The 144,179-nt window shown below is 41.1% G+C and overlaps 3 protein-coding genes across 3 annotated transcripts; 1 reads left to right on the forward strand and 2 right to left on the reverse strand.

Moving 5' to 3' along the window:
- Nucleotides 1-8,347: 8,347 nt before the first annotated feature.
- On the forward strand, nt 8,348-15,109 carry C1QL3 (complement C1q like 3). Its single transcript, XM_080687841.1, has 2 exons — nt 8,348-9,069; nt 14,799-15,109. Exons 1-2 carry the CDS (start codon nt 8,482-8,484, stop codon nt 14,976-14,978), a joined length of 768 nt encoding a protein of 255 aa, XP_080543967.1. The 5' UTR covers nt 8,348-8,481; the 3' UTR covers nt 14,979-15,109.
- A 2,639-nt stretch (nt 15,110-17,748) lies between these two features.
- Nucleotides 17,749-87,131, reverse strand: PTER (phosphotriesterase related). Its single transcript, XM_080687837.1, has 5 exons — nt 87,000-87,131; nt 46,802-47,272; nt 45,211-45,476; nt 24,314-24,454; nt 17,749-18,758 (listed from the first exon to the last, which is right to left on the reverse strand). Exons 2-5 carry the CDS (start codon nt 47,231-47,233, stop codon nt 18,548-18,550), a joined length of 1,050 nt encoding a protein of 349 aa, XP_080543963.1. The 5' UTR covers nt 47,234-47,272; nt 87,000-87,131; the 3' UTR covers nt 17,749-18,547.
- An 18,419-nt stretch (nt 87,132-105,550) lies between these two features.
- Nucleotides 105,551-105,813, reverse strand: LOC308254090 (neuronal regeneration-related protein-like; the record flags this gene model as incomplete). The annotated part of the gene is made up of 1 exon (XM_080680007.1): nt 105,551-105,813. Exon 1 carries the CDS (start codon nt 105,767-105,769, stop codon nt 105,551-105,553), a length of 219 nt encoding a protein of 72 aa, XP_080536133.1. The 5' UTR covers nt 105,770-105,813.
- Nucleotides 105,814-144,179: the final 38,366 nt, after the last annotated feature.

The following is a 144,179-nucleotide window of genomic DNA, read 5'->3' on the forward strand; positions in this document are numbered from 1 at the left end:
AATGGACAGCAAATCCACTTCTCTTCTTGCGTGTTTCAAATTAAATTAAGTTGAACTAAAAAACTGAACATATTAATGAGAAGATAATAGAAGTGACTTATCCAGAGAATTCATTCTAATGAAGTCAGTCAAATAGTAGATAAACCACCAGATTAGGGCTTTCTCCGCTTGTTCTGAATTTCTGAAAAAAATTAATTACGTAATTTAGACCTAATGCATGATTTTTCTCTGAGAACCACCACACTTCTAAAACTCCTTTTAATTAGTTCCTATTTTTCTCTCTTTTCTGTTCAAAGCCTTAAAAAAAGACCATATGGATGCCACACTCAGTCCTGGGTGAAACGGGCAAAGGGGCCAATCAGTGGTCTGTGTAATTCTAGAACAAATGTCCATATGCCCTGGAAGGCCAACATCATGTGCTGCGGTTTTCAACAAAGAAAAACGATCACGAATTGTCCATACCTGGCTTTCATTATCTGGCTATTAAGACCTTCTGCGCACCCACAAAAACAAACAAATCCTTAAGAGGAAATGTAAATGAAATCTCAGAGAAAGATAGATAGATAGATAGATAATAAATATAAATACAAATATAAATACATGATGGCAGCTATTGGATAATAGAAAGGTAACCCTCTAACTTAGCCATTTCTTTCATGAAAACTTACCAAAAATTCACAGCCATTGCTAATAAAATAAACAATTTGGCTGCTTTCCCGGCCCCTGTGAAGTTGCTGGCTTGCTAGAATGGTCCAAACAAGGTAGCAGCAGGTGATAAAAGGCGAAAACCCCCAGAATGATTGCCGTCTGTGGAGTGGCTCACACTCAGAGTCTTCTTGTCTGCTGCGAGTGTTAGAAGTGCCTGAGTGAAAACACAGAACCTTGGTGGTATTGACGAGTGAAAGGAGGACCACTCCTATCTGGAGCTATATTGGGAAAAAGAAATTAAAAAGAAAACAAAAAAAAAAACAAACAAACCCTGATCTAAGTGAGACCAAGTTTACTTTTTCCACTTCCCCGAGCCAAAAATAAAGTAATTAATTAACTTATAAATTGTTACAACTATGTTCAATGGGAAACATTAACGTATACAATTACTTATATTGAACATTACAACTACCTACACCTGGTTAATTGTTTCCCCCACCACTGCCACCCTATTACAAATCTAAACTATCCCCACAACTTATTTTTAGGATTATGGCTTCAAATTCTATCTAATTTTACATAGTTTAAGACTATTCCTGAGAGATTGCATGTATTATGGAGAAGCTGATATGCCTGTTCACATACAAAACCCCAAGGGACACAATGTTTATTCACAGGACATACTCCTCATATGTGAAGGTGAGTTGCGCTGGGGTTACACTCGCATGGGAGTGGGGCTGAGTGCACTTTCATTTGGTGTTTGTTCATGCCTACTCCAGCTAAATTATTCCTAGAGCCAGGTTCTGAAATATCGGCTGCTCTTGCCAGGGTCTGGCTCTGTTGGTGGCTTTCTGTAACATCTTCTCTTAGATACATGATGATTTAAATATTTAATACAAAACAAATCGGACAAAACATTAAGACTACCACAGTCCTTATCACTGCCTCCCCAGCAGATCAGTCTGTTGCACAGCTTCTCAGCTGTGTTCCCATCATATATTTCTGCTTAAAAGTTCCCAGTAGTCTAATGGTGGCTGCTTTTAGTTTTTAGGATTCCCCAATCTACCTTGTATTACTGAGTTATCATGACCATACTATAGTCCACCCAGTAGTCTACAGGGAATACATTCCCAGACCCCCAGTGGATGTCTGAAACCACAGATAGTAGCAAACCTATATATACTATGTTTTTTCTATACATACACACCTATGATAATGTTTATATATTAAGCACAGTAAGAGATTAACCACAATAACTCATAACAAAATAATAATTATAACAATATCCTATATAATAAAGAGGTAATATGCAAATTAACCCTCACGCTGTTATGCCGTCACAAGATGGCGCGCACACAGCGGGGGCGGGGCTGGCTGCTCCGTGCGCCTGCTGCCACAGTTCCCACGGCCCCGCAGCGGGGTTGGGGGAAGCCCAGCGGCTGCTCCATGCGTCTGCTGCCGGGGTTCCCGTAGCCACGCCAGGGGGCAGGGCCCGGCGACTTCCCTGGAGTTCCCTCAGCCCTGCCAGGGGGTGGGTCCTGGCTGCTGCTCTGAGCAGCTTCCCCCGGGGTGACCAGGTCTACAGGGGAGGGCAGTTGGGGGCGATTGGGCCAGCAGGGGAGGGCAGTTGGGGGCCATCAGGCCAGCAGGGGAGGGCATTGGGGGCAATCGGGCCAGCAGGGGAGGGCAGTTGGGGGTGATCGGGCTGGCAGGGGAGCAGTTAGGGGGGAGCAGTTAGGGGGTGATAAGGCTGACAGGCAGAAGTGGTTAAGGGCAATCAGGCAGGCAGGCAGGTGAGTAGTTAGGAGCCAGCAGTCCCAGATTGTGAGAGGGATGTCCAACTGCCAGCAGTCCCGGATTGTGAGAGGGATGTCCGACTGCCGGTTTAGGCCCGATCCCTGTCAGATATCCACCAAGGGGTCCCTGATTGGAGAGGGTGCAGGCTGGGCTGAGGGACACCCCCCAGTGCTTGAATTTTGTGCACTGGGCCTCTAGTCTAAATAATAAAAGCCTAAGCAACTGTTATGGTGGAACAATCAGAACGACCGTTTGCTATGATGCTCACTGACCACCAGGGGGCAGACGCTAAATGCAGGAGCTGTCCCTTGGTGGTCAGTGCGCTCTCACAGGGGGAGGGCTGCTCAGCCAGAAGCCGGGCTCATAGTTGGCGAGAGCAGCGGTGGTGGTGGTGGGAGCCTCTCCCAACTTCGCGGAAGCGCTAAGGAGCCGTGAGCTGAGCAGTAAGAAGCAGCAAGCAGGTGAGTGGTAAGGAGGGAGGGGTCCCAGACTGTGAGAGGGATGTCCAACTGGGAGCGGGCCTAAGCCAGCAGGCAGACATCCCCTGAGGGGTCCCGGACTGTGAGAGGGTGCAGGCCAGACTGAGAGACTCCCCCCTAACCCCCCGTGCACGAATTTCGTACACCCGGGCCTCTAGTACTGTAATAAAAGTTATGGGAATGTGGTCTCTCTCTCGCTCTCAAAATATCTTATTGTACTGTTCTCATCATTCTTCTCCTTATGATGATGTGAGACAATGCAATGCCTACATGATGAGATGAAGTGAGGTGAATGATGTAGGCATTGTGATGTAGTAGTGTTAGGCTACTTTCAGGGTTACTTGAACACCAGAACTGGGATACCAGGACAGTCAATCTGATAACTGAGACAGACGCTGCTGAGTGATTAATGAGCGGGGAGTGTGTACAGCGTGGATATTCTGGACAAAGGGATGATTCATGTCCTGGTCGGTCAGAGCAGGTTGGTATGAGATGCCATGGTGCTACCTAGAATGGTGTGTGATTTAAAACTTAATGTGTTAATTCTGGAATTTCCTCTTTAATATTTTCAGGTAAGTGCAACTGCAGAAAGGGAAACCTTGGATGAAGGGGGACTACTGTAGCTTGGAGGACTTGCAGGGTCAAAGGACCAAACATTCAAGCAAATATCTAATATCATATCCATACTAGTAAGAATTTAAGACCAACTTAAATCCACATATTGTAACCGAGTCTTAGGCAATGCTTTAGCTTCCATTAATAAGCCTTGTTTCTACCATCCAAATTATGAACATACACTCTAATCGGTACTCCTACAATATGCTAAGATGAACATTGACATTTCTTGGGCTCTCATTATACATTGAATGTCATTGTAATGATATGCCCTAACTCAGTTGCCACAACAACCCTATGATTTAGGTTTTAGTGTTATTCCCATTTTATGGAAAAGGAAATCAAGTGTCAGGGAAATTAAGTAACTTTCATAGCTACTAAAGGAGGAAAGTAGGATTCAAATTAAGACCCATCCGGTTCCAAAGCTTCATGTGATGATTCCATATGCCAGACAGACTGACCCTTTCTGGCTGGAAATCTACAATTCTTCAGTCAAAGAGTGTTTGTTCTGAAACACAATTTGGAGACCCAGAAATTAAAGAGAAATAGCTAATCCAGTCCCATTTTTTATATTTTTTGTCTGTTTCTCTAGATAGCCCTTGAACTTGTTAATTTTTTTCCTGTTATAAGAAATGCTATTTCTGTTTAAGTGCTCCTGGATTTGGAAATAATTCTCATGACTAAATATTTGTTTGCCTGGGAAGAGCCAGTGTAGAGCTATGCTGCCAGTGGGTGCTCAGTGAAGATTAATGGATGGCCCTGCACGTCTGTGTGGGAGTCAGCTGCTTAGAATCTGCTCAGTTCTCCGAAAGAGACAGAAATGGTGTAGGAAGATGAAATCACAGGATTGTCACCCAACCCAGATCCTGGGTTTTTGTACTGGACTTTATCATTTAAGGGTCCCAAAGGCCCAGGGGATGTGGGGCCTGGTGTTTTCTTGATAAATGATCGGGAAGTACGGTGAAGAAAAATTAGATACTAAGGCCTACTTCCAAAATTAATACTATCAAATATGAGAGAGAGCTTGGTTCTCTGGTGAGGACTGAAGAAAATCAAATATTTTTTTAATTGACACATTTTCTATTATTATATACATGCAAAGATGATGAGTAATATGCCATATCAGATGGTTTATTCAAACTGTCAGAATGAGGGCTAAAGTGTGAGTAACTTTCCAAAGAACCTTCTGAGAAATTCAAGCAGTGGAAAGTGGCAGTATCCAGCCATACTACTCAGTCATCCCTGAAAATCTTGGGGTGGGGGGAAAAGTTACTTCCAAAGTACATGGTGGGACATTTCTAGAGAAAAAGAAGGAGACCAATAATTTAAACTTCACTAAAAAAACAAATGTCCATGCACTGGCTGGGTTTGTCCATTCAACTGAAAGACTGGGCCAGCCGTGTGACCTGGGAAATGAAATTTTCACTGAGTGATGACTACTGAGCACCTTTCCAAACCTCAGCAGAACTGTGAGATGTTAGAGCCCTCACTTGCAAAATCAAGCTTTGCTTTGGCATCAGAGAAAATGGAAAGAGGAAAGGCTCAATTACTGGGACTGGTACCATAGGTCTTGGGCTGGGATGGGATGTGCTGATACCATGGTGTACAGGAAGTTCACAGACTGCCTTGGAAATACTGTGGGTTTGGTTCCAAGACCACAGTAAAGCGAATATCATAATAAAGTGAGTCACACGAATTCCTTGATTTCCCAGTGCATACAAAAGTTATGTTTACACCATGCTGTAGTCTATTAACTGTGCATTAATCTAAAAAAAAACCCAATATACATACCTTAATTAAAAATACTGTATTGCTAAAGCATGCTAACCATTATCTGAACCTTCATTGAGTCATAATCTTTTCCCTGGTGGTTGCCGCAAACCTTCAACGTGTACAAAACACAGTATCTGTGAAGCTCAATAAAACGAGGTATGCTACACTGGCATTGGATGGCCTGACTCTGCTCTGAGCTCTGTCTCGGTCTCACCATTTGCAGAGTGAGCAGGTGGAGACTGGCTTGCGAGGGTCCTTTCCAACTGTACTATTTTATGTTATCTGAGGGTGGGGGAGAAAGTTACTTTCCAAAGTGCATGGTTTCTCTATGAGATGAGCATTCTTCAAAGAGGAAACTCCATGTGTCTTGAGATTCTTGATGAGAATTTATTTATACAATCCTACCTTTAGAAACTCTCTATTTTATCCCCCACTGAACCCTCTTTAGCAATAAAGAGGTCTCATGAAGTTTGATAATTTGGTGGTATCAGAGAACAGTTCATGTCATTAACTCACTGCTCTCCATTGCTGACACCATACTTTTTACCACCTTGTCCTCCAAAAGGAAGGTGACTTTTGAGAAGCAACCCAGAAGATGTGTTAGGAAAATAGGTATTGTGTCCAGGACAGAACTTAATTGTGTCTGCTGCTTGAACATCTGAAAATAAGGTAGCTCATGTGAATTGAAATATTGTGAAATACATGTATAATTATACCCAAGGTATAGACACACATTCATAAATAATAAAAGTGAATGGTTGGAGAAGTGGGAAGGAGTATTTCCCGGCAGCAGGAGTGTCTCATCAGCCAGGCTGAGGTGCTGTGGAGACCTGGACCAGGCTTAGCCCCACTGCCCGACACTCACAGTTGTTTCTCCCAGGAAAGACCTGCAGGAACCGCTGACATTTCTTTTAAAAGAATCAATGGATCTTTGTTTCCTTCTGCCTGCTCACTTGACCTTATTTAGTTTGGAAGCAGGAAAGAAAGAATGAAACCAGTAGGGTGGGGTCAGGGTAGGCAGAAGAACCAGGGAAGGAGGTGTCCACGCTGTGGAGCCCACAGACAAGATCGTCACCCAGGGTGTTAGTGTTTTGTTTGGTTGCTGTAGTCTTATTTGTTCCTGTTTCTCATTTCATATTCTCGCCCTGATGTAATAAATCTCCATCTTCCCAGCCATCATCCCCATATTGACAAGCAAATGTCATCCGTGTTTGATTGACATCCATTGCTCCTGAATGCAAAAGTGTGATTTACGAATCAATTCTACTTGTTTATTTCAAGCCGTTCTTGTGTGTCTTATGTATGTGTTGATGGGATAACTTGCCTAATATCTACTCCTGGGCTTTCCATTAATATTATAAATCCAGGCTGTTCCTTCTCCTGCTCTCTCACGGTATAGGGCTCTTCCTTCTCATATTTTTTCTATTTTCCTCATCTCCCATGTACAGGCAGGAAATGTGCTATGGAGCTTATAGGACTTTTTCCATATCTTTGGAAAAAATCTTGCCCGGTACTTTGGTAAATGCTACTGAGACTTTTGAAGTCACTTTGACCAGTGATCATTTCTCATGCATGTAACACCTTTAGGCCTAATGGTTTTATCTCCTGAAAGACTGCTGGAATTGTAAGTAGAGCATATATGTATACATTCACCATTTGCAACACTTTTAAAAAGAACCGATCCCTCCCCGCTTTGTGTGGTGGGCACGTTCATTTAAAATAATTGAGAAATGTCCTTTGGCTTTTCAACACACCTTTACTGTTCTCCAAGTAACATCTTATATTCCATTTTAGAAGGCTGGTGAGGAAAACCATAAGGTTAAACACACACACACACACACACACACACACACACACACACACACACACATCTACCATCTGGACAATTCTAAAAGGCCCTCCTTGTGTTAAAAGTGGCATTTTAAAAACACCTGAAGCACTGACTGTGGGTGAGCCTGTAGAGAAATATTGTCAACCAAGCCACCCTCCTTTCAACCTTCTCCTCCATCTTCCAATTGGGGCTGCTGGCATAGTGACACAGGGGGCTGAGGTGTGACCCTTGAGTTCTGAAGGCTATTACAGGTCTGTCTCCCTCCCCCACTGACGTCCAGTGAGAGCGCTGCCATCCTCTGGGTTCAGCAAGGGAGTATTCAGGATCTCACTGTTCAATCTTGTGCGGGGGGGGGGGGGAAGGGGGGGGGGAAGAGGCCGAAAAAAAAAATTCCCACATTGTCAGAGTAATGCCAAACTCTGCCTGAGTGGGATGAGCAGAGCAGATGCTGCAATGAGATGCCAAAGCGGCTCCCCTTCCTCTGCGCCTTGGGTGCCTATAAATTGCTCCGGCGCGCGTTTTCAGCCTCCTCTTCTGCTGGCAGGTGGTACCCAGGCAGAAGTCTACGTTCAGTCTCTCTCTCCCTCGGCTCCCGGCCGCGAGGCACTCGCTGCTGCTGCTGCTCCTTAGCTTCTCCAGCTCCTGCGCGCTCCAGCCCCAGCCTCGCTGAGCGACCGCGCCTGCCCCTCCGAGCACCCGGGAGCCGCTGGCCTGGCTCGCGCGCCCTGCGCGGGTCTTTGAGGGTGCGCTTCTATTAGAGCAGTGGTGGTTACAAAGGAGGAAGAAAAAAAAAAGCAGGGGAAGAGCGAGCGAGAGAAGAGAAGAGGCAGAAAAAGGCAACTTCGGAGGGAAAGTTGGTGCGAACTGGCGCAGTCTGCAAAAAACGGAAAAGTCGATCGCAGGCAGTGGCATAAAAGTGTGAGCGGCCCGGCAGGCGCAAGAGGCGGCGGCTGGCTCTGCCCTCCTAGTGGCGGGTGGCCGCTCCGAGCGTCGGCAGCCACAGGTGCGAAGGGGCTGGAAGGAAAGAGGCAGGAGGGCGCACTGCGCACCCCTCCCCCAGCCTCCACCCCCCAGCGCGGGACTTCAGCTCAAGTCACTAGGCGTCCGAGCTCCCTCCCCAGCCGCAGCCTCGCGGGGGGAGCGGGAGCAGCCTCGGAGCGGCCCGCGCCCGCCCGCCCAGGGGAGTTGGGGTTCGCAGGGGGTTGTTTTCGGCTCTGAAGAGGTCCCCGCCCAACCATCAAAATTTTGTCCAAAAGCAGACAAGAGGATCGCCCCGCGCTGAGCCGGCTGGTGGGCAGCAGGAGGCGCCTGATCGCCGCCGGGGCGCTGGGGGTGGTGATGGTGCTGCTGCTGGTCATCCTCATCCCGGTGCTGGTGAGCTCCGCCGGCACGTCGGCGCACTACGAGATGCTGGGCACCTGCCGCATGGTCTGCGACCCCTACGGGGGCACCAAGGCGCCCAGCACGGCTGCCACGCCCGACCGCGGCCTCATGCAGTCCCTGCCCACCTTCATCCAGGGCCCCAAAGGCGAGGCCGGCAGGCCCGGGAAGGCGGGCCCGCGTGGGCCCCCCGGTGAGCCTGGGCCACCGGGCCCCGTGGGCCCGCCCGGCGAGAAGGGCGAGCCGGGCCGCCAAGGCCTGCCGGGCCCACCCGGGGCGCCCGGCCTGAACGCGGCCGGGGCCATCAGCGCGGCCACCTACAGCACGGTGCCCAAGATCGCCTTCTACGCCGGCCTCAAGCGGCAGCACGAAGGCTACGAGGTGCTCAAGTTCGACGACGTAGTCACCAACCTCGGTAACCACTACGACCCCACCACGGGCAAGTTCACCTGCTCTATCCCGGGCATCTACTTCTTCACCTACCACGTCCTGATGCGCGGCGGGGACGGCACCAGCATGTGGGCTGATCTCTGCAAAAACAACCAGGTGAGTGCGGGCGGGCGGCGGGGAGGGCGGGAAGGAGCGCTGGAAGGTGCGGGCGAGAGGGAGGAGACCCCGGAAATGGGTGGGAACCCGCGGAGAAAGGGCGCTGCGGCTCGGGGCTCCCGGGAGCAAAGTGAAGGAGTGCGCTGCTCCACTCTGGGGATTCGGGGATTCGGCGTCGGAAGCCAAAGGGGACTCCCAGCGGCCCCAAGAGGGCGGTTTAGTCTGGGACCCAGCGCGACCCTCGAGGGACGGTTAGCCGGGAGCGGGGAGTCCGGAGCAGCACTAAGCGACCCCCGGCTGTGGGGTCCTTGCTCACACACTTTGGCGGGAATGGGAGGGCTGGGGGAGTCCAGAATGGGCGTGTCGGGGCGATAAACCCGCACCCGGGGAGAAAGACAAAGGGGCCCAGGGAGAAAGAAGGGTGTCGCTGGAGCGAGTTGAAGCGAGACCCCGAGACCTGCAGCGTCCCAGACCGGGAAACATAGTAGTCAAATCCAAGACAAATCCACTTTAGTTTTCAGCCAAGGAGAAGAAGAGGGAGAGGTAATGAGTGCTGATAACACAAGAAAAAAGTTGAGACTCATGGTTTAACACCGTAAAATAGGATCCCAAACACACAACCCAAACTCCACTTCCTGAAGTGGGTCCTAGGACGCACAGGCAGGTGGAAAAGGGCAGGAGCGGAGCCCAGCCGGAGACTATGGGCCTTGGCCAGCAAGCCCCAGGGCACCTGCGTGAAGATCTTTCCAACCCCAGCCTTTCAGCTCACAGGGCCAGTGGCCTTGACCTCGACTGTGAAATAGCCCCCAATTAGCCCTGGGCCAGGAGGACTTGCTCTCCTGAGCTGGTTGGCGCTGCCACAAGGGCTACATGGTTGCAGTTTTATAATGGAGCAACTTTTCCGTTTGCTTGAGAAATTCGCAGTCAGTCACTGCAAAACCAAAATGTGTCTTATCTCTTAGTCAGAAGAGGAAAATAATATTTGTAACTGCCTGAAAGTGGAATCAGACCCTCTGCACATGTTGAATCAGTGGCCACGGGGGTGAGGCCTTGCAGCCTGCAGTCTGGACAGAGTTCATGGGCTGTAAATATGTTTATTGGGTGGCACAGTGAATGACCCCTGACCCTGCCATGGCCAACTTTGATTTAACAAGGTCTGTGGGGCTTGGCTACTTGCCCCTTGAATTCAGACCTTTTAAACTATAACCCAGGCTTCTATCAAGCAGCACTGAAGTTGGAATACTTCCAAAAAACCAAGTCATTGTCAGAATTGTTTCAAAAACAAAAGACAAATATCCTAACTGTATAAGAGATAGAAAGGACAAAAAAAATCCCATCCCTCCCCCTTCCTACCACCCCTCACTTCTAAAGGAATTTAGAAGAAAATAGCTTGAAGGACCCTCAGGATTGAGGACTCTGTAGAACAAAAAAAGAAGTAATGGCCACCAGGAGGCACTGACAGGGTTACTATAGTTATTATGCATGAAAATAATATTAAGATAAATAAAAATTATTTGCAGAGCCATGGGATAGTTGTAGGTAAATGGCTAAAAAGGGCATGACTCACTGTACCAAGAGAGAGACCTATTGTGTCACCCTTACAAAAGGGTGCACAAACAGCCCTCAGCAGGCAGGGATGATGCACCCATTTATTTACAAATTGGCTGTCTTTAGACTCAAAGGTTAAGTCTGGGAAATACTACCATGCTAAAGAGATTGTTTTTAGGTATTCATTAAAATGGAATAAGATTCAAGTTTAATCAGCCAATGTATAAAAGTGTTCACATCTTTAAATATCTGGAAATTGCAATTGCATGAAAAACTAGGGAACAATATATTTAAAATACTTTACATGTAGCTATCTAGACTGCTGAGCCCAAGAATGTCGCACTGATTCCAAGAACACCATTCCACATATGTATGCTATGTGCATTTCGTTTTTAAATTATTTCATTGTTCAGAATGTAGAATGCCCCTTTGTATCACCCTAGCGGGTACATTCTTTGAGGATCAGGAAAAAAGAACAAGGCAAGACGGCTGACCTTAAAGGTATAATGCTTTCAATTGACATTATTAAGTTGCTACTCTGCAAAGGTGTGCAACAAGTAATTCAGAAAATAAATATCATAGCAAACAATATATTTTTGAATTCAGTATGGGCTATTTTGGAAAATGGTTATTACAATGTTAGTGTTAAGGAATTTTATCTCTAGACTAGAACTCTTTTGCAAAGTCTAGTCTGCACACAATTCTAGATGAAAAATCTTATAACATCTTTATCAATATTGAATAAATAGTTTGTCCTCGTTTTCAATTATGCTCTTGTCTAATCACTTCTTAGAATGGCAGTTTCCCATTCTAAGCTGAGCTGATCTAATTTGTTTTCATAAAACAGAAACTCAGAGATCCATGTCAGTGTAATGTTCTGTGGATTAAGTGGATTAGAGAAACACAAAAATTGAACTAAAAATCCAGTTCACTCTAGGCTAGAGGAATGCCTCTGGGCCATCACCATATGAGAAACATTTTATTTATGCTTTGTGTTAATGCACGATCACAGATGGAAACATCAAAGGCCAGTAAATTAACCTGATGCGCCACTTAACCTTTTGTTTATGATTCCACAGAAGTACAATGAAAATGAAATTATGAGAACATCAGTAGCAATTAATTAAATTAGCAAATGTTACCATAAATATTGTCTCTAATGATAAACCCTCACTAATACGATAATGCTAAAGCTACACAACCTATTAAATTCTTACAAACATGCCACTAAAAGCACCATGGTTCTCATATTCGCAATGAAACCATCAGCCTAAACTTAATCTTACCATTTGTTGAGAGCCCATGACAGTGCATATTAAAGGTAAAAATTGGACTCAAATAGCTTTACATAGAGACAGGAAATATTTTAATGTTTCAATGCTTTTAGCAGAAAACCTGAATAAAAATATTGCTATTTGAATACAATCACTATAATGCTACTATAATAAGCCACTATAATGAAAACTTAAACAGGCTCAAAATTAGAATTATAAAATAATTAAAGACCAATTTCTACTCCGAGAATTTATTTGTTATGGCACCAGTGAATAGAGGTATATTGGGAACAGTGAATTGTGATATTCATTTATTAGTGAGATTAAGAAATGTCAGATTAATTACCTTTTCAGGGGCCACAAAACATGCACTAAAGATCAAGCAGAATCTAAATATTTAGCTTATAATATGAAAAGATATTAGAGTACATTTAGATAGAAATGGGTCTATTAAGCTAAGGGAAAGATGCATCATATTCCTGGAGAAAATGCTAAAATCAGTGCAGATTTAGGAACCTGAAAATAGGCTCCAAGGTGGATGCATTACCTTCCTCAATGGTTTGATGGCTTAAATGAAGAACTGTTGGAAGTCACTGAGCTAGAGACTAGAGCTCGAGATTTCAAGTGCCATTATACCTTGAGCGTACAAGCAGGTGAGCAGGAATACTAAAGCCACGCAAGTGCACGGGCATGTGGCTGTTATCTACCTGGGAAGGACTTGCAGTGCAGTATAGGTTAAAATCTTAGAGAATCACGTTCATTAAAAAGCAAGCACACTGGCTTTTTTTTTTTTTTTTTCCACAAAGGGAGTGAAAACTATAAGGGTAACTTCCAGTCTGTGGTGTCACACTAATATATTTACAGGTTTTTGTGGTTGCCCTACTGAATAAAAATGGTAATAATGACATGGGTTTGTGGATGTACCCTGCAGAATAATAATTTATAATACAAACTGCATTATATAGATTTTTAAGATTATTGACTCTGAATAAGTGATTTTAATGAGTCCTGGTTCCCAAATGCCTTCATATAGAAAACAGTGTTAAAGCACAATATCCATGGAACATGTAGTAAATGCCTAAAAGCAGCAAATAAATTGTGTTTGGTTATTAATAATAGCTGAGAAGTATATTAGGGATTGATAATTAATATATTGCTAATATGGTTAATTACTATTTTCTATTTAATTTTTCTCACCCATTAAAAATCCACACATAAAAAAGATCAGGTCATAATCATGCTATCCTCCTTGTAGATTTTTTCCCCCTGGGAATTAATGACTAGATGAAATTAATAAATCAAAGCACTCAATTCCTACAAACTTATTATTAATTCCTAGGAAATATTATTACATTAAGTTGTATTATTATTTAATGGTCAAAACAGATCACCTCACTAAACTGGTGTATACATTCTTGTCAGTGCTTGTGAGCATAATTGAGTGGTATATTGCTATTATATTAGTGTCAGCACAGTGTTAAGGAATTCTAAGTCCTATAAGCCCTTTTCTCCTTTTGCTATATGATAGCCAGGAAGAAAATTTAAAATACTACTCAAATTACTTTATAAGTTCAGCAGTGTCAAAGAGCCTTCTTCTTTTTTTTAATATTTCAGCATTAATGTGAGAACATACCCCATGAAAATTTAATTTGAAAATCTATCATTTACATTTTGAAAGAAATGCATGGAAATTCTTGACTTATGTCTCACTTTCTTCATTTTGTCAAGTGATAAATTCTGGCATATTGTACCCCAAGTCATGCATTATTACATAGTGCAGTTTTACAAACCACTAAATCACTTGCTGTGTTATTCAGGAAAATATCATTATACTGGAATAGAAACAAGCCACAGAGTAGATGTTTTATTAAAATAAATAAAATACAAGTCTGCCTATTGAAAAAAATTTTCAAAGGCAGAATCGAAATCTAGCTAAATGGACATGAAGCCTAATGTGAGATGAGGATGTGACAGAACGTCCATGTTACTTGATATGATAGGCAATTTGTTTGCAGATGTCTATCAACTCAGTGAGATCACAGGCTCAACATGAGTGGATTTGTTTATAAGCAAGCAAAGCATACATTTAGATTCACCGAAATGAGACCATTCAAAAACTCTAGCAATTTGAGAGACTTCAAATCATGGACTTTTAGTTCCTTCTATAATTTTAGATATGTTGAAGTTAAATAATTTGTTTAATTTCACACATCACAATTAAGCGATAAAAAGGCACAAAAAGAAAAAAAAAAAAAAAAGCCTGAAAAGTTTGGCTATCTACTTGAGATAGCCAAAGATGTTTAAAAGAGTTAAGCTTCTGGTAAAAGGGCTTTTACCTGCATTAAAATTTGAAAGCCCCAAATCAAATGGTTTCTTTCTGTTTCCTTCCTATTCAGTGGAGTTAGAGTAGTGGTATTTCTCCGGCTCTTTACCTAGTGGATCTCATGTTCTAGTAATTGTGAGGACTAGAGCTGAAGTTTGGATTGAACTCATGTGCTCATCAACAACTGGTTAGAACATTGCTATTTGGGTAAATTAAAATGTTAGAAATTACTGTTATTTCCACTTCAAGAAGTGACTGGGCCTAGAGACATAAGAATTAGAAAAAGTAGTGATTTAGAAAGAGAATAAGTTGGTGTGCACTTTTGACAGCCCGTAGTAAGGAAAGACTGCCAGAATCACCCTCACAAAAGCACCCTTTCCTCCTTCCCAATCCTCCTTTCCAATAACACAGTTGAAAGGATAGCCAAGATACCCGCATAAAGCTCCAAGGCTAAGGTGGGCATTTCTGTGTCAGTTCTCTGACTGCTATGGCAGCACGACAGCTTCTGTTTGCTCTGTGAACGGCCTAAAAGAAAACTTGAAGATTCTCTTGGACGAATTCTAATTCTTATCTGTTTCACGTAGGTACGGGCCAGTGCAATTGCCCAGGATGCTGATCAGAATTACGACTATGCCAGCAACAGTGTGGTTCTTCACTTGGAGCCAGGAGACGAAGTCTACATCAAACTAGATGGCGGGAAAGCCCATGGAGGAAACAACAACAAATACAGCACATTTTCTGGGTTTATCATTTACGCTGACTGATAATGCAGGAATTCAGCTCATTGATCTGAGTTTGGACGCTGGATTCGTATGGCTAACATCAGTGAAGCAAGGATCCCGGGGAATGCCAGTTGTGGGGCACCTCAGTTGTGTATATGTGGGGAATTCAAATGCTACCTGACTCACATCTGCATTCTCAGAAACATTATGTAAAAAAATATTAAAAGCAAGATAAGCAGATGTATGATCCACTACCGCCAAAGCAAATACTCCTTGTTATTAGTGTCCATGTGAATGAAGTCCTATATAGATCACAAATTTTTATAGAAAAAATCTAAGACACTGAATTATTTCTTCAATATATATGATACTTTGGTGTACTGTGATCCTGCTGCTCTTATCCATGTCAGCTTTGGTTCTTGTGAGTGTACCTGCTTATTATGATACTTGGATTCCATTCATAGTGTAGGAAGGAATGATTTTACCCTGCAGGAGGAGGTCTAATCAAAATAATGCTGCTTGTCCCCAAAGAAATTGTTTGCCTTGTACTCTTGTGAACTTTAGAGCTAGACCTGGGAACGATTCAACTTCAAGCCTTAACCTGGAATTTTCTGGATTTGACGGAATTCCCAAGCCTATGGTTATTTTCCCATTTTCTTTTTCTTACGCATTTTCTTTTTTCTCTTTAATGGTGATAGTCTTTTCAAGTAGAGATTGAAATTGTATCATAGGATTACCCTATAAGTGTGAAAATGTGTAATATGTATGGTATTTAGAAAATCCCCTATGTGCCCATTTTGTCACTAGAATGTGTTTAGATTTACTTGGGAAGTCAGAGAAATTTATTCTTTGATGTTAAATCAGACTGAGGCTTTTGCCTTCTTTGGAACAAAAGATTATTCATAACCCAATGCACAAAGGTTAAATTTGAGCTACTGCATGCATCACCAAAGGATCTCTAAGTAAGGCTTTCAAATAGTAACTGACTAAAGTTGTGGCCTGAGGTTATTTCAAAATGAACAATTTCACATATAATGAGTATGACAACAAAGTGTATATATTTTATAGAAATACCTGTTACATATATGTGTGTGTTTTATACACATATATATAAGCTATATATATATATGGCTTTAGACCATAGGCACAGTGACTGCTATAGCCTCAAAATTTTAATTGAAAAAATTATATGTGTATGCACACACAAACACATACATTATTTGAATTATTTTGGATTGAAATATATTTTGGATGACAAAAATATATGGGATAGCAAAATAATTGAAATGGCTTCTCTTTTAAGAGTTATCCAGAAAATTAAATTGTATTAGGTTAAAATGCCCTATCTGTCACATGTCTGTAAATTAAGCCTGTGACTTCTCTGTTACCCTCTGCCAATCAATACTTTTTACTGCATTCTGTGGCAGACTGTTAACATTAGGACTGCTGAAACAAAGTGGCTCTCCTTTGTAATGTTTGTGAATTATACACATCTAAATTACCAATTTTTCTTTTTTTCTCAGGTGGATTGAAGCTGACAGTAAAGTAGATTTTGTGAGTAGTGAAAATCCTTTCTCTCTGTTTAAAATACACTACTGAAAGCCATCTCTTTAAAACTAAGAAAAAAATTAAAAATGCATGCTGATAGATCTGAACTATCAGACAACTTCCACTATTACAATGAAAAATCTGTTCCCCTCTCAGCTGCCTTTTGAAGACTCTTTGACAAGTAGATTTCAAAAACAGATATTTAAAAATCTGCTTGTTTTACCGGTGAAGGATATTTGCATTTTCTTTTCACTTAAAGGAATTAGTTCATTCTCCTGGCTCTTTCCTCTTGGGTACTTTCTGTTCTAACATACAGAAAGCTTGATCATCTTTGATGTGCAGAAATATCTTTTATTTAGCAAACCTCACCTTTCCAAAAGAGCTATGCATCTGAAGGTACTGTTTGCTTGGTTTAAATGCCTTCGCCTGAGTAACTGTCATGATTATATGATTAAAAACACTTAGCCCATTCACTAAGAATAATGATTAGTTCCATTTGACCTCCCTAATATATAACATAACTCAGAAAGGAGTTGCAATGAATTTTATTTCTATTTAACAACATATACTTATCAAAGAATTGGCAACAGGGTTTGTAGAATTTTTATTTTATTTTTAGGTAACAGCACACTGAGAATTCAACCAAAAGATTAAGTTATAAAAAGCAGTGCACATCAACTAAGAGTTTTAACTGAGTTTTTTAAAGGTTTTACTTACACAAACCATCAGGCTTTAATCAATTATATTTTTATTTTATTTATTTATGTATATATGTATTTATTGATTGATTTATCTTGAGACGTATTAAAGCTGAAATAAAGGAAACAAAGGAAGGGCTTTGGGTGGAAAAAGCCACAGGAGAACCTGGGCAGGGCTGCTTTAGCTCACTAAAAAGTCAGAGAAAAGGGAGACTTGGAGACAGGTGCAGGAGGTGAGCTGGGGTCGAGTTGCCGCTGTCCACTGCTCCCCTGGTTGCAAGTCTCATGGGGACCTTTAAAGTTTTAAAAAATAGTACGTGCCTGAGAGAAGGTCATGGGCATGCTCCAAGGAGGGTGCTAAGGCTGATACCTTTTAGAGAGTTGGCTGTAGAGTCATATTGTCATTTCTAATATACCTGACCTTTTCTTCAGAAAAATAAGCATTATTTTCTTTAGTTAGGCCCAAGGAAAAACAAAGAAAAGGTAAAGAAAATAAAGGGAATATATATATATATATATATATATATATATATATATATATATATGGCAAACATTTCTCTTTTTTTGCATTATACATGATTAATTGATTAAATTGTGGCCTTTGTTATTATAAATGTAATGATTCATTAAAGTATATTATGTAATATATTCTGATTTTTATGATTGAATTTTTATAATTCAGTATTATGTTATGTGTTCATGCCTCCTTATACAAATTTTTCAAAGCACAACAAAAATTTATAGCAAAAATGGATGCCAGAAAAGCATAGGCAACACAATTGATTTATGATAAGTATATATAGATAGGTAGACAGCATATAATTATCCTTCCACAATATTTTTACCATTGTAAATTGGTAATTGTTTTATAGTATCTATTGAAAAAAATCTAAAAATTTCACTTCTCTTGCTGAAGAAGCTATTTTAAAGTGCCACATTACTCATTAAGCATTAATTAAAGAACAGCGGGATAATTAGTAGGATCATCAATATTACAAGAAACATTGGATTGCTCCAGAAGGGGGTAATTTAACTCAAAACACTTTAAATTCTCAAGTAGGGCAGCTGATAGATTAAGAAAACAAAACAAGACTTCACTAAAGGGATTTAGGCTGTAACTCATTGTTTGGAAGCAGGTGCTTCTGTGATTATTTGTTAAGGCAAGGTACTAGGGCTCCATGAGGCTCAAGGACGCCCTAAAGGTGCAGATTTAATAGCCAGTTTCTGAGAAGGTAAAATGCTTCTAATTCTCAAAAAAAGGAAATGACCCATGTAGCTCTGATTAATTAATATCTCAAGAGTCGGTTTGAAATCACTGAATGTTCTCTGTAAGCTTTATATTCGAGGTGTGAATTTATAACCATCTTATTGGAAAGTTAGCCATTGCTGAGGGTTCTCTATTAATATCTTATCAAGTACATTCTCGGTGATACCCCTAAGCAACATTTTAGGAACAATGTTGGTGAGTATATGAGAATAGCCGTGGCCTCCATATTTCATCAGCCGATGCTTTGTGTGTATGTCATGTGCCATCAGAATTCGGTCTTCATAGCCCTCATCCACCAGAAGACGCACCCTGTGAAAAATGTTAACTCATTACATCATTTGTCTCACATTTACAATTTTCAGGGTGCTTTAAACTCTTACTTAAAAACCTACTGTGCTTATAGATATCCCACCTTCCACTGCGGCATCTGTACTGGGAGACCTGCATGATGATGATAAAGATACTGCTGCATTTTGGTAGGAAAACAATCTTTATTCCATGAACACAGAAATTTGCAGCCTTTGATATTTAGGACAATGTCTGGCGATACTGCATTAAAGATAGCTTCTAACAGGAGGTGCGAGTTTGAATGAATGGCCACTTTAGCATTTCACTGAATAACTTTGTTCTGCATCTGTGGCTGGTTCTCCACTCTAAAAATGCCTCTCTTGGTGGGCTTGTTTTTCAGATCCCAGTCTCTTTCCTTTTTTTTCTAGCAAATAACATCAATGACCATTTGTGATTAAATAAGGAAACAAAAGGAATCTTCATACAAGTAAAACATTCTGAGAGTAAAATCAGCTGGTTTGGAAATAAGAGCATATGATTGCTAGACAGTTCTTTTTTAAAAAATATATTTTTATTGATTTAAGAGAGGAAGTGAGAGGGAGAGAGCGAAACGTCAGTGATGAGAGAGACTCATTGATTGGCTGCCTCCTGAACACCCCCTACTGGGGATGGAGCCTGAAACCCAGGCATGTGCCCTGACTTGGAATCAAACCATGACCTTCTGGTTCATAGGTCCATGCTCAACCACTGAGCCATAACGGCCGTGCTATTCAGTCCTTTTTTAAAGGTCAGCAATGGTATGTCTATATTTGGAGCATTTGTCCCTTTGAAGTCTATTAGAATTTTGACTTAGTCTTGGAGCACTAGGTTAAATTGACCAATAAAAATTTACTCTTCCTTCCATTTCAATAAAATTGCTACAAATAATGAGCCATTCCTTTAAATTTACAGTCAATTGACTAAAGAAGGGCTTTCCTGGCTATTGTCTAAACATCTCATGCTGTAATCCGTAGCATGAGTCACCTCCTGACAGCCACCATCTGTACATGTCTGGACTCTGGGCAGTGTCTGTCGTGACTTGCATGGGTCCCTGATGACAGATGTAACTTGGAGACAGTGTCTCTTCTCTGGCATTTGCTATACAGTATCGTCAGTCTCTAGATTCCCAAATGGATCTAGTTATTCTTTTTATTTTGGTGCACGGGTCATATTTAACAACTACTACAGGAAGCAAAACATGAGGCACTACACAAAAACTCAAGTACAAAACCCTGCCCTCTGAAAACATACATTTAAAAATAAATTACAATGGAAAATTAGGTCTTGTGTTTGCAGGTCAAAGGGATACAAGTGCCAGAGAAGAGGAGCAACTTGGATATTTTGTCTAGAACTCTGTATTCACATGTGTGTCCTATAAGTAAACAGAATGCTAATTGTGCCACCACAGTTCTTTGCCTCTTTAAGATTTGTGTAGTGTCCAAAAGTTCTGAAGTTACTTCTGGAACAAACTCCCTTTGAGGGAAGTATCTAAGAGAGTTATCGATCATTTATGAAAAAGAAAGATTTGACAGAAACAATATGTAATGCTGAAACTTAGTGTGACAATCCTTGATCCACAACTGAAAAGGAGTATCACACTACAGGAAATTTTAGGGTATGCTTTTCCCAAATTTTCGTCTGTCTTCTTTGAGGAAAAAAAAAAAGTAGTATCTCATTACTACAGAGGCATATCATATGGATAAGCAAAATTGTGTCATACTCTTGTGTCAACAACACAAACTTAATGAATTGTGTAGTAGTAAGGAAAGAACACAATGGATAAGATACTCATTTGAAAATGGGAACCCTTAGAACTCATTAAGTCAAGGATCTGGTGACTAGTTATCTCATGAGGGAGATAATGTTATGGCTCTAGAAACATAATTATATCCCATTAAGAACACTGCCTGGTCACTCCTAAAATGAGATCATCTCTCACGTGGTGCCACTGTAGGAAGAACAGTAGTTCTAGCGATGCCGCTAGGAGGAATGAACCACTACAGATGAGAAGACAAAAAAAAATATATCACAGTAATTATAGAAATACAAATGAGTTAGTGTTTTGAAAACAAATATTAGTGAGAGACTACAAAGTGTGAAAAGGCAGAGATATAATAAGATTTGAGAAATGGAGCAGAAGATTGAAAACAGGTGTTAGACACAGAATTTCTGGTGCTGAAAACCAGAGGTAGGCAAAAGCATACTTCTCTGTTCTTGCATTTCAGAGCTTTACAACTACCAGGGCTCAGAAAATACTGCCAATGAATGATGAAAAACAAGTGCCCAAGAGGTGGGGGACGAGGATACTTGGGCACGCACAGTCCAACAGTTCATTCAGTCATTACTGCAAGCTCTACTTGAGTCAGTGACTGAATGCATGGTTTTAATTTGAGGGAGATTAACCATAATACATACATATATACATAGAGATACATAAACACAATACACACGTAGATAATTTTTATGTATTTTATACATCGAGAATGTTTACATTTGACACAATAAAAGTTGACAAAATTAAGTCCTTGTTTTTTATTTAATAGCTGAAAGGATATTAAATATGCTAAGAAGGCATAGTGGGGGAGCTGTTGGTCATCCTTCCCCACATCTCCTTCATAGATCCCCCTCTGCAGATCTCCTGTCTTTTTCCAGAAGGTCTAGGAGCCTCAAGGAAGACATAGGGGTGCAAAAGACATACCTCACTGCCAAAAAGGAAGCAGGTCCTAGGAGCTAACTTCCTATTTCCAAGATGATTTGTAAAACGTGTGTTGAGGGTATTCATCAGGAAATCATGGTTTTGAAATAATGAAAGATGATAAAGACCTACCATGCCACCCCATTTTAAATGTCAGAGGATATTCACCTGAGTATGGCATAATCTAGAAGGACACAGGGAAACCTGTTTGCCAGTATTGAATAATGTTCCTGGGCCAGTAAGTTAAAAACATTAAAACAATATAAACAAAAATGAAACAAAAAATCTGTTTATCAAAGAACTAGTTTGAGTATTAGAAAAAGAAAAAAAGACCTAGCTTCACTGGTCAGGACAATCCAAGCAGTTCACTATGCAGAGCTGAGCCTCTACGTAACTAGTATAACCTTGATCAACTAGCTCTCTCCAGTGATGCTAAACTTGAAGCATATTTTACTCTGAATGAGGTCATCAAGGAACAGTGCTGATACATGGGGACAGCAGAAAGTTGTACAGATAGAAAGTTTGACTGCCCAGGGGAAGAAGCTAAGCCTGTTCCAACTGTGGCCACTGGCCCAAGATCGTCCCCACAACCCCAGTGTGCATGTTTACTATTGTTCTTTGAACCTCACAGTTTTTGGACATCACATCTCTACTCCAGTTTTGCTTACTTCCATTCTAACCAGTTTTCTACACTTGGAACCATATTCTGGTCCTTGTCATCATGGAGAACTACTTCCTCTCTGAAATCTGAATCTTCAGTTTCCCACTCTGACCACCAGTTACATCTTTCTAGTTTTTCACTCATCCTTTCCTACTAAATGTATTCACCCATTTCATTAAAGTTCCTGGTTATTTGCCCCTGCTATATAGCTACCATTTCTCTCTTTCCTTCAACTTGGACCTACGACCCTCATCTCAACCCCTCCCTGTTCCCATTTTTTGGATAGAATCCCAACCCTCAATCTTTCTAACTGTTCACTTTTTTTGGTTAGTTTTGCTTCTACTCACAAAGCTTCTTTGGTTCCACTACCAAACTACAAAACATTTTTTTGGGGGGAAAATAATCACCAAATCATGTGTGCATTGGTGCCAATATACGGTCATGCAGTCATGATTTCTAGCCTCACCTGGGTCTCGCACACATCTTGTCCCTAGCCATATCCCTCTCATCCCCAGCCTACATCCTCTTTTCCAAGGTTCTGCCCAAAATCCACTCCTTCTTTCTCAGGAGATGACTGTCATGGGCACACTAGAGACCATATGGGGCCATATGTTCTCAGTTTCCTGTTCCTCCCGCCAAGATTTATTTGTATTCACCTCATTACTTGCATCCCCTCATTTCAGTGGAGAAAGTATATCTCATTTTAACCAACTTTTTATTTGCCTCTCAGATCCCATCTATTTGTCTCCTTGGGAGCCTTTCTCTGTATCTCTTCTCTCTCCAGATTTTTAAAGAAACATTAATTGACAGTTCCATATTCTGCTCCAAACACTCAGCTAAAAATGTTGTATACTTTATTTCATATACATTCTATAACAACCCTGTAGAATAAGCACTACTTACTTCTCTGGATTCATTCTCTCTGTCTGTCTCTCTGCTCTCACTCTCAGCTACATCAACATTGTTCAACTCCTAACAAAACCTTTCCTCGATCTGTCTTGTCTTCAAGCTTTACCCCTACACATCTGCTTCCCTTCAGTACCAAGCTTCTTGAAAGAGTAACCCCTACATTCTCTCTCTTCCTCACCTCCTGCTTATTCCTCAAGCCTTTTCTAACAAGACTGCACTTATTATTTGTGAAATGAGAACCTCCTGACTGAAATCCAGTGGATACTTTTTAGTCTTTATCTCACTTGATATCTGCCACCTATTACACATGCTCAAGCCCTTGTGCTTTCAGCATTCTTCTCCACCAACTTCCGTAATAACATATTTTCCTGATATTCTCATCACTTTGAAAACTTCTCAACTGTCCTTGAGTGTCTGTTCCTGATTCCATCCCTTAAACGTGTGTGTTCCCCAGGGCTCTGTCCTCATTCTCTTCTCTGAGTGATCTTATTCATCCCCACCCTTCCAACTATTGTATACAATCCAATGATGTCTATATTTATGCCTCAGTTCAAATTTCTAGCCTGAGCTTCACACTTTTATCCAAGGGCCCCTCTGGATAACAACACTTAGATATTCCCAAACAAAATTCATCCTTTTCAATCTCAAATCTGTCTCTTCTTTCAGGTTCCCTAACTTGCTGTGTTCACTGTTGACATCACTATATAACTAAGATAAAACAGGTAGCCATTCATCCTTGACTCTCAAAATTTTCCATTTGTACCGTTCTTTGCTTTCACTGCATGTTAGACCATTTTGAAAGGTTAGATTTTATATGATGTCTAGTCTTTAGACATCATACTTATAACACTTAAGTTGCAGCAAACTCTTTAGTGACTACTTTTAATAAAGCATTTAAAAATATATTGTATGAGGTTATGACTTAAGTGTGTTCAACCTGGGAAAGAAACATCATACTTCAGGAGAGATAAACATAGGAAAACATGTTTTATTCTCTTATTGTCATGGCAGGGGTTGGGTGTTATCTGCGTTTCTTGTCAGCTGCCCATCTGCACTGAGTGTCTAAGGCCCTGTTAAGCTTTTTGCCTACTTAAGATGACTCATTTTCTTCTTGCAATAATATATAGAGATTTTTCTCCCTGAAACAGCATTGGAATATTTTTCTCTGCAAGTCTCTGGTTCTTCCCGCTTCCTGATTTCCCAGTCTTTGCTAATACCCTCCCAGATATGAAAATGAAAAAAGAATGCTATGAGAGATTTAATCATATTTACCTTCTAATTCTTTTATTATCATCAGGCATGTCAATATCTGGGTTCAATTGGTAATTAAGGAGTTCATTACCAAAGAGATCATATTCCAAGTAACAGCCAAGTTGAGCAAACTCCAGTAGTTCCTTCTTATCAAGTATAGTCCTAGAGACAATAAGACAGACATATTGTTATTATCAAGAGCCTATTTTCCACATATACAGATTAAAAGTTTTAATCACATTATGTACTGGAACATAGTTTAAGTAACTGAACTTTTGAATTGGCTTCTATGAAGTGACTATAAAATAGTAAGTTCAGTTTATTAGCAGAAATAAGAGAATTTACCCATCCAAAAGGGACTTTTCCTTTTAAAGTACTGGGGAACTGTGGACATTTTAATTATGTTGCCAATACTCAAAAACACAATTTTGTTTTTTTTTAAATTTATTTTATTTTATTATTTTTTAATCCTCATCTGAGGATGTGTTTTTATTGATTCTAGAGAGAGATGAAGGGGGGTGTGGGAGAGAAAAAAAACATCGACATGAGTGAGAAACATCAATTGGTTGTCTCCTGTATGTTCGCCGACCTGGGATCAAATCTGCAATATTTTTGGTGTATGAAGCGATGCTCCAACAAACTGAGCCACCTGGCCAGGGCTACTCAAAACCAATTTTGTAATTCTCCTATAGAATTGTCTTCAGGATATGATCCATATACGTTTGAAAATCCTTAGTGACTGCTGTGAATTGTGGAAACTATTGCAAGAAATTTGGCACCAGGTGCCATGCATTAGGTGAGTGAAGGTACAATTGTTACAGAAGACCGGAAAAAAACAAGCCATGCTTAGAGAAAGGGAGTTACATTTTATTAAGGGCAGGGCCAGAGAAAAATGTGCCTTTCAAATTCTGGCCCGCCTCCCCGCCCCCCACATGGAGGAAACCTTTTCTATTTATACTTTTCCTAGCTCTTTTGTCTCCCAAATTTGGAATGAGACTTCTGGGCCTTCTGGGAAAGAAGGCCTACATGCTGGGAAGGGGCCATGAGACCATATCTCAAGGTCTGGCCTGGTGTCAGCACTGACAACTCTGTATGGGGCATAGTCCTTGGCCTCTCTGGAATGGGAATAGTCTTTCCTTATTATTTAAGCAAGCAAGCATTTACAGAAGCCAAAATAGCAGGGTTAAAATTTCAAACAGCAGTTTTTATATAAGATGGATGCTTCACAATAAGAGGATTAGCTTCTTGTTAAGATCATTGCCTGGTTCTAAAATTAATTTCAAAGCTTATGTGAATATCATTAAAACGTCCTTAAAAGGTGCAATCCTAATATATAAAAACCCTGGGTCCATCACGACCGGAGGCTCGACCAACCAGAAGTCAGTCCTGCAGTCAGTGCTGGTTTGCTGTGGTGACCCAGCACTGACTGCTGCTGCTGCAGGTGCGGTGACCCAGCACTGACTGTTGAGGGGGCTGCGAATCAGGCCCGGAGAGAGGCCTGAAGAGAGAAGCAGGGTCTGATTCATAGCCTGTGTGACAGCTGTTGATCAGCACTTGCCTCTCTCTTTCTCTCCTAGCTGGGCCAGCCTCCACAGGGGCTGCTGATCAGCCCTGCCTTTCTGATCAGGCCCCGTTGATAGGCCCAGAGATGCTGACTGGCATAGAAACTGACCAATCAGAACCAAATTGGCTGGCAGAGGAGGGCAGTTGGGGGCAAGATCAGGCCTGCAAGGGAGGGAAGCTGGGGGCGAGATCAGGTAGGCAGGGGAGGGCAGTCGGGGGCAATCAGGCTGGCAGGAGAGATCAATTGGGGGAGAGATCAGGCTGGCAGGTGAGTGGTTAGGAGCCAGCGGTCCCAGATTGTGAGAGGAATGTCCAAATGCCGGTTTAGGCCTGATCCCACAGGAACATCCCCCAAGGGGTCCATGATTGGAGAGGGTGCAGGGTTGGCTGAGGGAACCCCCACTCCATGTACGAATTTTGTGCACCGGGCCACTAGTATTCCTATATATATTTAAGCTCTGTGTGCTTACTTTTAAAATACAACTTATTACTTTATGGTGATTTTTGTGGGTATCTTCTAATTCAATAGAGAACTTAGTAATAATATCACTAGTTTCTGTTGCAAGACTATGAAATAAATGGAAAAGGAGAAAAATGCAAGATAAATACAATAAACCATCAGAGGAGTAGTCTGGAGCAAGAGTAAGTGATCTTAAGAAATTTATATTATAACAAGTAAAAAGGGATACATTAAGTTAGGCTCCCAAAAACATGGTAGAAATTCAAACACACAGATAAATAAGAAGGAAAGAAAAAGAAATTCCAGCAAAATACAATTAATATGGAACTAATGTGAGGGGGGAATATACCCCATTAGACATTGTGTTAAGGTAATTAAGGGCCTAGGAAAAGAATGACTGGGATCCAGGATTGGCCTGGAGAAGAGTTGGGATATCAGACAATCATTGTCTGATTAGGATTGGATGTACTCTAATATACTTTTACTTTGGCAACTACAGGATGCAAGGATTAAAACACTATTATCCTATCTAATAAAAGAGCAATATGCAAATTGACCATACCTCTGCTACACCCACAAGCCACTCCCACCAGCCAATCAAGAGCGAGTATGCAGATTAACCCAACCAAGATGGCTGCGGCCACTGAGAGAGCAGGAGGCTTGGGTTTCCCTGGTAATGGAGGAACCCAAGCTTTCTGCACACCCTGGCCGGCCTCAGCCACTCAAGGCTACAAAGTTTCAATTATAGGAGATAAATAAATCCCAGATACCAGGGCCTCTGCTTGGGTCGCTGGGGGGTGTGGCCAGCCTGCAAACCACCATAGGCCCCTCGCCCAGGCCGCCCCACACCCCAAGGGAACCCCTACCCTGATCTGGGACACCCTTCAGGGCAAACCAGCTGGCCCCCACCCGTGCACCAGGCCTCTATCCTATCTAATAAAAGAGTAATATGCAAATTGACCATCACTCCAACACACAAGATGGCTGCCCCCATGTGGTCAAAGATGGCTGCCCCCATGTGGACTCAAATGGCCACCACAAGATGGCTAGCAGGGGAAGGAAGTTGGGAGGGACCAGGCCTGCAAGGGAGGGCAGTTGTGGGTGATCAGGTCAGCAGGGGAGGGCAGTTGGGAGGGACCAGGCCTGCAGGGGAGGGCAGTTAGGGGTGACCAGGCTGGCAGAGGAGGGAAGTTGGGGGTGACCAGGCCTGCAGGGAAGGGCAGTTGGGGGGGACCCAGGCCTGCAGGGGAGAGCAGTTGTGGGGGACCAGGCCTGTAGGGAAGGGCAGTTAGGGGTGACCAGGCCTGCAGGGGAGGGCAGTTAGGGGCAAACAGGCTGGCAGGGGAGCAGTTAGGCATTAATCAGGCTGGCAGGGGAGTGATTAGGGGGTGATCAGACTGGCAGGCAGAAGCAGTTAGGGGCAATCAGGAAGGCAGGCAGGCAAGCAGTTGGGAGCCAGCAGTCCTGGATTGTGAGAGGGATGTCTGACTGCCTCGAGGGGACCCAGATTGGAGAGGGTACGGGCTGGGCTGAGGGACACACACCCCCATGCACGAATTTTGTGCACCAGGCCTCTAGTATGTCTATAAATCTCTTCTAAGAGGTCAGAAGTATTTTCAAACCTTTCGTCCAAACCATAGGAGGACCAATTAAGCCTCAGTGTGTCACAAGTGCAGGAGTTTCTGCTGTGCTGAGATGCTTTCTTCGAGTTCACTATGGACTTTCATTCTGAGCAATCACATTGGAGCTGGCTTCTATTTATCCTATTCACCAATTTAGCATAACTTAGAGTTCACAGTGTTGTTTTAGGCATACTCTAAAACGTGCATTAGTTCTGTGCTTTCTTCTATTAATACTACTCCTTTTCCATCTTCTTACTATGGAAACCATCTTTTGCTTCCAAAATTACCAGGCTAAAAGGATATGTGTTTTTCTATAGCAAACATTTTGTTTCCCCTGCCTCCCCCCTCCAAAGAACCATGCTTACGCACAAAAATATACACAATTAAAATAACATAAGGGGGAAGAGATAAGTTTAGTATTTTTCCTTTTGAGTCAATTCATTTGGTTTGTTCATTAGCAATATGGGCAAGGTACTGGGGTGAGGGTGGGGAGGGCAGGCTGGAGTCGAGAAGAGAATGGAAGTGCCAATAACAGGTTGGATCAGACTCTGACTTCTATTCCTAATACCTTTTTCCTTCTACTGGCATAATGTCTTGAGAGTAAGTTTTCTAAATTTTAAGTAGTATATTGAGAAACATATTCAATGAAAACTCCATAGTAAATGAAAAGCCATAGAAAAATTTTTAGTCTTAGATTCAATTGTAAATAATAAGTAAAGTTACTGATCATCATCATCATTATCACCATTATCATCTTCATCATCATAGCTGGGAATTATAAGAAAGTACTGGGTCTAGCATTGTGCTAAGTGCTTTATATTTATTATCTCATTCAATATCCTTCACAATTTTTTCACGTATCAATTTTACAGATGGGAAACTGGGACTTAACATATTAGATATTCAAGGTGATATGCAGAAGTATGAATTAATTTCAAAGCTAGAATCTACTCTCTTAGCTATCATACTTATGATATTACTTTTCCTATGGCTAAATATTCTGTACTCAAAGGACATTTTCCAAAATTGCATTGATTGTCTGTGTACATCGTATGTTTCAATTTTTATTTTTAAATTTAATTCCCTCTCCACAGTAACCTCATTTGCACTTGAAAAATGGGGAATTTACTTTTAAAGAGGGTGATAACCTCCAAAAGTAAGAAAAGATTGTTTTATGGCAATACTTAATTGCAAGTTCAGAGAGTAACTACTTATAACAGGATTTGACCATTGCAGTTACTTCAGGAAATTTGAATGACATGATCAAAAAAGGAGAAGGAACTATATTAATCATGACCACTGTTTACTTTCTCACTAGGAGTCTGATATTGCTCTGAGCCTTTTACAAATATTAAGAGGCATATATTAAGGGTCCATCTTTCTCCTAAAGTCCCAAATTGCATGTCTAATTGCCTGCTTGTCATGTCCATGTGGATGTCCAATAGACAAGTTTAACATGTCTCCAACTAAATGCCTTGTCTACCACCCTAAACTAGCTGCTCTAACACCCTTTCCTGTCTCAGTGGATAGTAACTCCATCCATCCGGTTGCTCAGGCCAAAATATCTTATGATTATCCTGATTGCTTGTTTTTTTTTTTTAATACTCTACATCTAATCCATTAGGGTAGACTTTTGGCTCAACTACTTTCAAAATATGACCAGAATCCAGACAGGTCACCATGTCCCTGCTACTTTCTGGTCCGAATCACCATCATCTCTTGCAGGATCTCTACAGTAGAGTATCACTGCTCTCCTTATTTCTACCTCTGTTATTTCTACTGCAGTCTATTCAAATACAGCAACCAAAGTTTGTCTCCACACCTAAGTCAGATCAGGTCTCTCCTCTGCTCAGAACCCACCAATGGCTTGCCATTTCCATCAGAGAAAAAACTGGGGTGGCCTGTGAGGCCCCACCTGATCTCTTTAGATGTGGTCTTACAACAGCCTCATTTAAGAGAGGAGTGGGGAATATAGGTATCCACATCTTCAGATGCCAATTATGTATATACTAGTGGCCTAATGCACAAAATTCGTGCAAGGGGCTCGGCCCCCCCTGCTGCCATGGCTGCTTGTGCCTCAGCCTCCACCCGCCACTGCAGTGGCTGCCTCTGCCTCAGTGCAGCAGCTGGGGGCCTCTGCCTCAGCCCCCGCCCAAGACAGCTTCTTCCAGAAGGACGTCCAGAAGGACATCTGGCAGGACATCTGGTCTAATTAGCATATTATGCTTTTATAGACTAGAGGCCCAGTGTACAAAATTCATGCATGGGGGGTGTCCCTCAGCCCAGCCTGCACCCTCTTGCAATCTGGGACTCCTCGGGTAGGGTCTCTAGGCCTGGCCAGTGATCAGGGCCTATCCCGGCTTTCCTTCCCCCAGCTGCCAGCAGCTGGCCCCGCCCCCGCTGCTGCCACTGCTTACCATCTGTGCGGCACTGCCCCCTCCCCCCCACCACTCGTCGCCTTCCTCTGTGGGTGACAGGCATGGGGTGCGATCATTTGGCTGGCCTGGGGCTCCCTCTGTGGGGCGATCTCTGGCCGGCCCCACACACCTGCCACAGTATCACTGGCTAATGGACTGGGCCTCCCTCTGTGGGGTGATCAATCACAGGGCCCCCAGATCGATTGCCCCTCAGAGGAAGGCTCCACCCACCTGCCACAGCGCCACCAGCCAGGTGGCCTGGGTCTCCCTCTGTGGCCACCAGCCGGGTGGCCTGGGCCTCCCTCTGCAGGGCAATCATGGGGCAATGGTGGGGCCCCCCAACCAATCGCATTGCACCTGCCTTGGCTGGCCTGGCGCCAGTGCATGTCATAGCATGGTCATCCGGAAGGTCATCTGGACAGTCATTCTGCTGTTCAGTCATTTGATTGATTTGCATATTATGCTTTTATTATTATAGATAATTGCTATTTATATTATAGATATAATCTGAAGAATATCACCACAGGTAGAGATAGTTTTCTAGAGGAAGACCAACATGTTCAATAAAATTCATCTACACATGTAAGTTTTAAGAGTAACCCCTGGGAATTCTTATCCTGTAGAACAGCATATAGAAAGGAGTGTGATTTTGAGGGAAATGGTCCCTTGGTAAAACATTTAAAATTTTTATAGCCATGTGTAGGGGAGAAGATTTCCTCAGAAGAGAAGCATTTAAGCTGGTATTTTGGACATTAGGAAAATGTAGTTAAAAAGGAGGCAGAAAATTTGCTGTCATTAAAAAATCCAGGAAAGCCTGGGCTGGTGTGGCTCATTTGGTTGGGCGTAATCCCATTCACCAAAAGGTTGCCAGTTCTATTCCCAGACAAGGCATATGCCTGGGTTGTGGGCTTGATCCCCAGTAGAGGGCACACATGAAGCAGCTGATCCATATTTCGCTTTCACATTAATGTTTCTCTCTCTCTCTCTTCTCTTCTCTCCAAAAATCAGTAAAAGTACTTTTTAAAAAATCTAGGATATATAAGTACATATACATAAATATATGTTATTTTTTGTTGACATGTAATGATATGACACCCTCTGGATAACAACATTAGTGTGTAAAAATTAAGAAATGAATTCATTGAAATTCTCCTTACTGAAGTGTAAAACCCATGGGGAGAGATAGTGTTAGTGCTTATGCATATTTTTCATAGGAAAGTCCTGAAAAAAAAATAGAATTTGGTATTAGATGTTATCATTTGGTATTAGATGAGCAGGATGGGAAAATTTGGTGAAGCAAGAATACTAAACACTTAATCATTATCAGTTATTTAGCAGCGCTATCTCATTTAAGTTTTACAAACACTATATGAGGAAGGTATGATTGTCCCCATCTTATAGATAAGGAAACTAAGTCTCAGAAAAGTTGAGGAGTTGTGAATAAATCCAGATTGCGTTTGTCTTCAGAAGCCATGCTGTTAGTTCATGCTTCCCTTTCTGTGATGAGAACATCCATCCATAGCAGCTCCCTTCCTTCTCACCTATTGAGAAATCCACCCCATCACGGAGACATCTGGGAGCATCCCACATCATGAATGTCTAACAATGTGACTTAACCACATTAAATTGATACTCAGTTGGATGACTTCCCAGGACTGTCAAGGTGCTACTGAAGTTGCATTTATGCAAGTGACTTTTTTTTTTTTTTTTTCATTTGGAGAAAGGATTGACCCCAGATGTCAGTATGGTATCATGGGAAAATGTACTCTACTTGACGTCTTTCAGATAAGGATTAAACAGAGGTCTTGCCCCTCCCAGACATAAATGATCTCCAAGCTCTTCTTACATAAGTATAGGTGTCAACCTCAGCCAGTTTCTGCTCATTCCATATTCTCTACCCATGAATAATTATATTCTTTCTTATTTCAATCTTCCCCAGTCTTTAAGGTAAGTATTTTTCACCTCTTGCCCTAATCAGTCAGTGAGGTGATTGTAATATGCAGAAGAGCTCCTTAATTTCACACTAGGCAAAGTCCCTTCTCCAAGGTGCACGACGTGATTGAAATGTCATTTGTACAATATTCAGGGATTTTCCAGGAGGAAGATGAGATTTTTGTATCAAATCTTTGTTGTCATTCATATTACATTATTTCTTCTGTTGAATGTTTATACTTTTGCTCTTCAACTAATAAACAAATTCTGTCTATATAAGGAAGAGGCATAAGTTTATGATAAATATATGGCCATTAACTAAGAAAATGGTATCTAAAGTGATTTGCCTATCTTTGTTTTCAGAATATGGTTATCATTTATTAGAGTTTTAAAGTTGCCCAGCCAGTTGTAGCTCAGTGGTTGAGTGGTGTGTGTGTGTGTGTGTGAGGCGGGTTGCAGGAGGCAGCTAATCAATGATTCTCTCTCATGGTTGATGTTTCTATCTCTCTCTCCCTCTCTCTTCTCTGAAATCGATAAAAATAAACTTTAAAAAATAAAGTTGACTAAAAGGCAGGGCAGTTGATTCTCTTTTTATTACCTCTGTATAGTCTAGATCTTATCCAAGTGCTGAGGGGTTTAGTTTAATGTCAAATGCACTCTGAGTGGGAGCCAGGAAGTCTGTGTGAAGTGATAATCTAGACAAGGGCCTGTGGTCTATCTAGACACAAAGAACTAAGGAGCAGAGGAAAGGATGTGATTCATAAATGTGAGCAAGATGATAATAATGCCTAATATTTGTCCTGGGCTTTACAGTTTCAAAGAACTTTCAAATATGTTACTTTATTTCATACATTCAGGCATACCTTCATGAATTAATTCACCAAATATGTGATTGTACTATCACCTACCTGTGCTAGCCTCTGAACTACAGATATGAATAAGAAATGTGTGCCACTCTCTTAAGGAACTTAACGTCTAAGGAAAGAGATAGATATTTAAACTAATTATAATTAAATGTGTTGAAAGCTTTTTATTATGCAAATAAATACAAAGTATTATAAAAGAATAATTAAAAGAGTAACTCATTTGAGTTGAGTTTTGAAGAAGACTATTCAGATAAAAGTTGGTGGGGTTGAGGTGTTGGGTGAGGGATGGACAATAACAGAAGAAAATTCTTGAGAGGCAAAACAAACAAAAAACACAAACTTGTTATTCTTGAAGATAAGGATGTAATTATCAGAGCTAAAGTACATAAGAAAAGAAGCATCCATCCATTCATCCATCTAGTAAGAAACTGTTGATCATCTACTTACTATGAGACATGAGCTAGGAAAACAAAGACAAATAACACACAGTCCCATCCTTCAAGAAGTTCAGTGTCTATTAGGGAAGAGACATGGAAACAAATTGCAGACCATACTGAGTGTAAGAGCAAAAGTACTATTAGGAACTGGGCTGGCACAAAAAAGGAGATAGCTAACACTGCTTCGTTTGTTCAGGAAAAGCTTTGCAGAGAAGCAAACCTCTCTTGAGCTTCATTTTGAAGAAGGATTCTGCCAAGTCGATAGGAAGAATGGGGTACACCCAGCTCAGGGACTAGCTTGTGTGAGAAGCATAGAAGGACAACCAGTAGAGCACCCTCAAGGTCATGGTCAGTGTAGCTTTAGCCCAAATTCCATGTCTGTTCTAGAGATAATGGGAAATGACGTGGAGGGATGGGTGGGGACCAGATGACGAAGACTTTGGCTATTGTGCTGCAGGTGAAGGGGAACCATTAAAGAGTTGTAAGTCAGGGCTGAGGAAAGCACCAGATTTGCATTTGAACACATCAAAATGGTGGTGGCAGTGTGGAGGCTACATCAGGGAGCAAGGCTAAGGAAATGATTCCTATTTGGAGACTATTACAACAGTATAGGTGACAAACAAGGACATGAATTAACAACAGAGGATGGATAGGAGGGACTATACTCTGAGATCTGAGTGAGGTAGACAGGTCTGATCACATGTGGATCCAGGGGAGGGAGGGAGGAATCTAAGCTGACATCTGAGTGAATAATGTCTCAGAATAGGACAAGCAAGAGAAAGAGTAAGCGGTGAGGCACTGTCGCCATTGTGACAGCGCTGGAGAGGAATCAAGGGCCTGTCTTGGGAGTTGATTAGATATTAATGTCCTTAAATGGTACCAAGAATAAAGCTAGAATCTTTTAAGTGATCAAGAACCCAGGTATTCCTACTCCTATCTGGTGTACTTCACTATACTGCCTGTGACCTTGTAATTCATCAGCCATGCCAATCTGTGAATTCCTGCGCCTAGAAGGCAGCAGGAGGGCAGCTCTATTTAAGACCAGACTACCTCAGGGCCTGACACAGGTAGAAGCACAGAATACATTCAATGCTAAAATTTATGAACTTGACCAAATAATTTTTAAACTGGCATACAAATGTAATAATAAATGGATGCTTATATATAACTAATTTCTTAAAAACAATGTTGAATCACTTATTATTATAAAAATTATTTACCACCTCTCCCCACTGAATTCCTCAATTTAAAGCCAATGGATGTTTTATAGATAGTATTATGTGGGATTCTTTGTTATTTTATGAATTTTTCAACAACTACTCAAAAGCATCTAGAACTATTCATGTAATAAACTAAAATGAATTTTAAAATGTTTATATCATGTCTAAAATAAATTAATATATAAATTACTATAATCTAATTAATTAAATGTTAATAGAATTCTAAAACTCTACTTATGTATATTCTTATACTGCTAATGGCAGTTCCATCTTGATTATAAAATATGAAAAAATTCTTAATTGATAAATTTTAATTAACTTATTTTACTGTCAAAATAGAAACTACTAAATAGAATGATATACATTTTTAATGGTGGCCTAAATATCATTTATGGTTAGAAAGTAAAATGTGTTACTTCAATGAAAAATTAACAGAAACTTGGGCTTCACACAAACTTCATATCCTCATTTAGGATGTGCATTCACATTATACACTAGTTTAATCCCCATTTATGTAGGTATTTTAAGGATTCATTCTTCTTTTGCATAGGGTTCTTTTTGTGTCAAGGCATTACTTTCATGGAACAGTCTTTTCAATATTAGAGAAAAATTGGGAATGAAAAACAATGGAAAATAATTCAGATTGCCATGTATTTATTTCCCTTTACCTATATTTGAACAAGCATGTTTCCCCCACACTATTCATTTCTCTGACTGCTTGGGTCCATACCAAACAGTGATGTTTAATGACATCATAGGAAGGAATGATGTCACACTTTCAATATTATGACTTAAGTGCAGGCTTAAGCAAAAGGGACAGATGGGAGAGAAACCCGTGTCTGGATTAGACTAAAACTACAAGTTGGCTCTGAATTGTGAAATGTAATTAAAACTTTATTTTAAAATACATTTTGTGGGTTATACACCCTAGGAAGAGCTTTTAACCATATGAACTTTTCAGCTGCCACATAGCACAAAAAAGGCTGCGTTTTTCATATAAGGCGATACACAGTTCAAGGAATGATGCTATTGAGGAGAGTGAAGATAAATCTCATAGACATGGCAATCCTATTTGTTAAAATGTCACATTTCATGGGAATGGTGTCAGAGTTGTAAAAAACTGCTTTAGAAGAAAAAAAATTACTAGGGAAGGGTTTGATGGGTGTAATGTACTGGAGAGAATGCATGACCAGTGCATGCGTTGGCCCTGACAGTGGACTGCTCTGCCCAAATGTCTCTATTAAATAGTGCAATTTGGGATATTCAACAAATATCAATTACAAGCATAACTTAATTGCATTTTATTCAGCACTTTTATATACATTGCAAAGCGTTGCTACATTTACGTTTCTCAAACATTTCTCTGGATTTTCTTTTTAAATAGGTCCTGTCTTGAAAGGAAGTCCAAGATAAACAATAATGGGGGGAAATTTGCATACTTAAAAGGTTAAAAATAATTTTTCTTAACCCCTTTTGACACATGAGCAAGAGATTGGGGGGATTAAGTGACTTCAAGTTTACACAGCAAATAAGTTCTGGTGTCAGAACTAGAAATGTGCACCGTGACCCCAGCACCCCCTATTTCTCATTGTCCCATGTAGACATGGATTAGACATTGTATTAATGAAAGCATAGTTGCTGCTGATATCATCACGTGATTTCAACCTGAAATGTATTCAAGGTGTGCGTTTCTATGTCAGTGAGTACTCTACAAACCAGTGTAGGTTTTTATGTAAAATTTAGTCATATCATACCCAAGTACCTATAAAAGTAGTCATGCCATGTAAGACCTCTATTTTTTATATTTTCCTATTGTCTGCCATAGTAATAGCAGATGAAATGCCAGTGGACATTGGTAAATGGGAAAGGAGAAGTGGTATTAGTAAATATTTTCTTTGAAAAAAATTCATTTGCTTTTCAGGTCCCTCTCTGCATTATTGCCTGAGTTAATTTCTCATTCTGTGGTTAGATCTGAGCCAATATGAGTAGATAAGTTGTATTTACTGCAATTAATATGTACAATGTACATACTATATAATGCACCTCACTTCCTTCACTGCATACTATACATTGTGCACATAATACGTGCATATACACAATCCTAATAACAAACGGTTAAGAAATACAGCACTGTGCACACAGGATTCTAAATCTTTATACCATTTCATGTGCATAACATTCTTATTGTGTGTTTTTTTAAGTGCTACCATACTATTTAGATATACAGTATAAAGATGTTTTGCTCAAGTTTGTCAAATATTTGTTTTTGAATAATTTAATATTATTTCACTAGTATTCATAGAAATTAAAAGTGTACAGTTCCAAGGATACCAGATAGTCATTTTTTTGTATGGCTTTTCAAAGATAACCTTGAGGTTAAGAATCACCATCACCATAATTAAATAAAAAATTTTGAAGGCAGCCGAAACCGGTTTGGCTCAGTGGATAGAGTGTCGGCCTGCGGACTGAGGGGTCCCGGGTTCGATTCCGGTCAAGGGCATGTACCTTGGTTGCAGGCACGTCCCCAGTAGGGGGTGTGCAGGAGGCAGCTGATCGATGTTTCTCTCTCATCGATGTTTCTAGCTCTCTATCCCTCTCCCTTCCTCTCTGTAAAATATCAATAAAATATATTTAAAAAAAATTTTTTTTTTGAAGGCAGAGAATGGGTCTTGCTCCCTGCTACCTCCCAGTGTCTAGTTTATGGTAATTAGGAATTCAATGAATATTTGTGAGAAGAAGGAAGGAAAGAAGGAAGGAGAGAGGAGGGAAGGAGGGAAAGAGAGAAGGAAGGAAGGAAGGAAAGAAGGAAGGAAGGAATATTCTACTCCATCTAATTAAGAGCATGAAAAAATGTTTCAAAGTTTTATTTTTTGAAGTGCTGGGTAGATTTGCATAGATAATTAGGGTTAAAGAGAATAAAATGTGTTGTTAGCCCATGGTCTGCGCCTCTGTCAGAAACCTGTGGGTCAAATTCTTCAACCTTCCACAGGGAGTAATTTTCAAAGACAGAATATGTGGTATTTTCCTGAACTTAATTATTATTATGTTCCTCCTCAAAGTCTACACCCTGGATTTCCATCAAGACCCTTTGTTTTGTTAAATAGGGAACCAAGTAGAAAAAAGAGTGAGGCATACCACCTATCTGGTGCCTTCCCCAGAGCTCAAAATGATATATGCACCCCTATGTTCATAGCAGTACAATTCACAATAGCTGAGATTTGGAAACAGCCTAAGTGCCCATCAGCAGATGAGTGGATTAAAAAACTGTGGTACAGCTACACAATGGAATACTACGCTTCTGTGAAAAAGAAGGAATTCTTACCATTTGCAACAGCATGGATGGAACTGGAGAGCATTATACTAAGCGAAATAAGCCAGTCAGAGAAAGATAAATATCACATGATCTCACTCATTTGTGGAATATAATGAACAACATAAACTGATGAACAAAAACAGATCCAGAGACAGAGAAGCATCGATCAGACCGTCAAACCTCAGAGGGAAGGTAGGGGAGGGTGGGGGTAAGGGGAGAGTTTAGCCAAAGGACTTGTATGCATGCATATAAGCCTAACCAATGGACACAGACACCAGGGGGGTGAGGGAATGAGTGGGAGGGTGAGGGGGTAATGGGGGGATAAGGACACATATGTAATACCTTAATCAATAAAGAAAAAAAAAGAAAGAAAAAAGTGTAATTGGTAAATAGTTAGTACCCAAATACCTTCTAGTCATGTTGCTTTACCCAACTTTCCTGGGTAATGAAAGAACTATGCTGAGATAAAAATACCTACAACTATTCTCTAGCACATTAAGGATAAAACTTCCTTGGAGATGAATCACAAAAAGACTCTCTGTGGGGTGTCTTCCTTGGTCACATATAGCCTGTTAGACCAGGGACAGAGGTAGTGCTGTGATTACATGCCACCTGGAAATGTGACTCAAATTTTAACAGGTAGTAGAATTATAATAAATGATTAAAAGGCATAAAGTCTTTGTGGACAAAAAGCCCAAATAGGAATAGAAATGCTGGTGTTATTTTCCAATAAATGTTGACTTTGGGTGGCTGTGACTGTCAAGGGCAGCCCCCTCTGAGTTCCCCTAGGGTTACATTCACAGCCGTCCACGGGCACTTCCACAGGCCCATATTTCTTAAAGAGAACAGATGGCTAGGGGAGGGCCCAGACACAGAAGCAGATTTATCTTGTCAGGCTGTTATCTCCAGGTAAATGACCTTAAGCAGGTCAAAAACAGTCACATGACTACAATGTGGTTCAGAGGTGTCCTAAAGTGATGGCCATTCATTAACTCTTCCCTCTCAAGGTCCCAAATGCTCCTTTTGGCCAGGCATACAGCAGTCTGTTGTTGCTGCTGCTGGTGTGTGTGTGTGTGTGTGTGTGTGTGTGTGTGTGTGTGTGAGCGTGCGCATACTCGCATGTATTTTAAGGTGAAATGCCTTATGCATGAATGCTAGTGAAGATCTATATATTTTCAAAAACATTTAATTGCTTCAATGCGATGCGGACGTCCTGGAATATTTTATTGCATATTTTTAAATGACAGAAATCCTACCTGAAAGGGGATAAATGAACGATTTTACAGGCAGTCAAAGCTGAAAGTCCCGCTGGAAAGCCCAGTGTTCTAAAGGGGCCACAGGGCTAGCCAGCACCTGGACTCGTTATGTCGCAATCACAACAGCCTGTGGGTTCAGAACCTTCTCCTTTATGCCTGAGAAAACATGGTGGGAGAAACAAAATGATTTTCTGGGTGTGTGTTTTGTTTCTTTTTCCCCCTGGAAGCCTTGTTTTCAGGATGCTTTTCTTTTTGTGTGTTGTCTGTGCATTTTGTTGCATGCAATACATGCCCTTTTGTGGTTTGTCCCCATTATAAACGCCCTTGCCCTTTCAGTGGAGATCAGATTGTGTGTGCTGCCCAGCAGACCTCAGAGAGTCTGTGAAAGGCTGACCTAGTCAGACCTCAGCTTGGCCACGGTCTTGCTGGGAATAGTCACATCAAAGAGCTAAAGGTGCCTGCATCTGCTTCCCTGATTATTTTTTTTTCTGTTACTTTATTCAATTTGTTCTTCCAAATGCGCTACTTTTTCTAAAGCCATTTCCCCTGGTTGCATCTTCACTGAAATGGTCATCTATATATATATATATATATATTTTGGCCAGGCACTGGAACATGAAAATTCCCTAATATAGACACAGAAGGGGTGGCTGTTCTAAAAATGGGCTCAGGATTTTCTAGGATGCTCAGGATTTGTCTGATTTCAGATCAATTTCTCCATCCCATCCTGAGCCATTCTGGAGGGAGGCATTGAAATGGCAGCCAGTGTAGCTTTATTGTTTAAAAGAAAATACATATAAATGTGCATATACATATATGTATGTGTATATGTATATATGCTCTTGATTTAATGAACAAGGAGTATACATATATAATGTTTTTATATTGATTTTTATGAGCCTGTAGGGGCAGTAAGAACTACGGGCTGTAAAAACCAGTGTGGATTGGGGCTCAGTGACACAGAGCAGCTGTAGGTATATGGTTTGATTCTATGAACAAGGAATTTCTACTATGCTAGGAGTTAAGATTGTTTCACAATTTCCAATGGAACCTTATTTTCTATTAGTGTCAAGCATAATTTTCTAACTTACCTATAAGTCTAACTATAAACAGCGCTAGAAAGCTTCTTCCATAATAATCATTGTGAAGCAGTTTCAGGCAGTCTGGCAGACTAAACATTCACAGAAAACCTTCCAGGATAGTACAAGTAAAATACTGAATACAATGAAAGGGAGGAAAAACATATTTTTAAATGCTTGGTTCAGATGGTGGGAAAATAAAGGACTTGCTCAGGGTACAGAAACAAGAGAGCAGGAAAAATGAACAGTAAGGGGAAATCCAAAACTATCATCATCCTGGGGGATCCTAATGGGCTCATGATAGAGAGCCAGGGCCGGAAGGGGCAGGAGATCAACTGGAGACAGCCTCAGCCAGCACATACAGGCAGCATTCCTCTCATCCAAAAACAACACTCATGTGGATGGACGAGTTAAAAACTGGCCCACAGAAGGAGTCTTTGGAGAGTATGTCATTTTAGCCTTGTCTTCTGGTGAAAGGGAGGCAGGTTGAGAAAAAGTCTCCTCTGAGAATCTATAACCACAAGCCTTGCACTCACTGAATCTAGGGGCCAGAATTCATAGCACCTGTGTGGTTCTAAACCCTTCAAATCACAAGTTTAGTTTTAAAAGTCACAAAAAGACAAATACTGTATTATACTACTGTACCGGTATAAGGTACCTAGAGCAGTCAAATTCATAAAGAGAGACAGGTGGCTGCCATGGACCTGGGGTAGAAGGAATGGGGAGTTGTTGTTTAATGAGTATAGAGTTTCAGTTTGCAAGATAAAAAGAATTCTGGAGATTGGTTGCATAATAATGTGAATGTACTTAACACTACTGAACTTCATGCTTCAAAATGTTTAAGATGGTGCCTGGCTGATGTGCTCAGTGGTTGAGCATTGCCCCATGCTTGAAGATGTCACTGGTTCCATTTCTGGTCAGGGAACATGCCTGGGTCGCGGGCTCTATCCCCAGCAGAGGGCATGCCAGAGGCAGTGGATACATGTTGATGTTTCTCATCCAGGTTTCTATCTCTCCCTTTCCCTATCTCTTTCTCTAAAATCAATGAAAACATATTTTAAAATGTTTAAGATGCTAAACTTTATGTTATGTGTATTTTACCACAAGTTATACAATTTTTAAAAAATTTAGTTTATTTTTTAAATAAATCTTTATTGTTCAGATTATTACAATTGTTCCTCTTTTTCCCCCCCATAGCTACCCTCCACCTGGTTCCCACCCCACCTTCTGCCATTACCCGCCCCCCCTCCCCACTGTCCTCATCCATAGGTGTACAATTTTTGTCCAGTCTCTTCCCGCACTCCCCACACCCCTTTCCCCCTGAGAATTGTCAGTCCACTCCCTTTCTATGCCCCTGATTCTATTATATTCACCAGTTTATTCTGTTCATTAGATTTTTTATTCACTTGATTTTTAGATTCACTTGTTGATATGTATTTGTTGTTAATAATTTTTATCTTTACCTTTTTCTTCTTCTTCCTCTGCTTAAAGAATACCTTTCAGCATTTCATATAATACTGGTTTGGTGGTGATGAACTCCTTTAGCTTTTTCTTATCTGTAAAGCTCTTTATCTGACCTTCAATTCTGAATGATAGCTTTGCTGGGTAGAGTAATCTTGGTTGTAGGTTCTTGCTATTCATCACTTTGAATATTTCTTGCCACTCCTGTCTGGCCTGCATAGTTTCTGTTGAGAAATCAGCTGACAGTCATATGGGTGCTCCCTTGTAGGCAATTAACTGTTTTTCTCTTGCTGCTTTTAATATGCTCTCTTTGTCTTTTGCTCTTGGCATTTTAATTATGATGTGTCTTGGTGTGGTCCTCTTTGGATTCCTTTTGTTTGGGGTTCTCTGCGCTTCCTGAACTTGTAAGTCTATTTCTTTCACCAGGTTGGGGAAGTTTTCTGTCATTATTTCTTCCAATAGGTTTTCAGTATCTTGCTCTCATCCTTCTTCTGGCACCCCCATAATTTGGATGTTGGTACGCTTGAAGTTGTCCCAGAGGCTCCTCACACTATCTTCATATTTTTGGATTCTTTTTTCTTTTTGCTTTTCCAGTTGGGTGTTTTTTGCTTCTTTGTATTTCAAATCTTTGACTTGATTCTTGTGTTCCTCTAGTCTGTTGTTAGATCACTGTATAATATTTTTTATCTCAGTCAGTGTATGCTTAATTTCTAGTTGGTCCTTTTTCATATCCTTGAGGGTCTCGCTAAATTTATTGGCCTTTTCTAGGAAATTCTTGAAAAACCTTATAACCGTGGTTTTGAACTCTATATCCAGTCATTTGCTTTCCTCCATTTCTTTCATTTGTGATCTGTTTCTTTGTCTCCACATTTTGGCTGCTTCCCTGAGTTGATAGAGTGGCTTTGTGTGCTAGGTGTCCTATAGGGCCCAGTGGCTCAGCCTCCCCAGTTACCTGAGGTGGATACTCTTAGTGCACCCCCTTTGTGGGCTGTGTGCACAGCCTTGTTGTAGTTAAGCCTTGATTGTTGTTGGTATCACTGGGAGGAATTGACCTCCAGGCCAATTGACTGTGAGGATCAGCTGTGTCTATGCTGGGAGAACTTCCGTGCTGGGGACACCCTTATGAGACAAGACTTGCAAAAGCCTCTGTGCTCAGCTTGGATGGGGCGGAGTCTCAGGGCTGAGCAGACAGCCTTGGCTTCCCATCAGCCCTGACCTTTGAGGCCCCTGGGTCTCAGTGTCCTGTGGTAATCGCTGCAAGCACCTCTGAGAGAAAGCCGCCCTCGAGTTTCGCCTGCTGCCAGACAGTCCAGTTTCTCCCCGAATGACTCTGGGTACCCAGAGTCTCACCTGGAACTGGAGTTCAGAGCAGTCAGGAGCTTTTGTCTCCCTCTCGATTGAGAAAGCCAGCAGCGTACTCAGTTGCCAGCCCTCTTCGCACGCGCACCTCCATCCCTCTGCCTTCCGCAGCTCCTGTGAGTCTCAGTGTGCTTTCTCTTTCCTTCTAGTTGTAGAATTTCTACTCAGCCAGCCTTCCTGTGGTTCTGGATGATGTCTGTTTTGTCTTTTAGTTGTAGTTTTGAAATTGTTGTGCGAGGCAGCAGTTTAGGTGTTTACCTATGCTGCCATCTTGGTTTCTCCCTCCTCTCCCTTCTAAAAATTTAGTTTAAAGTTTCACGCAGTAATCCCACTTCTAGGAGTATCTCCCAAGAAATCAGAAACACCAATCAGAAAGGATATATGCACCCCTATGTTCATAGCAGCACAATTTACAATAGCTAAGACTTGGAAACAGCCTAAGTGCCCATCAGATGAGTGGATTAAAAAATAGTGGTACATCTACACAATTGAATACTACATTGCTCTAATAAAGAAAGAACTCTAACCATTTGCAACAGCATGGATGGACCTGGAGAGCATTATGCTAAGTGAAGTAAATCAAAGAAAGATACTTTTCACATGATCTCACTCATTTGTGGAATATAATGAACAACATAAACTTATGAACAAAAATAGATCCAGAGGCAGAGAAGCATTGAACAGACTGTCAAACTTCAGAAGGAAGGCAGGGGAGGGGGAGGTAAGAGATCAACCGAAGGACTTGTATGCATGCATATAAGCATAACCAAGGGACACAGACACTAGTGGGGTGAAGGCATATGTTGGGGGGTAGGGGTAGCAGGGGAGAGGTCAATGGAGGAAAAAGGAGACATATGTAATACTCTATGTAATACTTTAAATAATAAAGAATGAAGAAAAATAAGTAAAGTATACTAGGTTAGTAGTGCCTCCTAACGACCTATAAGAAACAAACAAAACAAAACAAAAAACAGGGGACATTACTTAACCCAAGACTCATAATAATTTTCAAGGAATCTAAAGACCACAAAACATTTTTTAAATACAAGGAAATAACCTCACATGAACAAGAGCCAGAAGAATTAACAATCTAAAAAGTTAGAGTAAAAAATAAAATAGAAATTAGGTTTATTAATTATAAGGTAAGCATTGTATGCATAATATTTTTTAACACTTGAGTTGAAAACATGTGTCAAAATTAACTAAGCAGATTTTAAAAGAAATAAATAAAAACTATAGTTCTTAGTATTATAAAGCAAATTGATAGTCTAAGCAACAGATAGCTTTCACTGGAGAGAGAAGTATAAATAGAAAGATAGAATTGAAGAAATTACAGTTCAAAGATGAAAATGAATGGAAATATGGAGAAGATGTTAAGAGACATGGAGGACAGGTAATTAGATAATACATATATCAAGTAGGAGTTTATGATACAAATATAAAGAAAATATGGATGAAGCAATATTTGAAGATACAAGGGCTGAGGCTTTCCAGAAATAATGAAAAACACATCTTCATACCCAAGATGTACCCAATTTAGAAGTAACTATAATGTATTAATACACTTATATGGTGTTAATTCCTTAATCAATTCAATCTAAAGGCTAAGGTGTAGCCTTTGCAACACTGTTAGGCTTATTCATAAGATTAACTCCAGCCAACATCTGCTTATATAGTCAGCTACTTTGCTGTCCCCTACACATCTAATCATCCATAATTATCTGGAGGTTTGCACTAATCCTATATAATAAAGAGCTAATATGCTAATTAGACTGAAGAGTCCCATGACCGTCCAGATGAAGCCGGGGCTGGGAGGGGCTGCGAGGGCCAGCGGGGGCTACGAGGGCCGGCCGAGGCAGCTAGGGCTGTGAGGTCCGAGTCCCTTGCACAAACTTTGTGCATTGGGTCTCTAGTTTGTACATAATTTGCTTACCTATCAAGATGCGACATAACTGTTTTGGAGATGTCCATACCTACTTCTTGTAATATTCGGATAATCTGAAAGGGTGCACTTGGATTCTTTCCAGGATGAATGATAACAGGACAGCCAAGCTGAGCCTGAGCATGAGCAGTTGCGTGAAGTACCTTCCTTTCGCTCTCAGTCAGAGGCCAGGAGCAACCAATTTCTCCAATAACACCACACTTGATGCTGGTGCCATCTGCTCCGTGGAGAATTTCATTAATGAGGACATCAGTAAGCTAAGGAAGGGTGGGAAAGAAAATACTTTATAGATTGCGAAACTTCTCAACAGAGTATTGCCACTGTATGTTAATGAATTTATTCATTTAGTTATTCATTCTTCAAAAATGTATTCATCATTCATTCAATTAATAGTAGGCATTTTGCTGGCCATATCTCAAATTCAACAAGTAATTCTAAATCAAAGATTCAGTAATATCTTACTGTGACTATTTAGCAAGAAATGTATAGCTTTAGGAGCTATAGGGGGAAAATATGATTTAATGAAATTATATTCAGATGAGAAAAAACTCAGTAATTTAACCAGAGAAGCATTAGACATAAAAAGACTACCCTTGGATTTACATCAACTGTATCAAGTAATTCTTTAATTCCCCCTTATTTATGCATTCTTTTACCCTATACACCATAGAAAATTCACAGCACACAATACTAATTTACTTTTTTTTGGTCAGATCTACAGTTACTGCTAAGACTAGTTGGAAGACTGTGTAATAGTTGACATCATGATAGTCCTCAAATAATGTAAATATATAAAAAGGGAAAGGCTTGATTGGAAAGTAATGCAGATAAAGATTTGAAATACAAAGTATTTTAAAGATTAACTGAGGCTTTGTAAAAACTGCAACTGACATGCTAAGCCTGTCAAGCAGGCAATGGGAGATACAGATAAATATACACATATATGTATAAACACATACATGGATGTCTAGAAAGACAGCACATACACATGCCCCAAAGTTTTGCTGATTATTTGTTCTTTTTGTCCCTGAAAGATTTAGTTTCTTCCACCCATTCTTGCTTAAGAGCTTATGACAACAACAGGGGAATGGATTTTCTTCCGCCCCCTTCTGTTGTATAAAAGGAGAAGGAAACATATTCACAAATGTGCCAAGTCTCTCCTGCCAACTTTCACCCTACAGTGAATTTTTATGGCTGGTTATTATAAAACCCAGCAACAAAATTGAGGTTGCATAACTGAAGCTTATCATGAAAAACTGAGGTTTACAAACAGACCGGGACGCCACCACTGAGCAGTGGTGCAGTGTACACGGATCCAAGTATTAACACGTTGGGTTTCGCAGTGACCAGTGCATTAAGATCTCCTTCCTCGATGCCTTTTCTTTATGGAATGAAATGTTTCTCATTTGGGTCTCACTTGGAAGATGTCCTTGCTATCTAGCAAATTTCTGTAGAATGCTCAGCTACCTGTGAGCCAATGACATTTCCAAATGTAGATTGCATGTGGAGATAATCCAACATCTGAATTCTGGCTATTCGAAATGTCTATGCAAATATTGTCGAAGAACTTAAGGCTTCCTACCTGCTCCACGGACATGGCTCTGGTCTCTGAAGAGTGAGTTTCATCCACATAAAACCCAGCGCCTGCTACGATGTGGACACCAGTCTCCTCTGCAAGCCACTTCAATGTCTGCAAGTCCCGGCAAATCCCTGTGGTCGTGTTCTCCACCATGGCCCCTCCACCGCTGGCTTTAAAATACAACAATTCTTCTTTGATGGCTTCTGTCTCCTGATTCAACTGAAGATTCTCTTTATGAGAATAAGGGTTTTTCCGAATCCAAAACAAATTTTTCATCATAATAGGTTCCTTAGAGATAGCTTCGTGAGGTGGAGGAGGTGGGTAGTAACAGCAGTCAAAGGTCATTGTCAAATGCTCATGGGTCAGGGTGCGGCCCAGTTTGCTTGGCTCCAGGAGTCCCAAAACAGTTTGGACTTTGCCACTTAAAGAAGACATTTCTGAGGGTACCTGGAGATGCTCTAAAATGAGTATTTTCTGGAAAAAATGAAACTATAATCAGAAAATTTAACACATACATAAATTCTTTCCATAGGGGACGGGAGGCTGTGAATGTATAACTCGTGTAAGAAAGAATCAGTGAAACTAGAAATACGATCTCACTTATCATCCTGCCGCAGTCCGGGTCTGTCCCTGTAAATTGTGGGAGCTCACTGCAGTGCTCAGTGACACGCATGGTGGTAAATGTCCCGACCACTTCCACTGGGACTCCTCTGCCTGATTAAATCCCAGCCTCATCTACTGGAAACATTTCTTGATATTCAATTCATATTTTTCTTTTGCTTAATTTTATCTCATTAGTCATAGCTATGCTTCCCTGGATAATGCAACAATAATCTCCATTTAAAAACCTTTATAATCAATAACATATCAAAACCAGCCATCATGCATCAGAACTGTTTCATTTGTCATTTTCCAGCTAAATTAAATATACTGGGGCTACTGGTGATTCCATTATTCATTTACTGTCCAAAGGAACAAACTTTTGTTGAAGGTCCACCATGTGCCAGAAATTGAAGCTAGAAAGAGGAATAAGACAAAATATCTCATCTTGATGATTTTACAGATTATTCCCCAAAAGATAACTCGGGGGGTGGGGGAGAGGAGGGGGAATGGGACACCTAGGTTTAACAATGGAAAAACAAAAATAAACAAACCTCTTCGCTCTTGATGTTTTATTTTATCTATGGCACATAGAAACACACTTTGAAAATAAACCTAAAAATCCTATTCATAATGAAAGCACCTATGATTTATTAAAACTGAAATCTGCTCTCTCTAGAAAGAGTAGATACCTCTTCATTTATCCTCTATTTACTTTAGTTTGTAACACAAGTTAAGTTTTCACCAAGTTTCTATCACTAACAACAAGAACCCCAACCACTGAACTCCATTGGAAAGCACCTTTCTGAAATGAAGGGATTTCACTAGGAAGGAAGCAGGCGCTACTGAAAGTGGTGGCCAGGAGCAAACCCAGTGTTCCTTCCCCACACGGCACCAACCAGACACAACAGAGGACAGTGAACAAACCGACTGGGGACTGCGGAAAGTGCCTTTGGAAGCTCTCAAATGGTTCTTTTAGAAGACATTCTGACATCACTTTTCCCCACGTCCTTATGAGGACCTTCTCTGACTTTCTGAGCATCAGTTTTCTCATCTGTGAATCAGAATAACAACGCACATTTCATAGGCTTTCATAAGAATTAAATTAGATACCATAGACAGAAAGACAAGTAAAAGTGCATAGCACACATTGGATAAATAGTACCTTTGTTTTGCTAGTTCAAAGAACAATTATGTATGTCTAGGTTCTTTCTTTTCAGAGTGAGTGTTTGGTTAGAGAGGAGATCATTTGGGGGAGCAATGGGTACAGGACAAATTTATAATGGGCAAAGTGCATACATAAGGCAAGATGAAAACAAGTCAGGGCTAGAGAAAAGGGAGTACTGAGATAAAGTCCAATTACATCAAGCCACTGCAATTATCTGGAGCCCAGGTGTTTGATACATATTGGCCCACAATGTGTAAATTATTGATTGAGACCATTTAACAGAGAACTTTGGAGCTTGGGGCTAGCATGGGCATTTGTTTTTGGTTGATAATGGTCTTCAGCAAGACAAGCTTCAAATATCTAATAATTTTCATGGTGATGAAACAGGAATTTTAGGGGAACATAGGCAGGTTTAGGGAATTTTTAGAATTGGGATCCATGGAAAAACACATAAGGCTACAGAAGGGGAGAAGGTACATCTCCATAACACAAGGAAGCCAGGTGCGGTTACATTTCCAAAAGACAAGGGAGCAGCAACAGGTACATCTCCATCAGACAAGGGATCTGGAAGTAGCCAAAAAAGGTCTATATCTACCTAATAAAAGAGTAATATGCTAATTGACTGTACCTTCGTGATGCCCACCAGCCAATCAGGAGTGAGTATGTCAATTAACCCAACAAAGATGGCAGGTTAATTTGCATATGCAGGCCCCGAGTGGCTGGGGGCCATGGCAATGACGCAGGCGTTCTGCACCACCCCCAGTCCTCCAGGCCTCTGGGCAGCGTGGGAAGGCGGAAAGGCGGCTCCAGCCAGAGCAAAGGCAGTGCCGCCTTTCCGCCTGGAAGACCCATTCTGGCACGAATCTTCATGCATCAGGCTTCTAGTTTACAAAATAAAGAAGGAAGAAAGCCCAGAAGAAATAGGAGGACAACAAGGGAGGAGGGCCTCAGGAGTTACTATAGTAACCAATTTGAAAGGGAAAATTGACCAATCAGAGGGGATATCAGGGCACAGGAACTGCAGCCTTTATAAACCATGGAAACAGGAAGTCGGTGGGACCCTTTCCCACTCCCTACTTGGGAGTCTGTTCTGTGGGACTCTTTCCTCCTCCCCACATGGGAGTCTGTACTTTTCTTTAATAAATTTCCACCTTTGCTATACCACCTTCTGTCCATGGATTCATTTGACTCCGGTGGACAAAGAATCCGGGTTCCAGTCCAAAAATTCCATGTCAGTGATCAGGATGAAAGAGGATGGTATCTGTTTAGAGAACTACTATGAAGCTGCCAGTCACTTCACAGGGCATAGTTTTCACTGATGATGTCTAGGAACTCACTGTTCAATACTGCCCATTCCCTATTACTGAGATCAAAGTCTGCATAGCTAGTTCCTTCAGTTGATGAAACCACAGTACAATTAATAATCAATTCAATCTTCCATGAGAGTTCATTTGCTCTTTCCTTCCTTTTGGCTGATGTTTTTACACAAGTGCTCCTAGAGCAGTGGTTCTCAACCTTTCTAACGCCGCGACCCTTCAATACAGTTCCTCATGTTGTGGTGACCCCCGACCATAAAATTATTTTCATTGCTACTTCATAACTGTAATTTTGCTACTGTTATGAATCGTAATGTAAATATCTGTGTTTTCCAATGGTCTTAGGCTCTACAGCAGTGGTTCTCAACCTGTGGGTCATGACCCACAGGTTGAGAACCGCTAGCAGGGTCGCCTAAGACCATCGGAAAACACAGATATTTACATTATGATTCATAACAGTAGCCTAGGCCAGAGGCTTGGGGCCTGGGCAGGGGTGGAGTCGGGCTATTGGAGGGAACTGGGGGGCCCCTGCCCAGGCCCCGAGGCTACAGGCCTGGTAGGGGTGGAGTTGGCGATCAGAGGGAGCTGGGGGTCCCCTGCCCAGGCCTCAAGCCCCGTCCAGAGGCTTGAGACCTGGGCAGGGGCGGAGCAGGGTGATCGGAGGGAGCTGGGGGTCCGCTGTCCAGGCCCCAAGCCCGGGCCAGAGTCTTGGGGCCTGGGCAGGGGCGGAGCCGGGCGATTGGACGATTGGAGGGAGCTGGGGGTCTGCTGTTCAGGCCCCAAGCCCGGGCCAGAGGCTTGGGGCCTGAGCAGGGGTGGAGCCAGGTGCTGGGAGGGAGCTGGGGGCCCCCTGCCCAGGCCCCGAGGCTATAGGCCTGGCAGGGGTGGAGCTGGCGATCAGAGGGAGCTGGGAATCCCCTGTCTAGGCCCCAAACCCCAGCCAGAGGCTTGGGGCCTGGGCAGGGGCGGAGCCTGGTGATTGAGCTATTGGAGGGAGCTGGGGGTCCCCTGACCAGGCCTGGAGGCTTTAGGCCTTGGCAGGGGTAGAGCCAGAGATCTGAGGCGATTGGTGTGAACTATAGAGGAAATAACTTTTCTGACTGCTCATTGGCTAAGCTCCCTGTATGCCACTGGTAATATTCTTAGTAACTTGGGTATAAGAATCCCAAAAGGTGATCTATGGCTTTTCTACCACACTCCTGGAGAAAAAAAGGAAGGTCCACTGCTGGAGGGCTAAGAAATGTCATATCCTGCCCTAGCCTGTTTGGCTCAGTGGATAATGCCTAGGCTTGCCGACCGCAGGGTCCGGTTCGATTCTGATCAAGGGCATGTACCTAGGTTTCAGGCTTCTCCCTGACTGGGGCCCAGGTCAGGGCTCATGCAGGAGGCAACCAATCAAAGTGTTCCTCTCACTTTGATGTTTCTCTCTGTCTTTCCCTTTCTCTCCCACATTCTCTAAAAGTCAATGGAAACATATCCTCAGGTGAGGATAAAAAAAAGTAAAGAAATGTCATATCCTATGAAAGAGACATCTTGAAAATGCCTAAAGAAAGTTGTTATTTTTTCATGGTGAAGGGACTGGAGTCCGTGTTGATGAAAACACCTTGGTGGCTGCGGTGACTGGCAGTGGCTGCAGCAGCGGGATGATGGGGCTGGTGACTTCCCCTGATCAGCCCAGTTGCCTCAGTAGGACATCCCCTGAGGGCTCCCAGTATGTGAGAGGGGGCAGGCTGGGCTGAGGGGGACCCCCCCCCCAGTGCACAAATTTTGTGCACCGGGCCCCTAGTGTATACATAACAAGCCATAGCCACCAGGCTCTAAGGTAGACTATGTCTTTTAGTTGGATAAGATAGAACTCACGGTCACTGTGCAGTGAGGAAGCTGTCTTCCCACCACAGCCAGCCTGGAAGTGACGCTCCTAGTGCACAGGCCAGGCTGTTAGTGGCGTTCCTCCATAGAGATGAGAGTTCACAGACAAGGAGAGCAGTACTGGGTAACCGGAGCTGCAGAACACAACTGTGCAGACAGGAGTGAATCTCCGCCACCACCACCACCAAACAAAAAAGCAGGCTTCGGGCGTTCTGTGGAAAATCCATGGGAAGCCTCTTTGTTCAGAATTAGCGCACACAGAAGGTAATGGGGCAAAGGATAACTGGAGCTATAAACACATTTGTCACAGTTTTGTTGTACTTCAAATGTGAAATCTGAGCAGACAGAGAGATGAAGGATGGGCTGCAATTATTCTTACGGCCTGGTTAAAGGGAAGAGCCCTCTACTTCTAGAGGGTGTAGACTTGTTATTGGTGGGGCGCTCTCTGTATCCCCACCTGTTGCTGGTGGAAGGGGCTTCTTGTGATGTCACAAGTAATTTTCTAAGACTCGCATGGGAGAATGAGTGATATTTATTTGCATGGAATTAAACCCCTGCATTTCCAAGGCCCCCCTCCCTCTGTCCTAGCATGGAAGAAGTCCAGCTATGTCTTCAGCAGAGCTAAGATTAAAGTTACTGCCCTGAGTCTCCATTCAATATTGGCACATTCCAGTCCAGCATGTGGCTAGATCAGCATGTGTTCCTAGCTACAGTCCATTGTGGGTGGGGTCTGCATGCAGCTTTTAGGGCCACATGGCTATGGAGGGAGCATAGCTGAGTGCAAGAAAGCAGGAGCAAAGCCAGAGGAACAAGAGAGAGAGAGAATTCCTTTGTCTGGGGATTATGTATTCCCAAATTTTTGTGGGCTTGCATTCGCTCCACCCCTCTAGCCAATGATTTTTGTCCCCAGGTTAGACTAACTGGCAATCACCTTCCCTACATCACTGCTCACGCACCCATTTCCCCCTTTGATCTATCCCTTCCCACAGTGATCTGCAGGGAATGGACTGCCGGTTCCCTGGGGAGGGTAAAGTTGCAGCTTCCTGGTGAAGCTGCCCGGATGACCATGGTTATAATGTCAGCCTCCCTTTGCTCCTTCCGACTATAAATAAATCGCTAATTACAACAGTAAAAGAATAAAAAAAAAAAAACAAAAAAAAAACAGCACTGAATTGAAAACCAGAGACAATATGTAGGCTTTGTCATTTTTGAAAATACGTTCATGAATTAACTTTTATAAAATACGGAAATTTGCCAAATTGTTGGAGATTTGTTAGTGGATGGATAGTCTGGAGGCGACTTTGTTTCACTGAGATTTCATCCTGGTAATTATGCTTACAATTTTTATTTCTACTTGGGTTGAATATCCATGTCAATTACATTTCACATTTCAGAGTGTAGGACTTCCTGAATATCTTTCATATGAATGAGTGGAATTCACGGACATCTGCTCTTTTCCTGCCCCTGCCTTTGCTGCAGCCAGTCCCACACCTGGTTAAAGGACCCTGCTTTACAGTTTTAAATGCGATGGTTAAATTGGCAAGCTGATGTTTGGTGACTTGGTTTTGTTGCCAGACTAACGGGGTCCAGTTACCTGAGTGAATCAAAGCCCAGTAAGACAGGAACAGGAGGTTGCAGCAGAGAAAGTAGAGGTTTGTTTTTAGGAAGTGGCCCACAGGTGGAGACTCAGGTGAGCTCCTGCTCACGACCTGGCTCCCCATGGCTTCCAGGGGCTGGGTTATACAGAGGAAAGTCATTAGTCATGGCGGCTGGGAAGTTAGGGTCCCAATCAGGGTGGTGGTCTCTACTGATTGGTTGGCCCTAGGATCAGTGCATCGGGTGCTGTGGTCAGCCATGGCATTGTTTGTCTGGTTTCACAGCTTTTCTGGGCCTGAAGCTGAAACCAACTGAGGACTAGATGTTATCTCTACTTTGACCAAAACTCTGCCTCTGAGGTCTACAGACCTGAGATTTTGTTCCTAAAATTATTTAATGCTGATCAGAACCTCATTGTCCTGAGGGCTTAATGCTTTAGGCCAGTGGTCTGCAAACTCATTAGTCAACAGAGCGGCAAACCGCAGTTTGCGAGCTGCATGTGGCTCGCGAGCCGCAGTTTGCCGACCACTGTTTTAGGCAGTGGCCCTGCAAGAGAGAAGAAGGCAGGTGAGTCAGGGTGCTGGATGGGGCCAGTTTGAACAAAAGGAAAGAAAGGAGCAAAGGTCATATTAAAGAAATGAAGGTTCTATGTGGTTACAGTTTTCAGTTCACTTCCCTAACAACTGTGCAAGCTCAAATCCCCATAATAAATCCCTCAATCCATTTCACTTATTCTTGCTTTCCTTGCCTGGTCAAACCCTAACTGATTTTTAAAAATGGAGGCATTCCAGAGTTTTCTGCAGGAGAAGGCATGAAATGAATAATCTGGCAGCCGTGTAGAGAACGGGCAGAAGGTGGTTCAGTGGGTGTTGCTAGGATGTGAAAGGAATTAGGTGGTAGCTTGGTCTGAGATGACATCAGTGCAGATGGTGAGAAATCAGAAGCAGTAAGAGGCACAGCAGATGGAAGTTTCTAACTAGACTTGCTGGTGCTACAAAAGTTCTCCCAAATAAATGGACTCCTATGAAAAAAGTGCCGGCTGGTGCAAATCTGTGGGCACTTCTGTTTTGTTTTGTTTTTTTATGGGTTACATCACACAGAATGGCTACTCTATGAATACCGCACTTAAAGCTGACATTTGATTTATAACCAAAATATTTTTTAAACCACATAATATTTTTTAAAGCTTTTTGAGTAGATGATGTGCAGGTTCAACGTGACATATCTTCTCTCAAACAGCATTGGTCTGGTGGCTTAACAATGGTGACACAAGGATTTCTTCCTCACATACATCACCACACGGCCACTTGCCCAGGTATTTATGGCAAATGGCTCTACTGCATGGAGATCTACAACTTTTCATATTAAACATTGTCAAAAAATCAATAACCATGCCTGAATAAAGAGAAATAAATCCAACCGCTTTAGTACAGAGAACAATGATGGGACCCAGCAAGTTCCTCAAACAAAACAAAGCCACTGATGGATACAAATAAGCAGCTTGTGTCTTATATTCAGAGGGAAGGGGTGGGTTCATTCCCAAGCTTTTTTTTTTTTTTTTCCTTTTTTCTTTTCTATTTGACTAAGGAAGTAGAAGAGGAAACCTAGGCATTATTTCCAAATTCCAGATAACAAACATGAAGATGGTGGCAGAGATGTACCTGGGAAGTGACACTCCTGGACAAGGGCATTCACAGGACCCCTGCCCTGCACTCCTTGATGTGAACAGTCAGTGGCGTTTATTAAATCCAGAAATCCCATCGAGCTACTCAACAGAAGGCATCAGTCTTGTGGCTTAATTGACTCTTTAGTCAAAAGCATGTCAACTGGCCTGTGAGTCACACACACTTTGACTTTAGTAAAAGTAATATAGTCATGTGACACATAACAACGTTTCGGTCAACAATGGACCACATATTCCATGGTGGTGCCACAAGGTTATAATGGAGGTGAACAATTCCTATTACCTAGTGACGGCATAGCTATCCTCACATAGTAGCACAATACGTTATTCATGTGTTTGTGGTGATGCTATTGTAAACAAGCCCACCACACTGCCAGTTGTATAAAAGTACAGCACATACAATTATCTTCAGTACATAATACTTGATAATGATAATAAATGACGATGCTTCTGGTTTATGTATTTGCCATACTCTACTTTTAACCATTAGTTTTGAATTTCTCTTTATCCAAAAAAGTTTGCTATAACAAAACACGTTGTGTTAGCTGGCAGCAGCCTCACATATCTTGTGTTTACTGTGTTTCTTGATTGCATCATTTTCTCTTGTGCTTGATTTTATTTCAAAATGTTTTGTACAGTAACACGCTATACAGGCTTGTAGGCTAGGAGCAATAGGCTTGACCATAGGCCTGGGTGTGCAGTAGGCTATACTACCTAGGTTTCTGTAAGTGCACTCAATAATGTCCCCCCCCCCCCCCCACACACACACACAAAAAAAATCACCTAGAGGCACATTTCTCAGAATATACCTTTGTTGTTAAGTGGTACATGACTGTACTGGCTTCTTGAATTTGTTATCTGTTTAGTCAACAAACTGAAAATATTTTCTCCTTAATAAAAGAAATGGTGTGAGGGAGGAGGAGGGAAGGGGAAGGAGAGTGGACAAGGGGAGCACTGATCATGGCCCATCACAGTAACGCCCGGGAGCTGGGCGGAGAGCAGCGCTGCCAGAGCCCTGCCCGCAGAGCTGACCTTTATGTTCGTCTCCAGTTAGAAAACAGCACATCCCAGCCTTCCTCATTCTCAGAGGGTGCCGCACGCAGTGCTGTGAGAACATTTCATGTAAACTTCTTGATTTTGCTACTCACATAAGATCCTGGGAGTGAAGCATCATACCAAGTGATTCAATACAACAGTTACAACTTCTTCTTGTCCATAAAGAACCCTTCACATAGAAGTTAGTTTTCAGCTTTTTATAGAAGAAATTTTCTCTTCCATGGGTTCCTAGCAATGGGCTGTCTCCTATTTTGAGCAAACTGCACAGCTGGTCCTTAACTGTATTTAGCAATTAAATGCTTAAAATTTGTGTTTTAATTCCTGGCAAATCACAAATTACTGTTTTAAACATATAAATTATCTATATTCCTCACACGATTTCATTGGAAAGGCTATTCTTAATGTGGCTTTGTGTAGTTGAAAGAACAGTAGATTCAGAGTCAGAGCTCTTGGCTCTTCCACTAAATAGCTGTGTGACTTTGGCAAGTTATTTCATCACTCTGAGTCTGTTTTCCCATTTTGTGAAATGAAGGGATTAGACCAGATGACATCCATGCTTCTGTGATATCCTTTAACCCGAAAGGGATAGTATTGACCTTCTATAGATCATTTACTATCAAGGAAGGCTGTACTTTAACTCATTTTTTAAAATGTTTATTTTACATACATGTGCCTATGTACATATCCATGTAATGAGAGCGAATGAGTGAATTTTATTCATTAACTATCAGTCACATTCATTATTAATGAAGGCTGCATTTTAAGAATGTTTTTTTAAGTGTATATTTTATATGCATGTGGATGCATACATACATGTACATGGAGAGAGAGACAGATAGTGAGACAGAGAGATTATATGAATGAATTTAAGTTTTAGATCCTTGTAAGTTTATAAGAAAACTCTAAGAGAGATATGTAACCCTAAACTTGGAGTCCTGGCTCCAAAGTTTCCTAGCTGTGTGACTGTAGAAAACTTAACAGCTTAGGATAAATTACTTTTCTTACTTGAAAACTAGAATAATATCTACTGCATGAGATTTGGAATAAAAAACAAATACGATTATGTGTAAAAGCACAACCTAAATTATAAATGTTCAGAATAACTACACTCCAAACGTTGAATTATTTTTCCAATATTTGCTGAGTATCCTTAGGCAAATGAACCTAAACTTGTTCTTAAAAAACACTACCAATAAGGGGGTGAAGTTTCTTAATTTTGCTTATAAATGAAGGCCTCCACTGGAGGCCTGTGATTGTTAAAAGCAGATTGAGTATTGAGATTGACATCAGAACTCATTAGGCTTTTGGACGTGGCCCACCAAAGTGATTTAAAGCTATGGGAGGTCCTCAGTATCCATGATGACTGATACTGGAAATGCCTTTTTTTTTTTTTTAAATATATTTTATTGATTTTTTACAGAGAGGAAGGAAGAGGGATAGATAGTCAGAAACATCGATGAGAGAGAAACATCGATCAGCTGCCTCTTGCACACCTCCTACTGGGGATGTGCCCGCAACCAAGTTACATGCCCTTGACCGGAATCGAACCTGGGACCTTTCAGTCCGCAGACTGACGCTCTATCCACTGAGCCAAACCGGTTTTGGCTGGAAATGCCTTTTTAAATGGATGCACTTAATACAGTGTGTTAGCTGGTCTCCATGGATGGCTTTCAGTGAACCCTGCCTTCCAATATTCAAGTCCTCATGCAGCTCCCTTCCACACTGAACCTGAGCTGGCCTGTGACTCGCTTTAAACAGTGGAATGTGGCAGAAGTGATGCTCTATGTCAGTTTGGGACCCAAATCTTTGGAAGTAGTTTTTGCTTTTGTGCTTTGGGGAACCTTGAGCTGCAATGTAGGAAGTCTAGCTACCCTCCCATATGGAAAAAGAGAGACCCAAAATGACACGGGGGGTTGGGGATAGAGAGAGAGAGTGTGAGCGAGCTCACAGTGACCTCACTGAGCTCAGCCTGTGGCCAGCTCTGTGAAGGTATCAGAAAAGTAAGTGAATTATCTTGAACATTCTAACCCAGCCAACATTTCACATGACTGCAGGCTCAGCTGCAGCCAACCCAGCAGAGTCTGGCTAACCCACAGAATTATGGGAGACAATAATAAAATAGTTATTGTTTGAAACTAGTGTTTTGGGGATAGTCTGTTACACAGTAAGAGACAAACATTATATAATTAGTCACATTTTAAGGACTTGATTAAGATTTCAAATTAGAAAAATAAGATACATATAATAAAAATAAGTCATAATTATAAAGATGTCCTGATTGTGAGAACAAAAATTTAATTAAATGTTGGATTTCCGGGGGACAAAATTATAAGATACGACATCCTTCACTTGACTTTCATACCTCAGTGATAAAAAATGTTATTGAAAAAATATTTCTGAAGACTTTATTGTTTTTTATCAAGGTCCTTTATTAACCAGTTGTTAAGCAACTTATTCTCTTTGGAGGCACATATCCTGATACTTTCCATGCCAGTGTCTCTCTCTTCCTGTCACAGCCTCATGGGGCTTTCTATGCGCTTCAGCATTTCTCAAATATCACTTCAATCAACTTCATGACAAACTGCATCTTTTTAAAAACTCTCCAATTTTACTTTGCAATCTATTTGCATCACATTAGTTCATATTTATGAATATCTACAGTATTCGGCCAGAGCTGAAGGAAAGGATGCTGAGATGCTAAGCAGGAACAGAAATGAGCATTTAGGAAATAGGAATGCTTGCATGGGAATTCACTTTTGAGTGGTCAGTTTATTAGCGCATAGATTTGTTTTATCTAAGCAACCTTTTACCTGGGGCTGGGAGCACTCATTGAAGATATCATACAACGAGGTTTAACAGTATATCACAGCATGTGCCATACAGGACCTAATTGATCTATTATGGGATTTTTCTCTGTTTGACTATGTGGTGAGTGTGTGTGTGTGTGTGTGTGTGTGTGTGTGTATGTGAGAGAGAAAAAGAGAGAGAGAGAGAGAGAGAGAGAGAGAAAGAGAGAGAGAGAGAGGGGAATGGGGGTCTCTCTTTTATCTCCTATGCTTATATAGTATCCAGTATTTGATTTGCATCTGTAAAACTGAACTAAACTGAGAGGAAGTATAGTTGACCACTGAACAATGTGGGGGTGCAGACTCCCACAGAGTTGAATATCCACATATTATTTTTGACTCCCCCAAAACTTAACTACAGTTCTCCCATTGGTCCATGACCCACACAGATACCAAAATTCTCAATGCTCAAGTCCCTAAAATGATATAGAACAACATATCCAGTCAGCCCTCTGACCCTTGGATTCAACCAACCAGGAATAAAACCAGTATTTTGGATCCACAGTAGGGAACCCGAGGATGCAAACTGTGGGTACAGAGGGCCAACTGTATATTTATTGAAAACAAATCCAAGTATATGTGTATCCACACATTTCAAACCTGTGTTGTTCAAGGGTCAACTATAATTAGTTTATGCCTTAATTAAGAATGAGTAAAAGAGCCAAAAGTTTTGTTCTAAAATGAATAAGTAAAATTTACTATAAATCTGAAATTCCAATAAGATTAAAAATTTTCTTTTTTTGTTGTTGAAGTTTACAAGTGAAACGAGCACATAATATGTAGAACCGGACTCCATTTCCCATTGGATTAAACTATCCTGCAAATAATTACTTTTTATTTTATATACAAAGAAATGTCACAGACTAGTTGAAATTACTTGTTCTTAGTAATAAGTGAAGGGAGCAGTGGCTTCATACATAAAATTATCATGCCTACAAACTAAGCCTGAAGCATGATGTATTTTTAAAAGTAATTTTCAGATGATACAACACAATGGAATGCTGTCTAAATGCCCCAAAATTAAATAACTAAGATATTTATTTGGAATTACTGCTGTCAAATAAAACCCAAACATGGGGGAGAGGGATGCATGGTTTCAGTTTTGTGTAATAGTGCTAAGTAATAACATTTAAAATGTATAACATATTTAAGGTTACACTTTCAACACAGAAACTATCAACTAACCATTTGGAATTTTTCATGAATACAGATCCAGCTTCACACTTCAGAAAAAAGCTGTCCATTTAAATTATAACTTAGTCCTAAAAGCTAACAGATGTGGTCACACTGTTGGTATCCAACAGAAAGCGGCACTTGGGAGACACTTAAAACTAATACAATAGTGTCAATTATAGTTTTAAAAAACCCAGCTGGTCCACTTATTGGTTTGTGAAAGATAAGCAAGACCACAGAGTGTGGTGATATGATGGTCCTTCTACACACAGTACCGGCAAAAAATGCAAATTTGCCCAACTTTTCTGAAAAGCAGTTTAACAATATGCATCTAAAGTCCTTTAATGTTACTGTGCCACTGGGAATCTGTCTTAAGGAAACATTTTAGAGACATGTAAAAATTATTTATGCACAAAGATTTCATTATGGCATTATTTAGAACAGAGACCAAAATATTCTATAATATGGGACAGATTATGCAAATGATGGAACATTATGCAAACACTCACGTTATATTCTCAAAGACTATTTAATGATAGAGGAAAATGCCTTATTATAACATGTGAAAAATCAAAATATAAAACTACTTAAAGCATTATAAATTTATTGAGAGTGTATGTATCTACATATATGTAGAGCTTAAGTAGAAATATTAAACCATTACTTGTATCTTTGGGTGGTAGAAGGACCAAATAAGTACTTTTTTTCTTCATTACAATTTAATGTATTTTCCAGTTTTTTATGTTTATCTATTTAATTTATTAGTAAAAAGGGATAAAATGGGAAAAGATAAATGTTACCAATGTAAACCTAACTGATGCTTATACTAAGGTCACATGTAAAATAATAGAATACGGATTGTGAATCCTTCAACTAAAACACACAGGCAGGTGAGAGCTATTTTAAATTCTTCTTTATTATCACAGAATTGCTAATTTGCCAGTCATGCCCAAGATTTTACATTGTGTACAAATATTTCTGATCAAATTGCATGCCTTTACAGTGGCTGTGGTTCACTTGGATTAAATCCAAGCTGTTTGACCGAGTCCTTCATGGACTGCTCTAGACTCCAGTGGAGATCCTGGAGCCCAAGGAGGATTCTGGCAAAGATTGAGCAGCTGGAGTAGTTTTTATCACAGTCAAGCCACACAAGGATCAAGATCTCCCTGTTGAACACAGTCCTGTGTGGGGTAGACAGGCAGATGGGGATTGACAAGAAGACGTTTCATAGGAAAGTGTCAGAAATTATAAAGTACTAGAGGCCCAATGCACGAAATTCATGCAAGAGTAGGCTTTCCTTCCCCCGGCTGCTGGCACCAGCTTCCCTCTGGTATCTGGGACCCGGGCTTCCCTCCGGACATTCCCTAAGGCCACTGGCAGGCACCCGGGACCCAGGACCCAGGCTTCATCAGGAAGGATGTCCAGTCTAATTAGCATATTATGCCTTTATTATTATAGATGAGTCATCATTTATTCATAAGTGAAAAAAGAGGGACCAAACAAAATAAATTTCACGTAAAGATAAACCATATCAGGACAAAACATAAAAAGAATCTTTTTTTTTAAAGGAGGGTTAACAGTCTTTGACAGGTTAGCAGAAAACAATAAAATAAAGGAAATAAAAACAGTTATGAAGAAACCAAGATGGTGGCATAGGTAAACATCTAAACTGCTGCCTCGCACAACAATTTCAAACCTACAACTAAAAGACAAAACGGACATCATCCAGAACCACAGGAAAGCTGGCTGAGTGGAAATTCTACAACTAGAAGGAAAGAGAAAAGCACACGGAGACTCAGAGGAGCTGCAAAGACTGAGGTACAGAGATGCGTGTGCGGAGAAGATTGGCAGCTGAGTGCATGGCTGGCTTCCTCAAGCAGGAGGGAGATGGAAGCTCCCAACTGTGCTGCACTCCAGTTCAGGGTGAGACCCTGGGGACCCAGACTCATTCAGGGGGAATCTGGACTGTCAGGAAAAGAAAAAAGCACACTGAGACTCAGGGGAGCTGCGAAAGGCAGTGGTACGGAGGCACGCACGCGGAGTGGACTGACTGCTGAGTGCATGGCTGGCTTTCTCAAGCGGGAGGGAGATGGAAGCTTCTGACTGCGTTGAACTCCAATTCCGGGCAAGACTCTGGGAACCCAGACTCATTCAGGGAGAAACTGAACTGTCTGGCAGTGGGCGAAACTCGAAGGCGGCTTTCTCTCAGAGGTGCTTGCAGCAATTACCCAGGGACACTGAGACCCAGAGGCCTCATAGGGCAGGGCTGATGGGAAGCCAAGACTGTCTGCTCCGCCCTGAGACTCCGCCCCATCCAAGCTGAGCACAGAGGCTTTTGTAATTTTGCAAGTATTGTCTCAAAGGGTGTCTCCAGCACAGAAGTTCTTCCAGCGTAGAAACAGCTAATCCTCACAGCCAATTGGCCTGGAGGTCAATTCCTCCCAGTGATACCAACAACAATCAAGGCTTAACTACAACAAGGCTATGCATACAGCCCACAAAGGGGTTCACCAAGAGTGTCCACCTCAGGTAACTGGGAAGGCTGAGCCACTGGGCCCTACAGGACACCTAGCACACAAAGCTACTCTACCAACTCAGGGAAGCAGCAAAAATGCAGCGATGAAGAAACAGATCACAAATGAAAGAAATGGAGGAAAGCAAACGACTGGATATAGAGTTCAAAACCACGGTTATAAGGTTTTTCAAGAACTTCCTAGAAAAGGCCAGTAAATTTAGCGAGACCCTAAAGGATATGAAAAAAGACCAACTAGAAATTAAACATACACTGACTGAAATAAAAAAAATATTATACAGAGACCTAACAGCAGACTAGAGGACCGCAAGAATCAAGTCAAAGATTTGTAATACAAAGAAGCAAAAAACACCCAACTGGAAAAGCAAAAAGAAAAAAGAATCCAAAAATATAAAGATAGTGTGAGGAGCCTCTGGGACAACATCAAGTGTACCAACATCTGAATTATGGGGATGCCAGAAGAAGAGAGAGAGCAAGATAATGAAAACCTATTTGAAGAAATAATGACCGAAAACTTCCCCCACCTGGTGAAAGAAATAGACTTACAAGTTCAGGAAGCGCAGAGAACCCCAAACAAAAGGAATCCAAAGAGGACCACACCAAGACACATCATAATTAAAAAGCCAAGAGCAAAAGACAAAGAGAGAATATTAAAAGCAGCAAGAGAAAAACAGTTAATTGCCTACAAGGGAGCACCCATATGATTGTCAGCTGATTTCTCAACAGAAACTATGCAGGCCAGAAGGGAGTGGCAAGAAATATTCAAAGTGATGACTAGCAAGAACCCACAACCAAGATTACTCTACCCAGCAAAGCTATCATTCAGAATTGAAGGTCAGATAAAGAGCTTCACAGATAAGAAAAAGCTAAAGGAGTTCATCACCACCAAACCAGTATTATATGAAATGCTGAAAGGTATTCTTTAAGAAGAGGAAGAAGAAGAAAAAGGTAAAGATAAAAATTATGAACAACAAATACATATGTATCAACTCTATCAACAAGTGAATCTAAAAATCAAATGAATAAAAAAATCTGATGAACAGAATAAACTGGTGAATATAATAGAATCAGGGGCATAGAAAGGGGGTGGACTGACAATTCTCAGGGGGAAAGGGATGTGGGGGGTGTGGAAAGAGACTGGACAAAAATCGTACACCTATGGATGAGGACAGTGGGCAGGAGGTAAGGGCAGAGGGTGTGGTGGGAACCTGGTGGAGGGGAGCTATGGGGGGAAAAAAGAGGAACAATTGTAATAATCTGAACAATAAAAATTTATTAAGTTAAAAATAAAAAAAATAAAGACCATAAAAAAAATAAAGAGAGCCTTAATAAGAAAAAAAACAAAAAAACACAGTTATCATAGATTCAATAAAAATTCATTGGGCCCAGTACTAGGCAGATAGAGCCTATGGAAGATGCAATGATAAATAAGAGAGAACTCCCACCCTCATTTCAAGGGTAGGAACCAACAACAATGCCTTTCATTTATTTACTAAGTTACCAGTTATTGAGCTCCTACTCTGTATCAAGTTCTACAAAAGCACTTTATTTTTCTTATCTGAAATTCTCACTAAAATGCTGCTGGGTTGATATTATATGAAGAAATTGAGGCCAAGAAAAGGGAAGAAACTTATCTAGAGTCACAGAGCTGGAGAGCTGCAATTTGAACCTGGGTCTGCTAAGGGAATGCCAAATATTGATTATGATTAGCACTTCACCGAGAGTTCTGTTAGCATCAGTCAGACAGGTTAGCCAATGATTACGACAATTGAATCATACTGATTGGATAATTAATTCGTGCCAAGCACAGGACCTGGCAATGTACATGTTCTCAGGTAGAGTTTGGATGTTTGCATTCTCTAGTTTCTCTCTATCACTACCTCACCCAATTACCCATGTAAAAAAAGAACCCAAATTTCATCAAAGACTCCTGGCTCACTCACAAGTACTTGATTTCTAAGTGGCCTAAATCCCACCACTTCCACAGCTCTTTAATCCATCGTTTCCTCTTCCTCCTCATAGCCACTGCCTTAGTTAGAACAACCATGTCTCACAGGGATCACAACAAGAGCTTCCAGGCTTGCCCTGTGCCTTTCTGATGTGCCTTGACCATGCCTACCGAGGACTCTCTAAAACCCAGAGCTGGATGTGTCTCTTCTGTGGCCCTGCCAACACTGAGAAGTACATCTGAGCCTGGAGCTTGGTGTGCTCCCGGGACCCACTCTGGGTTCTGGCGTGTTGAACTGCCTGCCTGTCCTTCTCTGGACTCAACATGTCTGCACTGGTCTCATGTCTTTGAATGTGTTTTTGCCTCTTTTATTCTGAGTTTTACCAACCCAACCCACTCCACTGTCTCTCCACCCCTTTCCTCTCCTGGCTGACTTCTCCTGGACCTGTGGGTGGGGCTCTGGCACCATTTCTAATTAGAATATTTTCCTGATGCTCATCCTTATTGTTCCAGCACTCTGGGTAAGATGCTGACTCTAGGTTCTCTCCCTAAAGAACTGCAATTTAACCTTGAAACTCACCTTTTATGCTAATGTCTCTCTGCACCAGATCTTAAGGTCCTTGAGGGCAGAGCCTGTCTCCTCCCTCAGTCGTCTGCCCCTACACTGCCCGGCACTTAATCAGTACTTAATTTACATTTATATGCTTGCTTGTTTTAATCCAGCCTATTCTACAAAGGAGTTGAGGGATCTGGCACAACTGATACATACAGTGAAGAAAACAAATATTAAAGCAGGAGCACGGAAATGATACATGGAAGTAGAATCAGGACCAGAAAGGAAGAAGAGGTTAGCAGTTGTTAGCAAAGGGCTAACAGTTGTCCTGGAATATTTATTCAATATATTTCTGCCAATACATAATTCTGAAATCATGGCACACCTCTTTTATGGCATATCACATTATGTCCCAAAGTCAACACAGCTGAAAAATTTTAAAAACCATGGACAAGGTTTGCCCAAAAGTTTTTGGGCTATGGAATTTGAAGCCATGTTTGTTTTTACAACTGTCCTGTATCTTTGCACTCCCAGCACTCAGATGATAGTGAACATGCCATCATCTTAGGTCATTCTTCTGCATCCAACACAACACCACAAAGGAATACACATGATTTTTAATTTTTTAACTTTCCCTTACATAAGAGCAAGACTCCTGTGCGTATAAAAACAACAGCAACAGCACATGACTGTCTTCAAGGACATGTCCTATCTGAATTGGTAGAAGCCAATTATAAATCAGAAAACTAAAAATATGTAAGAAAATTACTGCAGGTGATTCTTTTATAGAGTAACTGAATGATGGCTTAGGTTAACTTTTTGAATGTGGAGGCCATGCACTTGAGTTTCTTTTTAAGGCAGTTTCATTTTTAAACCATCTCCTTGAATTGCAGAGAGCATTTCAGTCTCATGGATAACTATATATCTAATATATACTTCCCACAAAAACATCTCGGGTTCCTTATTTGGAAGACCAAACTGTAGATCAAGCATGTCAAACCCAAAGGCTAACACAGGCCAAATAAACAAGGTTTAAGTTTATGTGGGCCGCAAATAAAAGCTTCAATTTTCATAGAAACATAGGTTTATTTCAGTAGAGACATGTTGAATACAAAGGGCTGAAATAAATGAGTAATCGTTAATTAGTATTTGTTGTTGGCAGCATGTGGCCCGTGGTCCCCAAGTTTGACATGCTTGCTGTGTGTAGACTGAAAAGTCTTGACTTTCGCTACCTGCTTAACTAATTCAGGTGAAAATAATCAGTGCTGCGTACATGCTTTGAATTGTCAGGCCTACACCTACCCTGTTTGGTATAAAAAAAGGTGATCACAGAGAAAAGGCTGTGATCTCTTCCAGCCTGGTTCTAGCCCACCTTGTCTTGTTTTAGTGACTTCCGAGTATGACTGCTGCCTACCTGTACACCTGGATGAGAAATGCCACCCATGCTTAATGAAAAGGAGAGCTGTGTGTGTAACTGCCTCTTGTTCTGATAACCACTTTAATTCTATTCCACACACGGAGAAATAGGTACCAACTCTGAGCTATGTTAGCAATCGGCAAGGAAGCACATGGTCAAGAGGTGTCTGTTCAACCAAGGAACAGTTTCTCTTCTACCACCCTCAGTTCCATACTCATGAAACATACGTCCAGCCAGAGACAATCTGATGTTTTCACGAGCATCATGGCCTATTATTCTCCTTGAAAGCTGCTTTGATTATATGTTTGAGAGGATAGCCCTCAGATTTCACATGAATATATTTCAATTCAATGTGGCAAATGTTTGCTGAGGATCTATTTCATCCAAAGAAAGATACTATGGGAAACAAAGATGCAAAAGAACATCTTGCCATAGGAAAGAGAACATCCCCCAACACAGTGTTTGGCACAGGGCAAGCATTCAGTGCAGGACTGCTATTTTTTATATGTTAGTGGGATGCCTATGATATAAAGCAGAGTGCAGTAAATGTTAGAAAGAGGCATAAAGCACATGCTCTGGAGAACTGCATCTGTCCAGCATGCACCAATACTGGAGTGACTGGGAAGGCTCCCTAGAGGAGATGGGCTATAGGCATGGCCACAGAAAATTAAGAGGATTTTTACAAGGAGGCATTCTGGGGGCATGAACAATGAAAGGTATGTTTCAGATTTTGTAAGCAATGTATAGAAGCTCATACACAGGTTGTTCTGTACGTCTATAATGGAAAATACTGACACATTGGCTGGCCCCAGAGGATAAGATATCCATTAGGATGATAGTAGTTACATGGGCAATATAAGTACAAGCTGATGCTGGAGACAGCCAGCCAGGAGATGAGTTAGGAAACTAAAGCACCTTTCATCGTTCTTAAGGCATTCTACACACTTTAATTAAATCTCCTAATGTCCCTGTGAAGTAAGCAAGGGATCAACAGAAGGTGAGTCACCAAAAAGTACCCAAGAAGAAGACTGGACCATAGGACATAGGATGAAATCTACTTTTATTATTATCGTTCCCATTTCACCAATGAGGAAATGATGTTATTAGTCAGACAGGATGATGGGCTACCTTCCATTTTCACTGAAGGCAGAATACACTGCTGTAAGCTATATAAACATTCTCTGGGAGACCTAAAAACAGTATAAAATTCATAATCTCTGAGGTTTCTCTGTTGAGAGTCTACCAACACTTATTAATGAACACCTAAAACGCGCAACAAAGAAAATACACATCACTCTTTTCTTGCAAAAGAACACGATGGAACAAGAACCCCAATTTCTCATAATGCACAATCTCTTTTTGATTGACTGGATTTTCAGGGCATGGCTGACCTCTCTCCACAGCTTCCTTCCCTATATCCCCATGCTTCCCTCAATTCAAGAGCATGAGTGGGCACCAGTCTTAAGAGGGTCGTATTGGGAGTAGAGCTGGTTATGTTGAAGACACAGTACAGATTGCAGGGCTAGACAAAATGAAAAAGAGTACAGAATTGAACCAGTCCTGTCCCTTGGTTCTACCCTTAAGACAGTGGTATAGACTGTAAAGTCAGTCTCTGAAAAACAAACATACGTGCTGTTATCATATATGATTTAGCTGATATACCACCTCCACTTCTTATAAAGGAAAAGAAAGGGCCCAAACCATTTATTCAACTCTCTCAACCTAATCACTTCCTGACATCTTGGGAAATACACTCATGGCTCTCAGAAAAACAGAGATCCTAATAAAAAATATTATAGAAAAGATAAATGCTGCCCTAACCGGTTTGGCTCAGTGGATAGAGTGTTGGCCTGCGGAGTGAAGGGTCCCGGGTTTGATTCCAGTCAAGGGCATGTACCTTGGTTGTGGGCACATCCCCAGTAGGAGGTGTGCAGGAGGCAGCTGATCGATGTTTCTCTCTCATCGATGTTTCTAGCTCTCTATTCCTCTCCCTTCCTCTCTGTAAAAATCAATAAAATATATTTAAAAAAAAAAAGATAAGATAAATGCTGTGCCCTGGCTGGGTGGCTCAGCAGTTCGAAGGTCATCCTGTGCAGCCAAAAGTTGTGGGTTCAATTCCCAGTCAGGGAACATACCTGGGTTGTGGGTTTGTTACCTGGTCAGCACGAGTATAGGAGACAACTGATTGATGTTACTCTTTCACATCTATGTTTTACTCTCTCTCAAATTGATAAACATATCCTCAGATGAGGATAAAAAAAAAGATAAATTGTTATTAATTTCATATCACTAAAGTTGAAAAACAAATTAAGATACAAATAATGACATCCTATTGCAACATTTGGTTGTCAGGTGGTTATAGTAATCCAAAAATATGCTTAAAATTGTTTAGATGATCATAAACATGAAAACACAAAATCAAAAATTTAATTGAGACTTTCTGGATCCTCAGGTTTGAGAAAAATTGTTTTGTTTTTTAAGTATATATATTTTTATTTCAGACAGGTAAGGAGAGGGAGAGAGAGAGAGAGAAACATCAATGATGAGAGAGAATCATTGATTGCTGCCTCCTGCATGCCCCACACTGGGGATCGAGCCTGCAATCCAGGCATGTGCCCTGACCAGGAATCAAACCATGATCTCCTGTTTCATAGGTCCATGCTCAACCACTGAGCCACGCTGGCCAGGCGAGAAAAGTTGTTTTAAGATCACCTTTATTACTGGGTCTAGAAAAGAAGGCAAGATAAATTTTGCCTAATCCTAAAAGAGTATGGCACCTGACACAGAAACTTCTTTTTGAGAAAAAAAAAGTAAGTGATGTGATAAAAATAAAGTACAAACAGCTTATTTTCACTCCTGAAAAGTGGTTTACTGCAATGGGATCAAGGGCAAATTTGTAATAACTATATGTGGCATAGAGCAATCATCACTCTTTCCCTATCTGAGATGCCCCACCCTCCCGCCCCCAAATGCTCTAGTGGAATTTTGACTTCTCTAGATTAAAAAACCTTATGAAATTGGGAACATTTCCTATGGCCAAATATATTTTAATTAATACCTTGTCACATATATTTAAATATAAAGGGGATATGATTGCTTATATATCTCCCCATAAAAAATAAAGTGCTCTAAAAGATTTAGAAAGATCTATCTGGCACTATAATTTGGTATTTTAATCATTGTTATCAACCATTTCCTAAGAACTCACAGAAAGAATATCCTATCTAATAAAGAGGGAATATGCTAATTGACCATCACACCCTCACAAAGATGGCGGCGCCCACAACCAATAAGGAGGGAATATGCTAATTGACTACCATGCCCTCAAAAATGGCAGTGCCCACAGCCACAAGTTGGCAGCGCCCAGTCCACTCAGCCCCCCAGCCACCCAGGGCTGGCCCGAGGCGCAGGCAAGCCTTGGATGGAGGCTGCCCAGCCGATGCTCAAGGCGCAGGTAAGCCTCGGATGATGGCTGCCCAAGCCGCCCAGGGCCAGCCCAAGGCACAGGCAAGCCTTGGATGGAGGCTGCCTGAGGCTCGGGTAACCGGGGCCGGCAGAGGCTTGAGCTGCCAGGAGTGGCAGCAGCAGAGATGTGATAGGGGCGTTGCCTCCCCCTGATTGCTGGGTCACCTCTGCCCCTGAGGGCTCCAAGACTGTGAGAGGGGGCAGGTCGGGCTGAGAGACCCCCCCTCCCCTCCAGTGCATGAATTTTCATGCACCGGGCCTCTAGTATTTTAAATATTATTCAACATAATTATTGATGTGTATACTTTGTACAATTATGCAAAAGTTTCCTTTCATTATAGTTCTAACTGTAGTTTAACAATATTGCAGGTATACCAAGGACTATAATATTTTTTTGTTGTTGTTAATCCTCATCCTAGGATATTTTAAACACTGATTTTCAGCAATAGTGGGAAAGAGAGAGACAGGGAGGGAGAGATGAGAGAGACACATGGATTGGTTGTCTCCTACACACTCCCCGACGGGGGCCCAGGATTGAACCTGCAGTCCAAGTACATGCCCTTGACAGGGAATTGAACCCACTACCCTTCAGTGTGCTGGCAGATGCTCTAACCACTGAGCGCACCAGCCAGGGCAGGACTATAATTGTAATCTCTTCTTCGGATTGGCTTTACATTTGCAACTTTAATAATTTTAATAAATTGTCTAACTAATAAAAGAGCATTTTAAAATCAAATTACAAATCAGGTAAAACACATCAAATTATTAAATGCATCTAAATAAGGTATGATTTTGGCCCTGGCTGGGTAGCTCAGTTGGTTAGACCATCGTCCCCATCCACCAAGGCTGTGGGTTTAATTCCTAGTCAGGGCATGTACAAGAATCAACCAATGAATGCACAAATAAGTGGAACAACAAACTGATGTCCAACAAACATAAGGTATTGTTTTTAATTTAGATGAATTGTTTTAAATAGGTGAAGTAAGTATATTTATTAAATGTTAAAGTGAACAATACTGTAAGTTTGTTAAAATATGTAAGTTTCAATTAATGTTAAATGCTATTTGATTTCAGAATTTTTGAGCTGAAAGGAAATATGCAGATAGATTATTTAATTCCATGACTTCATTTTCAGATGCAAACTCTGAGCCTTCCTTGATCCTTTGAAGTCTAGAGAGCCAGACTAGAACCCAGTCTCCCAACTTGTCAGGCAAATGTTTCTTTTATTTCACCATGAAGACACTTACTACAAACATCACATACGTTATCCTGCTGCCCATTAAGGTGGAGGGACTACTCAGAGGTGGAATCCCTCATTGGCCTAAGGAAGAAGCTGTGATTTTCTAGGACCAGAAAAGCTAGTGCCAACTCCACTGTTGACTAGGCAACATGAAGCGAGCCATTTAAGTGTGCTGTGCTTTGCTTTTCCTAATCACAGAAATGAGGGCTTGGGTAATTTAGACTTCCTACTTAAATTGGTTGTTCTGTGAAGAGGTAATAAAAATAACTCTAAAGCATACAGCATATCTAAGTGAGAACTAAATACTTAACAAAAACTGCCCTTTACTATATTTAAAACAAGGAGTAATAACCACTTTGAGTCATAATTAGGAGGGAGTATATATTAACTACTGTGTGTCCTCATAACATCTGAACACGAAACTGCAGGGGTACATCTAACAAGTTTCGTCACTCTTAAATTTTCCTAGTTTCTCACAACTTGTCTTTATGTCAACCTAAGCCATACAGTAATTATCATTTGAGAACAAACTGGAACTCTATGACTTCACAAATCCACCATTCACTCCTAAACAGAGAGAGGTGCTAATGAGCTACCCATGGCGTTGCCACCAGGATCTGAAAAATATAATATGGAACATCCTATAGCTGATGTATGCAGAGCATCAACCCTGCCAGACACTGTTCCCTAGCAGTAAAATATAGTGTCCTGGGTGACAGGTAAAATCTTCCAGTCTGAGCTGACCTTTAAAAAACAAACAAAAACCTATCAACGGGATTCTCCTGAAGAAGAGATAGATCTTGCAACTAGGAGGGATAGGAAGAATTAATAAGTACATTTTAAAAGTATTGTATCATAAAAATGTTGGAAGAAAAAATAATATATGCTATACATAGAGAATAGTCTAAAGAAAATACCCAGAGGTGCTGGCTCATACAGGTTATTTCTAGGGGGGAAATTTTTTTTTTTTTTAGTTTTTTTTTTTTTCTCCTTTGAGCTTATGTTTTGTCTGATTTTGGACATGGATTAATTTTGTTATATTTTTGAAAAGGTTACTTTTCATGGAAAATAATAATATGCTGTGGGAGGTAAGATACAGTCATGCCCACTTGGGAAATGAAGCAAGGAGACTTGAATTTAAGCGGTGGTAGTGCTAGAGATGGGAGTTGTGTCCTGCTCCTGGTTTACTGACTTAGAGGCCCAGCAGAGAGGGACAGAGACTGGGGAGGCCATGGGACTGGGCTTTCACGCCTAGTCCTAGGGAGCAGAGCTGTAAATGGTTCCTGCACATTCTTAAGTTTACATTTGGCATGCATTCTCTCCCTGCAGTTTTCATTTCTGGATTGCATGTCTCCATCTTAAATTTAAACAAGTATTGCTTTCCGTGTTTAATTACAATTTAATGTTAATACTACTTGCATTCCAATTAGCTTTTAGTTTTCACATCACGACAGTGCATCCAAGTTATTATGTCATTATAATCTCATGTTATAATGGTTTCATAATGCAAGTCCCTGCAGAGTTGAATTAGTAGCTTCCTCTGGTAATCGCCCATCACTGTAATATCATAATCGCATAGCACAGCCCCCTCATGCTTCCACTGCAATCATTTTGACATTGTAAGAGCATTTTAATAGTATTAGCATAGATTCTCCAGAGAAATCATCCCATTGTCAACTGCCTTTCCATAGAAGATTAATTGTGATGGAGCCATGTTGCCATGATATGAAAGCTTTAAAAAAAAAAGTCGTACTCAGCAATAAAGCATTTCACTTCTCAAAAGGTCAGTGCATTTTGCAGGCATGTTCGCCACACAAGCCTGCATTGAATAGATGTCCTTTCACAAGATGTACAGTTTTTGTTTTGGTTGATGTTCCTTTTTGTTTGTTAGTTTAGGACTCACACTAGTAGAATAAATTAGGTCAGGCCCTCTCTGTGGTATTGAAACAAAAAGCAGACATGGCCCTTGTCTTCAAGAAGTTTACAGTTTAATCAGGTTTACAGCAAATGGTATGCAGCGTGTACGTAAAGGCAATTAAGACTCATAGGGTAAATGGAGTCCCGCGAAGGAATGGCACACAGATGTAAGAGCAGCCAAACAAGCTTGGCCCAAAGACAGGACGTTTGATAAATGACTACACAGTTAAAGATATTAAACATAAAGACTGAGCGGCACAAATAGTGTGTTATTAGGGTCCATTCACCGACCTGGGAAGGAGGAGACCACCAAAGACACTGGTAGTGGGCACCGCCCAGCCCCACCCCTGGGAGGAAGCAAGAAAACAGGTTATGGGCAGGAACCCCTCTGCAGGGATCTGCACTGTTTTCAGTGAAGAGTGGAGGCCCCCCCTCCTGGGGCCTGAAAAAGGGAAACCTTGGCTCGGAAAAGCACTGCCCAGCCCCCAGTACTCCCTGGTTTGGCGCTATGGCGTAAAACAACTGTTGTGTCCATGGCATATGGCACACACTGCAGACTGACAGGGAATTGTGTTCATTTGAGGAGCCTTTAATCCTCCAGTTCTCTCTGGAAACACCACAAGAGAACTGCAAAGGGCTTATCCTAACTCTCAAGGCACTAAAAGCAGGGCAGTTAACAACTGACAGTCTCTGGAATTATTAAAGACTTGCTTGCCTTCTTGGTTACAGCAAATCAGCGCCCTGAGGGGTGATGGCTGCTAACTTTCCCTTCCTGGGCTTGTGTGTGCCTAGGGATCTCAGAACTGCTCTGTGATTCAGTTCCCTTTAAATTGGAACACAATGAGAATAAAGATATGCTCTCTAAGCGCTCAAACGTACTTTACCAACAAGCTGTGGAGCAATATAAACTTATTACATAAACAAAATGAGCTGTCCTTCCTTTCGAAGTTATTTTTAATTTCACAGGTAAAGTCTACAGCACTTGCCACCCTCTTCTTCCTTGAATTCTTGTTTGAACAGCCCATGAAATTACACTCTCTTCCTGGCCTATTCTTCACAGTAACTCATTTCATATGGTTTTCATTACGAATTCATATTAAAACTTACTTTTATTACATTTGAATATTAGTTTATATTAGCATTTGCTCTGTTATTATACACACTCACAGATTAAAAATAGAAAATGTGGGATGTTTGACTCCAAGTGTACTCATCATAAGAACAGACATTTTATTTATTATGTAAAATACCAGAGGTCCGATACACGAAGATTCATGCAAGAATGAGCCTTCCTTTCCCTGGCTGCCGGCACCGCCTTCGCTCTGGCTGGAGCCGCCTTTCCACCTTCCCACGCTGCCCAGAGGCCCAGAACAGCTGGGATGGTGTGGAATGCCTGCTTCGTCACCATGGCTACGACGCAAGTATCCCCGGCCGCTCAGCGCCTACATATGCAAATTAACCTTCCAACTTTGTAGGGTTAATTTGCATACTCACTCCTGATTGGCTGGTGGGTGTCACAAAGGTACAGCAATTTGCATATTACCCTTTTATTAGTGTACATATCTTGACAGTGCTTAGAAAAATATCATAGTTTTCCTCTTTTATTCAAATATATTAAAGGCAACAGACATTATTCCTGATTATATTCAATAGGTTAATCTTTGATTTGCTATTAACAATAGTTAGTAGCTACAAAATACCTTGAGCGCCATCAAAAATTAATGCTAACTACCTATATTTCAAATGTAGAAGAATGCATACGATAAGAGAACACAATGCTTTCATGAACGTGTCACTATTTTCCCAAGAGAAGGGAAAGCTGGAACTTTAACTATATGTATATTAATAGAAAGTTGATTTGCCAAAAGTGTGTCTTTGGGCAAAACACTTATTCTATGGGCCTGTTTCCTCACTATTAAAACAAAGGATTGAATGAGGTAACCTCTAAAGCTCCTTCCAGATGCAAGTTCGATGATTCCACTGAAGAGTCATTAGGTGGCCTCTAAGTCACCCTTGCAGCAGCTTCTCCTTAGTTCACCTTGTTTACTAGTATATGTTAAATAGGTGGTGACATATGTGTTGTAGAAAATCAGGCAGAACATTTCTCCACAAAGATTGTGAAACCTATTGATATCTATCTCTACACTAATTCTTTTTCTGATTTCCCATCAGGGCAAACTCTAACAAACTATATTACAGTATTAACTCTAAACCTCTGATTATTAATAACAGATAAATGAAATTAAAAATAAGCAGAAGTTCTATATTTTTACTTATTTATTATCACTCTTTTAAAAAATATTTTTTATTTAATTTTAGAGAGAGAGGAAGGGAGAGGGAGGGAAAGAGAGAAAGATCAATCTGAGAGTCAAACATCAGTCGGCTGCCTCCTACACACCCACTACTGGGATTGAGCCTGAAACCCAGGCATGTGCCCTGACCAGTAATTGAATTGGCAACCTTTTAGAGCAATGGGACAATGCCCAACCTACTTAGCCACACAGGCCAGAGCTATTATCACTCTTATACTATGTATGAATACGAGTAAAATAGTATAAAATAAGGGTTGTTAGATTAGCTCTCAAATAAATGATGCTGACTGTGCAAGGAACTGAAAACTCTTGGCTATTTCTCAATTAACAGGTAAAACAATCCATTATCTATCCATGTGTATGTATATATATGTGTGCATATACACATATTAGTACATATAAAGTTTTAATAGCTCCTAATCATCAAAGTGCAGAAACTATTCTGAAAATTGTTTTGTGCCAACTTTATAACCAAGAATTATTTTGTTCTTTTGTAAAAGGTGAGATATAAAAAAGTCAATAATATGCTTGGTTTTTGTCAGTGTTTTCAGAAGGTGTGATCCATATCCTACTGGTGGTTCAAGCTGATTTAGGTGATATATGGACATTTAAAAATGTCTTAAACAAGTATTTATTTATTTTTACGTGTTTAGAAAAAAATACTAAATATTATAAGCCTGTGATTTTATGGATATTATTGCTTAGGATGAGGCTGAGATAAAACAGTGGGTAGGTTTGAAGGAAAATATTAAGTAATTAGTATTCAAGTTAGTACCTAGGCATAGTAAACACTCCTAAAGATGATATGAGATTGAATCAAATTTGACCAGTTTGACAGAAACATCAGTGATGAGAGAGAATCACTGATCATATGCCCCCCACACACCCCACACAGGGGATCGAGCCCGCAACCCAGGCATGTGCTCCGACTAGAAATCAAACCACAACTCTAGGCTCTTAGATCCACACGCAACCACTGAGCCACTTTCCTTTAATGTTAATGTTGTGTATAATCACATTATACACATATAATTACTGAACACATATTTTAGTCAAGGTATTACTAACACAAAAATAAAAATGAAGAAGTGAAAACAGGTTGACGAAAACTCTACAGTCTCCCCTGTACAATGCACTATGAAAGCCTTTTACAATTCTGATTTGGTCTATCAAAAAACAAAGGAATTTATAAATTAATCATTTTGACCTCTGTAGCAAGAATAAGTAGCAAAGGTCCATGAAGTATCCTGAATGCTAGAAATTATATATGTTCTTTTATGTATTTTAAATCTAACAATTAAATGAAATTCAATAAACAAGAACATAGAGAACTACAGTAAATCTTCATGGAGATCATTTTACTCTTGGATCTTTTAGCTTGAAATATTTTGATGTTTGCCGAAACCGGTTTGGCTCAGTGGATAGAGCATCGGCCTGCGGACTGAAGGGTCCCGGGTTCGATTCCGGTCAGGGGCATGTACCTTGGCTGCGGGCACATCCCCAGTGGGGGGTGTGCAGGAGGCAGCTGATCGATGTTTCTCTCTCATCGATGTTTCTAGCTTTCTATCCCTCTCCCTTCCTCTCTGTAAAAATATCAATAAAATATATTTAAAAAAAAAAAAAAGAAATATTTTGATGTTTGCACACTGATGGACAAAAAGTGAAAAGACAGTGCCTTCAAGGAATGAAGAAGATCAAAAAGGGGCACTGCAACTTAATTTTCAAGAAACTTCTCCCTCCCCAGACAAGTATGGCTGTAAAGTCAGTCTCAGTAATGTCGGTACTTAAAAGGGCAGACCATTGACTACTTATGCACGGAGCTGCTCCAAAACATCTAGTTACACAGGGAGAAAGAGGGCCACCTTCAAGATGTACTTTTCTGAATGATAAAGGGACAAGGTCAAAGCAACACTAGCAAAAGAGAATAGACATCAGGCCTTAGACTTATGCAGAAATGTGAGTGAAATTCACAACTGGAGCCCAGGGCAGTTCCTAAGCCTACATGTGAAGCTGGGAGAACTTGGATAGGTATCGACAGTGACAGAGCTTTGGAGTAATGTTAATGTTAATGTTGTGTATAATCACATTATACACATATAATTACTGAACACATATTTTAGTCAAGGTATTACTAACACAAAAATAAAAATGAAGAAGTGAAAACAGGTTGACGAAAACTGAGGTACATGCAGAGGTCTTTCCTTACCTAGTGTCCTCCGGTAAAAATCTTAAAATACTGGGGGATATTTGTGTAGAAAGCATTGGGCTGAAGGCATTAGCCAGGAATGGTGCTTGGAACAAGTGGCCTCTTCTTGAATTCCTGTGTTAAACAGAAAGTCTCTAAGGTTAAATGCTGAACATGGAGAAAATGCAGCCTAGGAAACTCAGTAGCTGGTAGAAAGGCACTGACTCATGATGTGACAGACATGCCATACACCAGGGAGCAGAAAAAACAATGTCAAATAATCTAGTTCAAAACTAGCCAAGATGCTCTTATAGCCTTTCCCAGATAAGGGCTTCCATAGTACTTTTCTATAGAGCAACTGATAGTAAAAAGCACATTCTACTTACACATGTCTTCTCTTACATATGAATGGAAGAGGCTGAATATTTCATTCATTTCTTCTTTTTTAAGTTTTATGTTATTAAACTTTTTAAGATGGATATTTTCAAAAGTTCACAAACATAGAGTATTGAACTCCTGTCTCCATCACCCAGCTTCAATAACAAATTCCACTTAAAAACTTCTTCAAGGGAAAAATAATGTTTTGCAGCTCATTCCAAACTATCCACCAATTATCCCAAATATTATAGGTCTGGTGCATGAATTCATGCATGGGTGGGGTCCAGTCAGCCTGCCCTGATGGGGGCCAATCGGGGCCTGGCCAGTGGGGGGGAGGAGATGTTGGAGGTTGGCCAGCTGGCCCTGCCCCCAATTGGGGTTGAGGGGGCTGATTGGGGGCAGGGCCAGCCAGGGGGAGGGGCCGCAGGCTGATCAGGGTGAGGGGGAGATCATGGTGGAGCCAGCCAGGAGGAAGGATCACGGGAAGTTGGCCAGCCAGTCCCACCCCTGGTCAGGCCAGTTGGCCAGCCACAGTGGGCATCATAGCGACTGGTTGTTCCAGTCGTTCTGGTTGTTCTGGCGTTCCGGTCGCTGGCTTTTTATATATATAGATTATTCACCTACTCCTGTATACCCACAATACTCTAAGGACTTCTGGCTATTAATTTACTATGAGAGACACTTTTTTACAATTAGTCTGAAGACACAGAGTGCTTTCCAGAATCAACTAGAGCAGTGGTCGGCAAACTCATTAGTCAACAGAGCCAAATATCAACAGTACAACGATTGAAATTTCTTTTGAGAGCCAAATTTTTTAAACTTAAACTTCTTCTAACGCCACTTCTTCAAAATAGACTTGCCCAGGCCGTGGTATTTTGTGGAAGAGCCACACTCAAGGGGCCAAAGAGCCGCATGTGGCTCGTGAGCCGTGGTTTGCCGACCACTGAACTAGAGCATGCATGGTGGATGTGGACAGGCAATGGTCAACTGAGGCCTTTGATGCTTTCATTCCCACTATTTCTTTAAATGTAAGAACTTTTTCAGTTTCTTAGGTTCATCATCTCTCTTCAGAGAGTCTTCATTTGTTGTTATTTTGACATTTTCAGTTGATAATATGGAGGCAATAATGCACAACACACTTAAGCAGTGTAAGCACCAGATGTCACCACCTACGGGGATCTAAGATAGGACCACAGTGTATTCTGTATCTCGTTCCCTTTCTGATGGCCAGTATGTGAACTAATCATAGCAAGTATTTTATTCAGAGAGGAAATTTTGGGTAAAAATATTTGCTACTTGTGATAACAAATATTTGGATAGTTGTTCAGATGGCAAAGTGTACTTGATTGTGGACATTTAATAAACTATACAGGGGTGGGCCAAGTAGATTTACAGTTGTAATACAAATAATATAATAATTAATAAATAATAATACAAGAATAAATTGTTTTGCATACTCACAACTATACACCTACTTTTGCCACCCCCTGAATAGAATTAATTTAATAAAGTTTCTTCAGTTTTTATCTAACCATATCAGTGTTTTAAGTCACAGATATAATGCTTTCCTCTTAATAATGTTAAGAAGTTCCAGAACTGATTAGACTGTTCAAAGATTTGTAGTCATTAGTTGCTTGCTCAGATTTGATAATTAAAGAAAATAATTCTTAAAAATGGTGCTTTCTGGAGACCATTATTATTAAGGGCTGACTTGTGAAAACCCCCTCCCCCACAAATTCATATGTTGAAGCCCAACCCCCACTACCTCAGAGAAAGACAAGTATCACATGATTTCACTCATATGTGGAATCTAATGAACAAAATAAACTGATGAATAAAATAAATCCAGAGACATAGAAGCATGGAACAGACTATCGAGTCTCAGAGGGAAGGCAGGGACGGGTGCGTGGGTGGGAAGAGATCAACCAAAGAACTTGCATGCATATATGCATAATCCATGGACACAAACAACAAGGTGGTGAAGGACTGGAGTGGGGAGTGGTGTGGACTTGGAGGGGTCAATGAGGGAAAAAGGGATACATATGTAATACTTTCAATAATAAGGTTGTGTTTTTTGTGTTGTTTTTTTTAAAAGAGGTTATTACATTTAAAAAGAGGTTGTTAGAGTAGGTCTTAATCCAATACGACTATTTTGTGTAGTTATAATAAGGGATTAGGAAACAGACTGACATAGAGAGAAGACCACCGTGTGAGGACACAGGGAGGAGGAGGCCATCTGCAAGCCAAAAGGAGGGGCTTTGTAAGAAACCAACTCTATCAACACCTTGATCTTGGACTACTAGCCTCCAGAATTATGAAACATTAATTTCTGTTGTTTAAGTCACCCAGTGTATGACATTTTGTTATGGCAGCCCTATCAAACTAGTACAGTCAGTAAGGGAAGTTGTCTAATTCAAGCTACAGAGTGGCCTTTAACTGCACCTGGAGGCTCTGGGTTCATAAAGTGAGTAGCAAATTTGTCAAAAGGGCTGGCCAGGCATATGCAATATAATGTAACCCTTTTTGACAGATTTTGATGATAATGAGGTGATAGATCATTGCATGGACTCAGAGTAAATAAATCATTATTGCTGTTATTTGTCAGGGCCTAATAGGAAAGCTTGCTGAAAAGTTAGGCACATTCCACACAGGACATATGTAGAAGCTGTGTAATGTGAGATACTTCTGATTTGGGGGGGGGGGTCCCACTTTATATTTCCTCCAAACTTTTAGAGACCAAGACTGATAACATTTAACTTTTCTATAAGGTATAAACATGATGACCTTGAGAGTTTATGAAAATATTTTAAATTTTCAGAAATCAATACATATATAATTTTGGAAATAATAAGCTGTTGGTATACAATAATAGTGAGGATTTTGTGGCTGCAGTGGACTTTCAATTACACAAAGTAGCATTAAATTAACAATGTTTACCAATGTTCTCTTTGAAATGCCTTTCAAACACTAAATAATTACCCAATTAAGCTACTGTAAGATAAGCTGTTATTACTCTGGATTTAGTGAAAAGGACTAACCATGACTATTTTTAACAGTTTCTGTGAAGAAAGACTCAGCATTTACTGATCACAACTGTGATAACACCCTACCTGTAGGTTATAGAAAAAAACAAAGGTTGTTTAGCTAAGTGAACTCAAGGGAAGACAGAAGATGATTAAGAACTGAAAACCATGACCAGTGAGTGAAAACAGAGATTTTAATATGCACTGCAGAGACCACAATTGGCAGGAGGCTATTTATGAACACTGCCTATATTCAGTGCTGCACACTGACAATGGAGGATCTTTGGCCATGCCCTGAACAACATAACTCATCACACTAGCGCTTGGGGCAGTCACGTCCAAGGAATTTATCATCATTGTATCACTTGTGTGAATAAGAGAAGGGGAGAACTTTGATTGTTAACCTCGAGGGAGAGTGGATTTATAGCCAACATTCCTAAGAAGCAGGATGGCACTGCTCACAGCTAAATGCTCCTGCTTCACTTCTGTTTAAGTCAAACTAAAAGAGGGGTGCATTTCCTCCAGGATGTTGAGAGCAAAACCTAGGTCTGATACTCTTAGATTCAAAATCAAATAGCCAGGAAGTCACATTTAAAATACTCTTTGAATCTGCTTTTTAAAAAAATTAGTCAATGGTAACTATTAATGATTTATTTCAAATGCCCTTTGGTGACAAAATAATTTCTGAAATGCACCAATTGATAACTACATCTGGGAAGAATTGTGTCTTAACAATGAGCCTGTGAATATTCCTCTATATTGGAAAACTTAGAGGGATGCTGAAAATTAAAAAACAAACAAAAACAAATATATGTATACGTTTTCAAAATAAAAATCAAAGCCTCAATTCCTATCCTATCCCTTCTGGGCATTGAACCTTTATATATTTTCACTTTCATACTAGCTGCCCTTACAGAATGTAATTATACATCTAAATGTCATTTTTGTGACCTTTAATTAAAATCATGAAGCTGACTTGAGCATCATGGAAAGAAGTGAACTTGCTGGTTCTCCAACAGTAAGAGGAGCATTAGTCACAAGAGCAAGCCTTGTATAGCACCTTCCCTCTTAGGTACCCAAGGTGTCTGGTAAACTGGAGACCAGTAATCTTTGCAGTCATGTGGCTCAGACTTTATCTTAGTATATTAGTCAGGATAAACTAGAGTGTGCTGCATTAACAAGCAAATCCCTAAATCTGAGGGACTAAACACAATAAAAGCTTATTTCTAGCTCACACTATGTATATTACACAGAGTGACAGGAGGATTCTGCTCACTGTCTTCATCCCATGAACCAAGCTGATAGCATAGCTACAATCCAAAAAATTGGTGGTCACTCTAGAAGAGGGAAAGAATGTGTGACAAATCTCACACTGGCTTTTTGTTGTTGTTGTTAATCCTCACCCGAGGATATTTTTCCATTGATTTTTAGAGAGAGTGGATAAACAGAGAAACATCGATGTGAGAGAGACACATCAATTGGTTACCTTCCGGCCGCGGATGAGCCTGCAACTGAGGTACGTGCCCTTGACTGGAATTGAACCTGGAACCCTTCAGTACACAGGCTGACGTTCTATCCACTGAGCCAAACTGGCCAAGGATCTCTCACTGGCTTTTACAGCTTCTACCTGCAGTAACACATGTCACCCCTCCTATAGCTTATTGATCAAAGCAAGTCACATGGCATTGTCTAATTGAGAGGGGACAGAGAAATGGTTAACACTCATGACTCCCATTATGAGCAGGCAGAGGTATTTATACTCAGGTTGATATCGTTCTCATAAAACAGGTAGTCAGAACCACAGAGCCAGTTTGTGCCAGGTGGCCAGGTAAGAACAGGTATTTTATTTTTCTTCTTCCTTTTTTATTCTAAGTGATGAGGGATATCTATGAATGAGAAGGCTTTCTATTTTTAATGAAATTCTTTAGAAAACCCTGGACCACTGAAAATACATTCTAAAGAGCAGCTAAAGAAAACAAAGGAAGGAGGCCTTATCTGGTATATGGAAAACATATTCAACAACCATCACGGGTCCCCTTATTAACAGTGAAGTTCATAGGACCCCTGAGCAGGACACAGCTTAATCAGGAATTCTCAGTATTGTTAGTATATGGTTACTGGTATATTTAAGATGTTTGAAGAGAAAGACTCCTCATATAGTAACACAAGGCATATGGAAGCAAAGATGGACATTTTCCAAGGTCAGTAGCTTCTCCCATGCTATAGTTCATTATTTTGTCTTCAAGCTTAATTTCCAATAGCAACCTCTGAAAGCCTTACATAGGGATTTTCTACCTTCTACTACTACCCCAGGGAGCTATGGCCAAACATCAGACCAAGGGGGCACTAAGTACATATAGACTTTTCAAGACTTTAAATGTTCTATCTGTATATGTGTTCTCGTGTTCTTTACTCCTATCTGGGTCAACATTTAACTATTCATACTTTATTTAAGTTATGTTAAGTTGCATTTTTTTTCAGAAAATATTTTTACTTCAGCCATATTCAAGGTATTCCCTGCCCTTCATGGGGAAGAGAAACTTGTCCAGTGAAACCTGTCTTTCAGTTAAGTCACTCCCAGAATACACACTGCCCTGGTTCCCCTCTCTCCCACTGGCCATCTTCCTTTGATGGCTCCTCTTCAGTGGATCTCTAGATGTTGGGCTCTTCAGGATTGGTCCAGGGCCCTCTTCCCTTCTCTATTTCTCTCTCTGGGTCCTCTTGTACATTTCCAACAGCTTCATATATCATGATGACTTCCAAATAATTATCTGCAGATCAGATCTCTGGGAGCTACAGTAGACTATACCTAACAGCTTCCCCTTGGATATCTCCTATACCTTCTGGTAGGCAGCCTCTGCAATGGCCCCAAACAACGCCTGCCCTTTCCAGAATTCACATCCTCCCACACCTCATCAGGGATGGTCTGTGTGACCAATAGTTACAGCAGACGTGATGGTGTGCCACGTGGAGATTAGGTTAAAACATGGTAGCTTCTACCTTGGGTTTTCTTTCTCTCTTGGATCATTCACTCTGGGGGAAGCGGACCTATGGAGAGGTCCATATAGCAAGGAACTAAAGTCTCTGGCCAATAGCCAGCTGGTCTGTCAATAACCATGTGAAAAAGCCAAAAGCAAATCTTACAGCTTGGCTGACAGCTTGACTATAACCTCATGAGAGACCCTGAGCCAGAACCACCCACAGAACCTGGGAGATAATACATGTTTGTTTTAATCTGCTAAATTGTAGGGTAATTGCTTTAATGCAGTAACAGATAGCTAATCTACACACCATGACTTAATATTTACCAAATAGAACTTTTAATCTCTCCTATACCAATTCCCACTTTATTCTTTCCTAGCCTTCCTCTTCTTAATTGATATCAATATCTATCATTTCTAAGCCAGCATATTGAGAGTCATCCTTGATTTCTCCATTTCTTTCACTACCACATCCAATTCATCAGCAAAATCTATGAATCCAAACCCAAACCCTTTATTAAATCCATTCATACAGCATAATATATTAAGAGCCCACATCAGATGCTGGAGAAACAACAGTACACAAAATAGGCAAACCATGCTCTCCTGTAGCTGACATTCTCATAGGAGGGGATAAATGACAATTTATAAACAAAATATGCATTATGTCATATGGAAATAAGTAGTATGGAGGAAAGCTAAGTGACTAGGAGGATGAGGAATGCCAGGATGTTTCAGGGTGTTAGAATGTTATTACAAATAGAGAAATAGAGCTGTCAGGAAGGTCCCACCAGTGAAGTGATACTTAAAAACTCCATATTCTGTGTCCACTGCCCCTACCCTAGCCTGAACCACTATCACCCTCCCTGTGGATTCATCGTAGCCACCTTCATGTCACTACCCTGTTGACCACACTTCAGTGGCTTCCCATTGCTATTAGATGAAAATCTAGGGTCTTTACCAGACACAAATAGCCCTGTACAACATGGTCCTACCCTGTATCTCCAACTTCATCTGGAACGAATCATGCTCTACCCATAAAGAACTTCTGGCAATTTCTAGACCGTGCCCCAATCTTTCATGCCTTCTTTACCCTTCCAGGGCCCAGTGCAGGAATAAACATCACTGGGTCCACCTCATTCTTCTAAATCAGGTCTTGGTGAGGCCTCTTTTTACCACCTTTAACAATGCGCCCCCCCCACCCCATTTTCGTTATCATACCCTCTGTTAACCATTTGCAGCTGTTTGTTAATTAACTTGTTTGTTGGTTCCTTCTTTGTTTCCTCTGCCTCCAACCAGAATTTGAAGTCCAAGGGGAACACTCACCTGGCCTGTGCTCCATTGGAGTCCCTGTGCAGTCCTGGCACACATTGCATATTTATTGAATGAATCAGCTGACCCTTCCTGACCATCCTGCAATTTCTACACCAAATGTGGCCAACAATAGCATTAATTGGTAAAAGCAGAATCTTATTTTCACTCATCTAGAGATTTTTTTTAGATCTAGGAGATACTAGAGATCAATTATGTTCCTAGGAAAGATAAGTAATTTGTACAAAGTCAGGAGCTGGAACCAGAATGAGGGTTAGGCTGTACACATGGGTCCAGAGTTCTTGAAACCAGCAACCTCTCTGACTGCTTATCTACTTGTGAAAAATAAAGTACAGGTGGCTAAGGGGGAAGAGCACAGGCTTTGGAGTTAGAAATACATAATTTTTTTTCTCTCTAAACTTTCCAGCAGTGTGGCCTCACTCCTCTGTGCCTTACCTTCCTTCAACAAGAGGTGGGGGCTGTGGAGAGGATTCAATTAGAGCACACAGAGCTCAGAGAACCCTGGTGCTTAGGTTTTACCAACTGTCAACAAATACAGGCTTGGGCATTTCTATTATGATTCTAAGATCAGGGAATAGCAACAAGATGCATTTTGCTATTTTACACCTATATTACACATATCTTAGCAAGTTTTATAACAGTAAAGCAACCTCTAGCCTCCCCAAATGAGGAAAAATTTTCATAAAGTAGCACCTTGTAAATTTTGTGTTTGAATTATCTTTTTAAAAATTAAGTTGCTACCTTGCTATCAACAGTCAGGAAGTTGTCTCATCTTTGCAGGATGCATAGAGATTTCTTTTTGAAGGGGCTGCTTATTTCTGTGGGTAGCTGAGTACACGCGTCCTGTCTATGTAAAATAAAATGTAACAGGATAAGTAGGTTTCATAAGTCTTAGGGCTCTTTTCTTACTGACATTCCTTCTGTAGACAATGAATCCCATTATCCTTTAGGCTAGGAGTAAACGCTTGTCAGTTTCCTCACTGGAGCGGTGATTTGAGGACTAACGGACTCCTGGTTCCACACAAGGCAGAAGTGTTTATCTGTAAATGTGCTCAGAGGTGTCACTGCACCGCTATATCCCAGCTTAGCAGCAGTAAATGCCACACTCGTATCCGTGGGGAAGGCTCACCTAGTGTTTGGAATACTTTATGATACTAGAACCATGAGATGGTAAAATACAAGGTGAGGCAGAGCCCACGGCTGTGATTAGGAAAGGAGGCCGAGCCAGGAAGAGGCGCCCCTCACCCAGCACAGCTGCCCCAAGAGGACCAGGAGCGTTTCGGTGACGAAACAACTGAGCGCTGGCAGTGCGGGCCCTCTGGCCTCCCTCCCCGCCGGACTCTCGGCCTCAGGTTCAGGCCAGGGCTTGCGGGGACCGTAACACTTCGGGGCACCCAGACGCCTCCAAGCCCAGGCCAGCCTCCAAGACCTCGCTCAGCCTATGACCCAAGGCTTTGCAGCTTCCACGAGCGTTGGGGCAAAGGCAGCAGCACCAGGCCAAGGCGCGGCCCGCTTTAAGACCTCCGGGGCTCCCTGCAAGGATGAAGGCGCAGAGCTGAGCCGCGATCCCGCCGCGGGGGCTCCCGGCATAGGACCCCACCCTTCCTACCAGGCCCACGGCTCCCGCGGCCGCTCAGGCTCCCAGGACCTTCCCGCTTCTCGAGGAGCGCAGCTTTCTCCACGGGGACCCTCAGCAAGGCCCCAGCTTCCCTCCTTCTTCACCCTGCCTGTAATCTTCTCCCCGCCCCCAGGTCCCAGGGTTGTGTCCCTGGCCCAGCCACGCCCCTACGGGCCCCAGGCCATGCCCCAAGGTCCCAACCACGCCCACCCTGGCCGTAGGCCTCGCCCAGGGAGCCGCTGCCCTCCCCCACCCCACCCTCCTGGAGGCCATGTCTGGGCTCCAGCTTGCTGGCAACCCCATCCTACCCCAGAAGGGGACAGCAGGCTGTAGCTGCAAGATTTTCTAAGTGGCTGTGCTGTGAACCCACTTTCTCTGCGCAAGAGTCTGTTGTAGATAGTCCCCAAATATTCTGGAGGAAGAGGTTTCTCACCTCCGTCTAGTGCCCCTGAGCTGAATGAGTAAGGTGCTAGATCCCCAAGGGGAAAGGAAGCAGCTATATTCCCCCAGATCCCAGTTCTCTGTAGAAAAGCCTGGAACACAGAGGCTTCAGTAGCTCCAAAAACCCTTCCAGTCTTCTCCAAGGATAACAAATCAGAGGGGCTGCCCTGGCAATTGGGTATCATGAACAGGATTTGGGCTTATTTATCCACTGTCTCTTGTCCTTGGGCTTGAGGTTTCTCTTGTTTAAAATAGAGTAGCAGGGCATGTGAACTGGCCCAGCATGTCATGCAGCTGAAGTAGGTTTAGTGACTACGGGTGAGTCTGTCCTCAAAACATGTGCTAGGATCAGTTGCCAAAATATAGAGTAATGCCTTTAAGCATTACAGTGGATTCAATTAATTGTATCCTGAATCTGAGGAAAAGAGGATGAACCTTCAGTTATCATATGAAAGGAAGGTGGGCATTTAATAATAATAATAATAATAATAATAATAATGGGTGGTATTTCCTGAGGCCAACTCTGCTAGGGTTTATAACAGGTTCTTTGTGTATGGTATCCTGTTTAATTTTTAGACACCCAGTGTGTGTAGGATCTCTCTTTCCTCCAATTACAGACACAAAAACAATCTTGCAAGGCCAGGACTAGACCCAAGTTTGGTTGATGTCCCTCTATCATACCATTTAAGTAGAGAGCAGGCACTTTGATAGGAGCCTAGGAAAAAAATTAATATATTTAAGTCAGAAAAAAAGGACATAAATTTTTTATTTTGTGTGGGTTCTTTGTGGTGTTTTTTTTTTCCTGTTTGTTTTTTAAGAAAGGTGAAAGTATGAGTAGTTATAAAGATGTTGGCTGGTAAGGGCTAGGCAGGGAGAAAAAACTGAGTGAGAGCAATTGTCCTAAAGAATGGTGGCTGCTTACATCCTAGACAGGGAAGGGGATAAAAACAGGGCCCAGAGGTGGGAGAGCAAGAACAAATGTAGTGGTTAAGAACTCCAGGGGGATGAGTATTGAGACAGTTAAATATTACAAGGAATGGCTGGGCTTATGCTGAGATTGTATAGTGAATAGATGGATCAAGGGAGCCTTCTAGAGCAATTTCAGTGTTGGCTACCGCTTAAATTACCAGCACTGCAGCCACAAAGCCGGATACATGTCTACCTGACAATAGTTGTTAAAGAGAGGCCTAAACGTCCATTATTTATAATGTTATGTATTTTACTAGCCCTTGCTGCCACACATGAAATTATACACAAGATTTGTGTTAAAAAAATGACTTTGGTTTTTCTTTGTGGAAGTTACTAAATTCTCCACTGCCCACTTTGCACCCGTTGTGAAAGATTTGTCATGGATTTTGCCTTCAGGCTCTTATTTCTATGGCTTTCCTCCTTAAAAACATAGTGTTAAAGAGGAACTAGTCTAGGTTTTATTTCTCTTTGACAGAAGTAGCTTCAAAGAAACCTCAAATTAACATGCAGGAGTTTTATTTCAGGAGCTGTATCAAACTATTGTGAACACATGTTTTCAAACGAGGGGAGAGAAATTCATGCAAATCCATTGTACAACAGTGAAAATATTTGGTAGCATATAGCATTTGAACACATACTGTAACTCTATTTCATATCATAAGTGATTTAAACACTACTATTAGGTAAGCATCACATGCTATCCTATTTTAAAATAATTAAAAAATAAACATTCTATAGTACTGGCCCCCAAATCTACTAGCCCTGAGGTTGGGCAGGCAAGAACAGATAAGGGGGTTCTTTTATTACGTGCTGCTGTCAAAACTAGTAATCTGGCATCAAGCCTTGTGCCCAACTTCATTATTCAGCCTTTCTTCCTGGGAAAGCTTAACTTGGACATATGTTTTGAACCCTGGAATATCAATGTCTGTGATGAAATAGCCAATTTAAAAATCACATCATTAAGGAACCAAACATTTCCAAACGAATCTCTCAGTTTAGGGTTCAGTTCAAATGCACTCTCTTTTCCACAGTACCGCCTTTCATTTTCATCGTGTGCTTGAATTTTCACAGTACCTGTCCTCAGAAACATAAAGTTGGAAGAGAGAATGAAATCAAAACCAAACATCCAAACCCCCTCACTGTTTGGGTTAAACTTATGGAAAGCACTCAGGTTTTCATCACCGAGTTAGTTGTTTTAAATATAACAGAAAGAGTCTCTACAAAAAAATCTGGAGAGGGCAAAACATAAAGTAATCCAGATAATTTGTCAGGTGAGCAGCAGAAAAAAGCACTACAATATCATCTTACTGTCAGATTTTAATTGTTAACTGAAAGTTAAAATGACAGTGCTGCAGAGTTTTCTGCTTTAATTTTTAGCCATGGTGTGGTAAACCATTCCCTTCACTTCTAGGAAATTGAATAGATACCAATGTCACAAGAGGGCTAGGGCACTTAAAAACACACATTTTTCTACAAAATTCCTATTTATTAAACCACCCAGAGAATAAAATCAACTACTCCATATATTTTATTACTGCACTTAGAGGCAAAGGAAAAATAAAATTTAAAACTATCCCAGTTTTTGAAGACCAACATTGGAAACACATAATCCCCCAATTCAAGGAACCTTTTATGGGGACTATAATGTTACAGATGAGTCACTACCTTTTGTAGAAACCGATTACAAGTTTGTCTTTAAAACTATTCCGACTTTATAGCTGCTGTGGAAAACAGTTGAGCAGTTCCTACAAAAATTAGACATGGACTTACCAATTGAACTAGCAACTCTACTTCTGGTTATATATCCAAAAGAAGTTAAAGTAGAGATTCATGTATTTGTACACCCTGTTCATAACAGCATTACTCGCAACAGCCAAAAGGTGGAAACAACTCAAGTGTCCATTAATGGATGAATGGATAAACAAATGTGGTGGGTCCATAAAATGGAAGATTATTTAGCCTTAAAAAGGAATGAAATTCTGATAATGCTACAACTTAAATGAATCTTGAGGATACTATGCTAAGTGAAATAAGCCAGACACAAAAGGACAAATATTGCATTATTTCACTTGTAGAAGTGCCTAGAGCAGCCGTGGGCAAACTATGGCCTACGGGCCGGATCTAGCCCGTTCGGCTGTTCTATCCAGCCCTCGGAGCCGAAAGAGCGGAGGGTTCTCTTGCTCTCCCCTCCGCTCCTTTACTTTGAATTTATATTAGTTCACACACACACTCCATCCATGTTTTTGTTCTGGCCCTCCGGTCCAGTTTTAGAATCCATTTTAGCCATTGAGTCAAAAAGTTTGCCCACCCCTGGGAGTGTTCCAATTCACAGATACAGAAAACAGAGTAGTAGTTAGCAGGAGCTTGAGGGAGGGGGGATGGGGAGTTAGTGTTTAACGCATACAGAGTTTCAATTTGGAACTATGAAAAAAAAGTGTGAAGATGGATGGTAGTGACATTAGCCCAACAATGTGAATGTACTTAGTGCCACTGAACTATACTCAGTGTATTTAAGTCCTCAATTTATTAATCCTCTCATGAAAAATCTACACAGTCACCACAGATAAAGTCCCTGAAGAATCTTTACTTTTTCTGCTGTCCAGTCTCCAGCTCACTTTTGGCTGCACCAACACTGGCCTTTGCAGTTCCCCTGACTCTCCACATTCTCCTCTTGTGTTCCTTTCTCTGTTTCCTTGATGTCATTTTCTCATATGTAGGCCCTGTCTTACAAATCTATGTTTTGGTTCATTTTTCTTTACCTAATCCAAGGAATCATAAGTTGTGCCAAATCCAGTTGTCTTGCCACCACCAAAATGGGTTCTGAATCCAAACACAAAGATGACATCTGGTGTGATCTTGTACATTTTGGCTAGATTTTCCCAGATTTTTGTCTTCCCAGGGAAAAGGACGTGCATGACCATTTGTTTCCGCTGAAGTAGTCTGTCGGTCATGAACCTCCTGGTCTGGATAGTTACTGTGTCGTTCACGAGGGCTGCCAATCTAAAGCATTTTGTTCTGGGTAAAGAATATGTCCTTTGCAGCCGTAGTTGCTAAAGGGTTCTTCTTTGTGAGTCGTTGGCAAAACTGTGTCACTTAGTAAATATCGCTAAGAGAAGGGTGTGTAAAAATATATTAGGGTCTATAAAAATCATGTTGTAGCTAAAATAACTGAAGAGAGGAGTTTGCTTTGATCTTCTAGCTAGATTAGGGGGAGAACCAGGGCCTTCTCTTATGACAAACCTCCTGAGAGCAGCAGCTGCATGCTCAGTGAACACGGGCACTCAGGCAGTGCCCACCAGGACCTTCAGAAGCAGCTCCAGGGTCTGATAGACCTGATGCAATTCCTGGCTCCTCTGCTGTCTTTCTGTGGGACCGCTTAACTTCCCCCAGTCACAGTGTCCTCATAGGAAATGACACTACTATCATCTCCCCCTGGCAGCTTGCTGGCTGTCCTTCAAATCATTCTCCTTTTCTTTCACTCTCATAATTTAAAAGGGTTGGGGGTCACCCAGTTAAAGATGACCCTACGCAACCCCTCTTGCAGCTAGGCATGGCCATGTGACTTAGCAGACTTGATACATGTGCCATCCTCTGGGAGATGGTGAAAACGAAAAACACCTCCTGTGTTGAAAATGGTAGAGAACCGGAACCTTCGTAGTGTTTGTAAGCGATTGAGTGATATACTATGTGAAAGTGTCTTCTCTGGAGTCTTCAGAGCAATACTGGGAGGTTGGCTAGACAGGAGGGGTAATTAGGGTTTAAGTATAGAGAATTCTGAAATAGCAAATAGAATGGAGTAAATAGTGTGCTTTTAGATGAGAGGGTAGGTGGGCCTCAGGGTGCAGCACTCTAAAAAATCTCCCCTGTGAGGACCATCAGACAGAAAAACCAAGACCCAGGGGTCAGGAGAAAGGATTTGACACCCAGGCTGGGGCAGCAAAATCAGGTATAAGAGTCTCAGGGAGGAGCATAGGAGTAAGGATATGGGAATATTGGCCAGTGTAGTGCCACTCTGGCAATAATGCAAATAATAGTAACAAAAGTAACTATCATTTAGTGACAGTCTGTGTGCCTCTCTCTATTCTAATAGCCCCTTACAAACATTTTAAAGATTTTTATACTTACATAATCCCCATTTTACAGATATGGAAACTAAGGCTCAAAGATGTGAAGTGTTTTTGCTCAAGGCCTCATAGCTAATAAAGGGTTAAGCTGAATTAGCCGACTCCAAATGCTAAGAACTGCTAACTACCTACCAATTCAAGTATGTAGCACAGTACATAGCAAAGGGATCAATAAATGTTAGCTCTTCTTATATGGACTAGAGGCCCAGTGCATGAAAATTCATGTAGGTGGCGGCAGGGAGGAAGGACCCTCAGCCCGGCCTGCACCCTCAGGCCTAAGCTGGCAGTCGGACATCCTTAGTGCTGCCGCGGAGGCTCCTGCCACCACTGCTGCGCTCAGCCATCAGCCCGGCTAGTGATTGAGCGGAGCTCCCCCTGAGGGAGCACACTGACCACTGGGTGGCAGCTCCTGCGTTAAGTGTCTGCCCCCTGGTGGTCAGTGCGCATCATAGCGACCAATTGTTCTGCCATTAGGGTCATTTTGCATATTATCCTTTTATTATATAGGACTAGAGGGGGTGTGTGTCCCTCAGCCCAGCCTGCACCCTCTCCAATATGGGACCCCTCTTCACAATCCAGGACTGCTGGCTCCTAACTGCTCGCATGCCTGCCTTCCTGATTGCCCCTAACCGCTTCTGCCTGCCAGCCTGATCACCCCCTAACCACTCCTCTGCCAGCGTGTTTGATGCCTAACTGCTCCCCTTCCAGCCTATTTGCCCCTAACTGCCCTCCCCCGCAGGCCTGGTCACCCCTAACTGCCCTCCCCTGCAGGCCTGGTCGCCCCCAACTTCCCTCCTCTGCCGGCCTGGTCACCCCTAACTGCCCTCCCCTGCAGGCTTGATCACCCACAACTGACCTCCCTTGCAGGCCTGGTCCCTCCCAACTGCCCTCCCCTGCTGGCCTGATCGCCCACAACTGCCCTCCCTTGCAGGCCTGGTCCCTCCCAACTGCCCTCCCCTGCTTGCCATCTTGTGTCCACATGGGGGCAGCCATCTTTGACCACATGGGGGTAGCAGTCATGTGTGTTGGAGTGATGGTCAATTTGCATATTATTCTTTTATTAGATATGATAAAGGCCTGGTGCATGGATATGGACCAGTTGGTTTGCCCTGAAGGGTGTCCCGGATCAGGGTGGGGGTTCCCTTGGGGAGTGGGGCAGCCTGGGTGAGAGGCATGCAGTGGTTTGCAGGCCGGCCATGACCCCCAGCGACCTAAGCGGAGGCCCTGGTATCTGGGATTTATTTATCTTCTATAATTGAAACTTTGTAGCCTTGAGTGGAGGCCTAGGCCGTCCAGGGTGTGCAGAAAACTTGGCTTCCTCCATTACCAGGGAAACCCAAGCCTCCTGCTCTCTCTGTGGCCGCATCCATCTTGGTTGGGTTAATTTGCATACTTGCTCCTGATTGGCTGGTGGGCATGGCTTGTGGGTGTGGTGGAGGTACAGTCAATTTGCATATTACTCTTTTATTAGATAGGACTAGAGGACTAGTGCACAAAATTCATGCACTGGGGGGGGGTGTCCCTCAGCCCAGCCTGTACCCTCTCCAATATGGACTCATCAGGGGATGTTCAACTGCTGGCATCGGACATCCCTCTCACAATCTGGGACTGCTGGCTCCCAACCGCTCGCCTGCCTGCCTGCCTGATTGCCCCTAACCACTTCTGCCTGCCAGCCTGATAACCCCCTAACCACTCCCCTGCCAGTCTGATTGATGCCTAACTGCTCCTGTGCTGGCCCGGTCGCTCCAACTGTCCTCCCCTGCAGTCCTGGTCCCCCCAATGGCCCTCCCCTGCAAACCTGGTCCTCCCAACTCCCCTCTTTCCCCTGCAGGCCTTGTCCCCCCCAACTGCCCTCTGTGCAGGCCTGGTCCCCCCCCAATTGCCCTCCCCTGCAGGCCTGGTCGCCCCCACTGCCCTCCTCTGCAGACCTGGTCCCCTAACTCTCCCCCTGCTCAGCCTGGTCGTCCCCAACTGCCCTCCTGTGTAGGCTTCATCTCCCCCAACTGCCCTCCTCTGCTGGCCTGGTCACCCCTAACTGCCCTCCCCTGCTGGCCTAGTTGCCCTAACTGCCCTCCCCTGCTGGCCTGGTTGCCCCCAACTGCCCGCCCCTGCCGGCCTGGTTGCCCCTGCAGGCCTGATCACCCCTAACTACCCTCCCCTGCCGGCCTAGTTGCCCTAACTGCCCTCCCCTGCAGGGCTGGTCCCCCCTAACTGCCTTCCCCTGCCGGCCATCTTGTGGTGGCCATCTTGTGACCACATGGGGGTGGCCATCTTGAGCGAGGGCATGACGGTCAATTTGCATATTACCTCTTTATTATATGGGATAAAGGAATGAGTGCCTGGCACAGATCAGCATAAGCAAGATTATAGCTAAACTAGTTCACAGTGAGGCCAGGCTTCCTATATGCCGTGTGTGTGTGTGTGTGTGTGTGTGTGTGTGTGTGTGTGTGTGTAGAGCACTGGGGAGGTGGAAGGACCGAGGGGTGTTCTGCTAGTGGGTAAGGAGAATTGACTTGCATTGGAAAGTAAAGAAGGGAGGAGTCAGGGAGCAGAGTCCCAATTCCACACCTTCTTCTTTTTCTTCAATTATTTGAGGAAGAAACTGGATGGTCTGAGAATGGGGGAGCTGGGAAGAGACAAGCTAACACGTGCCTTGATTGTCACAGAAGCAGAGACTTTTAGAGCCAGAAGAAGATCTGATAAACAATCTAGTATCTAACACTCTCCTCTTGGGAGGAGGTAAAGGACATTGACAGGGAATTTTTTTTTTTTTAAATCACCCACTGCTGAGAAATGAGCAAACTCAAAAGAGCTTTTAATGCAAAGAATCTGAAGTCCCAGAGAAAGGATTGAACTTTAGAGAAGCAGAGTGAGTTAGAAAGCACTGCACCGTCATGCACGTGTGTGAGCTTGAATACGTGTTCACAGCAACCGGTACAACAGGAAAACTTCTATATTAGGCTTTGGCGTTCTTCTTCTTAAGGTTTCTTAAAATAGCCCATTTCATTATTCTGATATTTAGATGGTAATAAGATGTGAGGATGGTGGGGCCATTTTAATAGAGAACTATCCTTTTTTTTAAAAAAAAAAAAAAAAAAGGAACATAAATGTGTGGAAGCTTTGACAGTTTTATTTAAGCATGAGGCACACAGTATTTTAATTGACACCGCTGATCGTATTCAATAAATATTATGGATGATATAAAGCCTAGCAATAAAGCAAACTTCTGTGAACCCACCACCCAACATTCCCACTATTATAGAGGCCCTTTGCACACTCTCCTTCAGTCTCATTACCTCTCCACTCACCCAACCCTCCCAGCCCTGTGCAGGGAAGCCACTCTCCTGAACGTTACATTTGTTTTTTCATTGCCACCATTCTAAGAGATACCCCAGCTTTCAGGCACCTCCACCACCACCATCTCCTGGATGTCAGCTTCCAAGAGGCGATGGTGTTAAAGGACCTGTTTCGTTATATTGGTTGGAGCAGCGTTTTGGCATCAGTGGTCTGAAAAGCAATGTTGGTTGTGTCTAATTTTGCAGCAAGCTCTGGTACACCTCTGTGTGCCTGCGGTCTGTGCTCTGGAAACGATGTTTCATTGGCGACACAGGCAAAGCTTTCAGAACGCAGATGCTGGAGGTTAACATGTGCCTGTTCTGAGACAGTTGTTGGTTTTGTGCTTTGTTTCCATGGAGCCATGTGCCATGGAGAATATGCCATAAAATTCCTCTTCCTGATCCAGAGATTGGAGAGAAGTCCCTTTGCTTTGGTTGGAAATGATGTCTTGCCCATCAATTGCATGAAAACCTAGCCTTGTTGCTCATTGCTCACACCTGATCTCTCAGATGCCCCTGACCTGAGTGATTCCTGTGGTTCTGCTCAGATTCACGATTTGAAGATGACTTTCTACAAAAGCGGAATAGATAGAATTTGCAGTTAATCAGGGATCTTTTTAAAAGGAAAGCTGCTCTGACTCACATCATGGATAGAGTAATAGAAAACAACGTAAGTTTTTAAACTTTTGGCAAATTCAGTATTTTAAAATACACCACACAGAAATAAGCTATCACTTAGACCAGTGGTCGGCATACTGCGGCTCTGTTGACTAATGAGTTGGCTGACCGCTGGGATAGGGGTTTAATCACAAGGAACAACAGCCTGTAATTATTGGAATCAAGAGTCTTAGAACTCTCAGCGATGGGATCCTTACTTTCCTTCTGGCATGGGCAAAGTCACAGACATGTTTATTTAGGAAAAACATCTTCGCTTGCCTTCTTCCCTCTTTTAGGTAACAAGACAGTATAATTTATTGGCAGAGAAATAATCTTGTCAGCCTCCAAAGAACGTGGAGGAGGTGTTAAAAGACAGTGATTTTGCCAGCCTGCACTTTTAACCTAAGCCCAGAGCTGCTCTCGATTGAAAACTAAAAAAATGTTGTAGGCTATCATGCTAATTAACAGTCAGGATACAAATATCTTAGCACATCATATAGGAGGCAGATTGCGCCTTTTTGACAGGCCATAGAAACTTCACATGAAAATAGCTCATCGAACATGAGTATTAAGGTGGAAAACATGATTTTTAGGTTGGAAGAAGAAGAAAAAAAACCACTACAAGACACATTTTTGCTTCAGTCAGAAAAAGACTCGGTTCGAAGTGACAGTCCACACAAGGATCGTGTCTTCCTTGAATGCTGGTGCTGACCTCTCCCAAAACGAAACCTCTGGCACCACTTTCTTTTGCACTGTATTTAGTTACAATGAGAGGCAATGCACAAACGTTGCTTTTAAGTTCAAGGGAATCCTTAACCATTAAAAATACTTGAGAACTTTGATTTTAAAATTAGAATGGTGTTTACATGTTAGTTCAGATTCTTGACTAAAATTTCACTTTACAGTAGAAAGAAATATATCATGTGAAATGGTTATAGGTGCTTTCCTTTAGGGGGTGAATCTTAAACCCTCATCATAAGAATAAAAAGAAAGAACTCTTACCATTTGCAACAGCATGGATGGACCTAGAGAGCATTATGCTAAGCGAAATAAGCCAGATGGAGAAAGATAACTATCACATGATCTCACTCACTTGTGCAATATAATAAACAACATAAACAGATGAACAAAACCAGAACCAGAGGCAGAGAAGCATTGAACAGACTGTCCAACCTATGAGGAAAGGTGGGGGGTGAGGGAGTAAGAGATCAACCAAAGGACCTGTATGCATGCATATGAGCATAACCAATAGACACAGACAGTAGGGGGGGTGAGGGCATGTGCTGGAGTGGGGGTGGGGGCAGCCACCGAGAGATTAATGGGGGAAAAAGGAGACTCATGTAATACTTTAAACAATAAAGAATTTAAATTAAAAAAAGGAGAACCAAAATAGCGGTGGAATAGAAAGACGTGTCCAGAGCCTTGTCCTGGAGCAGATAGAAAGAACAGCTGAGGGTAACACGAGGCATGTCTGTTGGAGAGTTAAGGGACAGCTATACTCCAGGAGAAGGTGGGGGACTGCCGGACAGGGTTCCCCTGACCGGGCAGCCTCCACTGCTGCCAGGTTCCCTCCCGGAGCCACCAGCTTGGATGCGGAGACCGCGCCATCTTGAAGGGGAAAGTGGATGTTATTGGAAACCTGAAAATCTACAACTGCGGCACCCACCGAACAGGTGCGAACCCCAGAGCACTGGTCCCCAATTGGTACAAACACGCAGATTCAGAGGAGTGCTACACTCCACCATGGAAAGGTCAGATTTCGCCTGGGATAAGGTGAGGTCTCTGGTCCTGGTGGGACAGAGAAACACATGCACTGCGGGAGTTGGAGGACTGAGGAAAGTCTGAGCCCAAAATAATCAATGGCTGTTGGGGCTAGCGTGATCCGTGAATGTGGAAGGGGTTCCTCAGAGCTGCTAACAGAGGGGATCTCTAAAATGCAACCCATTTTGATCTGACGCAGAAGGACAGCCTAAAAACTCTGGGAGTGTGCCAGCTGTTTGGACACAAGGGGGAAAAGGGGATTGCGCAGGCTTATGAGCAAACCCGGAGTTCGCACACTCGCTCTTTCTCCCCTTTGAATCCTTGTTTCTGATTACTAAGCCCAATACATAGATAGGATCACCCAGTTGGGGATACCCTAGGAAACTGCAGGGGAAAGTTGTGTTTCTGGAACCTGGGGATCAGAGCAGAGAGTGATCGTCAGAGAACCAGCTCTCGGGCAGCCCCCTCCCACAAACCGGTATTGAGTGCCATAGGGAAAGCAGGATCTAAAGCAGAGGCTAGAAAGGACCCATAGACCTGGAAGTCAACCCAGAAACACTGCCACCCAGGGGCTGAATCACAGATTGACTTGTGTAATCACAAATTAAGGAATACAAGAAAGGAAGACACACCGCCTGCTTAAAAATCAGGACTGGCTTACAACACTGAGAAGCAGTGGAATGCAGGGAACTGCAATACTGTCCTGACTGTGAAACAGGTGTGCCAAACAGAACAATAGAGGAAGTAAATGACCTTCACTACTGCACATTTTATTTCTATATTTTTTATTTTTTATTATTTTTATTTTCTTTATTATTTTTTTATTTTTCATCTTTAACTTAAGGAACTAATTTTTTTCTTTTTCCCTCACTTGGTTTTACCTTTTTAATTATTACATTTTTATTTTCAATCAGTATTATTACTACTACTATTTTACCTTTTTTTTTTTAAAAAAAAAGTGTCATTTTATTTTCTCTTTTTTTGACATTGAGATTAGTGTTCCACATTCTATTTTCATCTTTTCTTTAGCATCATTCTACTCTATCTCAACTCTATCTTTATGCCATCACTCTCTACCTAACTTTTGCCCTTTTGTTGTCTTGTTTCTCTTACCCTTTTCCTGACTTAGATTTTCCCTATTCTTTCTTTTTACCCCTGTTAAAATTTCACCCTACTTATATATCTAATTTCCAATCCCCTGTTCCAAGTTCATACACAGCTCTCTCTTCGCTGTCTTCACTATCCAAAAATTGTTTTTCTCTCTGTCCTTTGTTATTGTTTGCTCGAATGTTGATTATATCGTGTGTTTTTTTATGCTTGTTTGTGAGATTCGTTTGCTTATTCTTTTTTGTTTTGTTTTCTTGTATGCTTTGTTTTGTTTGTTGTTTTTTTTTTTTTTGCATCTGTTTTTCCTCGCCTTGCTTGATATTAATTGTTGTTTATAGTTTGTATTCATCTCCAGGTACTTGTTGCTGGCATTTGCTGGGATTAGTGGCTGTTCTATTGGAGTTTCTCCCCCCCCGCCCCATATATACAGTTTGTTCCCGTTTTCTTCTTATTCTCTTTCTTTTCTCTCTTACTTTTTTTTTCCTTTTCCCAATTTCATTTTGGCACTCCTTTATTTTTTTTCCCCTCTCTTCTTCTTTCTCTCCTATCCCCTAATTTACCTTTCCCTGGTGGTCACTTTTATTTGGGGATATTAATATTGTGAATATATTTCTGTTCAGTGCCTTGTGTGTGGCACTTGGTTGTGTTGCATTCTGTGCCTTTAAATCAACACAGGAGAGAGAGAACTACATAACCAGACACCCGGAGAAGGAGAGACAAAGAAACAGCCCACATATGAAAGAAAAGCAGGCATCACCAGAAAAGGAAGTAAACGAAATGGAGGCAAGCAACCTGCCAGAGAAAGAATTCAGAGAAATGGTCATAAGGTGGCTGAAAAGAATGGAAGACAAATTTGACAATATGAGTAAGAACCAAGAGGTAATGAAGAAGAACCAAGAAGAAGTGAAAAATGACATCGCTGCTGTAAAGAACTCAATAGAAAGCATCAAGAGTATACTAGAAGGAGCAGAGGACCACATCAGTGAGCTAGAAGATAAGGTAGGAAAAAATACCCAAGTAGAGCAGCTTCTTAAAAAGAAATTAAAAAGCAGGAGGAGAGCCTAAGGGAACTTTGGGACAACATGAAACAAAATAACATCCGCATAATAGGGGTGCCAGAAGGAGAGGAAACTGAGCAAGGAATAGAAAACCTGTTTTAAGAAATAATGACAGAAAATTTCCCTGATTTAGGGAAGAAAAAACCCACACAAATCCAAGAAGCTCACAGAGTCCCAAGCAAAATGAACCCCAAAAGACCGACGCCAAGGCACATTATAATTAAATTGGCAAACACCAACGACAAAGTAAGAATCTTAAAAGCGGCCAGAGAGAGACAGAAAGTTACCTACAAAGGAACCCCCATCAGACTAGCAACTGATTTCTCAACAGAAACTCATCAGGCCAGAAGGGAATGGAATAAAATATACAAAGTCATGCAAAGGAAGGGTCTGAATCCAAGAATACTGTACCCATCAAGGCTATCAATCAAAATTGAAGGTGAAATCAGCAGCTTCACAGATAAGAAAGGACTAAGGGAATTTATTACCACCAAACCAGCAATGCAAGAAATGCTAAAAGGTCTTCTGTAAAAAAAAGAAATAGGAAGCGAAGAAGGAACACAAGGGTAAAGTATAAAATGACAAGTAAGTACCTATCAATAATAACTTTAAATGTAAATGGATTAAATGCCCCAATCAAAAGACATAGGGTAAAGGATTGGATTAGAAAACACGACCCATATATCTGCTGTCCACAAGAAACCCACCTCAGAAAAGAACACGCACACAGACTGAGGGTGAAGGGATGGAAAGAGGTTTTTCAGGTGAATGGAAAAGAAAAAAAAACTGGGGTAGCTATACTTATATCTGACAAATTAGATCTCAAAGTGAAGGACATAACAAGAGATAAGGAAGGCCACTTCATAATACTAAAGGGAGCAATCCAACAAGAAGAAATAACTCTGGTAAACATATATGCACCCAATACAGGAGCACCCAAATACATAAAAAATCATCTGGAGGATATCAAGGGAGAGATTGACAGCAATACAATCATAGTAGGAGACTTTAATACCCCACTATCACCATTGGACAAATCCTCTAAACAAAAAATCAGCAAAGAAACATCAATCCTAAATGACTCACTAGACCAGATAAAATTAATTGACATCTTCAGAACATTTCACCCCAAAAGCCACAGAATATACATTCTTCTCAAGTGCACATGGGTCATTTTCAAAGATAGGCCATGTGTTGGGACATAGGCAAAGTCTCTTCAAATTCAAGAAGATAGAAATCATATCAAGCATCTTCTTAGACCACAGTGGCATAAAACTGGAAATCAACTACAATAAAAACAATCCAAAGAAATCAAACACATGGACACTAAACAGCATGCTATTAAACAATGACTGGGTTACCAGAGAGATCAAGGAAGAAATAAAAAACATCATGGCAACAAATGACAATGAAAACACAACTATCCAAAATCTATGGGACACTGTGAAAGCAGTCTTGAGAGAGAAGTTCATAGCTCTACAAGCCTACTGCAAAAAACAAGAAACAATGGTAATAAATTACCTAACCCTACAACTCAAAGAGTTAAAAAGAGAGAAACAAGAAAAGCCCAGTGTAAGCAGAAGGAAGGAAATAATAAAGATCAGAGCACAAATAAACGACATAGAGACCAAAGAAACAATACAAAAGATCAACAAAACCAAGAGCTGGTTCTTTGAAAGGATAAACAAGATTGATGAACCTCTAGCCAGGCTCACCAAGAAGCAAAGAGAGAGGACCCAAATAAACAAAATCAGAAATGAAAGAGGTGAAATAACAACAGGCCCCACAGAAATACAAAGGATTGTTAAAAAATACTATGAACAACTGTGCGTCGCTGCAGGTTGCCCAGGACCAAACCAGAGAGGGTCGGACCTGCATTACCACCATTTGTCCACCATTCAGAACTGAAATATCATTGCTGACATGTACACATAAGGAACTGTTTGACATTGAAATTGGGACTCAAAAAGAACTGTTGGCCCAGAAAGAAACTCTCTACAGACTGATTCATTTGACTCTCAGCATAACCATTATTGCTTGTCCCATTTTTGGTTCTTATAAGTGTATTTCTAGTATCACATGATCTCACTCACCTAGGGGAAATAATGAACAACATAAACTGATTAACAAAAACAGACCTGGAGACAGGGAAGCATTGATCAGACTGTCAAACCTCAGAGGGAAGGTAGGGGAGGGTGGGGGTAAGGGGGAGAAATCAACCAAAGGACTTGTATGCATGCATATAAGCCTAACCAGTGGTCACGGACAACAGGGGGGTGGGGGCATGCGTGGGGAAGGGTTCGGGAGGGGAATGGGGGGATGAGCACAAATATGTGATACCTTAATCAATAAAGAAATTTAAAAAATAAATAAATAAATAAAAGAATAAACTCAAAGTACAGAAATAAAATTTGTATGGTTTTGAGTACCTGACTAATGTTGTTTTCTTCCAAGTTGTTCTGTTATAACTTTAACTAGAGAAAAAAATTGATTCCTGGATGAACCACTGTTTGTGTGGAGTTGGCACACACCCCCTGTGCCTGCTCGGGGACTCTGGCTTCTTCTCTCATCCCAAAGATGTGCACATGAGGTTCGGTGGTGAGCCTACATTGCCCCGTCTGAGTGAGGGGTGGGTGTGCAATGGAAAGGCCACCCATCTTGGGTGGGTTCTGCCTTTTGCCCTGTGCTGCTGGGACAGACTCCAGCCACCCATGACCCTGAAATGGAATACAGGAGTTAGAAAATCATTCCTACTTGTTTTTATTAATCTTCCTTAAATGTATGTATAGCTTATATTTATTTCAGTGTTTAATATTAGAAGTGTTTTGGGGTCTTTACTGAGAAGTTTGGTGTTGTTTTCATGATCAGAAATATGCCCAAGGAACTTAACTCTTTTATCAGTTAGCCTCGGGTAAAACTGGTTTCGTTATATATATATATATATATATATATATATATATATATATATATATATATATAATATATATATATATATATATATATTATATATATATATCGTTTCTTTTATTTTATTTTATTATTTTATTTTATTTTATTTTTTATTTTTTTACCTTACAGCCTGCATATTTATTGAACAAATACTACTAAAATACATTGGGTACTTGTCATGAGTGCATCAGTAAAGATCACATTGTTACAAAAGCCTACATTTTCAGTACACAACTGCAACTACATAAATGCCACAGATGCAGAATACTGTTCTTGCTCTATTTACACAGCTGATAACCCTATTCTAACAAAGGAGGGAGAAGGGAAATGCATGAGAACTCAGGCCAATGAGGGAGCAAGAGGAGAACGAAGTGCAGCGCATGCATCATGGATGTTTAACAGTCAGAAGAGGAACAGTTCAGAACAGAGTCTACCCTGTCAAAGGAAGCGCTAAAAGAAAGTTATATAAAAATTAAGGCGGGCTTTCTGACTGGCTAACACAACAACATTCCGTGAGTAGATGGTATTTCTGATTTTTTGTTTGTTTATCCATTCCATTGGGAGCAAGGACAAAAATGTAACATCTATACCTTGCTTATCAAAAAGAGTGTTATATCTTTTTTTTTTTTTTTTACATTTTGCAAAGATACTTTTTCCGACCTAATATTTGGGAAAGGTGTAATTTCCCTATTTCCACTCAAATGCCAGGTTTTTTTTTGGATTTTTTTAGAGGTCATTTATTAAAAAAAGAGTTTTCCCTCCCCCCACCCCCAAATATTCTTTCAAACAAAAAGAACCAAGAGAGACACCTAAAAACGCCTGTCCAACTATTGCTTTTCTTTCTCTAGTTAGGCAGGCGAGGCTACCAAAAGGAAGAGATTTGGTAATTAAATTACAGTTTTGTGATTGCTCCCGCTACAGGGACTTCGGGTCCGTGAGTGCCAGCCCGTGAGACGTGGTCTCTTACACTCTCTCTGGTAGCATTCACTCAACCTACAATGCTGAAGAAGAAAGCCACACTGAAGACACAAGGAAAACAGGTCGATCCAGTCTAGAGAACAACATTCAGGGAAACAGAGTACCAACACCTTCTTAGAACATGGAAATAAAAAATAACTCCATCAGAGCTACCTCGCCAAGGAGCATGTTGAAAGTCCAAAATAGCACCATTCATCAGTGTCTCAGGTCCTGTGGCAGCATCTCGGTCACTTACCACAAGGAAACAGTGAGTTTCAAACTACTACACATCAAAAGAGTACATGGATAAAATATAGAGATATACAGACAATTTGTGGGAATCCTTATCACGTCCCGCGTGGTTCAGGGTTCCAGTTCAGGGTTCGGGTTCTGGAGGAGGCCGCACATAAATGAAAAGAGTCTAGAAAAGCATTAATTTGGGAATATTGGGAGCCAGGCGGGAGTCCACCTCTAGGGGGAGGACTTCACCCCGCTCTGGCTTTGCTATCCCTTTTATTAAGGTTATGGGATACACCCATATCCTTTAGGCAGGAAATTCCAATAATAGCCAATCAGCAAGAATTTACATAAGAGTAACAGGTGGAGGCTGCTTCAACTACCAATATCTCAACTAAACAATGAGTGATTAGCTCCGACCTTTCAGAGCAATTAAGGTTGACCAGCCTTCCTGATTCCCTTTCCACATCTCTCTATTAGTGGGACAATGATCAGTTTCGGCACAATTGATGAACATAAACTGCTAGGCTTGTTACATCTAAAGGGGAAAAAAAAGGCGGGGTGGGGGGGGGGAATCTCTCAGCCTCTGCAAGAAGCAGTCAGGAGCTGTATGAGTGACCAGGCAGGAGTGGACCGGTTGTGTGAGAGCAGTGGGAGTTTGAGTTGTGGAAGACGTCATCGTAGCGAACCAGGCCTGAAGGCCCACCTGTAAGGGTTGTAAACGTGGATTCACAGTGTAAAATTCTGAGCGTTTTCACTTAAGTCAGAAAGATTAAAAACTGGTTTGATGATATCTATTTGTCCACTGTAAATTCTCTAAAGCAAGGCTCGGAGTCCCATAGTTTCTTCTTATACTTGATGATTTACACAGAAAAAAATCCCATATATGATACCATAACCTCATCAATACCCATACACCAGACGTAATACAAATGGAGGTGTTACGATTAAAAAGAGTGGAGGTAACTGATGCTCGGGGAGTGGAGTTCATTGCTGCCAAGTGGAGTCAGGGAGGCAGCCTCCCTCTCTTCGTTCTTCTTGAGGTTCACTTCCTTTGGGACAGGAAGTCTTCCCTTAGGAAGCCTTCCCTCCATTTCCTTCTTGGGAAATGGTTCTTGGCTGACCCAGACAGAAAGCTCTGGGTATGAAACCATTTTGAGAATCATAGCAGCCTTGGACTTGCACCCTCCCTCTCTTCAGTCCAGGGAGACCAACAGACAAAAGCCCCGCTCACTGTGCACTCTCTCCTCTCTACACCTAGTGCTCTGTCTTCAAGAGTGTGTGTCTCTCTCTGAGCCTCTCTCTCTTTCTCTCCCTGTCCGCTCGGCTAGTGTGCTAGTGAACAATGAGCTAATTCTGATGGGGCTGGCTCAGCCACTGTGCTGCCGAGGCGGAGCCAGACTCTACATCGTCCCATTTAAAGTCACAGTTTCCAAGAACCTGTGGACAACATTAAGTAAGGACTTACTGTAATAGTTTTAAAATAATAAAATAAACTTTTTTTTTTTTAAGAAGTGAGAAGTCCAAATGTGACTGATGTTAAACTTCAGAGCACTGGAGATCACAGTATATTGCATGTTAGGCATTAAATTTTGTTTTCCTGAAGGTCTCCGTTATTTTGCATGCTATAATTTACTTGTTTATATTTGACTGCAGAAAGAATTACATTCAAAGGACTTAGAAGCAGGGAGGGCTATAATGGTTAGCTGCCTCTGGAAATATAAGACTACCAGGAAGGGTAGTCTTAGGCAAAAGATTACCATGATCAAACCTTGCCTGTAATGCCTCCCACCACTTTCCCTATTCACTTCCATTTTGGTCTGTTTGGTGACTGTCACTCATGCTCTCTTGGACTCCCCAGTATGCCCTCTGTTCTGGTTCTGGGATCCGCGATAATTCCTACTCCCTAGTGCTGCACCTGAGATGACCAGCATACTCCTCGCCCCCCACCAGCATCCTCCAGGCATCACCCATTGTCCTTCTGTCACACCAAAGTGTAAATCCCTGGCCATGCAAGTTTCTCTTCTCTGAAGCTAATTATTTTAATGGAAAAGAAATCCATGCTCTAGTATTTATGAATGGCAATCTAGAGGACATTTGCATACTATTAAGGGTGTTCTGGGAAAGATGCAATTTCTAGTGTACCAGTCAGTTAAGGTACATTATAAAAAAAGCGTCCCATGTTCAATCATGTTTGGAAAATACTGTTTATTTATATACATTATTAGAGATTCATAACACTGCAGTTTTCCCAAGCATGGTAAGTTCTACAGTGAAGACAACTATTTGTTTAAACCTGAGATTTTCCCAAACTTATAGACATTAATGAACATACCTGTGTGTATGTTTTTTTCTTAATATAAAACCTATTAATGCTCCATGGAGAACACACTTAGAAATATATTTCCTGAATCTAAAATAGTGCTTATGTCTGATGGTGAGAATTACAGATACCATGGTGGCGCATTAGGCAAGCACTTTGGATTTAGAGAGTCTTTCAATCTATGAGTAGTTGATTTTCTTATCCTGTTTATTTTGATAGATGATCAATTCTGGTTTTACTATAGCCAACACATAGAAGCAACCTAAGTGTTCACTGATGAATGAATGGATAAAAAAAGTGATATATCTATATCTATATCTATATCTATATCTATATCTATATCTATATCTATATCTATATCTATATCTGTATCTGTATCTATATCTATATATCTATGTCTATGTCTATGCCTATGCCTATGCCTATATCTATATCTATATCTATATCTATCTATCAACTGCCCACCCTGCTGGTCTGCTCATCCCCAACTGCTCCCCCCTGCTGGCCTGCTCACCCCCAACTACCCACCTCTGCCCACCTGATTGCCCCCAACTGCCCTCCCCTGCTGGCCTGTTTGGCCCCCAACTGCACTCCCCTGCCAGCCTGATGGCACCCAACTTCCTTCCCCTGCCAGTCTGCTCATCCCAAACTGCCCCAACTGTCCCCCACCCCCGCCGGCCTGCTTGCTCCCAACTGCCCCCCTTGCTGGCCTGCTTGCCCCCATCTGCCCCCCCCCCCCCCGCTGGCCTGATCACCTCCAACTGCCCTCCCCTGCCAGCCTGATCACCCCTAACTGCCTCTGCCTCAGTCCCGCTACCATGGCTTTGTCCGGAAGGACATCTGGAAGGTCTCCTGGAAGGTTTCCCGGAAGGTTTCCTGGTCTAATTAGCATATTACCCTTTACCCTTTTATTAGTATAGATGGTCTCTCTCTCTCTCTCTCTCTCTCTCTAACACACACATACACACACGCACACACACACACACACACACACACACACAACCGAGAAGGTTACTAAGTGACTAATGGACAGGGAGTGTCTACAGTCTACAGCAGTGGTTCTCAACCTTTCTAATGCGGCGACCCTTTAATACAGTTCCTCATGTTGTGGTGACCCCCAACCATAAAATTATTTTCGTTGCTACTTCATAACTGTAATTTTGCTACTGTTATGAATCGTAATGTAAATATCTGTGTTTTCTGATGGTCTTAGGCTCTACAGCAGTGGCTCTCAACCTGTGGGTCGCGACCCACAGGTTGAGAACCGCTAGCAGGGTCGCCTAAGAGCCACTGCCGTAGAGCCTAAAACCATTGGAAAACACAGATATTTACATTACGATTCATAACAGTAGCAAAATTACAGTTATGAAGTAGCAACGAAAATAATTTTATGGTTGGGGTCACCACAACATGAGGAACTGTATTAAAGGGTCATGGCATTAGGAAGATTGAGAACCACTGGTCTACAGTGTGGAGTCTTGGGACTAAAGGATGATTCAAATCATGGTTGGGGCAGAGCAGGATGGCTTGGGATTTCATCATACTACTCAAAATGTCATGCAATCTAGAACTTATAAATCATTTGTTTCTGGAATTTTCCATTTAATGTTTTTGGACTGTGGTTGACCATACATAACTGAAACCAGGAAAAGAGAAACCACAGATAAGAGGAGACTACTATACTTAAGAGTATGACTATGCATTACACAATTAAGTCCTTGCATTTTTTCTAAAAACCAGGACATCTGGTGACTTTGAAGTAAGTTTAAACACAGCCTCTCTTTTAGTATCTTGCATATTCCTGAATAAAATAGAAGAAACAAGAGAATGGCAAAAGGTATGTTTTGTGTTTTTTTTTTTGAGGAGGTATAAAAAGTAAGGGCTAGATAACTAGATGCCTCAAGACCTGATTATTTTGTAACCTTATCCCTTCATTTAGCTGGGTTTTAGGTACCTCATATATAAAGTAAGATAACAGAGCAAAATAATCTCTAAATTCCCTTTGAGCACTAATAGCTAATATATAATTGTTCTTCAGGGAAGCATAAAGTTGAGTCAGAAGCTAAAATGAAAATGAAGATAGGAGTTCTCTTAAACAACAAATACTGAAGATGTATGCCATTTTACAGCACGTTTCCTTCTTACCTGTTTTTTAAAATAATAAAACAATATAAACAGCGGTGGAAAAAATATAGCTACAAACATCAACTTGGATGCATCTCAGAAAATAATATTGAGAAAAAAAATCAAGATACAGAAGAAGACAGTAATTTTGTTTATATCAACTCAAAACATTAAAAACTACACTACAGATTGAAGATATCAGCATATGCACCAAACTACAAGGAAAAGCTTGAAAATTATATCCCAAAATTCAGGGTAGTGTGACCCCCAGGAAGAGTGGTATAGCCTCATGGAGTGGCACACAGGCACCCTCAGAGGTGCCACCCCACTCTATTTCTTATCCTGGTGGTGAGCACATGGTTGTCAATTTTATTGTAATTAGTCATACCTTATATGTGTTATATTTACTTTTTTGTATCCGTTCAGTTTTTAATAAAAAACTAAGCCGAGAGCATATATATCTTGATATATAGTAAATTTTCTCCTGTACTGTGTGTGTTTCCCACTCTTTCTCTATTTCTCTGCAGATTTCCATGTTTATATAAATAGATGTTTTATGAGAAACATGAAACAGAACCTTGTACTTTGGTAGTTTTTCATCTAAAACAAAACAGCATCAACAACACAAGGTAAGAGAACATCAACAAACACGTAACAGGTACCTTTGCTAAAGTAAACCCGGACTGTGTAAACACAGACTGTGAGGCATGCGCCTCTGCAAACAGAGAAGCGCCGTGCCAGGTTTCCAGAGCTGCCTCCTCGAGAGCCATTGTGAGCTCCTTACCTTTGAATAACACAAATTCCTTTATTCACTACTATTAAAAATGAGGGCTTGCTCTCCCCCATCTCCTGGATCACAGTGCAATCTATATATATAAAAAGCCAGCGACCTAAACACTGGAATGATCGGAACGATTGGTCACTATGACCAATTGGTCACTATGATGCCCACTGCGGCCAGTGAACCGGCCCAATCAGCAGGTGGGGCTGGCGGCCAATCCCCCTCAGCCCCTCCCCCCTGCTAGCCCTGCCCCTGATTGCCCCCCAACCCCAATAGGGGGTGGGGCCAGCCAGCCAATGCCCCCCACATCCCTTCCCCATGGCCAGCCTCACCCCTGATCAGCCCCCACCACACTGATGGGCTAGTGGCCCCACCCCCCAGCCAGCTCTGACCCTGATTGGCCCCCCCACACATCGGCACCCCCCCACACCAATCGGGGGTGGGGCTGGCCGGCCAACCTCCCACTGTCTCCTCCTCCCGACAGGCCTGGCCCTAATATGCTGATTGGGGCCAGGCTGGCCAGACCCCACCCGTGCACGAATTCGTTCACTGGGCCTCTAGTTTTAAATATCATTATACAGGCACCGCTATTCTTGGCCACACTCTTGAGCCCAGGATGCTCGCACTAGTAGATGAGTGACTTTTGAGGCTTCAGAAAATGCTAAGTAAGTCATTGTGCCCCCTTACTGAAGTTGGCCATGCTTCTCCGCTCATAGAAGATAAAATGTCTAGTGAGGTGGGGAAAGCAACAGTGAGGTCTGAGATTCTAGAACTTGTGAAATTTCCCCCAAGTCTAATAACCATCAACAATGGCACCGAGTTCCCCAACATATAAACAACTCCCCGCCCCACTCGCTCCTTCACCAAATTCTAGCCATAGTTGAGATCCTGGAGGTCATATAGCTGTGTGTGTGTGTGTGTGTATGTAAAGAGAGAGAGAGAGAGAGAGAGAGAGAGAGAGAGAGAGAGAGAGAGAGAGAGGAGAGAGAGAGAGAGAGAGAGAGAGAGAGATCAACTTCCTTAGCATATACCTAACTTCTCTCTCCCCCAGATTCCAGAGTCTATAAAAAGAAAATAATCTCATATTTTATGTGAATACCTAGTATAGGAATTTTACTCCCCTGAAATTGAGTATAGAATGCTGGTCATAATTAAAAACATAGCTAGAAAATAGAAATAATTTACTCAGTTGGTTTTGAGGCGCATGCAATAGATTTAGGGGCCAGTCCTGTCTGTGAATGTTTCAGGAATGCATTTAAAAGGCAAAAATCAAAGTAGTCGACAGCTGTTTATCCTAGAAAATGCAAAAGAAACCCATATCCTTTCTAATATCTTGTTGCTATGGAAAGTTTCACAGTCTGGATATGCACCCTAAACTGTTTTAAAAAATGAAACAGACAAGGCAATAAAAGTGAAATTCATTGTTGTTTTAACATTTAAACAGAGGTAGCATTTGATCATAAAATTTATAGGATTTCTTTTCTATTATGAGGGGAAATAAGTTGTCTCTATTTGTAATTTTTACAGAGGCAAGATCTCTTTGGTTGTTTGAAAATAGAGAGATAAAACAGGATATAACAGAGATAACATACATGACTCCTAAAAAATGGATACGGAGAGAGCCATACATAGCAGCAAAGAAACATGGCTGAAAAGATGTGCACAGAATACTGACTAGAGGCACCTCACAATTTGGCAGGTTATTACCAGATGCACATTTGTTTCAACTGAAATGAAAGAAGAGAAACAATTAAGTGTGTCGAGAAACAAGATGTCTTGTAGGAGCCCAACCTTCTGTACAAGTTAAATTAAAGGCCCCCACGATCAACATGATCAAGAGCAGCTGGCATTTCTAGCAGAAATAAGATCTGCAAATTTTGGTGGAACTGCTTATACTTCTATTCAGAGTCCCAGAGAAAGACCCTATTAAGTCAAACTTAAATTGCACCAAATGCCTTAAAGAGGTACCTGTCTGTTTTAATTTTCCTGAGACTCCTCACTGAGACTTGGTCTAATAGTGATTGTATAGAGCTATTAGAACTGCATCTGATCGGAAAATGCAATTGCCTGCTACTGCTCTATTATTTTGATGCTATACAATAACTTCTCTCATGACTGTTGTAACATAAAGAATATATTGTCTTACCAACTCAAGTCCCTAATTAAGCAACAGTGAAGTTTTATACTAGTATTGGATTAAAGGGGAAGATTGTAGATACATTTATGTTTAAACCTTACCTAATTGTTGTTCGTGTACTAGTCTAGACATAAATCTACTTTACAAATGGATTTTAACAATGTAATGCATTTTGTATTTTTTGGAAATCCTAATTCTCTAAACTTGCTGGGTTTTTAATATTTACCTTCCCTTTAAAAACATAAACTAGAGGGGGTGGGGGTGGCCAGAGAGAGGTCAATGGGGGAAAAAGAAGACATATGTAATACTATATGTAATACTTTAAACAATAAAGAATTAAAACACAGACACACACAAAAAACAACAACAACAGACACAGACAACAGTATGGTGATTGCCAGAGGGAAAGTGGGGAGGATGAGGTAAAAGAGGGTAAAGGGAGGATAAATAGATAAATAGTGTTGAAGGCAGCTCCTGGGGTGGTGAATGCACAATACAATATACAGATGATGTATTATAGAGTTGTACACTTGAAACCTATATAATTTTATTAACCAATGTCACCCCAATAAATTCAATAAAATTTTTAAATTAAAAAAAAAAAAATATATATATATATATATATATATATATATATATATATATATATATATATATTAGAGGTCCAGTGCACGGGATTCGTGCACTGGTGGGGGGCATGGCCTGCAGGGATAGGCCCGCTGTGGGAGCGCGCCACTCACCTCTGTCAGCCACTCATCCCTGACCACCAGGGGGCAGCTCCTGCATTGAGCGTCTGCCCCTGGTGGACAGTGCGTGTCATAGCAACTGGTCAACCAGTCGTTCTGCCGTTTGGTCGCTGGGCTTTTATTATATAGGATATAAACTAGAGCCTGGCTAGTGTGGCTCAATGGTTGAGTGTCCACCTATGAACCAAGAGATTCCCCAGTTCAATTCCCAGTCAGGGAAGATGCCCAGGTTTCCAGCTAGATCCCCAGTGCAGAGCATGCAGGAGGCACCCAATCAATGTGTCACTCTCATTGATGTTTCTATCCTTCTATCCCTTTCCCTTCCTCTCTCTTTAAAATCAATAAGAATACATATACATATATATGAACTAGAATGACTTTATATGCGACTAAGACATTTTCAGGCAACCTTTTTTTCATTGTTACAAAAATAGGTGCTATAGAAATGTTATATTTCATTTAGATTTTCTGTTGTTGTTGAAGTGATGAGCCAATCAGAGAAACACTGAGCAGTAATCTTAGGGAATAGAGAGCTCTTTTAAAAGGAGGTAACCACTTCCAAATTAGCTAGAAAAATCAATGAGAGAAAACAATTGGCTAGTGACACACAACAAAACAAAACAAAACAAAAAAAGGATTGATTACAATTCTAACCCTTGATTCATTTGTGTCTATTTTAGTCACACATAGTGTTTTCGCTCAACACCAGCTATTTTTATTTCCATTTTTGTTCACCATATTTGACATTTCCTGGCCCTGATCATCATAAACATTATGCTGCCTGCAAAAGCCCTGGTGATCTGTACCCACCTATGCTCTTGCCTATCTTTCCTGACCATGCCTTCATTCCCAGCACTGCTGATTTTGATTCTTATCTTAGTTGATTAAATATTACTTCAGCTCCACTGGCCTCTTGTTATTACCCTCAAATTATTTCTTTATATCTAAGCAATATGTTTCCAATTTTATAAGCTACTATAGGCCTGGTGCATGAAATTCGTGCACTGGTGGGGGGGGGCGTCCCTCAGCCTGGCCTGTGCCCTCTCATGGTCCAGGAGCCCTTAAGTATGTCCAACTGATGGCTTAGCACTGCCACAGAGGCGGAAGAGGCTTCTGCCACTACCACTGCGTTCGCCAGCCATGAGCCTGGCTTCTGGCTGATCAGCGTTGCCCTTGTGGGAGTGCGCTGACCATCATGGGGTAGCTTCTGCATTGAGTGTCTGCCCCCTGGTTGTCAGTGCATGTCATAGCAACTGGTCGTTCCACTGTTCGATTGATTTGAATATTAGCCTTTTATTATATAGGACTAGAAGCCCAGTGCATGAAATTCGTGCATGGGAGAGGGGGGTCCCTCAGCCCGACCTGCTTCCTCTCTAATCCAGGAGCCCTCAGGGGATGTCCAATCAGGGAGCCAAGTGGGCCTAAGCTGCAGTCTGGCCTCCCTCTGCAGTAGGTGGCTGGGCTGATCAGGGGAAGGCACTGCCCCCATCACCCTGCTGCTGCTGCCACTGCCAGCCGCTGCAGCCACCAAGGTGTTTTCATCAACACAGACTCCAGTCCCTTCACCACAAAAAAATGACAACTTTCTTTAGGCATTTTCAAGATGTCTCTTTCATAGGATATGATCTTTCTTTCTTTCTTTCTTTCTTTCTTTCTTTCTTTCTTTCTTTCTTTCTTTCCTTCTTTCTTTTCCTCACCTGGGGATATTTTTCCATTGATTTTTAGAGAGCTTGGAAGAGAGAGGGAAAGACAGAGAGAAACATCAGTGTGAGAAGGACACTTCAATTGGTTGCCTCCTGCATGACCCCTGACCTGGACCGTGGCCAGGGAGGAGCCTGCAACCTAGGTACATGCCCTTGACCAGAATCAAACCTGGACCCTGTGGTTGGCAGGCCAAGGCTCTATCCACTGAGCCAAACCGGCTAGGCAGGATATGACATTTTTTAGCCCTCCAGCAGTGGACCTTCATTTTTTCCTCCAGAAGTGAGGTGGAAAAACCCTAGATCACCTTCTTGGATTCTTATTACCCAAGTTACCAAGAACACTGCGAGTGGTGTATAGGGAGCTTAGCCAATGAGCAGTCAGAAAAGGTGTTTCCTCTGCAGCTCACGTGCAGAGGCAGGACTGCTGGCACACTGTGGGTGGCAGGCCCTGCTGTCTGTGGGCCTGCTCGCTTGATTGCCACAGCGCCTGGCAGCCAGACCCTGCTATCTATCTGTGGGTCCTGGTGCCTGGCAACCAGGCCCTGCTGTCTGTCTGCGGGCCTGCACGTTCACTCTCCCTGGTGCCTGGGAGCCAGGCCCTGCTCTCTGCACCTGCCTCACCCTGCCCACTGGGCTATCAGCCTTGCTGTGATAGGAGCCTGTGGGCCCAGGGGCGGGACCCAGAGGTGCTCCATGCACTTCCTGGTGACCGGTCGTCTGTCTGGTCGTGATGGCCCTAGGCTATTATTAGTATAGATTGTGAAATAAGTACCTCTAGATGCTGGTAGGGGTTTTATATACAATAATGTCATTTAATTAGCAACATTGATATAGGGTAGATATAATTGTTCTCTCTCTCTCTTTTTTTCATATAAAGAGTCAACACCCAGAAAAAAAAAAAAGACTTCCCTAAATGTCACACAGCTTCTAAATGTCAGAGGTAGGATTTGAACCCAGGGCTCAGCAACTTTGCAACAGATATTCTTTAGAGGCCTTAAAGCAATTGGGTGGAGTTGTCAAGCCTAAGAAAGCAAAATGGACTGTGCAAGGATCATCAAAGAAGAAATAAAGGTGAGTCTATACTCTATAAGGATAGGATAGATTAGCACATTTGGAGGTGAGGCCTAAGATATTTGAGAAGTTGATGATGGGGCTAACTGAGTCTTACTGGGTATCTGAGTGGACAGCAGGCTACAGATCAATGAAAAGCAAGACTGGGTTTAGGGCAGTGGTTGGCAAACTGCGGCTCGCGAGCCGCGGTTTGCCGCTCTGTTGACTAATGAGCTTGATGACCACTGACCTAGACTCTTGATTCCAATAATTACAGACTGTTGTTGTTCCTTGTGATTAAGCCCCTATCCCAGTGGTCGGCAAACTCATTAGTTAACAGAGAGGCAAACCGCGGCTCGCGAGCCGCATGTGGCTTGCGAGCCGCAGTTTGCCGACCACTGGTTTAGGGCAGTGGTTCTCAACTGGGGGTGATTTTGCTTCCCCCTTCTCCCTACCTGGTGAAATAGTTGGCTGTCACAACTTGGGGTGTTGTGGCAGGGAGGCGGATGGAGGATGTGCTACTAGCATCTACTGGTTAGAGGCCAGGATGCTGCTAAACATCCTACAATGCACAGGACAGTCCCCATCACAATTGTCTGACCCATAATGTCAATATTGAGAAACCCTGGGCTGGGATGATTTGAAGGTATCAGAGTGGGAGAAGATTGCTCAATATGGTCCATTTCACTCCACTGATTTTCCTTTGTGGGGCCAACTATTTTTACTTAATTATTTCCAATGAATTGGATTTAAATTATTTTAAAATGAATGAAGCAATTTTCAGCTGTTCATTTCTGACAGGTTGATAGCTGATTCCCTGTTACACTATGGATGCAAAGTCTTTAGTAATCTATCTTCTCTGAATGTTCTTTGACCCTAATGACTTTGAAGTTACTACTAACTTAAAAATAGCACTCCGCTTTGTCTGCAATGAAGGGAACATCCTCACTCTTTCCATTGTTTTTAAAAGAGAGGTTTTAAAAAAAGTGCTTGTTCTACAACCACCTCTTCTGTTTGCGTCAAATCCTATAGCTATCTGGATTGCTATTATGGCTGGTGACAGAAAACAACTTCTCAGAATGCGGTATCAGATCTCCAGTCTTTAAGTGGAGACACTTCCTCTTCATTCTCCATAGGTTTCTTTTCAAAACAACATAATAAAATCAGCCCTTTTCCCTCCAAGATGGAATCTTAAGATATAGGAACGTATTAGCAGCTCATATATTCATCAGACACGTTTTTAAAGATAAGGTTTCTTCTGTGTCGATATGAAAAGGCGTTTTAATGCTATCTCTCTGCCTGACTCTCCCTGCTTTTCCCTGTGCATGTCCACATTATTCACAGCAATGCCGCACATCTTCCTTTTCAATAGTGTGGCTTTTCAGCTGGGCAGCCCCTGGTGGAAAGGATCAGGGAGGATTTCACAGAAATGCTGCTTCTCCAGCACAGCTTTCGTCTCCCTCCTAACTGTGTTTGTCCTCTCTTGGCTCCGCAGCACAGAGAATGTTTATGTCTTCTTTATCAAAATCCCCTCCTCTGGAGATCTTGAAAGACAAATCAGAAATAAAGTATTTTTCCCCATTTCAGCCATTGATATGCCACTCAGTGCTAAAGGATATTGATTATCATCTTGGGTGGAGAATAGAGCAGGGCAGGGGGGAGCAGTTGGCTGCCACGCTCATTTTCCTCTGACAAGCTGCTGCCTTCACAAAGCAGTCACTCAGAGGCACGCCCCTGGGGCCTCACAGTGCCCTCATTGCTAGAGGGAATGTGAGCTGCCCCTCGGGCCTTCTCCATCCCTAGACAAGGTAATTCATGCTCCACAGGTAATGGAGGGGAATGATCAGGAAGATCTGCTGTTCAACATGTACTTACAAAGCGCTCACTTATAACCAGAACAATAAGGACTGTGCCCACTGTGCCCAGGCAGAGGATGTGATCTGACCCACAGCCATGGTTGCTGTCATTATTAAGGGCAAAAGGCCAGAAGCTGGGAACAGTATTCTAAGGATCAAAGGTCAAGCGGAAGTACACTGCACTTAAGGTCAAACCTTCTCATTTCCAGGTAACCCCATGAGTTGAAACTATATGAGAGAGGCAGGGCCTATTGGTGAGGGATTGTCTCATTTGCTCTTCTGTAAAAGTCACCTCTGTCAGCACTTTCCTCCTACCCACCTTCCCCAAAAGATATGCTCTAATGCAAACAGGCACTCTCTCTCCATTGAACATTTTCCCTTTGCTCAACTTTTCTATTGCAATGTTTTACCTTTGTTCTTCTAGTATTTATTGGGCACTAATTGCATACTAGGCTTAGGCACTCTGACATCTCCAGGAAGTAGGTACTATTATTAGCTCTCATTTCAGAGGTAAGAGATTGTGATTTGGGTAGTTAGCAACTTTCCCAGGGTTACACAGAGGGAGTAAGTGGTGGCACTAAATTTTGAGCCCCTATGGTTTAACTTCATACTCAGTTATGTCTGCACCATCTGACAGACTGGCTTATTCCACCCAACCAGAGACTGAAGCAGTGTTTGATGGGCATCTTGCTTTCTGAACCACCTGGTCATTGTTACTATGGGCACCAAGAAATAGTATGAGCCACGTCCCTACCCTCATGATTATTGAAGATTACCCTACTTACTATATGAATAGGTACTTCTTTATTTTTTAGTAGAAAGAACTGAGCCCTGACATAGTAAGGAGATGAGAAACTGGAATCAAAATTAAAATTGGGGGGAAATGTTTCACTTCCTGTAAAACAAAGTGTATCATGAATAAGTTAGGGGTCATTTTATTTATTTCTATCCTCATGCTTAGCTTTATGTGAAAGAGAGATGCAGAGGCTCCTGGCTGCCTGGCTTCCTTGCTATCATATCTCTAAGAGAGAGGGGTAAGGCAGCTTTCTTCTCCACTTTCTGAGATGCCTTTCCAGTGGTATCAACACTTTATTTCCTGGGAATTTGGGGGTGGGGGTGGGTCTTGGGTTACTGTCTACTTTTCAGATGTGTTTGTTTTCCCATGATGCTTAAGCGAAGTGAGATTTTTTTCCTTTGTTTCTGTTAAACCTTCATTTGCTTAGAGAAAATTGAAGGCTTCTGTTGCTAAAAGTAAGAGAGGTGAATCGATATTTAAATTTATTAAATAAAAAATTATACTTGGCTGAATGTGAGAATAGCAAAACATAAAATGTACCATTATAATATATTCCACTTCTCTTAATTTGACACTAAGCTGCTGGCTTTTCTTTATACATAGTCAACATCAGCTCACCAGAAGGCTGGTAGTTAAGAAACAAGCTGTTAAATATTAAAGCTGTGTCTATGTAATTGAATGTTTTTGGTATGGCTGTGTTCTAAATATATGCTATTAAAATACTGTCCTACAAAGATATTTAATTACTGACATCTAATCATGTTACTGCTGTTTCTTTAACCAAGCAAAAAATATGAAGTGTTGGAAAGAAAACAGTTTCATTTTAAGCAGGAACATTTTGTTAATCTCAGCAATAAAAATTCAAATCTCCAAATGAAATCATTCCATTTTTAAAGATAGCTCTTCTCAGTTTGGTAATCCTTGTGTAATGCTGAGAAAGATGGCTATGCTTAATGTGTTAAGACATTCCCACAAATAATACATGCAGTAAAAGTTAATTATGCCCGTTTATTCCATCAAAATGAAACTAAACTATCAAATTCACAAGGAGAATTTCATAGTCAACTGTGGAGGGTTGCTATTGATGTATGACTGTAACATTTTTAATACCATAGACAATTTGGGAAAACATTAAGGTAATAATTAAATAATATCTTTTACTTGTATAGTATTTTCACAAATCCACAAACACTACCTCATTTTTATCATAACAGCAGTGCTATTAGGTGAGCAAAATATTGTTATAATTTTACATATGGGAAAATTAAGGCCAGAGAAATTCATGTGACTTATATTCACACAAGTTAAGTGGCAAAACTGGAATTATAACCCAAGGCTCTCAATTTTAATTCCTGAGAGTTAGAAACTAGGCTAAATGTTAGTAGTTTTATAATAGTGGGTTCTGATGTTGAATCTTACTTTTTTTTTTTTTTTAATTAAAGGGGTATTTAAGGTGATATGGCAAAAATGACTTGACCAATAAGTATTTTCTCTCAAATCAAACATACTGAAAGTTCTAACTTCATTCATATACCTAAAATAGTGGCTTAAAAAAGAAGAAACCTACAAAGCCATCTATGTTAAAAGGTAGCATTTTATATATTTTTTTTAATTTCCTGACTTCTGTTTTTATCCTCATTTTATTTCCTCTTACAAATAGGTTAATTTCTATCAAGGGGAATTGAGTGAATTCTCCCTAGTGTCTGTGCACGCCTTCAGAAGGAAGTGGGAATGATGTATCTTGAATGCTGGAGTAACTTTTTAAGGGCTCCACTTTTGAGCACTGATGAGATGATTCAGTCCACATTCATAAGGAAGGTGATAGGGACTTTGATGTTTGATCATTTCTTAAGAAACTGGATACAGCCCTATCTTATCTTAGGTTTCATTAAGATATTAAAAAAAAATCTGCTGGCCAGGTTGATAATTTCATGGCTGGGTTAGAATATCAGCCTACTAATGTAACAGGTCTGGAGACACCCAGCTAAATAGGTAGGTAGGGGGTCAACTGTCATGATGGTTGAATATGTGAATTCAGTATTCAGAATGATTTAATCCCGCCTGCCTGGAACAGAATTCTGATTTGATCTTTCTCATTTTCTAGACCAGGAGTCAGCAAACATTTTATGTAAAGAACCAAATATTTTGTAAATAAATAAAAGTAAATATTTTAGGCTTTCAGGACATATTGTCTCTGTAACAACAAATCAGCTTTGTCATTGACATCCAAAAAGTAAACAAATGGACACAACTGTGTTCCAATAGCAGGTGGGCCCAATGTAAACAGAAAGGCCCTGACCAGGGAAAGAGGAAGGCAGGAGAGTCTATGATGGGGAGGGGGTGCGAGGGACTCGCAGGGAGGAGTGGCTTGAGGGAGGAACTGGGCTCCAGGAAGCGCCTGCAGCCCCTAGAACAGAGGTATGAGGCCCGGGAAACCATTTGGCCTGGCCATGACAAGGCAACCACAGGCAAGACTCGACATTCAATAAATCGAGGAGCTTTTTTCATAGCAACATAAATTTATATTAAGTGAATTATATTAAGCAAATGATGTTATAAATACCCAAATGGTCCTTGGCGGAAAAGAGGTTCCCCACCCCTGCTCTAAAAGAAGAGAGAAAAAGCAAGAAATTGGATTCTCCTCTTCATCTCCGGGAGAACCGTCAGGCCTGCTGACCTCCGGACTGAGAGAAGCTCCTGTTGTGACAGCTGCACTAGAAACGGACTGTGGGCGGGTTCATTCCTCTCAGGTGGAGTGGGATGTGGAAGGATGGTGGGGAGTGGCTCCTGAGCTGCTTTTTGAAACCTGTTAGTGTTCTGCAGGCAGGAGAGGGTTGGGGCAGGAAAGGCCCTTCCGCAGTGTGAGGATGGACTCAGATGCAAAACAGTTTGGTGTGTTTGGGCAATTTTGAGAAATTTGCTAATTCACTTTCTAATTTAACATTGAGGTTCTGTTCCAGCTGGGCCACGGAGAGAGAAGGAGGTAGTGTGGGAATGAAGGAGAAAGGGATACATTTGCAGGAAAAGTGCTACTTTCTGCTTCATGTGCCCCAAAGCCCTCAGTGTCATGTCAGCACCTCTGCTCATTGTCACTGAAATTTGGTTGCTAGAGGCTGCGGCTGTGTCCCTCAGTCTTTCCATTTTTGTTGTCTGTCAGGTGCAACTTCAGCAGCAGGGATGGGGGAATGTTGCAAAAAGTGTATTTTGATGCTAGTGTGACTTTATCGAATCAACCCTTTGGGACCTGAGGCTCTGGGAGCCCATTGGGTGGAAAGGAAAGTCAGGAAACAGGAGGGTGCTCACAGCTGAGCCACTGCCTTTCCTCAGAGCAGGTCACTGCCCTTTAGGCAGGAAAGGCAAAGAGGGGCTGGTGTGTTAGGCAAGCACATTAGCAGGCATTTACAGGCATACCTCTCAGCTTTGCTTTATTGCACTTCACAAATGTTGCGTGTGCTACAAATTGAAGGCCAGACCCTCCCCCAACAAAAAAAATTACAGCTCGCTTTATTGCAAGATTTGCTTTATTGTGGAGGTCTGGGACCAAACCAGCAATATCTTTGAGGTATGTCTATATTAAAAATAACTATGTTTCAGTTAATAAGGAGGATTTTGTAATCAAAGAAAACACGATAATTTCAAGAGAAACATCAAAAGTTCTTTATTCAAAGTAATGTCCATCGCTAGCTACACATTTCTCCCATGTTTAGGTAATTTGTGGATACCGTCCCAAAAGAACTTTTCTTGTTTTGAGGCAAACCATTCAGAAACCCAATTTTTCACTTCTTCGTACGTTTTGAAGTGCTGCTCAGAAAGTGCATGTGCCATCGATCAGAACAAGTGGTAATATGAAGGAGCGAGGTCTGGTGAATACAGCGGGTGGGTAGATACTTCCCAGGCAAGATCTTTTAATGTGGTGTCTTTAACTGGTTTTGAAGTGTGTGATGGTGGGTTATCATGAAGCAAAATTACTTTGCCGTGTCTTCTGGCCCATTCTGGTCATTTTATGATCAAATCGTTGTCCAAATTGATTGTGTTGTCGGTAGTGATCAGTATTAATGGTTTCACCTGGTTTTAGAAGCTCATAATACACCACACCTTCCTGATCCCACCAAACGCAGAGCATTGTCTTCTTTCCGAAGCGATTTGGCCTTGCCGTCGATGTTGATGGTTGACCTGGATCAACCCATGATTTTGTGCATTTGGAATTCTCAAAATAAATCCACTTTTCATAGCCAGTCACAATTCGATGCAAAAAAAGACTTTCTTTCGTGCAGTTGAAGCAACATTTTACTGATGACTTTTCGGTTTTCTATTTGTCTTTTGTTCAGTTGATGTGGCGCCCATTTTCCTTCCTTTAAAATCTTTCCCATTGCTTATAAACGATCGGAAATTGTTTGTTGAGCAATGTTTAATCTTTCTGCAAGTTGTTTTTGAGTTTGACACACATCTTCATCCAGTAATGCTTGTAATTGTTGGTCTTCAAACTTTTTCGGTTGACTTGGACATTTTTTGTCTTTCACATCGAAATCATCACTTTTAAATGTTTAAACCAGCATTCACAAGTATCCTGAGATGGAGCACGTTCACCATAAGCTTCCCAAAGTATACGATAACTTTCAGCAGCACTTTCCTTCAAAATAAAGTAATGAATTAGAACTTCCTGCAAATGCTCTTTTTTTTTGGCATGAAATTCGACATTTTTAAGTGTAAAAATATTTTTGATGTTAACACCTCCAGAAAATTGACATATGAAGTTTTGAAGCTTGTTGTCAATACAATAAAATAGCATACATATCAAATTGCATATATATATCAACATATGTGTAACTCCATCTACTGAAAAACATCCGCATTATTAACCGGTACACCTGGTAAGATGGTAAGATATATACCCCGCCCCCACCCCCGCAAAAGGCAATCTGATTATGCTACTGAAATGAAAGAGAATTTGAATGAATCAGGAACCTGGTTCCAGGAAGACATTTTAGTGGGACCGGCTGTGATTTAGGCAGATACCATCAAAATAGAAGGATGAAGAAAAATATTATTTGTGTTTAGCTCGGATATATCCTCATTTTTCCTTTATAAAGCTGGGGTTATGCCCTAACTGGTTTGGCTCAGTGGATATAGAGCGTTGGCCTGCAGACTGAAGGGTCCCAGGTTCAATTCCAGTCAAGGGCATGTACCTTGATTGCGGGCACATTCCCAGTAGAGGGTGTGCAGGAGGCAGCTGATCGATGTTTCTCATCGATATTTCTCTTTCATCGATGTTTCTAACTCTCTATCCCTCTCCCTTCCTCTCTGTAAAAAAACAATAAAATACATTAAAAAAAAAAGCTGGGGTTATGCTTCTCCAAGTTTAGTCCTGGGTGCTGTATTTGAGGATAAGCTACTTGAGGGTCAGAATCATATATATTCTTCATTGTTGCATCTTCCACAATTCCTAATGCAGTATCTTACACACTCTAGGTGTTTAAGACAGTAAACAAATGAGTGAAGAATAAAGGAATGAATGGATTTTTCTGCTTTATGCTGGTAGAGTTGGGATGGAGAAAATAATGGAAATAACAATAACATTTTAGCCCTGTTGCTTATTTCCATATTTTAGCTTTTCCAAATTGGCTTGTTGAATTGGATTTATTTTTCCACTTGCGTACTCCCTTATTAGAATCCAAGCACTCTCTTTTCTAGGGACTGCTGAAAAGAATGCCATGAAGTTCACACCAGGTTCATAGCACTTTAAGCAGGAATTCAATCCAACCATAGCACACTATTGAAATTCAGACCTCCTTCCCCATCCATGTCTGTGCTACACAGGAGGATATCATATTGCTGAACTTGTAATAAGAGTCAGTCATTCTGATAAATATAAATTATTTATCATTTTACGTCCCATTTTATGGCCTTGATGGTATTTAGAATTATATTACCCTGCATCATAATGCTCCCTTTTCCACTTCCCACAGGATTGAGCCCCTCTGCTAAAGGGGCAAGTTGGCAAATGCAGCATAAGAGTGACAGGCTTTCGAACAGATAGATGACATGATTGTATAATTTAATCTCAGCCACTTACTGCATAGAAGCCTTTATGAAGGAGAGAATCACATTAGCTACTTTTCCTTTTCAAGGATAGAAGCAAAGGGACATTAATCTTCTCTGATTGAGATATTGGTTTGATTGGTTGGCAAGAATGCAGCACCCTTCACCAAGAGTGGTGCATGTAGCATGAGCTATGTGGGTGGTTAATCTGCTCTAACTGTGTGGTCAGGAGCCCTTAGATAGTTCAAATCAGGGACTGCCTGGGAAGAGGTGCCTTGAAAGACAGCTGAGCATCTAATTCCAAAAGAGAAATATGAGTGCACTAGGAGACTAGAGATCAATATAGAGTGGTTTGCTTGCTGGGTTATTAACTCAGACACCCTCACAGTTGACCTTCAGAGCGCAGCAAGTTGATTTCTGGAGGTGAACAGGATTGCACAGAAATAAGAAAGAAAAGCAGAGGGAACATAAGGGGTCTCTCTGATTATGTAAGACTCTTAGAGCTAGAGCCAGTCACTGCCCAAGGTGCCTGTGGACAATGAACAGACAGCCTACCTTAGAAGCAATAGTGGAATTGGGATTTGGCAAGCTCTTCAAAGTTCTTCTAAAGCAAGGCAAACAGAGCCAGGGCTCAAGAAGATCATTTAGTCAGAGACAGGAAACAGCAGCTGCAAGAATCAGGCAGATGAACATGGGATTCAGGTAGATGGGTGGTCTTAGGAACATCAAAGATGTACACACTAATAGAACAAGGAATAGGGCAATTACAGAGGAGGTTCAGGCCAAAAGGCAAGGAAAATGAAATCATCTATATATCAAGGGGGACTTGTTTGCAGTGATAGATGTAACATCTGGTAGCTGGTTGACCTCCAGTAAAGAAGTCAATACTCATAGTGTCATTTGGAGATGTTCCAAAGGGGGTGTGGCCAGAAAATGTGCCATCTCTAAGGGATAGACTGCAGTGCTTCGGAGAAAGTGAAATCTAAATGTGGGCCAGATTTCATTGATATCCAACCTTGGGTTTTATTTAGACTAAAAAATATTCATTCAATTAAGCCCTCCTTGGTATAGTTATGTACCCCTTTTACTTACCATTCTCTTTACTTTATTCTGTATTCTCATAGCAGGAGGAAATTACCAAACACCTGGCATAATTGTCCCTTAACAGAATAGAAGTTTTTTAAAAAATATATTTTGTTGATTTTTTACAGAGAGGAAGGGAGAAGGATAGAGAGTTAGAAACATCGATCAGCTGCCTCCTGCACACTCCCTACTGGGTATGTGCCCACAACCAACGTACATGCCCCTGACCGGAATCGAACCTGGGACCCCTGAGTCCACAGGCTGACGCTCTATCCACGGGCCAAACCAGTTAGGGCCAGAATAGAAGTTTTATGAGGGCAGGGGTTGGGGTTGGATTTGCTTTCTTGTTGTATCTGTGGTGCCTAGAGTGGGATCTTACTACATGCTCCATCAATATTTACTGAATGTCTGTATTCCCCTTCTGTTTTTTTCTTTCTCCTCCTAGTTGTTCTCTGTTCACTGTCTCTCTTCAACGTGCTGCCGAAACACAGAGCTAGCTAAGATTTAAAAAATCATAGAAACTTTTTTATGGAATTCAAAGGGTCACCAGACAAGGACTGGGTCCAAAGCAGGTTTGTCTCAGGCTAGCCTGTGTGTGTGAGATCTTGACTTTGTGCAGGAAAATTTTCACAAAATGACTCCAGGTGACTTTGAGAGCATGTTTATTAGACCTGGAACAGTGAAACAGAGGAAGGACTTAAGGTAGGAGAAGCCACAGGAGAGGGCCTAGGTGGTGCTCTGCTTTGGTTCCCTAGAAATGTTGGAGGAGAGAAGTGAGCCAAGGAGGGGCTGCTTTTAGCTCGTTGGAAAGTCAGAGAAAAGGGGCTTTGGAGATGGGATCAGGGTATAAGCCTGGGAAGAGCTGCTGCTGCCCACTGCTCCTCTGGTTGCAAGTCTCCAGGGGATCCTTAGGATTCAGGAGGAAGTAAAAAGCTAATGCTTAAGAAGGGGCATGGGTGTGCTCTAGAGAGAGCCTGCACTGGTATCTTGAGGGTTTTTATCTCTCTTGTGTGGGCTAGAATCTTAGGGGAGGGTTTTAGCAGACTATTCATCAGTTTTCCAGGTGCCTTTCTCATATACTGATGCATCAAAATGAGTGTATAGGGGAGTTTGGTATTATTGGTCTGCTTTATTGTTTTACTTTTATCTTGGATTTGTCTGACTCTAAATGGGGTCTTTAGTTATTTGTTCCCTGACTTCGTCTATCCTTGGGTGGTAGTTGGCACAAATGGCATTAATTGGGTCTCTGCCATCTATCTCCCCCATAAGGGCGATTTAAGCTATGTATTCTCTGGTTATGGGACGGGGCGGCGGTGGAGGGGGGGAGGCGGTGGGAGGAGAGGTATAAACCATTTGTTCTCAAGTGTCTTGGTTAGAGAAGATAAGGCTTGTGATTCACTAGCTGGCTATATGTTGTTCAAATTGTTTGGCCTTGTTTAATTATCTTGTCTCAGTTTCTCCATTTCATTTGCCCAGGAATTTTCCTAGCTTCTCACTACCCTTCCTCAAAAGCATCTCAGTTTTATCCACTCTCCTCTCCAAATAATATCAGAGAGAAAATTTGTTTTGTAACAGTTCTGGCTGGGTCATCATAGTCTGTGCTTGATTACCTGAACAATGGGGAGCTCACTTCCATTGTGGATTTTTCCATTGCATTTTTTTAAATTTAATAAATCTTTATTGTTCAGATTATTGCAATTGTTCCTCTCCCCCCCCCATAGCTCCCCTCCACCCAGTTCCCACCCCACCTTCTACCCTTATCCCCCCTCCACTGTTCTCATCCATAGGTGTACGATTTTTGTCCAGTCTCTTCCCGCACCCCCCACACCTCTTCCCCCCCGAGAATTGTCAGTCCTCTCCCTTTCTATGCCCCTGATTCTATTATATTCACCAGTTTATTCTGTTCATCAGATTTTTTTATTCACTTGATTTTTAGGTTCACTTGTTGATAGATATGAATTTGTTGTTCATAATTTTTATCTTTACCTTTTTCTTCTTCTTCCTCTTCTTAAAAAATACCTTTCAGCATTTCATATAATACTGGTTTGGTGGTGATGAACTCCTTTAGCTTTGTCTTATCTGTGAAGCTCTTTATCTGCCCTTCAATTCTGAATGATAGCTTTGCTGGGTAGTGTAATCTTGGTTGTAGGTTCTTGCTATTCATCACTTTGAATACTTCATGCCACTCCCATCTGGCCTGCATAGTTTCTGTTGAGAAATCAGCTGACAGTCATATGGGTGCTCCCTTGTAGGTAACTAACTGCTTTTCTCTTGCTGCTTTTAATATTCTCTCTTTGTATTTTGCTCTTGGCATTTTGATTATGATGTGTCTTGGTGTGGTCCTCTTTGGATTCCTTTTGTTTGGGGTTCTCTGCTTCCTGGACTTGTAAGTCTATTTCTTTCACCAGGTGGGGGAAGTTTTCAGTCATTATTTCATCAAATAGGTTTTCAGTATCTTGCTCTCTCTCTTCTTCTGGCACCCCCATAATTTGGATGTTGGTATGCTTGAAGTTGTCCCAGAGGATCCTTACACTATCTTCATATTTTTTGATTCTTTTTTCTTTTCTGGTTGAGTGTTTTTTGCTTCTTTGTATTTCAAATTTTTGACTTGATTCTTGCGGTCCTCTAGTCTGCTGTTAGATCTCTGTATAATATTTTTTATTTCAGTCAGTGTATGCTTAATTTCTAGTTGGTCCTTTTTCATATCCTTAAGGGTCTCGCTAAATTTATCAGCCTTTTCTAGAAAATTCTTGAAAAACCTTATAACCGTGGTTTTGAACTCTATATCCAGTCATTTGCTTTCCTCCATTTCTTTCATTTGTGATCTATTTCTTTGTCTCCGCATTTTGGCTGCTTCCCTGAGTTGATAGAGTGGCTTTGTGTGCTCAGTGTCCTATAGAGCCCAGACACTCAGCCTCCCCAGTTACCTGAGGTGGACACTCTTGGTGCACCCCTTTGTGGGCTGTGTGCACAGTCTTTTTGTAGTTAAGCCTTGATTGTTGTTGGTATCACTGGGAGGAATTGACCTCTAGGCCAATTGGCTGTGAGGATCAGCAGTGTCTACACTGGGAGAACTTCTGTGCTGGAGATACCCTTATGAGACAAGACTTGCAAAAGCCTATGTTTTAAGCTTGGATGGGGCAAAGTCTCAGGGCAGAGCAGACAGCATTGGTTTCCCATCAGCCCTGCCCTAATAGGCCCCTGTGTCTCAGTGTCCCATGGTAATCACTGTAAGCACCTCTAAGAGAAAGCCGCCCTCGAGTTCTGCCCGCTGTCAGACAGTCCAGTTTCTTCCCGAATGAGTCTGGGAGAACTGGAGTCTCGCCCAGAACTGGAGTTCAGCGCAGTTGGGAGCTTTTGTCTCCCTCCCGCTTGAGAAAGCCAGCCGCACATTCAGTTGCCAGTCCTCTCCCATGCGCACGTCTCAGTACCTCTGCCTCCTGCACCTCTTCTGAGTCTCAGTGTGCTTTTCTCTTCCCTTCTAGTTGTAGAATTTCCACTCAGCCAGCCTTCCTGTGGTTCTGGATGATGTCCGTTTTGTCTTTTAGTTGTAGTTTTGAAATTGTTGTGCGAGGCAATGGTTTAGGTGTTTACCTATGCCGCCATCTTGGTTTCTCCCCTCCCTTTCATTTTTGAAGACAATTAACTGTTTCATTGTTTTTGTGGGTTTTTCTTTTACAGTTAACTTTATAAGCCTTCTTAAAACTATCACATACTCATGGTTTTGTCTAGCACCAGTATATCTACAGACAATCTATTCTTTGAAGAAAGACAAGTCTTTCTTTCCCCCACATTATCATATGGAATATACATTAGCTTCTAGACTCCTCACCACCTTAGCAATCCCCTTTTGGCTGCAAGGTAATTTGAGGATGTCTCCTCTTAAAATGTCATGCTCAGAAATAAATCTGTTTAAAAAATGTAGTTTGAACAGCACAGAATAGAGTAGAACTATTCTCTTCCAAGAATTGAAAAAGCATGCATATGTAAGAGTAGCAGTAACAGTATTAACAGTATTTTACTGTTGCCTCAAACAAAACTTGTCTGCCTGATACCCTCCTGAAACAGTCCTGGTTTTCTTTCCACTCATGTTTCCACCAATTCCATCCCAGCCTGTTGGGATTACTTTGTAGCTTGATCATTATTCTTTTCTGGACACATTCCTTTCATATTTTGCCTCATCTGCATATTTGTAAGCATGCTTTCTATGTCTTTGTCTAGATTATTAACAACAAGGTTGAATGTGTCAGAACCAGAGAGCGAGCACTTTGACTTTGCACTAGGAACCTTGTTTTCAGTTTTTGTGCCTGGTAATCTACTTTCTTCAGGAGAATTGTAGCTCTCTCTTCAGTATCTCCCCTTTTCAGCTACCATTTAACTATCTTACCAGCAGTATATAAAGAGATGCCTGATCTCGCTGAAATTGTGATACGTATCTGAATGGCATGCTTTTTTATCTACAATTGTAGTAGATCTTTCAAGAAAGAAAATGCACAATCTAGACACTCTCCTCTTAATATGGAAGAGAAGGGTTATACTGTCAGTAGGAAATTGGTCATCTATTGAGCCAGGCAGGAACATATACAGGGTGGGGCAGAAGTAGGTTTGTAGTTGTGAGTATGTGAAACACAGAGGTTATTCTTGTATTATTATTTATTAGTTATTATGTAATTTTCCAAATGAACAGCTGTAAAACTACCTTTGCCTTGCTCTGTATGGAATCCTGAAAAATATCTGATCAGTTCTTTATTTTAGGTTCAATCTGTAAGCAGGGGTTCTTCAACTAACTGGGGTTCAGAATTACCTGGGTTGGGTAGATTTCCCAGAACCCTGGACTACACCTCCAGAGATACTGGCTAGGGGAGAGAAGGAGATTGTGTTTTCATTGAGGTTCTTTGGGAGGTTTGATGTGGATGGATGACAGAATGCATGTGGCCAGGTAGTGTCCCAAAGTCCCTGGAGAGCGTCAGTCGTGGCTCTTGTACATTAGCTCTCCACTCCCTCCATGATGAGGTCTCCCCCTGGGAACCTTGCAAATGACATCATTGCTCTTGACTTTTATCTTTCTTCCTCAACCTGTACTTCCTGTCACTTGCGGCCTAACTTCCTAATATGTATACCCAAATATAGTTACACATTGGATATTAAGGCTGAAATCAAATGGGTTGCTGGGGGTTGGGTCAGGCATCTCAGCATGGTTGGTGTGGCATATTTTAGTATGGGTTAAACTTTGTATAATCTATAAGCAGTACCATTACGTGGTAGTCTTCTTGGCATTTACTTAATGCCAAGCTCAAGATAAGGCCAGTTGGTCTATGACAGTGGTCGGCAAACTGCGGCTCGCGAGCCACATGCAGCTCGCAAGCTGCGGTTTGCCGCTCTGTTGACTAATGAGTTTGCCGACCACTGGTCTATGACAATAATACCATTTCTTCGACAATTGCCATGGGCCAGTTACCTGATATGTATTATCTTGTTTAATTGTTATGCAGTAGTTGATCCACAATTTGTGGGGCCTAGATTTTATGTAAAGCTCTGTTTAAGAAAAGGAATACACAGTACAAATAGAGGGCTTTGAGGAGACCCAGGCAGTGAGCAGTCCTGGAGATTACGCTTCATTAGCTCCACTGCAAATCCACCTGGGTCTTCAACAATGCTAAGGGATAGGTTTGCATAACCTGTGGCACAAGTGAAAAAACTGAGACTTAGCATGTTTGTACACCTTGCTGGGGATCTCAGAGCCAAATATGGTAGAAGTTTGAACCCAGATTTGCCTCAGTCCAACTCACAATGGACCTATTTTTTTTTTCCTTTTCAACCGTGTTTTTAATCTTAATATTTTTAATCTTAATATTTTGGTCAATCTTGATATTGCAAAGACACTGTGCACTGACAGGAGACAGGAAAAAGTGTTTTTATGATAACTGTTTTTAAATTTTTTAAAAAGTTATTTATTGTCTAAAGTTTTACATATGTCTCCTTTTTCCCTGCTTGATCCCCCCACCCCACAAGCCATTCTCACATTGGGCAAGCCCCCACCGCCTCATTGTCTGTGTCCATTGGTTACTAATATGCATGCATACAAGTCCTTTGGTTGCTCTCTAACCTCCCTCCCCTGCCATTTGTCTCTGGATCTATTCTTGTTCATCAAATTATGTTGATCATTATATCCCACATATGAGTGAGATCATGTGATATTTATCTTTCTCCGACTGGCTTATTTCGCTTAGCATAATACTCTCCAGTTCCATTCATGCTGTCGCAAATGGTAAAAGTTCCTTCTTTTTTATAGTGGCATAGTATTCCATAGTGTAGATGTACCACAGGTCTTAATCCAGACATCTGCTGATGGGCACTTAGGTTGTTTCCAAATCTTAGCTATTGTGAATTGTGCTGCTATGAAGATAGAGGTGCATATATCCTTTCTGATTGGTGTTTCAGGTTTCTTGGGATATAGTCCTAGAAGTGGGATTACTGGGTCAAGTGGGAGTTCCCTTTTTAACTTTTTGAGGAAACTCCATACTGTCTTCTACAGTGGCTGCACCAGTCTGCATTACCACCAGCAGTGCAGGAGGGTTCGTTTTTTTCCACATCCTCACCAGCACTTGTCCTTTGTTGATTTGTTGATGATAGCCATTCTGACAGGTGTGAGATGGTATCTCATTGTTGTTTTGATTTGCATTTCTTAGATGATTAGTGACTCTGAACATGTTTTCATATGTCTCTCAGCCTTCTGTATATCCTCTTTCTAAAAGTGTCTATTTAGGTCCTTTGCCTATTTTTTGATTGGATCATTTATCTTCCTTTTGTTAAGTTGTATGAGTTCTCTATAAATTTTGGAGATTAAACACTTATCTGAAATTCATTGGCAAATATATTCTCCCATGTAGTGGGCTTTCTTGTTGTTTTGTCTATGGTTTCTTTTGCTGTGCAGAAGCTTTTTATTTTGATGTAGTCCCATTTGTTTATTTTCTCCTTAGTTTCCATTGCCCTTAGGAGCTGTGTCGGTAAAGATAGTGTTCCGACATATTTCTGCTATTTTGCTGCCTATGGAGTCTTGTAGGATTTTTATGGTTTCCCGTCTTACATTTAAGTGTCCTTTAGCCATTTTGAGTTTGTTTTTGTATATGGTGTAAGTTGGTGATCTAGTATATTTTTTTTTTTTTGGCATGTATCTAACCAAAATTTCCAGCACCATTTATTGAAGAGACTGTCTTGACTCCATTGTATGCTCTTGCCTCCTTTGTCAAATATTAATTGAGCATAATGGCTTGGGTCAATTTCTGGGTTCTCTGTTCTGTTCCATTGGTCTATATGTCTGTTCTTGTGCCAGTACCAGGCAGTTTTGAGAACAGTGGCTTGGTACTATAGCTTGATATCTAGTATCATGATCCCTCCAGCTTTGTTCTTCTTTCTCAGGATTGCTGTGTCTGTTCAGGGTCTTTTTTTTTTTTTATTCTAGATGAACTTTTGGAGAGTTCATTCTAGATCTTTGAAGTATGCCATTGGTATTTTACAATGGACCTCTTTAAATAAAATGTACCCAGGGCTCCTGGCTTCTCTTGGTTGGTTTTGGTGGCATTGTGTTTTAGGATGTCCCTGTACATCCTGAATTGAGGATAAGGCATAATGAAGAAATTTAAAGTGAGAAAGGACATTTAGTTGACTTGGAAGAGATCGATACTGCTAATGAGGTTCATAGATGGTTGTTTTCTGCCTCTGTCCCTCTAATCAATTTTAAAAAGATTCACAAAATGATGGTGCCAAGGATTTTAAAATGACTATTTTTTGGCATTTTATTTTCATGAAATGGCAAATAGGACTAAAATAGAATCTTAATATTTAAGAATATTTAACACAAAGTCTTCACAAAAAAGTTGTTAGTAAATGGAAGAGATCAGTAACTCATATTTTTTTTTAGAAACTATGACATGCCAAGCATGTAATCCTCCCAGTGAACCCATGGATAGAGGCACAAATCCCAGCTTCTTCAATGATTGAGGAAAGTGAGACTCAGAGATTAAGTAAATAGGACCAATCTATACTAGAATCACAGCAAAGGAGAGGCTGCTATTTATTTTAAATGGCAACAATTTAAAATAAAGTGAATTTCTGCAAAACGCCATGTCAAATCCACGTTTATTTGAATACAAATTAATACAAAATAGTGGTTTTATGAAAGAGCAAGAAAAACATGATGTGTTTTATTTTCACAGACATGAAATATGATTTATCCTGTATGGTATCACACCGTTGACATTCTTTAGCTACAGTCTATCTAAGGGGATAGTTTAAAAGAATCTGAAGGACCTCTTTTTTTTTTTTTTCAAATTTTTATTAAGGTAAGAATCTGAAGGACCTCTTAACAACCAGTGCAAAAAAAAAAAAAAAATATGTGACAGAACAGTAAGAGAACAGACAATCCAACTTCTAACTGTGAAATCATTCTGTGTTTGGGTTCAGCGTGACTTTCAGCATGCTCACTGAAGTCCTGTGAGGCACCATCTCTCTACCCTGAACCCATTGCATACAGCCCCTGAAAGCGAGCAGACTGCTGTCATATGGGGCTGCGTGTCAGCCTCCCACTTTACAAGGGTAGGAACTTCCCATGAGGCCTTGGGAAATATTTCTCTCCCTTGATTATGTAGAGAACTCTCTCTACATTGTTCTCAACACTAAAGGGGAATAATGGCTGTGAATGCAGAAGGTCTTTGAAGGCTCAGAATAACACAGAAAAATATGTGTGTGCCTTACAATCGGTCATACTGAGAGTGCAAACATTAACTTCTGCCTGGAACAACTTGATACCAGCTTTGTGCAGTGCAAACAGGCAAAATTCACACAAGAGTAGGAAACTAGATTTTTGTATTTTTTTGGCCCACTGGGCAATTTAGTTATACTATAGAGGTTATACAACACAGGTGTATATTTCCTTCTTTATTTCTCCCTCATCCATATTTTAATTATTATTTTCTTTGAGGGTGTTTCAAACCAAAGTCAAAAGTCTATTTGGGGACAGAAAAATATTTCCATAAGTATGGTTATAGTCTATGCAGAAGTATTGTAAAATATAGCAAAATATAACAATTTATAATTATAGTAGGCTCACTTTACTTTCTGTAATAATTTCGGGAGATCACACACATTTCTTGGATTTTCCTTCTATTGTATTGCTAGTGAAGTGGTTTACTGATTTTAATCCAATTGTATTTCGATGTGTGTGTGTGTGTTTGTGTGTGTGTATGTATGTGTGTGTGTATGTTTATGTGTGTGTTTGTGTGTGTATGTGTGTGTGTTTGTGTGTGTGTGTGTGTGTGTGTGTGTACTGCCTAATGGCAATAGCAGCCTGTTCCAAGGAGCAGCCCTTTGGAGATAATCAGATAAGCTTCCTCCATGGTGCTGTGAGTTTTACCTATAGGGTGAGAGGCTCTGATTATTGCCATGGTGATCAATTTGGCCCCTGGGAACCAGCTGGAGACCATCAAAATGATTCTATGCAGGCCATTAGGTAATGTGGAGAATCTTGGAGAGAATTGCATTTTTGTATGAAAGGAATCCCTGCGGATGGCCAGCACTATTTAATTGGACTGTATAGTTAATGCTGACTGAGAGGGGACAAAGGGTCTTTGGAAATAGTCACAGAAGGGACCTCACTGATGGATTAGTCATATTCTGCTCCATTGTTCTTTTTTAAGAAAAAAGGTGAATCTCAGTGTTTTAGGGCCAAAAAATATAGGCTACTTGCAAGTAATGGATTTGCAGATAACAAATAGTTGGGACATTTTTCAAGTACAACATGTATTTAGGCCTTTATTGACAGGACATGTGAAAAGAAACTGTTACTTCTTCAAGACCAATTACCAGACATCAGTCTGGCTGGAGACCACATTGCCTCCCTGCTCAGTTTTGGCTGCACTCCTGCCATGGAGAGCCCACCATTCATGAGCACCATTCTGGACCTTAGGAACCTCACTCCCATCTTTGCAGACATGACCTAATCAGCCCTGTTCTGATACCAGAAAGTCCACTGTGGGTTTGAGCACCCCAGTCCTCTGTGTGCTCCTACTGCAGTCTCAAACAAACTGATTTCAGGGTGAAACTTAAGCTGTAAAGAGAATAGGTGGGTTCATAAGCTTGATGAATTGATTACTTTCTCTAGCATGTGGTGTGTGCTGTTCTATGCTTTATCTATAGGCCCTGGGAAATGTCATCAGTGACTTGTAGTCATCTGCCCCCCGTCTTTCCTGATATCTTCCTGCACCTCAGCCAGACTTCCACTTATTCCAGGCACTTGCCTAGTGTCAGGCATTCACACCCACATAAGCTGGCAGTTCAGACCCTGCCTAGAGCCCTCTTCTCCTGCCTGGACACTGAGCTGTTTCTCTCTCATCCATCACTAGAAATGCTCTTCAATTTCCTTCTCCTCTCATCCCTGAGATGATAATAGATGACCATTTCCCCTCACAGTGAGAATGTTAAACTCAGTGGAAACTTTCCTGGATGCCATCTTGATGTATTCATTTGAATGGCTACTCAGTGACATATTCTAGACCATGTCTGATCATTTTTTCTTATGCCATATTTTTATACATGATAATGTTTGTCAGCCTAACAAAACAACTAGCAAACTATTGTGCACTTAATGTACCAAAGTGATGTGCTAAGTAAAAACTATGAATATGAATTTTTTTTTTGAAAAAAAAAAGAGCAAATAGAATCTCCCCAGTCATGTACAACTGACATTTACTAGATGTTTCTAGAAGATGATGGTGATGGTTTATGACATTTGGTTAGCAGATCACACCTGTTCAAATGTAATTGAAAAATTACCTAATTTTATTTGATGGTCTTAACATTTAACATTCTTTAAATTGTGGATTCTGTTGCTATTACTTATTCTGTGTTATCTAGAAATTTCTCTCATTTGGTTTAATGTCTGTAAAATTTTATTCTTTCTACTAAAGGTTCAACTTTCTTGAGTTTTTAATCTTTCATTTTGTTAATTTTTTCCTTCCTAAGACTTAATTATGTTTCATATTTATTTTCTATAGTTTCAGTACTTCCTGCAAAATGCTTTTTATCAGCACCCAGCAACATCCTTCTATTACTTCTTTATATACTGGTTGCCATAGTGTTCTCTCTTGATGCAGACACTATAAATATCTGAGAAAAGAAAACACCCAGACAATTCTTCACTCATTAATCATTTGCTCAGTTTCCAAGTCAACTGAGCCCATAGCAGAGGTTAATCATGAAGCAGATTTCCATCCATACTGGACTGTGCTCATGGACAGCAGTCACCAATGAGTCATCTCTGAATCATAAACTTCTGTAGATGATTATTTATATTTCAAGTAAAGGTCAACCATTTGGTCTGGGTTAAACCTTTGGTTGAGTCAAGTTGCAGAAACTCATGGGCAGATCAAAAAATGGGTCAGCAATGTAGAAAAAATAGTTTACAAGTAGTCTTGGATCTTTGTGCTCCTCAGTAAGGATTTGTTGTTGTTGTTTTTAACATACCTTGCTTTTTCTTTGTCAAAGGACTGTTTGGACTAAGAGTAGTTTCAGATAGCCCTAAATTTTTACTTCTAAAAATTCATTAAATAACACTTAAGTTTGTTTTATACCTTATTAGAATCTCCACTTTATGAAAACTTCATAACCTTTAAAAGTTAATTTCATTAATTTTCCTAGTCATTCCTTTATCTTCTTAGGAGATATAAACTGTGAGCTCCTCTCTGTAGAGAAATATGTTTATATCTCTGTTTAAATTGCTTGACAATTTCGAATGAAATATGCTTAAAATGTTAGGATGTAGAAAAGTTTATCATCCTTCTTTTTAAGTAATCTGTATCAGAGATAAGGCCATATTAATTTTAATAAATAGGCTTAAATATTGGACTCAGATTAAAATTTACACAAAGAATAACTTGAATGGGTAGAGTTGAAATAGAAATGAAGTTAATGGAGGAGAGCTATTTGAGTAGAAAATTGGAGGCACCAGGTAGTCCAGCAGACAAAAAGGGAAAGGTGAGAATGAGCTCTGAAATCTAGCAGATATGGGAGTCTTGGTTAAGTGACACTAGCTCTGTGACCTTGGCAGGTAAGCTAACACTCTGTTTTGCCTTCTCACTTGTGCAATGGAGGTGATGATAATACTTCATAGTTCTATAGGTGCTTCTGAGGAACAAATGAATAGAGTGTTTGGTAGTATGCTTGGCACATAACATTACAAAATATGTCATTTTAGGGGGATTATTATTCACCCTTTGCTTTGTTTATGTTTAGATAAAAGTATCTTGATTTGTTTAGAAAGCTCATTAGGAGTCAAGTTACTACTCAAGAAAGAGTAATAGATACTACTCAGGACTGAGTTATACAGGAAGCACCATTTTCATCGATTCTAAGTGAAATTTAACCTAAGCTCCATCTGCATTAGCCTTGAATAAAGAAATTTTAGAGTAATTCAGGTTAGGAATTTTTCCCCCTGTCTGGAAATAAAAGCAGGGTCAATATAAGGAGAAATTGATATTGAAGTATATGTGTATATTTGTTTTGTTTTGTTTTGTTTTGTTTTTTAACAAGAGACCTGATGAATTAGAAAAGAAAACATGGCTCTCATAATGCCAGCTTTGGGGCTTGGTAGGATAGTGTTTTTCAGTTGGGATTGGGGACTCAGAGTTGAGTAGATTCTATAAGCATCACATCTGTAGCATTTATATTTATTATAGTAGAATAAATAATTTTGTATAATTTTGTAATAGTCTCATAAGATGGGCCTTGCAGTGCAACAACACAATTTGGCCAGTAAATTTATATTTCTAGCTAAATTGAGATGTGATTAACAAATAAAATTGTATATATTTAGGTTGTGCAATGTGACTTTTGAAAAAGGTGTGAAATGTGTTGATTTAATAAATGTATACCACAATCAAGTTCATTCCACATCCATCACCTCACATAGTTACATTCATATGTGTGCGGTAAAACACTTAAGGTTGATCCTAAAGTGTTGACAAATCAGTTTTCAACTTAAAAGCCTTTAGGAAGGCATGACCTTTCTAGTTTTTCACAAGTCCCACTATCCTACTGTGTTACCCTTCCCCCAGTTTTCATGTTTCTCCAATCTCTGATCTACTCATACAAAAAAAAAAAAAAAAAGTTGTGAATTTAGTGAAATACATCAGTTTAAACTTTTGTGGTGGGGTGGTGGGGTCAGGTGGGTTAGACGGGGACAGCGGGGGGGGGAGGTCCTTTAGTCTAAATCAGATCCCTGAACTTTAGGGTGCCCCATATAATTGCAAATATCTACCACAGATAAATGCTTGAGTTCAACCTCTATAAGGCTGAATCCATAAAATCCTAAACACCTACAATGGTGTCTAACACCCTTCATACTCCAGGGAAATGTTATGCCCATTTCCTGCTTTCTCACCTTGAAACAAAAGCCATGGCAATGAATGCCCTGGAAGTTTGTGGTTTTGCTGATTTAGGAGTGCTGGATTGGAGAAAATGTTGGGGTGGGGGTGGGCTGTGAATAGTTGAAGCTCTTAATTGATCTATATTAATTGAGGGAAAGACTAATTAAGTTACCAAATCTTTCCTCTAAGATGCCATAAATACAATAGATTCTTGAATAACAAGTGCAATTTCCAGTGTAACCTACATTCCAGTTTTCAGCTTCCCTTCCTTTTCCAATCCATGGTTTTAGAGCTACTCACAAAGTGTTGTACTAGTCACAGTAGTTGCAGGTGTTGGCAGAGGAATATTTTTTCAACACTAAATAGTTCTTCCCACTCTTAAATTTGGATATATATAGGTCTAGATGTGTGAGGCATGATATAAATTCTTTACAATGGCAATTAAATAAACATTGAACCCTGGATTATTAATAGTTTTATTTTTAAATATATTTAACTAGAGGCCCAATGCACGAAATTCGTGCAAGGGGCTTGGCTCTCACAGCCCTGGTGGCTTGCCTTGGCCCTTGCAGTTCTGGCTTTGTCTGGAAGGTCATCGGAAGGTCGTCAGAAGGACGTCTGGTCTAATTAGCATATTACACTTTTATTATTATACCCGATAGATGATATTTAATTGACTTATCAAAAAATGTTTAAGTAATTTTGCTTAAAAACTTTAGTTAAATTGGACAAATTAAAAATGTTGCTATACATTAAATATAATTAGTATTTTCTCTTTAGTTAATATCATAGATGAAAATCTTTTAAAAAGCAAATGAAAATGGTATTAGATTTTTTACATTTACATTTTGGATGAAAATATATTCAAGTGTTGTCATTTAAAATCAAAGCAATAAATAAATCTTTAAATGATTACTGATATTTGAGCACAAATTATATACATATCTTCATTATAACAACATTGTAATAAAAGAAAATAAAATAAGAAAACTAACTTTATGGAATTACTTCATTTTGAATTATATGTCTTTATCTTATTATTCACTAGTGCATCATCAAAATATCCTGACATATACAAAAATAATTAAGTTTTATCATTTGCTGTTTTATTGATTTTCAGTGTTACAGAAGCCATAGCTTTACATACATTTTTCCACTTTGTTATTGTGGAGGTATATTTGTTAAAGTGGGAGAACATATTTTATAGTTTTAGCCTGATTGTTAATGTGTAAGTGATTAGACAGTTATAATACTTCATATCTGAATTTGTCATCTTAACCCCTTACATCTCAGAGGTTAAGGGCAGGTCTAGACTGAAGCAGAGTCAAGCATCTCCAGGAAAACAATTAGTTTCATTCCCTTCCTGACATCTAGAGATGACTTGACAGAAAAGTCCTTTATGGCCACACGACAGAAATTGCTTCCTCTATACTGACCTCATAGAAGCTGACCCATGTATCTCTCTCTATTAGTTAATTGTGGTTCCATATTCAGGTTCCTTGATCTCAGAAATATCTGGAGCTGCCTTCTTTAATCTTATAGCTCTTGTCTATAGAAATAGTAGACTTTTTGCTAGTCTAGTAGATTGTGTCACATACTGATCTAGAGAACAAAAAGGAATTAGAGGGTGTAATTAATACCCACTATTCTAAAAAAAAAAAAAAATGGAATTGATGTCATAGTGACAGCACATTTAAAACATGTCATTTTACCTAAAACTGTGCTTACATTTTGTGTCATTTTGGAAATGGACATATTTATATACTATTCCTCTACAAAAATATGATGCATTTACTGTGGTATTTAAATGCAAAAAGGAAGCATTGTAGATGCCTTAGTAACTGTCTTCTCATATGAGGTATGCATCATAATGTTATTATGTGAATTCAAGATAAAAATACATTCAAAGTGCATTTTTTTTTTACAAAAATTGTATTATAATTTCAGTTCTATTTCTTCCTTTTAAATACTTAGAAAGTAAAAGCAGGGCTTTTTGTACTACAGAAAAAAATACATTTGTGGAAATGTGACTGGGTCTGTGCTGATGTTGAAATATGCTGAATTTTCCTCATTTTACTACTCTAGGTTGTCAGTGAAATTAATCTGGAGAGTCCTGAAGGCAGGTCATGTGACTTGCCCTTAGGGACAAGTCTTGAACTTTTCTGCCTAGCACTCAAGGGCCAGTGCCCTTTAGCCTTTGCTTTCCTCATTCTATGGAAGTGCTCAGAATGAAGGGAGCCATTGAAAAGCTCTGGGAAGTAAGTTGACCCCTCTTAGTTATTACTGGATCCTCTCTCTTCCCCTTGCAAAAGAAAGATAAAAGATGACTCTGAGCAAAACTAATCCTTTAAACCCACCATCTGCTGCCTTTTTGGAAAGATGTCCCTGCCCCTGACTATCTGATGACTTGATTTTATCTCTTGAACACTTGAGTAGCTTGACATTGAAGATTTCTCATGTTCCTTGTGACCTTTAGGGCTGTTCTCCAGGAAGCTTCAAGGATAAAGACCTAAGCTCCTTAACTCCCAGGGAGGAAGGAGCCTAATTCCACCTTCCAGGTGTTCCAGCTGCAATATAATTTTCTAATAATCACTGAAGTGCCTGTGTATTGGTTCCTTCAGACTCCCAGAAAGCATGTAGTGCAAATACTCAATGCTTTTTTACATCCTTAGGTAAATGGAACATACAAATAAGTATTAAGAAGTAAGTATAATAAGGAGTGGAATATCTTAAGTATCTGTGTGATCAATGCAGAGAGGTAGTTTTGTGCAGTGATCTAAGCACTTACTGGTCATCAAAGTCACCTGTACTATAGCTTTAAAAAGTTTAATTCCCTGGCCTACTGTTGACCTACCAAATAAATATTGGGGGGTCAGTGGGAAGGATTTGGGAGAGTTGGAAGTATGCTACATACCTTCCACTTGCCAGTCCACATCCATACTTCAGTCTTCTTCACGCTGCTTTGTATCCAAAAGGCTGATCTGTACAAATAATATTACTGAGCATCCTTGTCTTCTGGCTCCAGCTGTGTTCAGCAAAGGAGAATTCTAGCAGAAGATTTAGGGAAGGAGGAGGGTGAGATGGGGGTCTTCATTCTCCTTACCCTCACCCCTCTCTGCAGGTTGTTTCTAGCTAGTGAAATCACTCTTGAAGGTCCTATCAAGGCAAACCTGTCCATGTGATTCTCTTCTATGTCCTGATAACCACTTCCTTCTTGTTCCTTTGGTTTTAAGGTGATAATCCTCTGATTCCACTGTCTCTAATGTGTGTTTTTTAAAAATAATTTGCCCATGTCTCTTAAATAATTTTATTTACTAAAAAATAAATCCTTTATTAAATTATCATCAAATTATCTAATTTGAGTATGTCATGTTTTTTTGTTGTTTTGTTGTTGTTTGTTTGCTATTATCCTGATGTGGAGTTTAAAGAATTCATCTAAAACTTTCAGGATCTCATTATTTCTGGAGATGATATATGGCTTTATACCTTATGAACACATTGACTTTATTTAGGTAAGTTCTCATTCTGTATATGCTTGTAGCTCGTGATTTTTTTACAATTTTGACTTTTGAAATAAAATGTATTGCACCCCTTTAAGTGTACAGTTTGAGTTTTGAAAAATGTTTATACCTGTGTAATCACCCCAACAATCAATTTAACATTTCAATTGCACCAAAAGGTTCTCTGTTTTCCTTTCCAGGCTATCTCTTCTCTGCCCCAACCCCTGGCAAAAACAGATGTGCTTTCTGTCATTGCACATTACTTTTGCCTCTCCTAGAATCCTATATAATAAAAGGGTAATATGCAAATTGACCCTAACAGCAGAACGACAGGTTGCTGTGACACGCACTGACCATGCGCAGTAGCTGCCCCCTGGTGATCAGTGCACTTCTACAGGGGGAGCACCGCTCAGCCAGAAGCTGGCTCATGGCTGGCCAGCGTAGCAGCGGTCACGGGAACCTCTCCTGCCTCTGCAGCAGCACTAAGGATGTCCGACTGGGGTGAGCGGGCCTAAGCTGTCAGTCACCGCCTCTCCTCCCCCCCCCCCCCCCCCCCCCCGCCCCCGGGAGTGCACAAATTTCGTGACCGGACCTCTAGTTTTATATAAGTGGAAATGTATAGTATGTACTTTCTTGTGTCTGTTTTCTCACTCATCATGATGTTTTTGAGATTGTGGATGAAAGGGCCCACATGCTGACCTGACAAGCTCAGGGGAGGCCTGCGTGGCAGTCTTGCAAACTCAGAGACCGAAAGTAACCACAAAGGATGGTCTGAAATTAAACTTTAACTAAAAGCAGTTACGGTGGGTAGTCACCGCCTAGGCCGGTATCTTCACTGACAAGGTCAACCTTTACCTTAACTGAGCCTATCTGTCTTTTTGCATACAGCCGTGGGCAAACTATGGCCCTCGGGCCGGATCCGGCCTGTTTGGCTGTTCTATCCGGCCTGTGGAGCCGAAAGAGCGGAGGGTTCTCTTGCTCTCCCCTCCGCTCCTTTACTTTGAATTTATATTAGTTCACATAAACACTCCATCCAGGCTTTTGTTCCGGCCCTCCGGTCCAGTTTAAGAACCCATTGTGGTCCTTGAGTCAAAAAGTTTGCCCACCCCTGATCTAGGATAACATACCCTTGTAATATCTGGGTGACTTGTAACTTCCCTTTTTCTGGAGCCCCTGGGGCACAAACCTAATCTGCCTGGGCGCCAGGACAGATACCACAAATTCCTTCATTGTTATCATGTTAATTGTTCCACCTAAGTATGTGTTTCTTATTTTACTTCTTATCCAATCCCAGAAATTTCCCAGCTTTGCTTTCTCCCCTCTCTCTCATCTATCACCAATGGATTTCAAGTAACCCACCTACATCCCCTCCTTTGATTGCAATGTATAAAAATAGATGAGAAACCACCATTCTCTGGAGCATTATCCCAATCCCTTGAGATATTGCTTCCTGGCAATTATCGACAGTTTGGCTCAAATAAACTCACAAAAATTATTTACGGGTTTGAATGTTTTTTTACGTTAACAAGATGTACCCACAGTGTTGTGTCTGTCAGTGACCTGTTCTTATTGCTAAGCAGTATTCCAATATATAAGCATACTACAATTTGTTTATCAATTCTGTTATTAATAAACTTTTTAAGTTATTTTTATTTTTTGTCTGTTATGAATAAAGCTGGTATAAACATTATTGTATTTTTTTGTGGATATTTGTTTTGTTGTGGATATTTGTTCTTATTTCTTTTAAGTAAATATCTGAGAGAGAAATTGCTGGATCACAGGGCAAGTACATATTTAGCGTTGTTAACTGACATCTTTATAATATTGATCTTATAAATATGATATATTTATCTATCTATTTAAATCTTATATAATTTATCTCTATAATGTCTTGTAGTCTTCAGAGTAGACATCTTGCATACCCTTTCTTAGATTTATCTCCAACTTATTTTATGTTTACTGATGCTATTGTAAATGAATTTTTTAAATTCCATTTTTGTTGCTTGCCTTTTGGAAC

Source organism: Plecotus auritus, assembly GCF_963455305.1.
Source record: "Plecotus auritus genome assembly, chromosome: 1".
NCBI lineage: Eukaryota > Metazoa > Chordata > Mammalia > Chiroptera > Vespertilionidae > Plecotus > Plecotus auritus.

What these genes read in the sequence shown, in the direction of transcription:
- C1QL3 (XM_080687841.1), top strand. Translation starts at nt 8,482, where the DNA reads ATGGTGCTGCTGCTGGTCATCCTCATCCCGGTGCTGGTGAGCTCCGCC. An exon ending in ATCTCTGCAAAAACAACCAG is followed by an intron (nt 9,070 to 14,798) that starts GTGAGTGCGGGC and finishes TGTTTCACGTAG; the next exon opens with GTACGGGCCAGTGCAATTGC.
- PTER (XM_080687837.1), bottom strand. Translation starts at nt 47,233, where the DNA reads ATGTCTTCTTTAAGTGGCAAAGTCCAAACTGTTTTGGGACTCCTGGAG. An exon ending in GTTATGTCGCATCTTGATAG is followed by an intron (nt 24,455 to 45,210) that starts GTAAGCAAATTA and finishes TATTGTCTCTAG; the next exon opens with GACTATACTTGATAAGAAGG. An exon ending in GATAATAAAAGAATTAGAAG is followed by an intron (nt 18,759 to 24,313) that starts GTAAATATGATT and finishes CATTTTTCACAG; the next exon opens with GGTGCGTCTTCTGGTGGATG.